The sequence below is a fragment of the Oryx dammah genome, unplaced genomic scaffold (genome assembly GCF_014754425.2).
Source record: "Oryx dammah isolate SB20612 unplaced genomic scaffold, SCBI_Odam_1.1 HiC_scaffold_14, whole genome shotgun sequence".
Lineage (NCBI taxonomy): Eukaryota > Metazoa > Chordata > Mammalia > Artiodactyla > Bovidae > Oryx > Oryx dammah.
This window is the reverse complement of record NW_024070198.1, coordinates 12930481-13074659: the sequence shown is the minus strand read 5'-3', so window position 1 is coordinate 13074659 and position 144179 is coordinate 12930481. Positions and strand designations below refer to the sequence as shown.

The 144179-nt window shown below is 38.8% G+C and overlaps 3 protein-coding genes and 1 long non-coding RNA gene across 8 annotated transcripts in view; 3 read left to right on the top strand and 1 right to left on the bottom strand.

Annotated features, from left to right (window-relative positions):
* Window positions 1-8967, top strand: part of CPEB3 (cytoplasmic polyadenylation element binding protein 3) — a 157959-nt gene extending 148992 nt beyond the window's left edge. For all 5 annotated transcript variants that reach the window (XM_040254520.1, XM_040254519.1, XM_040254522.1 and 2 more), the window contains one exon: window positions 5164-8967. In XM_040254520.1, coding sequence (XP_040110454.1) covers window positions 5164-5391 — 228 coding nt within the window. In that variant the 3' untranslated portion in view covers window positions 5392-8967. The remainder of the gene's footprint in view (window positions 1-5163) is intronic.
* Window positions 8968-43504: 34537 nt separating this feature from the next.
* Window positions 43505-133732, bottom strand: BTAF1 (B-TFIID TATA-box binding protein associated factor 1). Its single transcript, XM_040254516.1, has 38 exons — window positions 133410-133732; window positions 119693-119816; window positions 112538-112652; window positions 110704-110850; window positions 102288-102451; window positions 99490-99626; window positions 97831-97960; window positions 97503-97571; window positions 96418-96507; window positions 95416-95511; window positions 95120-95296; window positions 94274-94414; window positions 93331-93455; window positions 90495-90615; window positions 82165-82269; window positions 80305-80454; window positions 79876-80015; window positions 79082-79256; window positions 77559-77762; window positions 72212-72638; window positions 70752-70942; window positions 68731-68884; window positions 68203-68312; window positions 66633-66834; window positions 65368-65516; window positions 60501-60653; window positions 60146-60267; window positions 59888-60055; window positions 58101-58178; window positions 57837-57966; window positions 56562-56703; window positions 56295-56425; window positions 53778-53903; window positions 52254-52406; window positions 50004-50215; window positions 48625-48784; window positions 47969-48139; window positions 43505-46640 (listed from the first exon to the last, which is right to left on the bottom strand). The coding sequence occupies exons 1-38, from the start codon at window positions 133421-133423 to the stop codon at window positions 46497-46499; spliced, it is 5547 nt and encodes a 1848-aa protein (XP_040110450.1). The 5' UTR covers window positions 133424-133732; the 3' UTR covers window positions 43505-46496.
* Window positions 114610-115698, top strand: LOC120873689 (protein FAM136A-like). Its single transcript, XM_040254518.1, has one exon. The coding sequence runs from the start codon at window positions 114624-114626 to the stop codon at window positions 115038-115040; it is 417 nt and encodes a 138-aa protein (XP_040110452.1). The 5' UTR covers window positions 114610-114623; the 3' UTR covers window positions 115041-115698.
* On the top strand, window positions 130319-131195 carry LOC120873690. The gene is made up of 2 exons (XR_005723508.1): window positions 130319-130927; window positions 130959-131195. It is a non-coding gene; the product is annotated as an uncharacterized LOC120873690 (long non-coding RNA).
* Window positions 133733-144179: the final 10447 nt, after the last annotated feature.

Below are 144179 nucleotides of genomic sequence, written 5' to 3'. Positions count from 1 at the left end.
TCTTTTTAATGGCTGAGTAATACTTCACTGTGTATATGTATCACAGTTTTCTTATCCATTCATCTGCTGATGGATATCTAGGTTGTTTCCATGTCCTGGCTATTATAAACAGTGCTGCAGTGAACATTGGGGTACATGTGTCTCTTTCAATTCTGGTTTCCTCAGTGTGTATGCCCAGCAGTGGGATTGCTGGGTCATAAGGCAGCTCTATTTGCAATTTTTTAACCAGAACTTTGAAGTATTTATACCCCTTGATCTTCTAGCCCACTAAAGTGAATCTCAACAATGTTATCCTCTCTTCAGTTCATCTGATAATTAGTCAAAAAGTCACAGTTTTGATGTATTTATTTATAATGTCTTAGTAATTTTTATTTTTAATGTCTTAATAATAGACATTTAATATTTTATATAATATTTTTTACAATACAATTTTTACAATAATTTTTTGCAATAATATTTTATATAAATAAAATAACTTATTATAATGTCTTAATAAAGAGTATTGTTCTGTCACAGTCATGTCTGACTCTTTGAGACCCCATAAACTGCAGCACACCAGGCTTCCCTGTCCTTCAAGAATAGTGTAATGAACCCCATCATACAGTTAGAACAGTTATGAACACACGAGTTTCCTGTCATTCAGTTTGAATCATTATCGACTTGTGACCAGTCTTGTTTCATCTACACCTCTGCCCACTTTCCCACCTTCACTCTAGATTATTTTGAAGCAGATCCCAGAGATCATATAATTCAGTATGTATCTCTAAAAGGTTCTTTAAAAAACAAAACTGGAGTACAAGGTTTCCTTTTGGGTGATGAAAGTGTTTTGGAACCATACAGAGGTGGTGTTTACACAACATTGTGAATGTATTGAATGCCCCTAGACTGTTCACTTTCAAATGGTTAATTCTTTATGACTTTAACCTCAATTAAAAAAAATTAAGCTCTTAAAAATAACTAAGGACAAAAGCCCCCATATAACCACAATGTCACTTTTACACCCGAACAAAAGTAACATTAATGTATACATATGAAAAACTGGAAAGTACCCTTACTTAAGTATTCTCCTCAAGTACTCTTCATGTGTGTATATATTACAAAGGTCTGTGGTCCCATTCTCCACAGGCAGCTTTTTTTTTTTTTTTTGCTGAGTGTGAATTCTCTTTGTTCAGACCAGTCCTCTCTCTTACTGCTGGATCCTCCTTCTGGGCTTTTTGGGGCTCAGATCTGGTTGCTGGAGCACCCTGAGTGCAGAGCAGCCCTCAGCTCTTGGACCGCAGGTGGAGAAGCTGACTACTTCCAGTTCCTGGCACGCCTTCCTAACCCTAACCCTAACCCTATCCGAGGTGGTAGTCCTGGGCACTCAGTCCATCCCTTTGCTCCTTCTTGGCCTCCAAGTGCAGGGAGCTCAGTCCAGCTCATATACTCTCTAATGAGCCTGCAGCTCCCTTCCCCGCCAGGAGCCCACTGTCTCTGCAGACCACATGCTTCCCCAGATCTACCACCATCGTGCCTTGCTCCAGGACTCTGTCCTCAAGTTGCTTGAAGATAAGGAAAGATGCTGACCAAGGCAGGACTATAGACAGGAAATGCCAGAGGAGCAAAGCGGAGTATTAAGTTCAGAGGAAGGAGGAGTTCCCTGTGGGACAGAAATAGCTAAGGAAGGTCAGCCTGTAGTTAATTTTCAACAAGGTTGCTGAGACCATTCAATGGTTAAAGAATAGTCTCTTCAACAAATGGTCCTGGGGCACTTAAAGAATGAAGTTGGGCCCTGGTCTCACACTGTATACAAAATTAATTCAAAATCTATTAACCTAAATATGAAAGCTAAAACCATTAAATTCTTAGAAGAAAACATAGGGACAGATCTTCCTGACCTTGGATTTGGCAGTGAACTCTTAGCTATGACATCATGAAGAAGAACAGCAAAAGAAAAAAATAAATTGGATGTCTTCAAAATTAAACTTTTTAGTTTAATTAAAGAACGTTTTCAAAAAGGTGAAATACAACCTATAAAACAGAAGAAAATATTTGCAAACCGTATGTCTGATAGGGACTTCCCTAAAGGTCCAGTGGTTGAGAATCTGCCTTCCAATGAGGGGACGCAGGTTTGATCCCTGGTCAGGGAACTAACATCCCACGTGCTTTGGGGTAACTAGGCCCACGTGCCGCAGCTACTGAGCCATGCACTCGAGAGTCTGAGCACTCCAACTGGAGAAGCCTGTGTGCCACGATGAAGACCCAGCACAGCCCCCTTCCCCAAAATCATGTTTGATAAAAGTCTAGTATCTAGCACATACAAAGAAACTCTTTCAACTCAACAATCCAATTTTTAAAACAGCCAAAGGGCTTGAATAGACCTTTCTTCCAATGTGTAAAATGCCAACAAGAATATGAAAAGATGCTCAGTATCATTAGTCAGTAGGGAAATGCAAATCAAAACCACAGTGAGATACCTCTTCACACCTCTTTTGTGATAACTTGAATCACAAAGATGGAAACCAGCAAGTGCTGGTGAGTATACAGGAAAATTGAAACCCTCGTACATTGTTGGTGGGAATGTAAAATGGTACAGCTGCTGTGGAAAACAATTTAGCAGGTCCTCAAAAAGCTATTCATAGAGTTTCCATATGCCCCAGCAGATCAACTCCTAAGTATATACTGAAAAGCACTGAAAACAAGTATTCAGATAAACACATGTACACGTACCTTCATAGCAGCATCATTCAAGATAGCCAAAAGGTAGAAGCAACCTGAATGTCCACTGATGAATGAATGCGTAAACAGAATACTGTGTATATATCTACATACACATATATCCACACATAGTGGAATATTATTCAGTCACAAAAAGGAATGAAATATTGCTGCATGCTACAACATGAATGAACCCCAAAACATCATGATAAGTAAAAGAAACCAGACACAGAATGTCACCGTTTTGTGATTCCATTGTTATAAAATATCCAAAATAGGTAAATCGGCAGAGACAGGAAGCAGAGAGGTTGTCACCAGGGGCTGGGGAGGGGGAGAAGGTTGGGGTAACTGCTTAGTGGGCTACAGGCTTCCTTTCCGGGTGATGAAATGTTTTGGGACTAGGTAGAGGTGGTGGTTGTCCAACGTTGTGAATGTAATCAAAGCCAGCGAATCGTTTACTCTAAGATTGTTAATTTTATGTTAAGAAAGAAAGAGAAAGGAAAGACTGGACTTTATTGGGTATGTGAAATTGTTGGGTGGATTGAGCCCTTAAGCGGGAAAAGAGAGCAGAGACGGGCAGATCACAAAGGCTGTGGCTTACTCTGGAGTCACAGGGCACAAGTACCTGCTCTGCGGAGGCAGCTGGGCTACTCTTGAAGGCAGGGGAGAAGCTGAGGGCTTCTGGCTAGATGAGGGACACCGAGAGGCAGATGATTGAAATGCTCGCGTGGATGCAGGAGAATTGAACCAAGGCAGGCCTGGAGTGCCGAGGTCATCGGCATTGGGCACATCAGGTGCGTGTTGTGGGCGGGACTAGAGCGGAAGCGGGAGGAGGGACAGTGATGCTTAACTAGGGCTTATGGCACGCCAGGCACTGTTCTGTGTGCTTGGCGTGGCTCAGCTCACTTGCTCCTCATAGGAGCTCTTCTTTTCCTCCAGGGTACAGATGAGGAAACAGAGGCCCAGGGTACCTGAGTAGCCTGCACAACTAGTAATGTGGCCTAGATCCGAACCAGACAGATGATCTCAGAGCCACGGCAGTTTTAATTATGATGGGGAGATGAATGTGAGATTTTTTTTTTTTTTGAAGCCCACTCACTAAGCTGTCAGGCTGAGGAGGGGAAGAGAAGGGAACTGGAGCCTGAGTGAATCCCCCTGGGTAACCAAAGGGCTGGGACAGGTTATCTCCAGTGGGCCTTCGAGCAAAAATCTCTGGCTGGCTGAGGACCGGTGACTTGAGCTCATGGTTAGAGACGGAACTCCAGAGGAGGCTGGTGGAGGGCCCTTTAGAAGAGAAGGACCAGGAACTCAAGAATCCAGTCCCAGCAGCCCTCACGTCCCCGCTCATCCCACCCTGTCCCCTGCAGCCTTGGGGTAGCCTGCCCCAGACCCTGCTGGAACCTCCTGGCTGTGTCCAGAGGCAGCTCGACCCGTCAGGCAGTTGGCTTATATCAGAAAAAACATGGATCCCCGTCTCCACAGCCCCAGTGGCCGCAGGGGTTGCTTGCTCTTGCCCAGAATGGCTCTGAGGTTGGCGTGAGAAAGAGCCCGATCACACAGAGACTTGCCTCCTTCCTACTTATTTCTAACATTCACCATGAAAACATGAACAGCATTCCCTGTCTGAGTTTCTAGGAAGAGAACATGGGGGAAAACTGGGGTAACTTTTGTTCTTCCTCTCTCCTGGTTTTTATATAATATAGCGTTGCTTCATTTAGAATAAAAATGCCCCCTGCAGGACTGTGCTGAAAAGTCCTCTACTGAAGCTTCCAGTCTTGGAGGGAGATTAAGGCAATAAAATCTAAAACTAAAACAGCCTCAATCATTATAGTAGTTTCTTAAGACCCCCTTGTCCTCCTTTCCCTCCGGCCCATTGTAAACAGTACTGAGAGAGGTTAGTGTTTTGAAAGCTTGTGTTTAAAACCAAAGCCCAGAGCCTCCTTGGTCACCCTTTAGCCAGCCTTGCCGGCCTGGAGGGGGCTTCCCCTCCACCCAGCTCCTGCCGTTTTCCTGCTCTGGGGCTTTGTCCTCGCTGGTTTCTCTCCCTGAAACACTGTTGCCTGTCACACACTGCCTGGTGCTGCCGGCCTTCAGGATTCAGCTCATGTGCTTTTCCACACACTTCCTCTCTTAATCCTCACCAGCACTCTGATGCAGACCCTGTAATGCCCATACAGATACACAGATATGTGTGTGTCTGTGTTTCACTGTTAAACCTAATTTACAGACCCACAGATGGAGCCAACAGGAGCGCGGAGAGAGGTTAAGAATTTACCTGTCATCACACAACCAGCACATCAAGGAGCAGATCCCAAAGCCCATATACTCAGCCACTGCTAATAACCAGCTGAGTTCAACACTGAGCCTGACTGAAACACATTAAGCTACGTTATGAGCTCTCGAGGGGAAGAAATGTGAGGAAGCTTTGCTAAAATCTGTTTTCCTGTCTTTCCTCTTTGGGTCCAGGTGGAAGTGAAGCCATATGTGCTGGATGATCAGATGTGTGATGAGTGCCAGGGCACACGCTGTGGTGGGAAGTTTGCCCCGTTCTTCTGTGCCAACGTCACCTGTCTGCAGTATTACTGCGAATACTGCTGGGCGAGCATACATTCCCGCGCCGGGCGGGAATTCCACAAACCGCTGGTGAAGGAGGGAGGCGACCGCCCTCGCCACGTTCCGTTCCGCTGGAGCTGAGCCCAGGGCAGACCCAGCCACAAGTACTGGAGTAGATAACAAGGAGGGAAAAGAGAGGGCACTGCCTCAGGGCTTACAGTGTTCTGGAAATCTGTGCATTTGTTCTCGATTTTTAAAGAAGAAATGGGTCTTTTTATTATTATTATTATTTACAGTCATATTACTGAACTCAGTGTCCAGTATAACACAGAATTGCAGAGTGTATAACGGTACTGATTTGCACTTTGATTCTCACCTTTGTCTGCTTGGTACCTTGATTCCTTACACCTGATTTGTCACTCGTAGACTGCCATTCTCATCAGCGGCCATCAGGTTGATGTCTGTGATTTTTTTGTTTGTTTGTTTGTTGTTGTGTTGTTGTTGTTGTTGTTCTGATCGTTTTTGAACTGGAGCATGCACTTATTTTCAGAAACTTAGAGAATCGCCCCTAGGAGAAGACTTACCAAAGGTAATACTCGTGAGTAGGTGGCGGATGTAGCAAAAACTTCACAACAATTCAGCAATCATTAGTTGGGGTCATTTAGAGTAAGGATAACCCTTAATGAAAATAAGCCTTTAGTTGCTCTCTATTTTGACATGTAAGGATACCTCATAAGCTGAATCTTTATTTTTCCTTCATGTTTGATTTTTGTTTTGCTGAGGATTTTGGTTAGATCTTTTAGTGTTATGTAAATTTATGCTGCAATAGCTTTTGCTGCTATTAAAATGGTATTATTAATACCATAATACTCTATTCAGGCTAAGGTATCAATTACAAAAAAACCCAACAACACACTTTTGTGATTTAGGGATAGAATCAGCTGCCGAAAGGAGATCAGAATAGACTTGAGAAAGCTTCAAAGGAAGGTCACTATTTCTGACTGCATGTTTACTTAATCAGGTTGCTGCATGCAATAAATTTTATATCCAATGTCTAGTATAAAACCTTCCCACAATGCACAAATTAAGAATCTATATAAGCTATAAAATACTGATTTTTAAAGAAAAATTTTTTTTCATTCAAGGAAATGGTAATTGACTGGAGGAAGGCATGCCTCAATAAATGGAATGCTTCTGAAATTAGGAAGAGCCCATAACAGAATGACCTATATTACAACCAATATAAAACCTAGGTGTAGGATATTCTTAAAGCAAATTTGTGGATGGTAGATGAAGTACTTTGCGGTGCTCTGTTATATATTGTGCAATTTATTTTATATAGTAAAGTGATTATGTCTAACTGTGATCCAACTTTAACTGTTTAAAGCCTCTGTGTCAGACATTAACAAACTTGACAGTTCATAACTGGTATATTATTAACTAACACATGAGCTCTTAGTTACAATCTCCTAGTGCTTGCACCATTTTACATAGCTTCAGACCTTGTCCAGAAAACCAAAGAGCTCATCTTAGCTTACAAACACTAGGAATATATACAGTATATAGAGATAAGTTGTCAATTGACAAACTAGGCACATTTTAAGAAAGTTGTGTGATTGTGATGCTAAAGAAATGTCTGGACAAACTAAGATGGCCTGAGCAGGGTTGGTTGTCTGGGTGAGAAATTAACTACTTAATTCCCTGGATTTATCCTGTAAAGCTTGAATAGAATTCAGACCTGCTAGTACTACCATGGACATTTTTTTAGCATTCACTCTTGGGCTGCAGATAGTAATATATAAACACATAATGATTATGAGACTGTGTAAGTCTTTTTTTAAATCTTCTTCCTATGTTTTGGAATTCTGGGGACAATCTGACTGGATATGACACTGCAGAATAGACTTAAGTTGCTGTGTTTTATGTGCTGTGATGTCCTTGTACTGTCTTAAGTTAATAGCGCTTTGTTTTGTTTTGTTTCTTCAGTGTTTAGTTGCAATTACCAGGTCTCAAACTATAGTTTGTTTTCAAAAAGAAAAAAAAACGAAATAGTTTTTTACTGGATTAAAAATGCTTATTAGAATTCTCCCCCTTTGAGGTTACCTCTGGGCTTTTTGGTAATAATTGCTTTTTTCCAGCCCAGCTGTGGTTTTCTGTTTGTTTTTTTCTATGTTTGTGGTTTTTTTCATCTGTACAAGAAATTTTGTTATGCACTACTACTTTTTGTATTCTAGACCGTTTTCAAAAGTTGGCTGAAGATTTTTTTGTTTGTTTGTTTTTAAGGAAAAAGGCATGCTTTCTGACTGACATGATCTTTTGCAATACCTCAATTTTGAAATATAGGAAAGAAAATGATATTTTCTAAGTAAGTTTATTCAGAAAAATATATATTAATTTAATTCTGCAAGAAAAATGATTTAACAGATGGGTAACTTTATTTTTTTCATGCTTATTTGTGTTTTTGAAAATGAAGAAGTTAGAGCTTTATAACTATAATATTAAAGATCATATCTAACCTACAGAAATCTACCTAATTATGTGAAAGAAGCAAAACTTTTTGAAGAAGCACCCCTCTTTCATGTACTAAAGTAACACTGAGATTTAAAAAAAAAAATGCTGGAAGATTGTACAGCATAAAGCTGACGTGAAGGCGAAAAAACATTGTCATGAAGAATAGGTTACAAAAAATAAACTCCATTTGGTGCTGAAAGTTGTGAATAGGTGGTGGAAACTACTTTCCCTTAATTTGTATATTTATAATCAAGCGTTGATTGTGCACGACTGACCAGGATTGTGAAAGAGTTCTTCTGTTTGTATTTTTTTAAAGAGAACTTTTTTTAGTTTATTAAATTATAACATGTTCCCTTTTCTTTTGTAAATAAATGTGCCCCCAAGTTGTTAATGTTATATTAAAAGAGAGGGTCCTTCGAAAAAAATTATTTTTTAAAAACACAGAGGTGTTCTGACCTGCAACTTAATGGGAAGCCCCCGGGTATCACAGGTCCTGCTGTGGCCTTTCCTTGATGTGACACTTGAACTAGTCGATTTTTTGAAGGCTATAACCTAACCTCGACTATTTGTTGTTATGTGCAATACTGTTTGTACTGTTTGTATAAAAAATAGAAAAAAAAAAAGAAAAGAAAAAAGGCATAAATCTTTATTGCAGATTTATTTTCATTGCAAACTTTAGACATTGTGATTCACTGAAATCATTTTTCTACTGTCAAATATGTACCTTTTCTTCATGCTGGTATTTTTTCAATAGTAATGTAGCCTTTGTACTGAGACAAATTTTCATTGTTATTTTTAGAAAGATTTTTTGCTAAGAAAAAAATTAAACATATTTACATATTTTTCATTTTATTTCGTATTTTCTTTAAGGAGTGCTTTCTCAATCATTAATAGAGTTGTTTCTGGGAGGGACTTTCATATCTGGTCAATGTCATAATATTATTTTGTATTTTTACTTGGAATAAATTAATTTTATGATGCTAATTCTTTAAAAGTTTATTTTTTTCATTTTCAGTTATTTTTGAAGCTAAAACCTTTGTAATATTGTTACTAAAGTGTCTAGTTTTTTGAAATGCAAAGCTTTATGTATTAACTTGCTGATGTGGTTTACAATAGTGTGACGACGATGAAAATGGTTGGTTATGTAAAGTGATTGGAAAATGTAATGGATAATTGGTAATAAAATGACAGAATGAGCAGAACATGTGAGATTTCGACAAGCCTTTTCCTTTATTACAGTGGTTTAGTGTAAGACTAGGGATGTCACAGTACAGTTCTCTGGGGATGTCACAGTGGATTTATACAACACCAGGTGCAGCCAAATCTGTGGCTCTGATGATGAAGTCACCCGTTGCTGAGACACCACCAGGTTGAGAACCTGGCCAGGTCAACAGAGTGGTTCATTGCTTTCCCCCCTCTAACTCTTCATTCTGTCGTGTGTGTGTGTGTGTGTGTGTGTGTGTGTGAGAATCTGCCACTGACTGCTGTCCACGTATGAGACAGTACCTTTCACCAGGCCACATCTTTGCCTTGTATTTACAGTGGTGACGTCTGAGAGTGAAAGGAAGTCTCTGAGAGGACCAGCCCTCTGGGTGGCTAGACTTGGATCTCAGCGTCTTGCCCAGGTGGCCTCCCTGAGCACATGGGTGACCTGGCGAGGCGGCACACTCGGAGGTCACCACTGTACACAGACAGCCTCAGACTTCATCTTCCTCCACTCCGCAGCCCCCACCCCAGCCCTGCCTGCTCCCTGTGAATGGTGGCCCCTGTTTGTCCCTTACTGTGGCAACACATCCGGCCACTCAGCATGATCTGTCTGCCCTCCTGCTGCTTTTCCAGCACCCAAACTCACCTTGAAGCTGTGCTATTAAGGCAGCGTGTCATTGTCACGGCACCTAAAATTAAACCAAAATCATACAACTGCAAAACTGGTGTTGCGTAAACAGAACATCCTATGACTTGCTCTAGACGGAGGGTGTGCTTCCCCAGTCCTTGCTGGCTTCCTCCAGGGCCCTTGTCAAGGAAGCACGGTTATCAATGACTCAGAGAAGCACACGTCCAGAGTTGGCTCTTGGGTATGCTCTATGTATTCAGTTTTGTAAATAATATATAGATTAGATCAAGTTGTGATGTAAAATTTTAACAAATTGGATACTACTGGTTGGAATTTTACATTAACTACAAATAAGTGATTAGGAACAGAAGAAAAGAAATTGGAAAAATTTGCTTAGTGCTATAAAGATTATGCTTAGATTTCTGCCTATATCTTGTGTTTTATAGCTTGTTAGTGAGGCATGGGCTAATGCAGAATGTACTGCATTTATGCAATTAGCAAATAACTGCTAGTTTTCATTTTTATCTATTATATTAGCAACAAAATGGCATTTAACTGGGTAAAGCTCCTACCTAAATATTTGAGTATTGTGACATCTCTACTTGCAAGGTTTGAGTGAAAGATTAGTCACAGATTAGTGAAAAAAAGTTATCTTTTTGTTAAAACTGGCTTATTTGTATGAATTGTTGCTTTTTCACCAGTTTGTATGGTATGTCATCTAACATTTTCTGTTTTTGTTTTTTTTTATAATAACCAAACTTCTCTATCTCAGCTGCAATAGTGTTCCATTTTACCACAGAGTATTTTATAATTAATGCTGTTGACTTTATACCCCAAAAGGGTCAAGAAATGGATATGTAATTTGGGGGTGTTTTGATTTGTATGACAATGAAGTTAATCACAACAAGTAGAAAACCTGGGTGCTAATAGAGGACAACTTCTCTTTTTCTCTTCTGGATATAGTTCTGTTGGGGTATAAAGTATTAGGTATTTGTATTTTTGCTGTCAAAATAATGGATATAAGTTTTAGAGTGTTCACAGCTAAGATCTCTGTATTTGTTTTTCAACTAACAACTAATTTTAAATGTATTGTATCTTTTATTACCTGTTCTCTTAGATTGTTTTTGCTAGTAACCCTTACTCAGCTTCCGCCTTTGGGGCTTGGACTGATAATTGCTTGTGTGGAACTGCAGTACTGTGACTAACCATGGAGCTCAATGCAGCTATTGCTTACAAATGCTTAAACTTTGTAGTTTGGACTTCTTTTTTTTTTTTTTCTGTAATAACAACTTATTAAATCTAGTTGTATGAAGTACTGACACTTGTCATCCTTTGCACTTGCTAAGGAGTAGCTTGGAGTATATGGATTGCGTCTGGGAACATTTGCACCCTCCAGTTTGCTTGGGCGTTTTTAGGGGGAGGGGGGACAAACTCCTTTACAGCAGGTTCAGTACAGCAACATGCTCCTTTTTAATGCCGTGAACACTCGTTTTAAAAAAAGATAACACTAGTGTATTTGAAACAGGAAGGTGTTTGTTGACACAAGCCAATGTGTATGCGCGATTTTATGGTGCAAGTGGGCTTTCATGCCAGCGCTTGCCACGGGAAGCCAGTTTTCAAAATCAAAACCAAGAACGTCAATGAAAACGTAAGTACGCCCCCTTCTGTTTTAATTTTTACGCTAGGCTCTTAGGGAGCCTCTCGGAAAATGGGTCTTTTTACAATCCTGTAGTGACTTTGGACATGCCAGAAGCTCTCTTGTAGGCACTAACTTCGGTCCTTGTAGAAAACGGACCCCGAGTGCCCGCACGAAAGAATCCCCCGGGCGCGTTTATAGCATTCAGGTGCCAGCGTCCCAGCCCGGTGCCGTTCGGTGGTGAGGTGTGGGGTCTGGCGCAGGTGTTTTCCGTCCCGAGAGCCCCGGGCGCCCGGGGGGGCGGGGCCGGCGCCAAGCAGCGCCCCGCCTCCCGGGGTGTCCCGGCTCCGCCCCCACAGCCGCTCGGCTTCGCAGGGGAGCGGGCCGGGCGGCGGGGGAGTGCCAGGCTCCCTGTCGGGCCTCCCCGGGCCGCCTCGCGCCCCTTCCCGCTGCTGGTCCCCAGAACCGGCCCCAGGCCGCCCCTCCCCGGTGGCCCCCACGCGTGGCGGCGTCCCGCAGGTAAGCTAACCCGAGACTCAACGCTCGCTCCCACCCGCCGCCCCCCGGCTTCGGGCTTCGGGCGCTGTGGCTTCAGCAACCGCCTCCCGAGCGGCAGCTGCGTCCCGAGGCCTGAAGCTCGGGCGGGAGGCCCGGGGTTGAGCGCAGCCGCGTCTGCGGACTCCATCGACCATTTGGAGCTCTGTGACTGTACCTTGTGCAGCCCCTTCCAAAATGGGGAGAGGATTAGGTCCCTTTTACGCTTGGTTTTCCAAACATATATTATGCCTTACACAACAAATGGAATCCTGTTTTCAGAATGTTGGTCTGCTTTGCGCCCCATCTCCTGGCATAAGGATTCTGGGATCCTGGCTCGGAGGCGGCGTAGGTAAATGAACGGTGCTGAGATGACGATCAGCTGGCTATTTCCAGGAGGAGCCGGGAGGCCTGGCGTTTCTGGGGCGTGTGGTTGGAAGCGGCGGTTCGGAAGCAGCCCCCTGGCTGGACGCTAACTAAGCCCTTGACGAGGGGACAGACCCTGCCTGCTGAGAAGGCTGGGGTTATGTCTAAACAACCTGCTTTACAGAAAGAAAAAACCTTACACGCAAGCGCTGATGGACACAGCTTAAAAAAATTGTACCAGACCCATGGCACGTGGGGTCACTTGGACACTTAAATTGGAAGACTATATTTTTAAACAGAGCAGGTGTACTAAATAGGTTCATGATTACTCATGAGATGAGGGGAGTCCGAATTGAGGAGTCCTGTTCTTCAAAGGACTGTTGGGAAGGAAAACTGTTGGCTCTAATTTAGGCTCAGTGATTAGAAGCCTGTGAGTTAACTGGCAAGAGACAGATTAACAGGAGAAAAGGCAAAGCTTGTTCATATGCACATAAATCTAGCAAAGAAGTGGTCCCTCTAAATTAGAGGTAGGTGTTTATAATCTAATTTAACAGGGGCAAGAAAGGGGGAGAAAAGGAATTCTGTGGGACGATCACACGGTTTCTTTTTTAAATCAGCTTTCCAATGCAATTGTTTCTTAATTTGCAAATGAAAAAGACTATAGTTGATTTACATTGTTAGTTTCAGTGTCCAATATAGGGATTCAATATTTTTATAGATTTAGGGAAGACAGGTTTTTTGGGGAATAAATGGAAGCTAAAAAAGTTTGTTTTTAATGTTTGTTTCTGCAGGTTGAAGCATTTTCTCTGTTCTTTGGTGAGTGAGTGCAACTCCCCAGGAGAGGGCCTTGATTGATTACAGCCTCACTCTCAGAAGTTTCTGCCTTTAGTCAGAGAAGGGAAGCTTTGAAAATGCTTTTTTTGCATCTCTTGAATTTCAGATGTCTTAAGTCTAAAATAATAATCTTCGCATCAACTCTGGGAGTCCAAGGGGTGCTCACAAATAAGTGTCTGGAAGGACTCACTAGGACAGGTGTCCTGTCCCATTACGTAGTATTGTGAAGGGAACTAAATTCCAAGTCTGGGCATTGTTTGTGTTTAGATGAAGACAGACGTGTAACTGTTTGTACCTGTGAGCTGTGTGTACCTTCACCTTAGTATTTAATTCTGGCCCACGTTGTCATGGCGTTTTCTTTGCTGACTCTGGTGGAATCTTTGGTTTGAGCTGAACTGCTAATGCTAAGTAAAAGGGAAACATTACAGCTTGTCTTCTTCACTGGAGGCCTGACTCCCTGGCCAAGTTCTGGTCCCTAAGGCAGGAAGTTATCTTGTGCACCTGGTCTCTCCTTTCAAAAGGGCCCTTCTGCTCAATTCTACTACTATACAGTACGAGCAAAAAAACCACAGTTCCAACACATACCCACAAGGACTAACATTTAAAAGACTGACACTATTAACTATCAAGAAGAATCTAATTAAGTTCTGATAGAGGTATTAAGTGGTACAACCATATTAGAAAACTGTTTGCAAGGGTTGAATGTGACTGTCTTCTCACTCATGGGCACAAGCCCAACAGAGATGTATAGCATGTTCCCGAGACACTATGAGAAAGGCAGCTTTATTCCTACAGCCTCCATCTGGAGGCTCTCCACATGACCTGCACATTAGAATGGATACAAATGGAATACTGTGTAACAGCGTAAGAATGAAAATCTTCAGATGTATGCCCTAGACTCAGTGTTGATCAAAATCAACCAGACAAGGAGTACATAACCTATGACTCCCACGTATATAAGCGGGGAAGGAATAACTGAAACGGGGCCTGGAGTTGACTGCAGGGTTGTGGTAACTCTCTTGATCTGGGTGTTGCATACAGGGTGTGTGCAGTTCGTGAAAATTCACTGGGCCATCCACTGAGGTCTGTGCACTTTGCTGTGTTTTCATTGGAACATTAAAACAAAAAGGGGGGCTCTGTGAAAGGTAAAAGCTGATGCTTGGCACAAACGCAGTTCTTTCCAGGCAACCTTCCTACCCCTGGCCCGGGTTTCTCTTCTGGCTCTCGCTGCTACCAGGAGCCCATCCGTACTGGCCTGCTTTCCCAGTCACCCAAAGCTCAGTCTCCCTGCTCCCCATCTTCCTCACTCCCATCTCTAGGCTCCCTTCCACTCTTCCTTAAGCTTATCCACACCCAGGAGGACTTGTTTTGATTTAGTCAATTTGAAAAGAGAGGTGGAAGAGAGAAACGGAGTTTAAAAACTTCCATCCACTAGTCTCTGCAGTTGATGGTTGAGCCTCAGACATTGAAAGTCATTTAATCTCACGTACGTACGCTGACTGACTTACATGCAGTCTTGTTTAACATGCAAGATCTGTTGACCCCAATTCCACATTTATATAGCCAGATTGACATTTTTTAGCATGTATTTATTTTTAGGGGGTCTTAGTTGCAGGGCACAGGCTTAGTTGCCCTGCAGCATGTGGGAACCCAGTTCCCTCACCAGGATCGAACCCGTGTCCCCTGCATTGGAAGGCAGATTCTTAATCACTCGACCACCAGCAAGTCCCTTGATTGACTTTTTAACATTATACTTTCTTTTATTTTTAGATACCTGTAGATTCAGATACTGTTGTAAGAAATAAGAGATCCCATGTATTCTTTACCCAGTTTTCCCGTACCATCTTGCAAAACTGTATTAAATGTTATGCCCCAAATACTGACATTGATAAGGACAAAATGAAAAGCATTTCCATCACCGTAAGAACACCCACTACCTTCCCTCTCCCATCCTCCTAAATCCATGGCGATGACTTATCTGTTCTCTGTAACTTTCTCATTTCAAGAATGGAATATAGGGAATTCCCTGGCGGTCCAGTGGTTAAGACTCCATGCTTCCACTTCAGGGCAGCACAGGTTTGATCCCTGTTCAGGGAATTAAGATCCCACATGCAGCGTGCTGCTCAGCCAGAAAAAAAAAAAAAAAGGAATGGAAACATATAACCTTTGGGACTGGCTTTTTTCAATCGTAATTCTCTAGAGATTCATCGTAGTTGTTGTATTATCAGTAGTTTGTTCCTTTTGATTCAGTTCAGTCGCGTCCAACTCTTTGCAACCCCATGGACTGCAGCATGCCAGGCCTCCCTGTCACCAACTCCCGGAGCTTACTCAAGCTCATGCCCATTGAGTCATCCAACCACCTCATCCTCTATTGTCCCCTTCTCCTGCCTTCAGTCTTTCCCAGCATCAGGGTATTTTCCAATGAGTCAGCTCTTCGAATCAGGTGGCCAAAGTACTGGAGCTTCAGCCTCAATATCAGTCCTTCTAATGAATATTTAGGACTGATTTCCTTTAGGATGGACTGGTTGAATCTCCTTGCAGTCCAAGGGACTCTCAAGAGTCTTCTCCAACACCACAGTTCAAAAGCATCAATTCTTCAGTGCTCAGCTTTCTTCACAGTCCAACTCTCACATCCATACATGACCACAGGAAAAACCATAGCCTTGACTAGACAGACCTTTGTTGGCAAAGTGATGTCTCTGCTTTTGAATATACTATCTAGGTTGGTCATAACTTTTTTTCCAAGGAGTAAGCATCTTTTAATTTCATGGCTGCAGTCACCATCTGCAGTGATTTTGGAGCCCCCCAAAATAAAGTCTGACACTGTTTCCACTGTTTCCCCATCTATTTCCCATGAAGTGATGGGACCGGATGCCATGATCTTCATTTTCTGAATGTTGAGCTTTAAGCCAACTTTTTCACTCTCCTCTTTCACTTTCGTCAAGAGGCTCTTTAGTTCTTCTTCACTTTCTGCCGTAAGGGTGGTGTCATCTGCATATCTGAGGTTATTGATATTTCTCCCAGCAAGCTTGATTCCAGCTTATGCTTCTTCCAGTCCAGCGTTTCTCATGATGTACTCTGCATAGAAGTTAAATAAGCAGGGTGACAATATACAGCCTTGACGTACTCCTTTTCCTATTTGGAACCAGTCTGTTGTTCCATGTCCAGTTCTAACCTTGCTTCCTGACCTGCATACAGATTTCTCAAGAGGCAGGTTAGGTGGTCTGGTATTCCCATTTCTTTCAGAATTTTCCACACTTTATTGTGATCCACACAGTCAAAGGCTTTGGCATAGTCAATAAAGCAGAAATAGATGTTTTTCTGGAACTCTTGCTTTTTCCATGATCCAGCGGATGTGGGAAATTTGATCTCTGGTTCCTCTTTCTTTTCTAAAACCAGCTTGAACATCAGGGAGTTCACAGTTCATGTATTGCTGAAGCCTGGCTTGGAGAATTTTGAGCATTACTTTACTAGCATGTGAGATGAGTGCAATTGTGCAGTATTTTGAGCATTCTTTTGCATTGCCTTTCTTTGGAATTGGAATGAAAACGGACCTTTTCCAGTCCTGTGGCCACTGCTGAGTTTTCCAAATTTGCTGGCATATTGAGTGCAGCACTTTCACAGCATCATCTTTCAGGATTTGAAACAGCTCAACTGGAATCCCATCACCTCCACTAGCTTTGTTTGTAGTGATGCTTTCTAAGGCCCACTTGACTTCACATTCCAAGATGTCTGGCTCTAGATGAGTGATCACACCATCGTGATTATCTGGGTCGTGAAGATCTTTTTTGTACAGTTCTTCTGTGTATTCTTGCCACCTCTTCTTAACATCTTCTGCTTCTGTTAGGTCCATACCATTTCTGTCCTTTATCGAGCCCATCTTTGCATGAAATGTTCCCTTGGTATCTCTAATTTTCTTGAAGAGATCTCTAGTCTTTCCCATTCTGTTCTTTTCCTCTCTTTCTTTGCATTGATCACTGAAGAAGGCTTTCTTATCTCTTCTTGCTATTCTCTGGAACTCTGCATTCAGATGCTTATATCTTTCCTTTTCTCCTTTGCTTCTCACCTCTCTTCTTTTCACAGCTGTTTGTAAGGCCTCCCCAGACAGCCCTTTTGCTTTTTTGCATTTCTTTTCCATGGGGATGGTCTTGATCCCTGTCTCCTGTACAATGTCACGAACCTCCTTCCATAGTTCATCAGGCACTCTATCTATCAGATCTAGTCCCTTAAATCTATTTCTCACTTCCACTGTATAATCATAAGAGATTTGATTTAGGTCATACCTGAATGGTCTAGCAGTTTTCCCTACTTTCTTCAATTTGAGTCTGAATTTGGTAATAAGGAGTTCATGATCTGAGCCACAGTCAGCTCCTGGTCTTGTTTTTGTTGACTGTATAGAGCTTCTCCATCTTTGGCTGCAAAGAATATAACCAATCTGATTTCGGTGTTGACCATCTGGTGATGTCCATGTGTAGAGTCTTCTCTTGTGTTGTTGGAAGAGGGTGTTTGCTATGACCAGTGAATTTTCTTGGCAAAACTCTATTAGCATTTGCCCTGCTTCATTCCATCCTCCAAGGCCAAATTTGCCTGTAACTCCAAGTGTTTCTTGACTTCCTACTTTTGCATTCCAGTCCCCTATAATGAAAAGGACATCTTTTTTGGCTGTTAGTTCTAAAAGGTCTTGTAGGTCTTCATAAAACTGTTCAACTTCAGCTTCTTCAGCATTACTGGTTGGGGCATAGACTTGGATAACTGTGCTATTGAATGGTTTGCCTTGGAGACGAACAGAGATCATTCTGTCGTTTTTGAGATTGCATCCAAGTACTGCATTTCAGACTCTTTTGTTGACCATGATGGCTACTCCATTTCTTCTGAGGGATTCCTGCCCGCAGTAGTAGATATAATGGTCATCTGAGTTACATTCACCCATTCCAGTCCATTTTAGTTTGCTGATTCCTAGAATGTCGACGTTCACCCTTGCCATCTCTTGTTTGACCACTTCCAATTTGCCTTGATTCATGGACCTGACATTCCAGGTTCCTATGCAATATTTACAGCATCGGACCTTGCTTCTCTCACCAGTCACATCCACAGCTGGGTATTGTTTTTGCTTTGGCTCCATCCCTTCATTCTTTCTGGAGTTATTTCTCCACTGATCTCCAGTAGCATATTGGGCACCTACTGACCTGGGGAGTTCCTCTTTCAGTATCCTATCATTTTTCCTTTTCATACTGTTGATGGGATTCTCAAGGCAAGAATACTGAAGTGGCTTGCCATTCCCTTCTCCAGTGGACCACATGCTTTATCTTACAATGTTGAATATACTATGCAGTAGGACCTTGTTGTTTATCCATTCTATGTGCGTGTGTGTGTGTGTCTAGGGTTTACTTTTATGTTTTACATTTCAGTGGATTTTGACAAATGCATAGCATCATGCATCCACCATTATAGTATCATATAGAATAATTTCACTGCCCTAAGATTCCCATGAGCTTCCCCTTCCCCTTGCAGTCACTCTCCTTTTTTCTCTCTGTGTAGTTTCAGCCTTTTGTGAAATGTCCATGTAGTTGGAATCATACAGTATGTAGCCTCTTCAGACTGGCTTCTTTCACTTAGTAATATGCGTTTCAGTTTTCTCCAAGCCTTCTCATGGCTTCAGAGTTCATTTCTTTTCAGTGCTAAATAATATTCCATTGTCTGGATGTACCACAGTTTACTGATTCTTTCACCTGCTGAAGGACATCTTGGTTGCTTCCTGTTTTGGCAGTTATAAATAGAGCTGCTATAAATGTGTAGGGTTTTGTGTGGACATAAGTTTTCAACTAATTTGGGTAGACACCTGTGAGCACAGCTGCTGGCTGGCTCCTATGATAAACATATGCTCAGCTTTGTGAGAGACTGCCAGGCTGTCTTCCAAAGTGACAGTACCATTTTGCACGCCCACCAGAAGTGACTTCCTGTTGCCCTGCATCCTTCTCAGCATTTGGTTCCATCAGTGTTTTGGCTTTTAGCTATTTTAAAAGGTGTGTAGTGGCATCTCATTGCTTTAATTCATAGTTCTCTGATGATCTATGAGGTTGCTTTTTGTGTGCTTATTTGCCATCTGTATTATTGATTTTAAGTCTGTTGAGTTCTTTAGCCTATTTTTTACATTGTTTTCTTATTGTTGAGTTTTTAGAATTCTTTGTGTGTATTAGATACAGGTCCTTTATATGTTTTGGAGATAAAGTTCAACTTATCAATTTTGTCTTTCATGGACCATGCTTTTCATGTTGTATCCAAAAACTCCCAAACCCATAGGTCATCTGTGGTATTTTCTGGAAGTTCAATACATTTGCTTGTAACATTTATGTCTATGATCTACTTTGAGTTAATTTTTGTGAAAGGTGTAAGCTTTATGTTTAAATTCACTTCTTTGCATGTGGATGTCCAGATGTTCCAGCACCATTTGTTGAAAAAACCATCTTTTATCCATTAAATTGCCTTTGCTGCTTTGTGAAAGATTGGTTGACTGCATTTATGAGGGTCTATTTTGGGGCTCTGTATTTTGTTTCATCAGCTTCCCATGTGGCTCATTTGTAAAGAATCCACCTGCAAGGCAGGAGATTTGGGTTTGATCCCTGGATTGGGAAGATTCCTGGAGAAGGAAATGGCAACCCACTCCAGTCATCTTGCCTGGGAAATCCCGTGGCGGGCTACAGTCCATGGGGTGCGAAAGACTTGGACCTTCTGCTCCATTGTTCTGTGTCTGTTCTTTTTCCAGAGCTACACCATCCTGATTACTGTAGCATTGTATTAAAGTCAGGCAGTGTCAGTCTCACAGCTTGGTTCCTTTTCAGTGTTGTGTAGATTGTAGATTCTCTCCTTTTATGTACAAAGTGTAGAATCAGTTTATCAGGATCCACAAAATAACTGTCTGGCATTTGGGTTGGGACTGCATTGAATCTGTAGATCAGTTCAGGAAGAACTTCTTATGGATTAATATGCAATAGCTCTCCATTTTTTACTTTTTTTTTTGTTTACTTTTCCTTTCTTTTTTTAGAATATGTAGTTTTCCTTGTATAAATCTTGCACATATAGTTTAGATTTATGCCTAAGCATTTCATTTCAGGGTGGTAAGGTGGATATATAGAAAAGCAATGAACTTTTTATTTTTTAGCCTTATATCCTGAAACCTTGTTATATAATCTCTCACAAATTCCAGGGTTTTTTGTTTGGTCAATTCTTTGAGGTTTTCTGCATAGACAACCCTGTGTTTTATGCAAACAAAGACAGGGTGATGTCTTCCTTCCCATTATTTCCTTTTCTTTTCATACTGTTTTAGCTAGGACTTCCAGTATAATAGTGAACAGGAGTGGTGAGAAAAAGACATCTTTACCTTGTTTCCAGTTTTAGGGGGAAGCGTCTGGATTATTATCCTTAAGTATGATGTAAGCTGTAGGTTTTTCATAATTGTTCTTTACTGAGATGAGAAAGTTCCTCTCTATTGCTGGTTTTTATGATGAATAGGTGTTGGGTTTTGCCAGATGTGTTTCCTCCATCTATTGAGATGATACAGTTTTTCTTGATTAAGTAGTGAACCAGTCTTTTATACTTGGAATAAATCCCACTTGGCCATGGTGTGCATAATTGTTTGTACATAATTGGATTGGATTTGCTAATATTTTGTTGGAGATTTTACATCTGTGTTCATGAAAGATACTGGTCTACAGTTTTGCTTTCTCGAAATGCCTTTATTTGATTTTATGTTAGAGTAATGCCCTCCTCATAGAATGAGTTGCAATATGTTTCTTATGCTTCTGGTTTCTGAAAGACATTGTGGAGAATTGATGTCATTCCTTCCTTTAATGTTTTGTCAAATTCACTAGTGAAACCACCCGATCTGGTGCTTTCTATTTTAGAAAGTTACTAACAGTTGATTCAGTTTCTTTAATCAATGTAGGTCTATTCAGATTATCTGTTTTTCCTTGTGTGAGTTTTGGTAGATTGTACCTTTCAAGGAGTTGGTCTGTTTCATGTAAATTATCAAATTTATGGGCATAGAGATAGAGTTGCTCACCATCCTTTATTAACCTTTTAATGTTCATAGACTCAGTGCTGGTGGGCTCTCCTTCACTTGTGATATTAGTCATCAATGCCTTCTCTCTCTCTCTTTTTTTTTTTTCTTTTGGATAGCCTAGCTGGGTAGAGGTTTATCAATTTTATTGAACTTTTCAAAGAACCAACACTTTTCGTTTCATTTTCTCTATCTTCCTGTTTTCTACATCATTGATTTTTTGCTCTCATTTTTAATTTATTTAAAAATTGTTATTGATGTATGGTTGATTTACAATGTTGTGTTAATTCTTCTGTATAGCAAAAACGACTCAGTTATGTAAGTATATGCACACACACGTATATATATTCTTTTCTAATACGGTTTGTCACAAGCTATTGAATATGGTAGTAGGACCATGTTGTCTATCCATCCTATATACACTATTCAGGCTCTTCTAATCTCAAACTCTGATTCTTCCCCTCCCCTCCCTGTCCCGCTGCCCCCGGCCTTGGCAACCACAAAGCTGTTCTCTGTGAGTCTGTTTTGTAGACAGGTTGACTTGTATCATATTTTAGATTCTCCATATAAGTGATATCATTTGGTTTTGTCTTTCTCTTTTTGACTCCCTTCACTTGCTATGATGACCTCTAGGTCCATTCATGTTGCTGCGAGTAGAATTATTGCACCTTTTGATGCAGAGTCCTTTTCCACCGTTTACATACACCACATCGTTACCCATTCATCTGTCAATGGACGTTTAGGTTTCCGTATCTTGGCTATTGTCAATAGTGCTGCTATACACATAGGAGTAGATGTGTCTTTTCAAATGTAGGTTTTCCTGGGTATATGCCCAGGAATGGGATTCTTGGGTCATATGGCAACTCGAGTTTTTTGAGGAACCTCCACATTGGCTGCACCAATTAACATTCCTACCACAATGTAAGAGGGTTCCCTTTTCTTCACATCCTCTCCAGCACTTGTTATTTGTACACTTTTCAATGATGGCCCTTCTCACTGATGTGAAGCTGTGTCTCATTGCATTTCTCTAATTATTAGTGATGTCAAGCATCTTTTCATATGCTTTTTGGCCATCTGTGTTTCTTCTTTGGAAAAATGTCTGTTTGGGTCTTCTGCCCATTTTCCTATTGGGTTGTTTGCTGTTGTTGTTGAGTTGTGTGATCTATTTGTATATTTTGGATATTAAGCCCTTGTCAGTCACATCGTTTGCAAGTAATTTCTTCCATCCAGTAGGTTTTCTTTTCATAGAAAAGATGTTTTTTATGGTTTCCTTTGCTGTGCAAAAGCTTTTAAGTTTGATTAGGTTCCACTTGCTTATTTTTGTTTTTATTTCTATTGCTTTGGGAGACAGACCTAAGAAAACATTAGTACAATTTATGTCAGATAACTTTTTGCCTGTGTTTTCTTCTAGGAGTTTTATGGTGTCGTGTCTTATGTTTAAGACTTTAAGCCATTTTGAGTCTATTCCTGTGTATGATGAGACTTCATTGATTTTCATGCGGCTGTCCAACTTTCCCAACACCACTTGCTGAAGACACTTTCTTTTCTCCATTGTGTATTCTTGCCTCCTTTGTTGAAGATAAATTGACTGTGGGCATGTGGGCTCTCTACTTATTTCTGGGCACTCTGTTCTGTTCCAGAGATTTGTAGGTCTGTTTTTGTGCTGTTACCATGCTGTTTTGATTACCATAGCTTTGTATTAGATTTGTGCAAACATAATTGTGGTTGTGGACCATGACTTAAATCACTATAACTAGGCTCAAGCACATCTTTATTAATCAAAATAGGAACCATTACAATCAACTCATTTTTGCCAAAAGAAATGTTTGTTTATTCCTGTAGCATTAAAATGCATGCTTCAGGATTCAACGAACTCTTCAAAAGCATTTTCTGCCTCCTGCTGGTTGTGGAAGGGTTTTCCCTGCAAAAAGTTGTCAAGATGCTTGAAGAAGTGATGGTTGGTTGGCAAGAGGTCAAGTGAGAATGATGGATGAGGCAAAATTTTGCAGCCCAATTCATTCAACTTTTGAAGCACTGGTTGTGTGACATGCAGCTGGGCATTGTCGTGGGGAAGAATTGGGTGCTTCCTGTTGACCAGTGCTCGCTGCAGGCATTGGCATTTTTGCTGCATCTAATCAATTGCTGAGCACACGTCTCAGATGTGATGGTTTTGCCAGGATTCAGAAAGCTGTAGTGACTCAGACAGGCAGCAACCACTAAACAGCAACCACGAACTTTTTTTGGTGCAACTTTGACTTTGGGAAGTGCATTGGAGCTTCTTCTCATTTCCAAACACTGAGCTGGTCATCGCTGGTTGTCATTGTATAAAATCTGTTTTTCATCACACAGCACAATCCAATTGAGAAATGGTTCGTTGTTGTTGCATAGAATAAGAATGTGTGTGTGTGTGTTCATCTCTTAGTCATTTTCAGCTCTTTGCGACCCCATGGACTGTAGCCCGCCAGACTCCTCTGTCCGTGGAATTCTCCAGGCAAGGATACTGGAGTGGGTTGCCATTTCCCACTTCAAAATAAGAGAAGCACTTCAAAATGACACTTTTAAAATTTTCGGTCAGCTAAGGAGGCACCCACTTTTCAGGCTTTTTCACCTTTACAGCTTGCTTTGAATGCCAGCCACTGTAGAATGGTTGGTGTTGAGTTCTTCCGCAGCTTGTCATGTAGTTGTGAGAGGCTCAGTCTCAATGATAGCTCTCAATTGGTCATTATCAATGTCTAATGGCTGGCCTCTGCACTCCTTATCTTCAAAGGCCTCGTCTCTTTTGCAGAACTTCTTGAAACACCACTGCACTGTACGTTAGTTAGCAGTTTCTAACTAAGATGCATTGTTGATGTTACAAGTTGTTTCTGCTGCTTTATGACCCATTTTGAAATCAAATAAGAAAATCACTTGTATTATCTTTTGGTCTAACATAATTTCTGTAATCTAAAATACATATAAAATAAAGAGCAAGTAATAAGTCATTAGCAAAAAAACAAAATGGAAAACAGGCATTAAATTGATGTCTAACATAACCACATTTAAGAGTGTATTCCAGTATCACATGGCAAAGTTCAACAATGCAAAACCGCAGTTACTTTTGCACCAATCTAATAGTGCTGTCTGAAGTCTGGGAGGGTTATGCCTCCTGCTTTCTTCTTTTTCCTCAGGATTGCTTTGGCAATTCTGGGTCTTTCAGGTTGTGGTTGTTCAATCGCCAAGTCGTGTCTAACTCTTCGCGACCCCGTAGCCTGCAGCACACCAAGCCTTCTGGTCCCTCACCATCTCCCAGAGTTTGCCCTAGTTCATATCCATTGAATCGGTGATGCTATCCAACCGTCTCATCCTCTGTCGCCCTCTTCTCCTCCTGCCTTCAGTCTTTCCCAGCATCAGGGTCTTTTCCAATGAGTCAGCTGTTTGCATCAGAGTTGGAGCTTCAGCTCCAAGTATTGGAACTTCAGCTTCAGCATCAGTCCTTCCAATGAATATTCAGGGTTGATTTCCTTTAGGATTGACTGGTTTGATCTTGCTTTCCAAGGGACTCTCAAGAGTCTTCTCCAGCACCAAAGTTTGAAAGCATCAGTTCTTTGGTGCTCAGCCTTCTTTATTGTCCAACTCTCACATCTGTACATGACTGCTAGAAAGACAATAGCTTTGACTATATGGACCTTTATTGGCAAAGCGATGTCTTTGCTTTTTAACACACTGTCTAGGTTTGTCACAGCTTTCCTGCCAAGAAGCAGTCGTCACCTAGTTTCATGGCTGCAGTCAACATCCACAGTGATTTTAGAGCCCAAGAAGTGGAACTCTGCCACTGCTTCCACCTTTTCCCCTTCAGTTTGCCATGAAGTGATGTTACTGGATGTTATAAGATCTTAGTTTTTTGATACTGAGTTTAAGCCAGCTTTTTCACTCTCCTCCTTCACCCTCATCAAAAGGCCTTTTAGTTCCTCTTTGCTTTCTGCCGTTAAAGTGGTATCATAAGCATATCTGAGGTTGTAGATATTTTTCCTGGCAGTCTTAATTCCAGCTTGTAACTCATCCAGCCTGGCATTTCGCATCATGTGCTCTGCACATAAGTTAAATAAGCAGAGTGACAATAAACAGCCTTATCATACTCCTTTCTCAATCTTGAAACAGTCAATTGTCCCATACAGGGTTCTAACTGTTATATCTTGACTCACACTCAGGCTTCTCAGGAGACAGGTAAGATGGTCTGGTAGTTCCATCTCTTTATAAGTTTTCCATAGTTCTTTATGATCCACACAGGTAAAGGCTTTAGCGTAATCACTGAAACAGAGGTAGATGTTTTTCTAGAATTCCCTTGCTTTCTGATGGGAATGATTCTGCGAATGTTGGCAATTTGATCTCTGCTTCCTCTGCCTTTTCTAAACCCAACTTGGACATCTGGAAGTTCTCAGTTCACGTAATGCTGAAGCCCAGCTTGGAGGATTTTGAGCATGACCTTACTAACGTGGGATATGAGTGCGGTTGTCCAGTGGTTTGAACATTGTTTAATACTGCTCTTCTGGGGAATTGGGATGAGGATCGACCTTTTCCAGTCCTGTGGGTTTTCCAAATTTGCTGACATATTGAGTGCAGCACTTTAATAGCATCATCTTTTAGAATTTTAAATAGTTCTGCTGGAATTCCATTGCCTCCACTAATGTTATTGGCAGCAGTACTTCCTAAGACCCAGTTCACACTGCAGACTATCTGGCTCTAGGTGAGAGACCACACCATTGTCGGTATTCGCGTCATTCAGACCTTTATTGGACAGTTCTTCTGTGTGTTCTCTCCGTTTCTCCCTGATCTCCTCTGCTTCGATTAGGTCTTTTCTGTTTCTGTCCTTATTGTGGCTGTCTTTGGATGGGATGTTCCTTTGTTATTTCCAGTCTTCTTGAAGACATCTGTAGCCTTACCCTTTCTGTTGTTTTCCTCTATTTCTTTGCACTGTTCATTGAAGAAGGCCTTCTTGTCTCTCCTTGTTATCCTCTGGAACTCTGCATTTAGTTGGGCATACCTTTCCCTTTCTCCATTGCTTTTTGCTTCTCTTCTTTCCGCAGCTATTTGTAAAGCCCCTCAGACAACCACACTGCCTTCTTGCATCGTTTTTTCTTTGGGATGGTTTTGGTCACATCCATAGTTCTTCAGACACTCTGTTTGCTAGATCTAATCCCTTGAATCTATTCATCACCTCTGCTGTATATTCATGGGAGATTTGATTTAAGTCGTAACTGAAAGGCCTAGTGGTTTTCCCTGCTTTCTTGAGTTTAAGCCTGAATTGGGCTATGAAGAGCTAATGATCTGGGTCACAGTCAGCTCCAGGTCTTGTTTTTGGTGACTGTATACAGCTTCTCCATCCTCGGCTTCAAAGGAGGTAATCAATCTGATTTTGGTATTGACCATTTGGCGATGTCCGTGTGTAAAGTCATCTCTTGTGTTGTTGAAAAAGGGTGTTTGTTATGACCAGTGTGTTCTCTTGGCAGAATTCTGTTAGCCTTTGCCCTGCTTCATTTAGTCCTCCATGGCCAGACTTGCCTGTTACTCCAGGTATCTCTCGACTTCCTACTTTTGCATTCCAGTCCATCTTTATTTGGTGTTAGTTCTAGAAGGTCTTGTAGGTCTTCATAGAAGTGTGCAACTTGAGCTTCAGCATTACTGGTTGGGGCATAGACTTGGATTACTGTGATATTGAATTGTTTGCGTTGGAAACAAATTGAGCTCATCCTGTCGTTTTTGACACTGCACCCAGGTACTGCGTTTTGGACTCTCTTGTTGACTATGAGGGTTACTCCATTTCTTCTAAGGGATTCTTGCTCACAGTAGTAGATACAATGGTCATCCAAATTAAATTCACCCACTCCTGTCATTTCTAGCTCACGGATTCCTAAGATGTCGCTGTTTACTCTTGCCATCTCCTGCTTGACCACATCAGTTGGCCTGGATTCATGGACCTAACATTCCAGGTTCCTATGCAATTCTGTTGTTTCGGCACCGGATTTTACTTTCGTCACCAGACACATCCACAACTGAGCATCGTTTCCGCTTTGGCCCAGCCTCTTCATTCTTTCTGGAGCTCTTAGTATGTGTCCTCTGCTCTTCCCCAGCAGCATATTGGACACCTCCTGACCTGGGGGCTCATCTTTCGGTGTCATATCTGTTTGCCTTTTTCTGTTCTCACAGCTGTTATACTGGAGTGTTTTGCCATCCCCACCTGCAGGGGATCACACTTGCTCAGAACTCTCCACCTTGACCCTTCCACTGGGTGGCCCAACACAGCGTGGCTCACAGCCTCATTGAATGACGCAAGCCACTTTGCTACGACAAGGCAGTGATCCGTGAAGGGGTGGGTATTTTATGGTTCCATATAAATTTTAAAATTATTTGTTCTAATTCTGTGAAAAATGACATCGGTAATTTGATAGGGATTGGATCAACTCTGTTGATTGCTTTGGGTAGTATTAGCATTTTAACTATTCTTCCAATCCAAGAGCATGGTATGTCTTTCCATTTCTTTGAATCATGTTTAACATCCTTTATTAATATTTTATAGTTCTCAGCATAGAAGTCTTTCACCTCCTTGGTGAGGTTTATTCCTGAGTGGTTTTTCTGGATGCAGTTTTAAAAGAGGTTATTTACATTCTCTTTCTGATATTTTATTGTTAGTGTAAAAAAAATGTAACCAGTTTCTGTCTGTTAATCTTGTATCCTGCTAGCTTGTTGAATTTATCAGGGTTTTTCTGGATATAGTATCATGTTGTCTGCATATAATGACATTTTTACCTCTTCCCTACCAATTTATGTACCTTTTATTTATTTTTTTACTTGCTGTGGCTAAGACTTCCCATACTATGTTGAAGAGAGTGGGCATCCTTGTCTTGTTCCAGATTTTACCATTGAGTATTCAATTGGCTGTGGGTTTGTCATAAATAGTTTTTATTATATTGAGATGTGCCTCTACCCTACTTTGTTTGTTTTTATCAGGAATGGATGCTGAATTTTATCAAGTGCTTTTCCTATATTTATTGGGATGATCTTGTGGCTTTCTCCTTTCTTTCGTTTATGCGGTGTGTCACGCTGGACCATCCTTGTGACCTCGGGGTGAGTCCAGCTGGTCATAGTGTATATCTATTTTTATGTGTTGTTGGATTTGGCTTCCTTTTATTTCGTTGAGAATTTTTGCATCTATATTCATCAAAGATGCTGGCCTGCAATTTTATTCTGTGTGTCTTTGTCTGGCTTTGGTATCAGCATGATGGTGACTTCATTTCATTTTTTCTTCTGCCTGTATTAGGTTTATTTACTTTTCTTTCTCTAGTTGACTAAAGTGAAAGCTTAAGTTTTGATTTTAGATCTTTTGTCATTTGTAATATAAAATATTGTAAGATGATAATTTGTATTTTCATTTAGTTCAAAATATTAATTGGATTTCTTGAGATTTTCCTTTGCCCCATGTGTTATTTATAAATATGTTGTGTAATCTCCAAATATTTTTTGAATTTTCCAACTGTCTTTCTTCTGTTGATTACCAGGCTAACTCCATTGTGCTCTGAGACCATGCTTTGTATGATATTTGTTCTTTTAAGCCTGTTGAAGTGTGTGTTATGGCCCAGATATGGCCTGTCTTGGTCAATAATCCATGTCAGTTTGAGAAATGCATACATTCTGCTGCTGTGTTTGTTCAGTTGCTCAGTCGTGTCCAACTCTGCAACCCCATGGACTGCAGCACGCCAGGCTTCTCTGTCCGTCCCCAACTCCAGAGTTTGCTCAAACTCACGTCCATTGAGTCAGTGATGCCATCCAGCCATCTCATTCTCTGTCGTCCCCTTCTCCTCCTGCCTTCAATCTTTCCCAGCAGCAGGGTCTTTTCCAATGAATCAGTTCTTCGCATCAGGTGGCCAAAGTATTGGAGCTTCAGCTTCAGCATCAGTCCTTCCAGTGAATATTCAAGGTTGATTTCCTTTTGGATAGACTGGTTGGATCTCCTTGCATTCCAAGGGACTTGCAAGAGCTTTCTCCAACACCACAGTTGGAAGGCATCAGTTCTTCGGTGTTCAGCCTTTTTTTGTTGTCTAGCTCTCACATCTGTACATGACTACTGGAAAAACCATAGCTTTGACTATATGGACCTTTGTCAGCAAAGTAATGTCTCTGCTTTTTAACACACTTTCTAGGTTTGTCATAGCTTTTCTTCCAAGGAGTAAATGTCTTTTAATTTCATGGCTGCATGAAAAGTGCAGTCTATACTTTAAAGTCACTGTCTGCAGTGATTTGGGAGCCCAAGAAAATAAAATCTGTCACTTTTTCTACTTTTTCCCTATCTGTTTGCCAAGAGGTGCTGGGACTAGATGCCATGATCTTCGTTTTTTGAATGTTGAGTTTTAGGCCAACTTTTTCACTGTCCTCTTTTATCTTCATCAAGAGGCTCTTTAATTCCTCTTTGCTTTCTGCCATTAGGGTGGTGTCATCTGCATATCTGAGGATACTGATATTTCTCCAGGCAGTCTTGATTCCAACTTGTGCTTCCTCCAGCCCGGCATTTTGCATGATGTGCTCTGCATGTAAGTTAAATAAGCAGGGTGACAATATACAGCCTTGACGTCCTCCTTTCCCTATTTGGAACCAGTCTGTTGTTCCATGTCTGGTTCTCATTGTTGCTTTTCTCAGGAGGCAGGTAAAGTGGCCTGGTATTCCCATCTCTTAAAGAATTTTCCACAGTTTGTTGTGATCCACACAAAGACTTACACATAGTTGATGAAGCAGAAGTAGATGTTTTTCTGGAATGCTGTTGCTTTCTCTATGATCCAAAGGATGTTGGCAATTCGATTTCTGGTTCTGCCCCCTTTTCTGAATCCAGCTGGTACATCTGGAAGTTCTCGGTTCACATGCCATTGAAATCTAGCTTGCAAGATTTTGAGCATTACTTTGCTAATGTGTGAGATGAGTGCAGTTGTGTGGTAGTTTGAACATTTTTTGGCATTGCCTTTCTTTGTGATTGGAATGACAGCTAACCTTTTCAAAAGTCCTGTGGCTGCTGCTGAGTTTTGCAAATTTGCTGGCATACTGAGTGCAGCTCTTTCACAGCATCATCTTTCAGGATTTGAAATAGCTCACCTGGAATTCCATCACCTCCACTAACTTTGTTCGTAGTGATGCTTCCTAAGGCCCACTTGACTTCACACTCCAGGTTGTCTGGCTCTAGGTGAGTGAGCACACCGGCGTGGTTACCTGGGTCATTAAGGTCTTTTTTGCCCAGTTCTGTGTATTGTTGCCACGTCTTCCGAGTGTCTTCTGCCTCCGTTAGGTCCAGTTCTACCACAGCCTTACTGAGTTTTTGCTGCCGGGTCTTGCAGTTATTGATGGAGATGTGGTGCCACCTCCAACTGTAACAGTGGATTGATCGGTTTCTCCTTTCAGTTCTATCAGCTTTTGTCTCAAGATGGTCTGTTGTTAGAGCCGTGTCCTAAGCATAGTTGTGTCTTCTTGGAGACTTGATTCATTTATCGTTTGTGTAATGCCCCTTTCTATTGTGGATAATTTTCCTTATTCTGAAGGTCGTTGTGTCTAAAATTCATGTAACTACTACAGCTTTCTGTTTTACTGTTTGTTTGCTTTTGGTTGTGCTGAAACTTGGTTGCTGCATGCAGGCTTTCTCTGGCTGCGGTGAGCAAGGGCTGTTCTCAGTTGCGGTGGCCGGGCTCCCCATGGCTGGTGGCTTCCCTTGTTGCAGAGCTCTGTCTCTGGGACGTGCGGCCTCAGTAGCTGTGGTGCGTGGGGCTTAGCTGCTTCACAGCATGTGGGATCTTCCTCAACCAAGGACTGGACCCATGTCCGCTGCATCCGTAGGCAGATTCCTATCCACTGCACCACCAGGGAAGTCCCATAGTACAGCTTCCTTTTGATTTGTGTTAGCATGATGTATCTTTCTTCATCTCTACTTTAAAAATTTTCTTATTTAATTGTGGTTTAAAAAAAAAAAAACACACACACATAACACAGCGCTACCAGCTGAGCCATTTCTAGGTGTTGAAGTGGTATTAAGTGTATTCATTGTTGTGCAGTGGATATTGAAAACCCTTTCTTCCTGTAAAGCTGTAACTCTAGACACATTAAGCAACAACTCTCCACTTTCTTCCTCCCCAGCCCCTGACAACCACCATTCTGCTTTCTGTTTCTGTGATGTTAACTACGTAAATGATGCTTCATTTACGTGGACTCATACAGGTTTTTTTTTTTTAATGACTGGCTTGTTTCACTTAGCATAGTATCTTTCCTCCATATTGTAGCATATGTCAGAATATCTTTTTTTTCTTTTAAGCTGAGTAATAGTCCATTGTCTGTCAGTACCACAGTTTATCCATTCATCCATCTATTGACACATACTTGGATTGCTTCTACCTCTCGGCTATCGTGCATAATGTTGCTGTCTTTTTAAGATTCTGGTTTTAGTTTTATTGGATACTCAGAAGTGTTTTTGCTAGATCAAGTAGTAATTATATTTTTAATTTTTTGATGACTCACTATACTGTTTTCAATAGTGGCTACACCATCTTACATTCCCACCACCAGAGTTCACAAACTTTCCAGTTTCTTCACATTATTGTTAACACTTGTTGTTTCCTGTTGTGTTTTGTTTTTATAATAACTACCCTAATGAGTGTGAGGTGATTCCATCCCTTTACTTCTTTCTAATCTATATCTTTATATTTAAAGTGGGTCTCATGTAGATAACATATTTGGGACTCATTACTCTCTCTCTCTACCTTTTAATTGGTATATTTAGGTAATTTACACTTAGTGATTTTTGATGTAGTTGAATCAGTATCAATCATATTTGTAGCTGTTTATTTTACATTGTTCTTTTTGACTTCTTTTAAAATTTCCTCTTTTTCTGCCTTCTATGCATTTATTGAGTAAATCATAAGATTCCATTTTCTCTTATTTCTTAGAACTTCAATTGTACTTCTTTTACAATTTTTTATTACTAGTGGCCCTAGGATTTGCAGTTTGCATTTGTGCTAATCTAAATCCACTTTCAAATAACATTGTTCTGTGCTTCATGCAACCCCATGGACTGTAGCCTGCCAGACTCCTCTGTCCATGGAATTCTCCAGGCCAGAATACTAGAGTGGGTAGCCATTCCCTTCTCCAGGGGATCTTCCCAACCCAGGGATTGAGCCCAGATCTCCTGCATTCAGGCGGGTTATGCACCATCTGAGCCTCAAGGGAAGCCACATGGGTCGTGCTGTTACCTTATAATAGTGTATTTCCAGTTCCTCCTCCTCGTCCCTTATAGCGTGCCTTTCATTCATTCCACTTATATATAAGCTATAATCATCAAATGCATTGTTGCTATTATTTTGTATAGTTACTACTAGATTAAGAATTTTGAAACTAGAAGATTTTATTTTACTTTTCTTCCTTTCATGTTCTTCCTTTGTATATGTAGACCTGAGTTTCTGACCGTTATCATTTCCCCTCTCTCTGAAGAATTTCTTTTAATACTCCATGCAAGCAAGGCAGGTTGGCTGATGACAAATTCCCTCAGTTTTTGTTTGTCTGAGAAACTCCTTATTGCTCCATTTTTGAAGGATAATTTTGCTTGATACAGACTAGTAAGTTGGTGGGGTTTTTTCTTTTACCATTTTAAATATTTTACTGCACTCTACCTGCTTGCATGGTTTGTGAAGACAAGTCCAATGTAATTTTTATTATTGTTTCTCCAGGCTTCTGGCTTCTTTAAAAAAACTTTTGTCTTTGATTTTCCACACTTTAAATACGCTATGCCTAGGTGTAGATTCGGGGGTGAGGGAGTGTTTATTCTGCTTGGTGTTTGCTGAGCTTCCTGGATCTGTGGTTTGCTTTGTGATGCTAATATTGGAAAATTCTCAATTATTAGTTAAAATATTTCTTTTGCTCCTTACTCTCTCTCTCCTTCTGCTATTCCATTACACGTGTTACACCATAATTGTTTCTTAATTCTTGAATAGTGTGTCGTTTTCTTTTTTTGTTTTTCCTCTTTGCATTTCAGTTTGGGAAGTTTTTATTGACATATCTTCAAATTCACTGACTCAGTGTCAACTCCACTGTGAGCCCACCAAAGGTATTTTTCATTTCTGTTACAGTGTTCTTGACTTCTAGCATTTTCTTTTTAAAAACGTTTTTATTGTTTTAAAAAAACTGTATTGCCGTATAGTTGCTTCACAATGTTGTGCTGATCTGCTGGACAGCAAAGTGACTATTTACATGTGTACATACATGTATGGGTGTACACATCCATTCTTTTTCAGTATGGTTCATCACAGAATATAGATTTAGTTCTCTACGCTATACTGTAGGCCCTTGATGTTTATCCATCCTGTATACGAGATGTTTATCCACCCTGGCATCTACTCATCCCAGACTCCCGCTCCATCCGTCTCCTTCTCTTCCTCCCCCTAGCAACCACAGCTCTGTTCTCTATGTCTGTGGGTCTGTTTCTGTTTTATCGATAAGATCATTTGTGTCTTTTCTAAAATTCCACATATGAGTGATATCTTAACGGTATTTGACTTTTTGTGCGCGACTGACTTCACTTCGAACCACCACCTCTAGGGCTGTCTGTGCTGCGGCGAATGGCATCCTTGCATTCTCTTTCATGACTGAATGGTATTCCACTGTCTCTCTGTACCACATTTGCTTTATCCATTCACCCGTCCGTGGACGTTTGTCCAGATGATACAGACTGTTTCCATGTCTTGGTTGCTGTAAGTAGTATTGCTGTTAGCATATGTTGTTGTTGCTCAGTGGCTAAGTCATGTCTGACTCTTCACGACCCCACGGACTGGAGCACGCTGGGCTCCTCTGCTCTCCACTGTCTGCTGGAATTTGCTCAGGTCCATGTCCATTGAGCCAGTGATACTATCTCCACAACTGAGTATTGTCTCCATTTTGGCCCAGCCACTTCATTCTTTCTGGAGCTGTTAGTAATTGCCCTCCACTCTTCCCCAGAGCACCCTGGACACTTTCCGACCTGGGGGCTCGTCTTCTGACGTCATAGCTTTGTGTTTTTTCACACTCTCCTTGGGGTTCTCCAGGTAAGAATGCTGCCGTGGATTGCCATTTCCTTTCTCCAGTGGACCAGCTTTGTCAGAACTCTTCAGTGCGGCCCGTCTGTCTTGGGAGGCCCTGCAAGGCTCGGCTCATAGCTTCGCTGAGTTATGAAGCCCCTTCACCACAAGGCTGTGATCCATGAAGGGGGCTATTGACATAGAGGTGCCTTATCTTTTCAGATTATCGTTTTTTCTTAGTATATGCCCAGGAATGGGATTGCTGGGTCATATGGCAACTCCTATTTTTTATTTTTTGAGGAAAACTCCTTGCTGTTTTCCATAGTGGCTACACCAGTTTATATTTGGCTCAGCAGGTAAAAAATCCGCCAGCAATACAGGAAGCACAGGAGATGTGGGTCAATCCCTGGGTCAGGTAGATCCTCTGGAGTAGGAAATGGCCACAATCCACTCCAGCATTCTTGCCTGAAAAATCCTATGGACAGAGGAGCCTGAGGGGCTGTACAGTCCAGAGGTTTGAAAGTTGGGACATGGATGAATGACTAAAAACTAAACAGTATAAGAGGGTTCTCTTTTTCTCCACACCCTCTCCAGGATTTTTGTAGACTATTGTTTTAGTTCTTTTTTCCAAAAAGTGTTATTTTGTTCACTTATTTATTTTTGGTGGTGCTGGGTCTCGGTTGCTGTGCTCAGGCTTTCTCTGGGTCTGGCGAGCCGGGCCTACTCTAGTTTCAGTGCGCAGGCCTCTCCCTGTGATGGTTTCTCTTGGGCTGAGCATGGGCTCGAAGGTGCAGGGGCTTTAGCAGTCGCAGCACACCGACTCAGGGCCTGGAGGCACGTGTGATCTTCCCAAACCAGGGATTAAACCCATGTTTGCTGCCTTAGCAGGTGGGTCCTTAACCAGCGGACCACCAGAGAACTCTACCCATTTTTTAGTTGGGGGTGTGTGTGTGTTGTTACTGAGTTATATGCGCTGTTTGTGTACTTTAAAAATTGAACCCTTGTTGGTCGCATCATTTACAAATATTCTCTCCAGGAAGTAGGTGAACAGGCCTCTAGTGTGAGGTTTTCTGTCTGTTGGCTGTTAGGCTCTCTTTAATATTTGTTGCAGTGTTGGCGGCTTCAGTTTCCTCTAGTATCCGTGTCTTTGTCTCCCCTCTTTCCTTTGGGTTATCTTTTCATTTTCTTTATGGTTTTCTTTGCTGTACAAAGCATTGTAAGTTTGACTAGGTTCAATTTGTTTATTTTTGCTTTTATTTCTATTCCTTTGACCTAAGGAAACATTGGTACAATTTATGTTAGAGAGTGTTTTGCCTATGTTCTCTTATAAGGGTTTGATGGTGTCATGTCTTATGTGTAAGTCTTTAAGCCACTTTATTTTTGTGTATGGCATGGGGATGTGTTCTAATTTCATTGGTTTGCATGCAGCTGTCCAACTTTCCCAACTCAGATTGCTGAAAAGACTGTCTTTTCTCCATGGTATGTTCTTGCCTCCTTTGCTGAAGAGACCGTCTTTTCTCTGTTGTGTGTTCTTGCCCCCTTTGCTGAAGATTAATTGACTGCAGGTGTGTGGCTGTCTATTTCTGAGCTCTGTTCTGTTCCATGATCTGTGTGTCTGTTCTTGCACCAGTACCACGCTGGTTTGATTACTGTAGCTTTGTAGTAGTTTCTGAAGTCTGGGAGGGTTATGCCTCCTGCTTTGCTCTTTTTCCTCAGGATTGTATTGGCAATTCTGGATCTTTTATGTTCCACATAAATTTTAGGATTATTTGTTCTAGTTCTGTGGAAAATGTTGTGGGTGATTTGATAGGAATCTCATTAACTATGTAACTGCTTTGGGTACTGTGGCCATTGGGCTTCCCTGGTCGCTCAGATGGCAAAGAACCTGCGTGCAGTGCAGGAGACCCGAGTTTGATCCCTGGGTTGGCTAGATCCCTGGAAAAAGGAATGGCAACCCACTCCAGTATTCTTGCCTGGGAAATCTCATGGACAAAGGAGCCTGGTTGGCTACAGTCCATTAGGCTGCGAAGAGTCGGACATGACTGAGCAGCTAAGCAGCAGCTGAGCAGTGTGGCCATTACATTTCTAATACGACAATTCCCAAGTCTGGTAACGATGCTTGCTTGGCCTCTTCAAATTGAGTCGTTTCTTGCCTTAGCCTGTTAGTGATTTTTTGTTGGAAGCTGTACATGACATGTTGGGAAATAGGTAAATAAGCCTTTACTGTCAGATTTTGTCTATTTGAGTGGAAACAGTGACTGACTTTATTTTTGTGTGTGGGGGGGTCCAAATCACTGCAGATGGTGATTGCAGCCATGAAATTAAAACACACTCCTTGGAAGGAAAGTTATGACCAACCTAGACAGCATATTAAAAAGTAGAGACATTACTTTGTTAACAAAGGTCCGTCTAGTCAAGGCTATGGTTTTTCCAGTGGTCATGTATGGATGTGAGAGTTGGACTGTGAAGAAAGCTGAGTGCCAAATAATTGATGCTTTTGAACTGTGGTGTTGGAGAAGACACTTGAGTCCCTTGGACTGCAAGGAGATCCAACCAGTCCATTCTGAAGGAGATCAGCCCTGGGATTTCTTTGGAAGGAATGATGCTGAAGCTGAAACTCCAATACTTTGGCCACCTGATGCGGAGAGCTGACTCATTTGAAAAGACCCTGATGCTGGGAAAGATTGAGAGCAGGTGGAGAGGGGGACGACAGAGGATGAGATGGCCGGATGGCATCACTGACTCAATAGACATGGGTTTGGGTGGACTCCCGGAGTTGGTGATGGACAGGGAGGCCTGGTGCGCTGTGGTTCATGGGGTCCCAGAGTTGGACACGGCTGAGCGGCTGGGCTGAGCTCGGCTCTGTTTAATGTTGGCTGTAGGTGATGGTGGCTTCAGTTTCCTCTAGTGCTTTTGTTTTTGTCTCTCCTCTTTCCTTTGGGTTTCCCTAGAAACTATCTTTTAAAAAAGTTTTTGGACTTCCCTGGCAGTCCAGTGGTTAAAAATCCATGCTTCCACTTCAGGAGGCATGGGTGTGACCCCCTGGTCTGGGAACTAAGATCCCATATGCCATGTGGTATGGCCCAAGAAACCCGAAACCAATGTTTTGAGATAAAATTCATATATAGTTAACCCTTTTTAACTGTGCAATTCAGTTATTTTTTATATACTCACAGATACAGCAACCATCACCACAGTCAATATTACAAATTTTCATCACAGAGAAATCTGACCCCATTCGCTATCACGCACCTGATACCACTCTCCCAGCCTTAACAACCACTCGTTTTCTTTCTAGCTCTGTATAGTTCCCCTTTCTGGAAGTTTCCTGTGAATGGAATCGTGTACTGTGTGGTCTTCTGTGACTAAGCCCTTTCACTTAGGAAAACGTCTTCAAGGCTCATCCACACTGTCACACATATCAGCAATACCATTTGTCAAATGTGTCCATTTGTCAGTTAATGGGCATTTGTGTGGTTTGCGCCCTTTGTCTATTATAAATAAAGCTGCTATAAACATTTGTGTACAAGTTTTTGTGTGAACATCTTTCATTACACTCAGGTATATAATTCGGAATGGGATGGGTTTAACTTTTTAAAAAACAGCCAAACTGTTTTCCAAAGTGGCCATTCCCTTTGCTCTGCGTCTTCATCAACAGTTCGTGTTATCCGGGTCTAAAATTTTGACTTATTCTTGTAGGGCTGTCCTTGTAGTGGATACGCCACTCCACACGGTTGGAAAAGACCTTGAACACCTCTCATGTGCTTATTTATCTTCAGTGTGTCTTATTTGGTGAGGCACCTGTTCAGATCTTCTGCTTGTTTTTAAATTGGGTTGCTTACTGAGTTTTAGAAGTTCTTTACGTATTCTTGATATGCTCAAGATACAAGCCTGATGTCAGATATGTGATTTGGAAGTATTTTCTCTCATGCTGTGACTCTCCATTCTTTCTAGTGTCTTTCAAATAGTGGAAGTTCTTAAATTTTTCCAAAGTACAACTTTTAAAACATTTTATCTTTGGCTGCAGTGGGTCTTTGTTGCGGCAAGCCAGGGCTATCTTCATCTTAGAGTGGGCCCCTCCTTGCGGTGGCTTCCCCTCAAGGACACAGGCTCCAGGGCATGTTGCCTTCAGCAGCTGCAGCGCTCAGGCTCTGGAGCCTGGTCTCAGTGGTTGTGGTGGCACATGGCTTAGTCGCTCCACGGCACCTGCGATCTTCCCACACCAGGGATCAAACCTTGGTCCCCTGCGTCGGCAGGCAGACTCCCAACCACTGGACCACTAGGGAATTTCGACTTAGTTTTTCTTCTATGGATCATGCTTTTGGTATCATTTCTAAGAACTCTCCACCCAACCCAACATCAGAGTTTTTCCTCTGATGTTTTCTGTTTCTACAAAAGTTAATCAGCTTTAGGTTTATTATGTTAGTCCATGATTAACTTTGAATTAAATTTTGCAGAAGACGTAAGGTACGTTTGGAGTTGTGAGGATTTTTTTTAGCATATGGACACATTTTTGAAAAGATTATCTTCTCCATTGAATTGCTTTAGCACCTTTGTAGAAAATCAATTGGTAATTTGTGTTATATAGAATTTTAGTGTCATTTTTTGTAGGCAATCAGTTGTTCCAGTAATCTGTCTTTATGCCAGTACGACACTCTATTGATTACATTTACAGTAAGCTTTAAAATCTGGCAGTTTAAGTCTTCCAACTGTTTCCTTTTTCATAGTTGTTTTTTATGATTGAGTTCTTTTGCCTTTCTAAATTTTATTTTGGCTGTGCTGGGTCTGCTGCTGCGCACAAGCTTTTCTCTCACTGTGGGGGCCACTCTCGAGTTGCAGGCTTGGCTGCTCGCTGCGGTGGCTCCTCTTGCGGAGCCCGGGCTCTGGGCACAGAGGCTTCAGTACATGTGGTGCACGGCCTTAGTTGCTCCGCGTCCTGTGGGATCTTCCCAGGCCAGGGAGGGAACCCATGTGTCTCCTGCATTAGCAGGCGAATTCCTTACCACTGAGCCCCCAGGGACACCCTCCTTTGCCTTTCTATATAAACTTTAGAGTCCACTTTATTTCTACAAAATGTTCTCCTGGAATTTTGATTGGAATTGCTTTGTGCCTATAGACCTATATGGAGAAAACTGCAATCTTTAACAGTTTTGAATCCATGAATGTAATGTGTATCTCTATTTTTTAAGATCTTTTTTATTTCTTTCACGAGCATTTTGTAGTTTTCAGCACACAAACCTTTTAAATATTTTCTAAGACTTGTTTTATGGACTTCAGTGCAATCATATACATGTTTAAAATTTTCAATTTGCAATTTTTTATTGCCAGACGTATAGAAATACATGTTAATTTTTGTATGTTGACTGTGTATCCTGAGAACTTCCTAAACTCAATTCTAGTAGCTTTTCTTGTAGATTGTTCAGAATTTTCTACATAGACAATCATTGTAAGTCAAAAGTTGTGTATCTTATTTTCTGATGTGTGTGCTTTCTTTTTTTGTTGCCATATTACACAGGGAAGAGCCTCAAACATATTTCTGATCTATCTTTGTGCCACTCTCTTCAATAGGAGTGGAGAAAGTAAACCCTGTATATGTGATTTTAATTTTTTAAAACTTTGCTGGGACTTGCATTGTGACTCAGCATATGGTCAGCTTTGGTGAATGTTACACATAAGCTTCCAAAGACCGCATTCTGCAGTTACGCAGTTGTCGTGTCTGTTAGCTGTATTAAATTCCTTATACATTGTTGCCTTTTGTGGGAGTGGGAGGGTCTGCTTATTCTACTGAAGGAGGTGTGTTAAGATCTTTGATATTCCCTGTCCATTTGCTTTTAAGTAGTTGTCTATTTGTCCTTTATGGATTTTGAGGTGTATATCAATTTGGAGTTGTTCTGACTTCCTGGTTAACTGAAATCACTTTATCATTATGAGATACCCCTCTGTACTCCAAATAATGGTTTCTGCCTCGAGGTCTACTTCTGAGGTTAATGTGACTATGTGAGCCTATGTCCTCTCCCTCCTCACTGGTTTTTAAGCTTCTCCCATTGTGTTTAGAACAGAGTTCAGTTCAGTCGCTCATTTGTGTTTGACTCTTTGTGACGCCATGGACTGCAGCACGCCAGGCCTCCCTGTCCATCACTAACTCCAGGAGCTTACTCAAAAAACGTCCATTGAGTCAGTGATGCCATCCAACCATCTCATCCTCTCTTGTCCCCTTCTCCTCTCACCTTCACTCTTTCCCAGCATCAGGGTCTTTTCAAATGAGTCAGTTCTTCACATCAGGTGGCCAATATATTGGAGTTTCAGCTTCCACATTAGTCCTTCCAATGAATATTTGGGACTGATATCCTTTAGGATTGACTAGTTGGATCTCCTTGCAGTCCAAGGGACTCTCAAGAGTCTTCGCCAACACCATAGTTCAAAAGCATCAATTCTTCAGCGCTCAGCTTTCTTTATAGTCAAACTCTCACATCCATACACGACCACTGGAAAAACCATAGCCTTGACTAGATGGACCTTTGTTGGCAAAGTAATATCTCTGCTTTTTAATATGCTATCTGGGTTGGTCATAACTTTTCTTCCAAGGAGCAAGCATCTTTCAATTTCATGGCTGCAGACACCATCTGCAGTGATTTTGGAGCCCAAGAAAATGAAGTCTGACACTCTTTCCACTGTTTCCCCATCTATTTTCCATAAAGTGATGGGACTGAATGCCATGATCTTAGTTTTCTAAATGCTGAGTTTTATGCCAACTTTTTCACTCTCCTCTTTCACTTTCATCAAGAGGCTCTTTAGTTCTTCTTCACTTTCTGCTATAAGGGTGGTGTCATCTGCATATCTGAGGTTATAGATATTTTTCCCAGCAATCTTGATTCCAGTTTGTGCTTCTTCCAGCCCAGCATTTCTCATGATGTACTCTGCATATAAATTAAATAACCAGGGTGACAATATACAGCCTTGATGTACTCCTTTCCCGATTTGGAACCTGTTGTTCCATGTCCAGGTCTAATTGTTGCTTCTTGACCTGCATACAGATTTCTCAAGAGGCAGGTCAGGTGGTCTGGTATTCCCATCTCTTAATGAATTTTCCACAGTTTGTGGTGATCCACAGAGTCAGAGGCTTTGGAATAGTCAATAAAGCAGAAGTCGAATTTTTTTAATAAAACTCTCTTGCCTTTTCAATGATCCAACAGATGTTGGCAATTTGATCTCTGGTTCCTCTGCCTTTTCTGAATCCAGCTTAAACATCTGCAAGTTCATGGTTCACTTACTGTTGAAGCCTGGCTTGAAGAATTTTGAGCAGTACTTTGCGTGTGAGATGAGTGCAATTGTGCAGTAGTTTGAGCATTCTTTGGGATTGGAATGAAAACTGACCTTTTCCAGTCCTGTGGCCACTGATGAGTTTTCCAAATTGCTGGCATATTGGGTACAGCACTTTCACAGCATCATCTTTCAGCATTTGAAATAGCTCAACTAGAATTCCATCACCTCTACTAGCTTTGTTCATAGTGATGCTTCCCACTTGACTTCACATTCCAGGATGTCTGGCTCTAAGTGAGTGATTACAGTCGTGGTTATCTGGGTCATGAAGATCTTTATTGTATTGTTCTTCTGTGTATTCTTCCCACTTCTTAATATCTTCTGCTTCTGTTAGGTCCATACCATTTCTGTCCTTTATTGTGCCCATCTTTGCATGAAATGTTCCCTTGGTATCTCTATAATTTTGTTGCAGAGGTCTCTAGTCTTTCCCATTCTATTGTTTTCCTCTTTCTTTGTGTTGATCAATTAGGAAGGATTTCTTATCTCTTATTTTTTGGAACTCTGCGTTCAAATGGGTATATCTTTCCTTTTGCCTTTTGCAAAAGGAACTTTGGGGCCAAATGGGTATATCTTTTCCTTTGCCTTTCGCTTCTCTTCTTTTCTCAGCTGTTTGTAAGGCTTCCTCAGACAACCATTTTGCTTTTTTGTATTTCTTTTTCTTGGGCATGGTATTGATCCCTGCTTCCGGTAGAATGTCATGAACCTCCGTCCATAGTTCTTCAGGCCCTCTATTAGATCTAATCCCTTGAATCTGTTTGTCACTTCCACCTTACAATCGTAAGGGATTTGATTTAGGTCATACCTGAATGGTCTAGTGGTTTTCCCTACTTTCTTCAATTTAAGTCTGAATTTTGCAATAAGGAGTTCATGATCTGAGCCACAGCCACCTCCTGGTCTTGTTTTGGCTGAATGTATAGAGTTTCTCCATCTTTGACTGTAAAGACTATAATCAATCTGATTTCGGTATTGACCATCTGGTGATGTCCACGTGTAGAGTCTTCTCTTGTGCTATTGGAAGAGGGTGTTTGCTACGACCAGTGCGTTCTCCTGGCAGAACTCTATTAGCCTTTGCCCTGCTTCATTTTGTGCTCCAAGGCCAAATTTACCTGTTTCTCCAGGTATCTGTTGAGGCCCTACTTTTGCGTTCCAGTCCCCTGTAATGAAAAGGACATCTTTTGTGTGTTAGTTCTAGAAGGTCTTGTAGGTCTTCACAGAACTGTTCAGCTTCTTCAGCATGACTGGTTGGGGGGTAGACTTGGATTACTGTGATATTGTTGAATGGTTTGTCTTGGGAACGAACAAACATCATTCTGGCGTTTTTGTGATTGCATCCAGGTACTGCATTTTGGACTCTCTTGTTCTATGAGGGCTACTCCATTTCCTCTAAGGGATTCTTGCCCCCAGTAGTAGATATAATGGTCCTCTGAGTTAAATTCACCCATTCCAGGCCATTTTAGTTCACTGATTCCTAAAATGTCGATGTTCACTCTCCTGTTTGACCACTTCCAATTTACCCTGATTCATGGACCTAACATTCCAGGTTCCTACGCAGTATTGTTCTTTACATCATCGGACTTTACTTCCATCACCACAGTAGGACATTATCCATGTGTTGTTCATATGAATGTCACTCAGTTTTTTATTTTTCAAATGTGAAATAACAATGTATGTGATTTGTATATATCACGTTTCATTTCTGCCTGTTTTTAGTATATATAAATAGACTCGACTATACGTATTATTTTTGCATTCAGCCTCAAGTTTTTGAGACTTATCCACGTTATACTCATTGATTTTTCCCTGGTGTATAGTACTTCACTATATAATACTGTAGATCTCATTCGGTCCCACACGTCTTACAAATTATTGTCTTCCCCAAATTTATATTTCCAGGTTGACCTTTCCTTTAAGTCAGTGTCTCTACTTTGATACAAGGATCTCACTTTACCAACCAGAAGATAATTCTTGATTTCCTGCTCTCCCATTCCCGTTTCCCAATCTGTTCCTTTTTGTGTTCCATGTCTCCTCATGACACCATTTACCCAGCTCTGCAAGAACCAAAATGGAGATGGAGAAACATTTGGTTTTTTTCCCCCAGATCTGTTTTGTATTATTATTATTTGCAGTAACATCAAACCGTCCATTTACAAATTTTCTGGCCTGCAGTCAGCTGGGGACTCAGGTGTGATACCTGGTTTTGGGAGGAAACGGCAACACACTCCAGTATTCTTGCCTGGGAAAGCCCATGGGCAGTCTGTCACTCTACAGATTATGGAGTGACGAGAGTAAGACCTGACTTGTGACTGAATGACGGCAACAGCAATCAGTAGCATATATGTGTCAATCCCCATCTCCCAGTGAACCCCCCCCCCCTTCCTCCTTGGTATCTATATTTGTTCTCTACATATAAATGCACCACATCTTCTTTATCCTTTCCTGTTTACAGACATTCAGGTTGCTACCATGTCCTGGCTACTGTAAATACTTTTGCCGTGAACGCTGGCGCACCTGTGTCTTGCCGAATTCTAGTTTTCTCTGTGTGTATGCCCAGTAGTAGGATTCATACGGCAGTTGTATTTTTAAATTTTTAAGGAACCTCCATTCCGTTTTCCATCAATTTACACTCCCACTAAGAAGGTTCCCTTCTCTCCTTACCCTCTCCAGCATTTATTCTTTGTAGAGTTTTGATGATGACTATTCTAACCACTGTGAGGTGATACCTCATTGTAGTTTTGATTTGCATTTCTCTAAAAATTAGCAGTGCAGAGCATCTTTTCATGTTTGTTGGCCATCAGTATGTCATCTTTGGAAAAATGTCAACTTAGGTCTTCCACCCATTGTTTTTTTTTTGATTGGGCTTTTTTTTTTTCCTATATTGAGCTACATGAATTGCTTGTATATTTTAGAGATTAATCATTTGTCATGTTTGCAAATATTTTTTCCCATTCTGAGGGCTGTCTTTTTGTCTTATACTTTCCTTTGCTGTGCAAAAGCTTTTAAGTTTAATTAGGTCCTATTTAGTTTTTATTTTCATTATGCTTAAGTGGGTCAAAAAAGATCTTGCTGTGATTTATATTACAGAGTGTTCTGTCTATGGTTTCCTTTAAGAGTTTTAGTGTCTGGCCTTACATTCAGGTCTTTAATCCATTCAGAGTTGATTTCTGTCTGTGGTATTAGGGAATGTTCTAATATCATCCTTCTTCATGTAGCTGTCCAGTTTTTCCAGTCACTGGACCAGCAGGTAAGTCCCAAGAGGCAGTTTCTGATGTCTGACACTGACTTGTTGGATAGCAAATATTTTCTGTTAACTGGCACAACTCAAGTTTTTGCCTTAGAGCCTCACATCATCTGCTCTGGCACTTGATAACATATGCTCCTACAGTCAATTTGGATGATGCCAGCAAGTGTTGTGGGAAATCGGGGAGGTCTCTCTTTAATCAGGACATGGAAGACTGTACTGAGATTCTGTTCTTATAGTCTCCCCACTTTTGCCTCTAAGTGGTCACATTCCCAAACAGCTTTACTGTTTGGATGTTCTATATAAAGTCAAGAATTTCCTTTTGGTCTTCTATTGAATTTGACATAAATTCTCAATAATGAAAAAAAAAAACCATTAGAAAAAAGAGGTTTTTCTTTTTTTCTAGGATGTATCTAAATTAATCTTTTGCTTTTTCTAGTGATCATTTCCTAAAAATAACACACAGTTACACATATTTTACAGTTAAATCTTTTTTTATTCTCTTGTGGAATGCTATGTTTAATGTTACAGTATAGTTGTCAAAGCTACTGAAATGTGACACATGTCCATGTCTAAATGCTGCAGAACAGTATAACTTTAAACAAAAGTTATTTTACAGCTGAGGTCTGATGGTTTTTAAACCGATGCCTATGTGTATGGCCAGCCACAAACCTGGGGGATGTCTATTTCCTGTACATGTATATACAAATATATCCATACATATTTATATGCACACAGGCATGTATTAATTTATGTGTGAAATTTATAAAATTATATATATACACATACATGCATATCTATATACATATACCCACCCCTGCTATTGAGCTCACTTTTCTAACTAATCAGCTACATGCCCAATTATTGCTGCTCAGTATAACTACATGATTTTAGTGCCAATACCAAGCACCTTTTCAGATGCAGGACAGGTATGCCTGTGCATATAGATATGTGTATTTATGTATGTTTGTGTATATAAAGGAATCATTTCTCCCTTTTATGCTTCAGTCATGCATTACTACAATAAACAGTCTTTTCACCATAGGTTTTGAAATTCTAAACAGTGTAAAATCTACTTCTGGAAAACTGTATATGTTCATAGTTACAAAAAATATATTATATATATGATTGAAACCTATTGAGTACATATGTTCTCTGAATCTGGCTATATCCTAGCCCTTAGATAAATTAAAAAACACCCTCTTAACAGGATGTTATGATAGGCTTAAATAGAACACTACCTGTATTTAGAATAGTTGATAATATTTTAAAAGTTGACAAAATGATGTTAAAGATTTGAAAAACACTATGCCTCTGCATTAAATATATAAACGTTTCCAGCAAGGGCCTGGTTCAATTCATTCTAAGATTCTCATGTTCCAAGCGTAACCAATAATTGTAGTCATTATTCTTAAAATTATGGCTCATTAAGGCTTTTATACAAAAAAAAAGCCCTAGTTTTAATCATTTATAAAAAACAAGTTATATTTAAAAGAAAAAATGTACATGAACACTAAAGTACTCACGGATATTATCCTGTACAAAGTGTGACTCCGTAAAGATAGGAGGCTCGCTCCCTGTAAGAGCACCCCATGGTAGCACATGTAGACCTGGTTTGGTTCCTCTGCTCTGCGGCTATTCAGCGTGTAAAATTTAAACCATTTTCACATTGACATTTAGATTTAATACAGTGCAAATGTTTGAGAATAACTTGTTCCCCCCAGTGAAACAAGGACCAGCGTTATGCTGAATATTCTTCAGATCTATTTACAAATTGAGCTAAAAGTTCACCATAAACTTTGAAATTTGCTGAATATCAGCAGAAATGTTACTGAACTAGCAGCAATTGCATTTAAAATATTTGATAGTTATTTGAGAGAATGCATAAAATTTTCCAGGCTGTACTCTGAATCATATTGCTCTTGATCCCAAAGATCACTCAGATTTTCAAGAATTGATCTCATACTTGTTTTTCCAGAAGTAGAGGTGTCAGCTTTTTCTGCTTTGCCATCCTTTAATTGGAAGAAAGATAAAATGGAAAATTTCAAAAATTTTTCTTTAAAATACCACGCTTGTTTCTGTTGAAAAACACTTCAAACTACGGGGAAGCTCATGATCTTGTAAGATAGCCTATTCTATTTTCCACTGCCCTAATAATTTACCATTTTATGCTTTTTATTTGAGAAGAATTTTAAGAACATTGCAAAGAACTCTGTCACTTTGGGCTCTATCGTTCTTCCTCCCTGTATATATATTACAAAGTTAGATATATAGATTATCAGCCTTTCCCGAAACCAATTCAGAGTTAAGTTGTAGGTATTATTTATGCCCCTTTACCCCAAGAACAAGGACACTCTTTTATAACCAAAGTACAAAAATCAAGATCTCATATATTCAGATTTTGCTACTAAGATGGTTTATGCCAACAGCTCTTGCTTCCTTGGAAGACCCCTTGAGCCCAGTTCTGCTTGCTGAAAGAAGTCACCCATAAGAATATTCTAATGAAATAAAAATACATTTGAAGCAATCCATGTTTCTTTGAGCCTTTTTTCTAGGTTACACAGATCTTGTTCTCTCTACCTTATCTTACATGACATACTTAAGGCATCTCTCCATTCTGGCCACCTTTTGGGGACTAATTTGTTACTGTTGCAAATGCCACAGCAAGAATCAGACATAATATTCTAAATGTGGCTTAACATACAGAGGGAAACTTTCTCTAAAATTTGGACATAACCCTGTTATTATGGCTGGTTTAACTGCATTATATAAAGCTATCTTTTACCATAATTTATACTGAGTGTACAATTGATTTTCTGAACCAACACAGGACTTTAAATCAACCCTGTTCGTTTTACATTATTAAACTGACAGTATTTCCAGCTGGTGCATTATTTGCTAATGGACCGTTATCTATTAGTTCTGTAAACAACAAAAATATCTATTATCTTCATACCTTTGTGATAATATAGGCATTGTTATCCTGCCAAGGCTGAAGATGCTCAGAGAAGTTAATTTGCCTCGAGTCACCAGTTAATAGGAGGCAGGGCAAGGAATGAAGAGTCAGGTCTAGCTGACTCGAGATAGTTCCTACCTGCTAAAGGACAGCTAAAGAAAGAAAACTCAGGGAGCACGCTAGAGCCATCAATCAGAAAGTCAAAACTTCAAATATCCCCTAGTATCTGAGAGTTTTATCTGGACATCAGAAATGCCCTCAAAGGGTTATCCAGTTGATACTAAAGTGAACACCTTTGCTGCCCCTTTTAATACTTTTACCAAGTAGTGCCAGAAGTCTGTGAACACATATATTATAAATACAAAAATTGTTTAAGTTTTTTACCTTATCAAGAGTAAACAGATCAAGGAGTTGATCTGTCCCCATACTCTGCAAACTAGAATTCTCTTGGCTAATAACAGTATTTGCTATGTTCATCTTGAATTTCTGCAAACCCATTATTTTCTCTTCCAATGTTCCTCTGGTTATCAATCGGTACACATTAACCACACGTTTCTGAATGAGAAAAAGAAGTTAAGCAACTGTAGTGTTCTTGCCTGCAGAATCCCAGGGACAGGGGAGCCTGGTGGGCTGCCATCTATGGGGTTGCATAGAGTCGGATACGACTGAAGTGACTTAGCAGCAGCAGCAGCACAAATAAATGGTTAAGCTTTGAGATTCACCAAATCAGAGGGATTTGTATGCTTGTTTTAGGTACCTGACTACTACTGAATTAGGATTGCGGGTTTTTTTTTTTTAAATCTGTGCCCAAGACCTTAAAATGTCTGCATCACAGAATATTAGGAATGGATAGTATCCCAGGTTTTCTTGGCCCAAGCACCTCATTTAATGTGAGAAAGTTGTGCAACAAAATTAAGTGACTTACCTAATGTCACAACACTTATTAACATAAAAATAGGAACTCAAACCAAGACTTTGTCTTTTGGGGGAAGTATTATTCCCAGTGTGCAAGCTAACACCTGTGAGTGCTGACTTTTTACCTGCCCAATGCGATGGGCCCGGTCCATGGCTTGTAGATCACGCATGGGATTCCAGTCATGCTCCACAAATACCACCGTATCAGCGCCTGTTAAGTTAAGCCCCAGGCCACCAACATGAGTTGTAAGTAAAAGAACATCTATGGATGGATCATTGTTAAACCTAAAAACATAGATATTAAAAAATAAAATTAGTACATTGCTTCCTAAAGTTCCAATAACAGACACTTAAAAGTTTAATAAATACTAAAGAGCACAAATAAGAACGTTGCTTTATAAATCCATGATACAGCCATTTCTGTGACCACTACAGTTGAGACTACCTTCTTTTAAATAGACATAAAATCTGTAGTAGTAGAAAAAAGGTATTCTATAACATGTTAGAAATTTCATACCTGGCAATTAAGTCCAATTGCAAAATGTACTTGAGTAATTTTCAAAAATGGAACACTAAGACAAAACCCAAGTATGAACCTTTAACATATGGAGACAGAATAGTGTGGGAAAAGGTTAGATCAGTCAGGGAAGGCAGATTAGGGTGGTAAGGGTTGCTAAAATCATACTAGTCCTAGAAGATATTGACAAAGGACATCTAGTAGCTTCTAGGAAAAAGAAAAACTAACATTACCAAGCTTTTTTCTTCATTTATTACTGACTGAGACAATCACTGGGCTTTACTTTATATGCTTTATATTATTTGTTACAGTAGCTCTATAAGGATATTACTATTTGAAAGAGACCCAGGCTGTGTGGATAAGAAACGTTAGTGCCCAAGAGAACACTGCTTTGATGGTGGAGTCTGGAGTCAAGCCTGGGTTTTGAGTCCCTTCCTAGGGCTCTGATTTGTGCCTTAAGATCTCTTAGGAACGTCTGTTAAAAATGCTTTGAAGTCAGCAGCCTGCATGACAGATCCTAGGAATCTGCATTTTAAAAAATGAACCACTGAGATTTCTAAAGCAGACCACATATAAGAAACACTGCACTCAGACTGCTTCCAAGCCAGGCCAGCTTCCATCTTGTTCTCAGTGCAGAGGGAGAAATGAGGATAAAGATCATAGTTAAGCTACCTGTTTTCCACCTCTTACCCCCAACCACCAAATGCAGATGAAGGGGAAATAGTTACCTCTGTTTTGATGCCTTAAACTTCTTTCATGCCCTTAAGGATGCTTTCCTAGTAACAGTTCTTTCCCCCTAGCTAAACAAACTACTCAATTATATTTCTGCAGTTCTGTATTTTGAAAAGGTAAAGATTTAGTTGGGTTGAATCATATAATAAAACACATTTTCAGATATTTAGTCAAAGTAGCTCGTGGGCAAACTTCTATGTAAGTAATAGTAATACACTGACTATAACTTATTTATGAGTTTTAGAAGACACTTACCGCGCAACAATGGAATGCCTCTGACCAGGAGGTATGCTACCATCCAGTCTCAAGTAAGTGACAGAGGGTAAATGAGGTTTGAGAAGATCATGCTCTACTATATCAAGCATGCTTTTAAGCTGACAGAAGATCAGGATCCTGTGCTGGGCTACTACAGACTCTGTGCCACTCTCGGAAGTACTGCCATTTCCCAGACCACAGTCCAACAGCAACTTGAAGAAAGAATCACTTGTTATATACAGGTGTCTCATGAAAGTAGGCAGTCAATCTCACTGAAATAAATGCTTCTCTTGTTAACTTACCTGTGACCTGAAAAACAGGTTAGCATTTTGGGCTATCGTTATGTAATATTTTCTACTCTAGCCCATGTGAAATCAAAACTCTTCATCCATTAATTATTCTCAATAAAACTTAAGCCAGAAAAGCTATAAAACCTAAAATAACTGAAGTCCAGATCTTAAACAGGCTTTCTTTTAAGAGTAAACTAAAAGCTGAGTTTTGCAATAAGGAGCTCACAATCTGAGATATGATGTACTACAAGTGATATGAGCAAAATGGCAGAGTAAGCAGTTTCTAGAAAAATAAATTCAAATGGTCCACAAGACCATACATTATAGTCAGAGCGATAGTCACAGTGACAAAAAGAGAAACCTTGAAAACACCAAGGGAAAAGTGACTCCCACCACCCCTGCCCTGCATGATTTGTGGGATCGTAAGTTTCCTGATCAGGGAGCAAACCCAGGCCCTGGCAGTGAAACTGCCAAGTCCTAACCACTGGACCACCAAGGAAAGCCCAGAAGTGACTTCATGTGAAAGGGATTCTCAATGAGATTAACACCTGTTTTCTCATCAGAAGCCATGGAGGTCATTATCAAGAAAGTGAAAAAAATCTATAGAATTGGAGGGAGTACTGCAAATTATATATCTGATAAAGGCTTAACATCTAGAATATAAACTCCTAAAACTCAACCAGAAGAAACAGTCCAATGAAAAAAATAGTTGAAGAACTTCAACAGATATTTCTCCAAAGAAGATATGTCTTAATAAGCACATGAAAAAAACACCATTATTAGTCATTAGGGAAAACTAATCAAATCAACAATGTGACACCATCTCATACCTACAGTGACGGTTAAATTAGAAAAAGGAAACTCTTGGGGAGGATGTAGAGGAGTCAGAACCCTGGCACATGGCTTGCAATGTGAACGTTACAGCCACTGTGGAAAGGTTTGGTAGTTCCTTCAAAAGTTAACCACAGAATAACTATGTAATCCAGCAGTTTCACTCTCATATCTACACCTAAAAGAACTCAGATACCTGTAAGGTAATGTTCACTGCAGCATTATTCACAATAGCCAGAGGGGGAGGCAACCCGAGTGTCCGTCAGCACATGACTGGAGAAAGGAAATGTGGCTTGCTGCGCTGTGCTCAGTGTGTCTGACTGTGAGCCCATGGGCCCTAGCCCGCCAGGCTCCTCTGTCCAGGGGGTTCTCTAGGCAAGAGAACTGGACTGGGTTGCTATGCCCTCCTCCAGGGGACCGTCCTGAACCAGAGATGGAACCCTGGTCTCCTGCTGCAGGTGGATTCTTTACCATCTGAGCCACAGGGAAGCCCGCAACATGGTGGTGGTGGTGGCAGCAACAGTGGAAGAACATTATTTGGCCATAAAAGTGAAGTGCTGGTGCATGCTGGGACGCGAAGGGAACTCGGGAATAGGGAGAACTAGCCAACCACCGAAGAACAAACATGGGATCCCACTTACGTGAAATATTTACAACAGGCACATTCATACAGACAAAGTAGATTAGAGGTTCCCAGGGTTACAGAAAGCAAAGTGGGGAGTTACTGCTAAACAGGGAGAGTTTCAGGCCTTCCCTGGCAGCCAGGTGGTTAAGACTTCTCACTCCCTCTGCAGGGGACACGGGTTCAATCCTGTGTGCTGCATGGTGCAGCCACAAATAAATAAATATAGGTACAGAGTTTCTATCTGGATGATGGAAAAATTCTGGTATAGTGGTGATGGGTACATAACACTGAATGTAATTAATGCCACAGAATTCTACATTTCAAAAACAGCTGAAGTGGCAGTTGTTATACTTTACCACAATTTTTTAAAAAGCTGTATGAAAAATCTAACCAAATTTTTTGAAAATGGTAAATCAATCAGTAATCTTTTGGAAAAGCAAATTTATCTACTGTTACAGATCAGGAATGTACAACACACATCTAACACTTAAAAGATGCACTTACTTGTTTCAAAGCTGAGAGTTTAGGGGCATGCTGAATATCATGGAGAGAAGAATTCTGAGCTGCAAGTTTTTCAGTAGTACTCTTGAACTCTGGATGCTGAGGTGTTAAGACTAATGCTGGATGGTTGCACAGTTTACGTAAGTACTGTAATGCCTTTAAGAGGGAAAAAAGCATATATAAGTCTCCTTCCCATGACACAAATATTTGTATCTCAGGATCTCTTCCTGTGCTACCGCATCTGTCTAGAATGCCCTTCTTCACCTGCTTACACTCCTATTCATTCTTCAGGAACGAGTTCAAATATCTTATCTGTTATGTCTTCATCTGTACTTCTTGTGTAATTTGTGTTTATTTCTGTGAGAGAATTTATAACATAGAAATTGTACTGTGATGTCTATCTTCCCCACTAGACCAATGACCTTCTCATGACAAAAAGTTTTATTAGCTCCTACAGCTAACCCTTTTGAACTGAAAGTGCCTTATAATGTTGCTAGATGATTCTAGAATTAGACACCATTTCCTAAAGGAAGGTTCCTCAAACATTAGTGGGTATGAAAGCTTCGTAAGACCCTTTTAAATCTATATATCTCTCCCCTCTACACAGTATTCTGATTCAACATGTCTGGTGGTGGGAAAGGGAAGGTGGAACTATGTAGCTGTGTTTGAGAATCAGGTTTGTTTCCTCCGACTCAGCCATACCCTTGTCTTTGTCATTTACTTGGCCTATGATTTGGGTCTCACTTTTGGCACAGATTTGTATCAGTAAGCTCCACTGCTGGGCACTATGATAAAACTGGGAGAGGTATGAGCTTTCAAAATCACCTTTTCCCGTTTCTATCTTTAAAAATGCTGTAGTATTTTAATATCTTCATATCTTGGTGACAAGGGGGGGTTGGGAGATATTCTACAGTGGAATATTTCAAAAGGGAAAGAAAAAATGAGTTGACGCTTTCTCTTTTTTCTCAAGCACATTCATCATCTGTCTCAGGACTTCTGTACTGTATGTAATATCTCTGCCTGGAATCATTTCCTCCCACGAATCTACATGCCTCAACCTTCATTCAGATCTTTGCTCAAATGTCACCTTCTCAGTATATCCCTGATCACCCTGTTGAAAAACTACTACCTACCCTGACTCCTATACTGTATAAGCCCATAGTTAATTTTCTTTTACATGATACATGTTTTTTATTATATTTTCCACCCCTAGGGTCTTATTCACTGCTTTAATTAACACCTGAGATTAGAAAAAAATTACTGCCTTGTGGTAGGTATTCAAAGATTTTATGAATAGGAAACATAACTCTTTATGTAATAACATATTGCAGTTTTCACTTTCATTTTAATATTAAATTACCTATTACTAATTATACTAACATGAAAATTAAATTGGCTTTTACCTATTTTCAAGAATGTATACACAAAACTGAAAAAATTAGATAAATCCATATTTCAGTGTTTCATATAAACATTGCTGTATGAAGAGCATTCTTCAACATTTAAAAAGTGGGCTATAGTATGTACCTGGAATACATGACCTGTAGCTTTAAGCTTTGGTTTTTCAGTTTCTTCAGAAAATGCAGCTGAAGAAACTGTTTCATCAACATCGCACTTGGCACGAGACTTAGCAAAGTCCTCATAGAGCTGAACCTGTAAATTCCCCACAAAAGCAGTAAGTATATTTTTTTCAATTGTTCAAAACATAACTAAAAAAGGCCAGTAAGAACAGCAATGTAAATCAGCCCTCATCGAAGAAAATAAATTACACAACCTACTTGAGTATAGACGATCCACTGCATCATGGTAGGTTTCTTTTAAATTACATTTAGAAAACAAGCTTAACACATTGTTCAGCTGCTAAAATATTTTTTAAAAAATAGTCAAATAATCCTAAATTCAATTTTTCCACTCTATTCAAGAAGGTAAATAAGTTACCGATAAAAGAGAACCTGAACCCTTATAAGTAAATGAGGAAATCTTCCTTAAGTGAAATTATATGGTCAAGACCCTAACAGGTATGTTTCAAAAGACCAAGTTTTAAAACAGATACTAACCACAGAATCCACACCAAGTTTAAAGTATTTCCTTATGAGTCTGGGTTCCTGCCTTGTATATGTTAAAACAATGTGAAAGGGAAGAAATCTACAGTGCTAAAGAACAGAAGTCAGAGAATAAAAACCTATAGGTGCAAAAAAACCCAGATGTCACTTCCCTCTCCAGCTCCCTTCCTCCAGACTACTTAAATGTGTTTTATGCTGATGTTATAATACCACTATAATATCTCATATGCCATATGGTTTTTTCATATGGCACCTTTTCTTTATCATACTTAAAGTCTTCATCTCATTACTCTAAAATTTTTCTTTCAAGAAATATGAATCCGATTTTTACAAACAAGGGATGAGGGCCGAGAAATGATGTAGATAATATCACAGAGCTCTTAGCATTTAAATTAGTGTTTTGTCCACAAAACTGAAGTTGGGTAGATAAATAGTAAAAGGTTAACTGTCTGTATACTGGAGGGGAAAGGAGCTACTTTGCAGATACGTCTATGTAATTTTATTCATCTGAACCATACTAAATCATAGAAAGTGAAGAGGAACTAAAGAGCCTCTTGATGAAAGTGAAAGAGGAGAGTGAAAAGGTTGGCTTAAAGCTCAACATTCAGAAAACTAAGATCATGGCAGCTGGTCCCATCACTTCATGGAAAATAGATGGGGAAACAGTGGAAACAGTGTCAGACTTTATTTGGGGGGGGCTCCAAAATCACTGCAGATGGTGACTGCAGCCATGAAATTAAAAGACGCTTACTCCTTGCAAGAAAAGTTATGACCAACCTAGACACCATATTAAAAAGCACAGATATTACTTAAGTCAACAAAGGTCCATCTAGTCAAGGCTATGGTTTTTCCAGTAGTCATGTATGGATGTGAGAGTTGGACTGTGAAGAAGGCTGAGCACCAAAGAATTGATGCTTTTGAACTGTGGTGTTGGAGAAGACTTTTGAGAGTCCCTTGGACTGTAAGGAGATCCAACCAGTCCATTCTAAAGGAGATCAGTCCTGGGTGATCATTGGAAGGACTGATGTTGAAGCTGAAACTCCAATACTTTGGCCACCTCATGTGAAGAGTTGACTCATTGGGAAAGACTCTGATGCTGGGAGGGATTGGGGGCAGGAGGAGAAGGGGATGACAGAGGATGAGATGGCTGGATGGCATCACCGACTCGATGGACGTGAGTCTGAGTGAACTCCGGGAGTTGGTGATGGACAGGGAGGCCTGGTGTGCTGCGATTCATGGTGTCACAAAGAGTTGGACACGACTGAGCAACTGAACTGAACTGAATCATCTGATACTGAAACAGACTGATGCTTATTAACCTAGAACACAACATAAACATTCAAAGAGAAAATTCTGTATAGGCCATATTTTACTAAGACAAGAGATAGCTTCCCCTTACAAAAATACCACACACACAAATACTACACAAGGAAAGGCATACAATAAGCGCCTTTGACAATGGTCTCTATGTACAAAATCAGAACTGGGCAGATGCCAATACTTCTCTTGAAAATTTACTGGCAATACTTCAGAAGAGATGAGGTCCCACTTCCCAACTCAGCCCTGATGTATACACCTATAATGCTGCTGTAAGGAAAAGACATCACAGGCAGACCTCTGGCCCTAAAAAACACTGGCTTACTTCTTTATCACTGGCTGGCTTACTTCTTTATCATTTTAACGTTCCAACTTTTCCAATTAACTTGAGATGTATAACAAAGCGATTATGACAGTAGATTCTGTATTAATGCTGTGCTGAAAATGCACAAACCCATATGTGTACTTATATACCCAAACAGATTCATTCAGGTTTTCTCTACACCTGTTTGAAACAGAATATTCTTGAAGTCTAAGGAAGTAGAAGCTAGATTAGAGCAATAAAACCAAAGGCTAAATCCATTTACTCACTACCTTTATGACTTATTCAAAGCATTCTAGTAACAGACACAGCATCAACAACCACCATCACCAGATTCCTAACCTGGAGAGGACTGAGAGTACAGTAATAGTCTTGAATAATTTTGGGTGGTAGATCCTGTAAAACATCTTCTTTCATTCTTCTCAAAAGAAATGGCAGGACTTGGCGGTGCAGTGCATCCATTGCAAGAACACCTGTTAATAATTATTAACAGAATTAATTTTATATTTATCCTCATTAATTTCTCTAATAAAATTAAATGACTTCCCTCAAATTAGATATAAATTAGATTCATGTGCATAGAATATATAATGGTATCTCTTTTCATACCTGCTTCTTGTTCCCGACTGGAGCTTCGAGCATCCCTACTTGCTAATATCGGTTTACCATACCGAGCAGCAAACTGGCGTTCAGTCCCCAAAAATCCTGGCATGAGGAAATCAAATAATGACCACAGCTCCAAAACGTTGTTCTGAATATAAGAAAGGAACACCAGTTATCTTGTGTGCTAGGATTATTTCTTTACACTTAAAAATGGAACATTAATGAAAGCCCACTGTAATGACATAGATGAGAGATTATCACTATATTTCTGGATATGAGTCTACATTTTATTGTGTAAAATTTGGAGAAAATACTCTATCCTATTTAGAGGAACTTTGAAGTCTTTTCCACCACAATGAGCCTTGGTCCACAGTATTTAAATCTTTTTGGTCGGTTCTATCAAGCAGTAAATAGAGCAGAAAGATGAATACATTTCTGGTTTTTCTGAGACTAAGATTAACAGCAAGATTTAAGAAATTTGGCCATCACTACCATTTATTCAACACACGAAAACCTAGAAGAGTTTGGTTATAGGTCATGTCTACCCAGTATTTCTGGGTCATGAGAAAAGGTAAAGGTTCTTTCCAATTCTACTTGGAGTTTCACAAAACCAAAACCAACAAAAAAAACCCCCACACTTTTCCATTTTGGATGCCTTCCCAGTATGTGTGGACCCTAAGGTACCATCGTATCTGTTTACCCCTTCCAGAAGCCCTTCTCACTCTGCTTAAGCTCTGGCTCACCGTGGTGGGTTGCCTTCCTGCAGTGAAACCCTTCTAACTGCACTTGGGCTTTGCCTCCTGACTCATGGGGTGCTGCTACTGCTGCTGCTAAGTCATTTCAGTTGTGTTTGACTCTGTGCGACCCCACAGACGACAGCCCATCAGGCTCCCCTGTCCCTGGGATTCTCCATGCAAGAACACTGGAGTGTTGCCCTTTCCTTCTCCAATGCATGAAAGTGAAAAGTGAAAGCGAAGTCGCTCAGTCGTGTCCAACTCTTTGCGACCCCATGGACCGCAGCCTTCAAGGCTCCTCCGTCCATGGGATTTTCCAGGCAAGAGTACTGGAGTGGGGTGCCATCGCCTTCTCTAGACTCATGGGCTACTATAGCCTAAAATCACATTTTAAATATGAGATTTAAAACCGGGTTTGCTCAGATACTGCTACATACCAAATGAACCATTATAAAAGCAAGATAATTATTGGAAATTATTCCAAAAACTAAAAAAAACCTCTTTAATTCACTGTCAAATGCCAAGTAAAGAAAAGGTAAATAATTACCTGGATTGGTGTTCCAGAAAGAATAATCCTATAATTAGCAGTCAGTTGTTTTACTGCTTTTGACAATTTTGTTTTTCCATTTTTGATGACATGGCCTTCATCAAGAATACAGTAGTTAAATTTAATATTTCTAAGGAAGAATAAACAAAAAATGTTAGCATCTTTTACTACATGTCAGGAACAAGATGAAGAGTCTTTGAGGCAGAAAGATACAATTCTCTCTGAATTTGACACTGTTTTCCTTAAAAAAATTTTAATTCTTACCTAAAGAAATCTATGTCATTTCTCACAACATCATATGAAGCCACTATGAGATTGTGCCTTTTCACCTGATGCTGTAACCTGCATTTAAAAATAAGGAAGATTAGAAAATGGGGAATCTGCCAAGTTTGTGATATACTTTCAAAGTGGAAAGCACAGATGCCATTGTATAAAGTGATTTCAATCTGCCTACCAAACCCAATATTCCTTTCTGCTTACTCTACATCCACGACCCTGCTACCTGAAGGCCATTCTCCTTACAACTTGGTCATGTGGCCCTAACTCAGTCTGATTAGAAAAGAGGTGAGTACCTGACTCACAGTGAGAAGGTCATTTTATTTGCCAAAACCTCTTCCTTGGAGGCACACTATTCCTGCATCATTCCATGCTGTGCTGGGGGCCGAGTGCGAGCCATCAATCCCATGTCTCCATAATCACCAAAGAGGTGAAGCATTTTAATCAGATCAAGCCATTCACAATACTTTATTCCCCAGTCATGGAGGCTGGTTTGGGGACATGACGCAATCAAGGCCGGCCAGTCTGAGAGAATATGTCTGTTCTTTACAGTTGCCAAGCTAGGAGAATGTAGGCCTAACACTGCCCATGACCTTTTATCTACACCAACAGTAGACAGAAGTCCAGTAGAGACCAACAGAACAAGCTATGCATGCGGAAGAACAGTAATTCAGATGTACCTGAAGCAAGAAGGCACCCGGATGCTCAGGTTAATGAATGAATTTCCTGTTTGCTTAAGCTAGTCTGAGTTGAGTTTCTACCACTTATAAATGGATGAATTCCTTTACAGTAAATTCTTTAAGAGTACAAGCTCTTGAGCTGCCTGTGTTCAAATCTTCATTTAACTATACCTAGTGACCTTCTATTTAATTAGCTGAGTGATCTTCTTCCCAGGCCCCATGTCTGGACTCCTCATCTGCAAATTGGGAACAATAATAGTATGCATACCTCACAAGGTAATTAAGAGAATACATGGTATTACATAAATGTAAATAAAACTGCTTAGAATATCTAATGCCTGACCAGTAAGTGCTCAGTATATGTTAGCTATTAATTCACAGAAGGGCAGGAAATCTATAGACTAATCAGTAATCTGTGACTATCCAAGCTTTAAAAAACAAAATGATGCACCACTCTTCAACACCTGTATTTAGGAACAGAGATGTATTAACAGAACTATAGTGTTCTATGGGATCAGGGCAGCTAGAGCAAGCCACTGTGCACCAAAAGCACTTTTGGGGAGAGGAAAGAAGGAAGAGGTAGCTCTTAGGGAAAGTGCATAGAAAATGAAGAAATAACAGAAGCACCTAGGAGATGCTATGATCACAAGACTTTAGGAAAGGCACCAAGAACGGTTTTGGTTCTTGATAGTTTCCTAGCTCCAAAAACTTAAGAGCCTAACTGACTGTTGACAGTGGTTAATGTCCTTACACTTTGTATTTATGATTTATTTGGCTAGGCCATGTTTTAGCTGTGGTTTTTAATTACAGCACATGGAATCTAGTCCACCAACCAGGGACTGAACCCAGGCCCTCTGCATTGGGAGCACAGTGTTTTAGCTACTGGACTATCAGGGAAGTTCCAAAACTTCTTAAATTTTGATGAGTCTCACTGATTATATTTTTAATATGTTCATTTACTTTTCTTAAATAATTTAAAGTAAGCTTCTATGTCTGACAACCAAAAAAGCTAACTAGAATTCATTTTTAATAAATTTTATTCTTCCAAACTACTTAAAGCAAAGATTAAACATTTTTTGGTTATACAGTTCTTACCTTATTCTTTCAGTGGGAGGTCCAGTATAATGCAGTGGATTGAGATATTCTCTGGAGCAAAATTTACCTACTTCATCCACCCAATGACCTGTTAATGTTGGTGGACAAACCACCAAGGAAGGAAGTGGCATACATTCTGCCAATTTTGATCTTGCATATTCCTGGGCCCTTTACAACAGCAAAACACAATGAATTAACCAGCTTGTTTATATTGCTCAGCATCTGAAAGCCTTGTGTTAAAGTAACATTTAAAATTACCTGTGACAGTGATCTCCTGCTAGAATACAGATGGACTGTAAAGTCTTCCCTAAACCCATGTCATCACACAGAATTCCATGAAGCTTATACTTATTAAGAAATGCTAACCAGTTCACACCATCCTGAAACAGTGGGAGAAAGAGAAGAATGGTAAATGTGAACAGATCATAAAAATATTTTTCTGTAAAGAACATGTTTACAAAGACCAAACACACTGTATTTTTACAGGCAGGGAGAAATAAACGGATACAAGACACCAAAGACAAGAATTTTAATTATTAAATCAATCTTTAAATTCTTCAAGGTACATTTAAAAGGAATAATCAGTATTTATAAGATAAGTATAAAACTTTACCTGTTGATATTTTCTGAGTTCAGCATTGATTGGTACTGGAATCTTGTAATTTTCTAACTTTTTCCCATCTAACAATTGCTCCAAAAAGTGTCTTTCCTTGGCTTTCAATTGGATTAATTCTTCTGACATATTTGGAGGGTCCGGAATGCCTGCCTAAAATTATTTTTTAAGTGTATTAAAACAATTTGCTACTATTAATTTGTCTATCCCCAGATTATGAAATTATTTCAAGTCTTATCAAAATGTAAATGCAGAGATAACACAATACTGTAAACCAGCTATTCTCAATTAAAAAAATACCAAAGGTAACACACACACACACACACATATATGCAAAGAAAAACCAATTCAAAAATAGTATCATTTTAATGACTGGAAGACAAATATTTAAGAATTAGGTTTTAAAAGCACTATATAATGAGATTATTAAATAAGCACATCTAAGTGAAGAGGAACTAAAAAGCCTCTTGATGAAAGTGAAAGAGGAGAGTGAAAAAGTTGGCCTAAAGCTCAACATCCAGAAAACGAAGATCATGGCATCTGGTCCCATCACTTCATGGGAAATAGATGGGGAAACAGTGGAAACCGTGTCAGACTTTATTTTTTGGGGCTCCAAAATCACTGCAGATGGTGACTGCAGCCATGAAATTAAAAGACGCTTACTCCTTGGAAGAAAAGTTATGACCAACCTAGATACCATGTTGAAAAGCAGAGACATTACTTTGCCAACAAAGGTCTGTCTAGTCAAGGCTATGGTTTTTCCTGTGGTCATGTATGGATGTGAGACTGTGAAGAAAGCTGAGTGCCAAAGAATTGATGCTTTTGAACTGTGGTGTTGGAGAAGACTCTTGAGAGTCCCTTGGACTGCAAGGAGATCCAACCAGTCCATTCTGAAGGAGATCAGCCCTGGGGTTTCTTTGGAAGGAATGATGCTAAAGCTGAAACTTCAGTACTTTGGCCACCTGATGCAAAGAGTTGACTCACTGGAAAAGACTCTGATGCTGGGAGGGATTGGGGGCAGGAGGAGAAGGGGACGACAGAGGGTGAGATGGCTGGATGGCATCACCGACTCAATGGATGTGAGTCTGAGTGAACTCTGGGAGTTGGTGATGGACAGGGAGGCCTGGCGTGCTGGGATTCATGGGGTCGCAAAGAGTCGGACATGACTGAGCAACTGAACTGAACTGATGCTATTTTAAGAACATAGCTACAACTTATTTTTCCCATACCATTTGTTACTTGATAATGACAAAATTGTATTGTTTAAGTGGAATGCTGTTACTATAGAGCCTCTTAATTTTAGTGTTAACGGTTACCCAGGGTACTGGTTCTCAAAATGTGGTCTGCAGACCCCTCAGGATTTCTAAGACCTTTTCAAAGGGTTACTGACTGCAGATATTTCATGACAAAGGATAAGACATTGTTTGCTTTTTCCACTGTGTTGACTTTTGCTCTGATGCACAAAAGTAATGGTGGGCAAGACTGCTTTTGCCTCAAAAAGAATCAAGGCGGTGACACCACCAAGTATACGAGCAGTCACTATTACTTGCAGCCATGCACCAGCCTTGTTTTGAAACAAGCTGGTTTCACTTAAGAATGTCATTGAAGCAGTAAAAATAATTTTATTAAACCTCAACCTTTGAATGGCACATCTTTTTTAACACTCTGTGCAACAAAATATGAAGTATTCCATAAAGCATTTCTGCTGTATACCATGCATACTGAAATACAAAATATTTAGGAAAAGCACTTGTAAGATTTCTTAAAATTGTGAGTTGACCTAGCTGTCTTTTACAGAACGAGTTTACTTGAATGGACTGACAAACTATGGTTATTCTGACTTGAGTATTTAGCAGATTATTTTCTTTAAAAAATTTGGTCACTTCAAGGAAAATGAGTGGCACAACTTGTTGCCAATGATAAAATGCAAGCTGTCAAAAGAAACTTAGCACTGAAGGTGCTTCCCAATATTTAAAAATTTTCTGTTGGTGATACTAAGGAGTCTGTTTTTTGTTACTGTATGCTCATATGAATCAACCTTTAAAAGATTTACATAACTCAGTGAGCCAGTGTTCTCCAAATGAGCAATGCTTTGTAAAAGGTCTATTCAAAAGTCTAATTGATTTATTCTTTAAATGAATTAATAAATCTTTTTCCACTTTTCACTTTTAATTTCTACTACAGAAAGTATAACAAACAAAAGTTCTTTGGGGTCTTTAATTTTTAAGAGTGTAAAGAGGTACAGAGACCAAAAAGTTTGAGAACTACTGCCCTATGATTAAGAAATGTAAACTTAAAAGTTAAGAAAAGTAACATTCTGAGAACAGAACTTCAATTAAATTCAAGTGTATGCTTCTTGTAATACCAGAAATAGTATCAGGAGTGAGGTGTATATACTGTCTTAAAATGATTATATGTTATATTTTCAAAAGGGGTTTTCTGTTTTTGCCATTCTGTACAGCTCAAGGGATCTTAGTTCCCCAACGAAGGATCAAACCTGTCCCCTCTGCAGTAGAAGCTCAGAGTCCTAAGCACTGGACCACCAGGGAATTCTCTCAAAAGGTTTTAGAATTAACAACTTAATCAAGATAGAAACTAACATTTTAACACATTCAATATCCTAATGATAACCATCAAAACGAGGCCTTTCTGCACAGTGCTTTACATGGAAGTAACAAATCTTCAGGCATTTATCCTCATGGACCTTTTAATAAATAACAACCAGATACGAGGCTGTACTTCCCGGGTGGCACTACGGGTAAAGAACCTGCCTGCCAATGCAGGAGAAATAAGAGATGCAGGTTTGATCCCTGGGTTGGGAAGATCCCCTGGAAGAAGAAATGGCAACCCACTCCAGTATTCTTGCCTGGAGAATCCCATGGACAGAGAAGCCTGGAGGGCTACAGTACATAGGACCACAAAGAGTTGGACACCACTAAAGTGACTTAGCATAAGGCCATACAATGAGGTACATTTCCTAACAATGATTAGGGTTCATAAATATTGTACAGTGCCAGGAACCCTACCATTGATATCTTCCTCACTCCAATTCCTATAAAAGCAGCAAGAGTACAGTGCAGGGAATAAAAGCTTCTATCCAACCCCACTGCTTGATAGGCCCTGAATCCGTGAAAGAAAAGTACATGATTCTTCTTACAAAAATGTAACAGTGAATCAAGATAAAGCGGAATAGGAATTAACCTGCATGACATTCTTGTTTCTACTGCTGTGTCTTCAAATTCACAGCATCTGATCTGTCATTAACCCTATCCAGTGTGTTTTTATTTGTACTTGTATCTTTCAACTCAAGAAGTTCAATGTGGGTTGTTCTTATTTCTTCCATTTCACTTTTTATTACACTCATGCTTTCCCTCTACCTTCTTGAACACATGGAGCATATTTTAATGACCTTGTATACTAATTCTATTATCTGGGTCATTTCAGGGTCTGCTTCTATTGATTGACTTTTCTCCTGGGTACCTTTTTTTTTTTCCCTCTGGCCATAGCACACGGCTTGTGGGATCTCAGTTTCCCAACTAGGGATTGAACCCTGGTCATGGCAGTGAAAGCCTAGAATCCTAACCACTAGACCACTAGGGAATTCCCTCTGGTTAATTTTTTGATGTGTGCTAAATATCCTAAGTTTTATGCTGTTAGGTGCTGAACTTTTGGGGGTTAAATATTTTAGTTTTTTAAGTTTTTTTTTTCTGGGATGTAGTTAAATATCTGAAACCAATTCAATCCTTTAAGGGTTGCTTTTTTTAGGCTTTGCTAATGTGGGCTCAAATCAATCTTCTTGCAAGGGTTAATTTGGCCCCACTACTCAGGCAGTGTACTTCTGAAGACTGTACTCAGTACCCTATAGTAAGTCCTTTGACTCAGCTTTTTTTTTTTAACCAGATATAGTACCCCCAGAGACTGTTCCAAAGTATTATGCTCATACTTTTCTAGTAGAAATATAAAATGGTACAGTTTTCTGGGAAAATAGTTTGACAGTTTCTTAAGAAGTTAAACATCATATGACCCAGTAATTCCATTCCTAAATGTCTGCTCAAAAGAAAGAAAAGCAGGGACTTCCGGTGGTCCAGTGGTGAAGAGTCTGCACTTCCACTGAAGGGGCATGGGTCTGATCCCTGGTCAGGGAACTAAGATCCTATGTGCCTCACAGAGAAAGCAAAGAGAGGGGAAAAAGCTTACACCGAAATACTTTATATGTGCATGCTCACAGCAGCATTACTCATAATAGCCAAACGTCCATCGACTGATGAATGGATAAACAAAATGTGGTATTTTAGCGTATTATCTGGCCTAAAAAGGAACTACTGGACACATACTACAGAATGGATGAAATGCACATATACTTATTTCTTGAATTAAAAAATCCCATAAAAATATATTAAGTGGCTAAGTCTCACTTCAAGCCACTTCTATTTCCTGTACTGGCCACATATATTATTTCTGTCCCATAAATATACTCCAAAATTGTTCAACTTCAGCCTTGCATTCTGCTTTCTCCATAATCCAACAGACATATCATTTGCTTTTTACACTTTCAGTTACCATGTCTCAAATTTACTTTTCATGTAAACTCCAGAACAGAATCTTAGATATTACTGGGATACTCAGGAACACACTTCTAGAATAGCATCTAGAAATTAGCATCACCTAAAGAATTACCATTCTTTTACGAACCACAGTTTTATTTAAAACAGTGTTAAAAAAAAATTACCTATTAAAACAAGTCTTAACACTTATAATGTAAACATATTCAACATCTTTTTTAAAAACTTGTTCTTTAAAAGGTGTTACAATTATTACGAAGTTAATGAAAACATTAAGTTCATAAACCAAGTTATCATCAACTTACCTCAAGTGGCATGAGTCTAATTAGTGTTGCAAAGCACTGTGTAGCCATGAATCTTACGCTGTCCGTCTGATCACTCATCCTTCCCAACACAGGCACAACTAAGAGTACAATATATGGAACGATACCAACATCCAGTTGTTCCATTACACCTGAGTAAGTTACTAAGGAAATTTCTAACTGGTTCCAGGGTAGATATTTTCATAAACAAAATGATACACCAAGACTGTGACTTCTAAAACAGTTCCTCATTGCTTACCTGTATTATGAGGGACTGACTATCCCTCAAGGTCTATGATTCAATTATAACAGCATTTATACAGGGTTACTCTTTTGTAAAAACTATGTAACTTTCTCAAGATTAAGATGATTTTTTTTCATCTGAGGAATGCTGGAGGAAATCTTTACTAAGATTTTTTTCCACAGAGAAATTCCTACAAGTTTCTAGAATTCACATATCAAAATAAATTGATTTACATTGCAAGCAAGGGAGCACAACTAAGTGTCTAAGATTAATTCCAATATTCCTACCAGGATCCTAACAACCCTGAGCTGGAGATAGCAGGTCCAGTGAGTTCAGTCCCATAATCTTTAGCATTTCTTTAGCTAGAGTTTCTACTGGTTTGATCTCTATCCATCTTTCTTGCTCTTAGACCAAAATATCTTTTAGGTATTTTGAGTTAAACAGTGTTCATGGATCTCATACACTTGGTAAAAAGCTTGTCTGTATATTTCTAGTTAATTAATCGTTTTGCCAGACAATCAATGAACAAAGCAAACATAGTAAATTTATAAGAACTACCTACATAGTATCTGATTAATACTGGGTTGGCCAAAAAAAGTAGCATAGCATCATACAGAAAAAGCACTTTTTTGGCCAACCTCATATTTAAAAATACACTGACTATAAATTTTTTGCTTATAAAAAGATCTCAAAATTAACAGTAGTTCTTTAATTTTTTGTGTGAATATTATAATAAAATATAAATACAGGTATAATATAATGCAATAAAAATAACACTGAAATAAAATGTGAAAAAGTAGTTTTTTGGAACAAGGCAGGTTGTGTGCACATTTGTTTTTGGTGCTAGGTTTTTTTGGCTTGTTCTCCTCCCACCCCCTAATCCTGACATGGCTTGCTCAGCAGTCAAAGTGTGGAGTCCTAACCACTGGACTGCCCTGTATATATCTGAATAAATTGTATTTTAGTCACTCTTAAATAAAGCAAATATAAATTCTGAGTAGTTTGTCAAAGTGAAAAAGGATACAGGCAAGTGCTTCAATTGCACCCTCTTGTTTGATATTGTCGTCAATTGCTCCCAGCCATGGAAGAACCTTCTCCAAAAATATATTCATTGTTTCCATGGTAGCTATTTTGCTCATGACGCCCACACAACGAGCAGCCATGTGCCTCACTGCAGTGCTGGGATACTGAAGGCACATGTAAAGATGAGGCAAGTGCAGTACCAACTAAAAACAAAAAGTTTAAGACAAGTCAGAAGACTCATTAGAGAATCTAATGTTTAAAATACAACTATAATGGCTCTTACTCAGAGGTTCTCAATATTCCAAGTGATGCTAAATCCAAGAATTATCTCCAGTTACCTTAAAACATTGTCAGAACATACTCAATAAAAATTTAATCTAAATCTACATTATTAGAATGCTTTTAAAAAGAATAGATGGGTGCAGAACTTCTCCCCTGTTGAATATTCTCTTAAGCATCAGGGAACACTCAATAGTTTCCAAAATTCGTAGGGAACACACTTGCACGATTCTCCTACTCAGGCTTGGAAAATGACACTACACATCATCAGCCACCTCCAAATCTGGCTTAGGTTTAAGTACATACTTTGTATTCACTGGGTTGGGTGATCCTGATTTTGTTCTAGGCACCATACTCTGGTAGTTATTTTCTACTTTAACTTCCTGGCTTTCCATACGCAATATAATCACAAGAGCATGACATATCCTATTATTAAATGTCTGATGCACAGAAGCCAGGATTAATGCTGATGAGAGTCAGGTACTTGCTCAACAAACTAGCCTTACTGTTCAACTGAATGCATCCTGTTTGATCATGGAGGGTGAGCACATGCAGATGAATTCTGCCCTTCTTTACTAATGATAAATTTGCAAAATTTAACAAGTAAAAGAATATGCTTTATTACTATATAAACGGAAAAGTTTCCCTCTACTCTCTCCTATATGAATATAGAGAATCGACGCTATGATGTAACCCTTTATGATGTTAAAAATTGCAGAGAGCTTCCTAATACAGTTACATGGAAAGAATAATATCAATACTTTATTCAGTGGAAAAACCAGATAATTAATTCTCTGGTTTATGTTCCTCCTCCCTCTATTCTAATTTTTTGGTGAGAGATATTTTAATAGTTAAAAAATAAACCCATGTTCTATCTTTGCCACTGACTAGTTTCATCTCAGAGAGGTAACTTCCTCCTTCCACTACATTTATCTAGGGAAGAGATTTTATCATCTGTATTCTGTTCTTGGACTGTATTATTCAGATGGTGCAGATGAACAGGGATGCAGCTTTCTTTTGTGTCTGCAGCTGGCTTCAGGGCATCAGAGCCCTGTTCCTACTGCCCTGTATTCTAAGCTCTCAGAGTGTTTTCTCTCATTCACGCACCCAGCTCTGCCTCAAAGCCTGGAAGAGTTAAGTTGTCAGGAAGAAGGAATCTAGTTATAGCATCTAAAAGAAAATGAAATCATAAGGGATGACATCATAGTTGTACTTTTCATTCAAGCCCAAGTCTTTCTAATAAGACTACTCATTTTATTAGGAAAAAAACTACACTTGCATTAGTTAGTTACCAGGGGATGAAGCGCAGAATCCATTGACACTGCTGCTGTTTCAAAAACTTGCAGAGAATTCACCAGTTCTTGGGCAGGGCCATCTCCCTTTTCCAAGAGGGACTTTCCATCTATTAAGATACATTGATTTAAGTGCATATTACCTTACAAATAGTTTTTCAAAATCCAGAGCTTACAAAAAGTCTTAGCACCCCCCAGCTACTGTGGGAGAGTCTCTTTTGCTTTATAATGTAAAATGAAATACAACATCCTTAATTTAACTGCTGAAGTGCTACTCCTAAAGAAGTGAAGAAGCTTAATATAATGATCCATTTCAAATCTCTTTCTAAATACATAACAGGAAAAGTTAAAAGCAAGAAAAGTATACAAAATGATATGAAAATCAATGTGTTTAACCAACCTTCTATTTAAAAACTTACCAGCTGGCCTGGGATAAACAGGCACAGGCACTGTTATTTTATAAAGACATATGTAATGGATATACACTGAAATCTGTTTAAATCCCAACTCGGAAAAATATGTACACACCAAAATTATGTATGTCGATTGTATTCCTCAGTGGGCCAACCATTGCATCCCAGAGATGTGGCAACTTCACTGCCATTTCACCACCAAAATGCTTCACTATAGTTGTCAAGGCAAACTCAGCTCCTCTCCGTTGTACCAAGTAAGGCTTCTGGGCCTAAAAATTAAATGTTAGGTGAAAACAAGATTTCAGAAAAAAGTATAATGCTTTCAAAATGTTATTAAGAGAATTTAAAAATCAGTGTTAAGAATTCAGTGTTACCCTTAACCAATGAAACAATTACTGGACATGTTATAACTATAAAACACCTCTCAATAAACTTACATAGGCATAAAATCCTGAGCTAGATTTTTACATCCAAAATAAAATACTTTTGGGGGGCTGGAGAAAAGAAATGGAAGAATACGTGCTGTTTCTAGAGATAGTCCTAAGTAACATGTTTTCTTCTTCTCCTCTCTATCCCAAAGAAACTTCCCATGACCTGCCCTTATTTATATTTGGTTAAGGGATAGCATGGCTTCCCTGATAGCTCAGTTGATGAAGAATCTGCCTGCAATGCAGGAGACCCCGATTTGATTCCTGGGGCAGGAAGATTCCGTAGAGAAGGGATACGCTGCTCACTCCAGTATTCTTGGGCTTCCCCTGTGACTCAGCTGGTAAAGAATCTGCCTGCAATGCGGGAGACCTGGGTTCGATCCCTGGGTTGGGAAGATCCCCTGAAGAAGGGAAAGGCTTCCCACTTCAGTATTCTGGCCTGGAGAATTCCATGTACTGTATAGTCCACGAGGAGTTTGCAAAGAGTCGAACATGACTAAGTGACTTTTAAGGGACAGACTATAAGCATCTGTTTAACAAGATTAATGTAACCTCATACTTAGCAATAATTTCATAATAATTAAATACAAAAAAAGTCCCCCCAGAAAGATACAATTATATTTTTAAGTGAAGGAACTATGCAAATCATCAAAGTATACATTTTTTATTAAAATTAACATGAGAATAATATAGTTAGTGAAAAAGTCTTCATTCACAGAGTATTTTTAAAGGAATACAGACAATAAGATTTTGGTTTAAAAAAAACAAAACTTAAAATAGGCCTATACTTTACAGAAATATATTAAACACATGTCTTTTAGCACTGATAGTTTATTGCTCAACTCAGGTAAGTTCCTATGTCTTGCAACCAGTAGAGCTACCTAGAGAATTCCACTGTTAAAAATGTGACTGTAAGATTTTTTCAAAATCAAACAGTTAAAATACATTTTTCTTTTTCTTTTTCAGCCACACAGCACAGTGTGAGATCTTAGTTCCCTGATCAGGGATCAAACCTGCAATGGAAGCATGCAGTCTTAACCACTGGACCACTAGGGAAGTCCCACCAAACATTTTTTTAAATTGTCTTTAAAAACTGTACTGTAGAAGTAGATCAATGGAATAGAACAGAAAGCCCAAGGAGATCCTTACATATAGGAAAGCAGGATATATAACAGAGGAGCCATCATCATCAACTACGGATGAAAAGATTCAATGTTGGGATAACTGGTTGTTCCTATGGGCAAATAAATTTAGATCCCTACCTCACATCACACACAATTAATAAATTTCAAGTTGACTAAAAGGTAACAAGTTATTTGACATTATAAACTTATCCTCTGAATGTCAACAGTAATTCCTCACACTGATAAGACTGAGAAAAGTGAGCTTTCACTATTACTTAACATCTCCGTAGTCACTGTTACAGGACTGAATTAGTTCATATTCATGAATGACTTATATACCCACTATGGAGAGGGTTTCTTGCTAGGAAGATAATCAGAAAACTAAATTGGTAAAAATAAGAAGCTTGAGAAATTTGAAGTTTGTAGTTTTTCTGAACTCTGTCACTGGAGTACTCCAAAATGTTATTAGCCCCAGTTCATTCATTTAAAAATATAATTCTAGAAGCTGATATGACAATTTAGCTCTCAATCTGTAAGAAATTTTGTTTTAAAATCAGAGTATTCAAAGAAGAAAAACTATTTACCTCATCAAGTTCAACAAGGAGGTTTCCACTACCTCCTGCAGGAAGATCTGCTATTTGAGCTTTGACAGCTTTGGGGGTAGGACCTCGCCTACTTGTGATAGCAAAAGCAGCTTTCTGGTGCCGATAGAGTGTAATTATACCCCGGTGCTTGGTGACAGTATGATGCATTCCATCTTTTTCAGAGTTGGATCCTATTAAGGAAAAAAGTCAAATAGTTCTTAAAGCATATAACCTCCAACCAAAGGTTTCCTGCTCCAAAAGATACAACACATTTTAAAATTGTCTTTTAAGCCTCAATTTTTATAGGCCAATGATATTTTCTCTAGACAATGAAATGATCACAAAACTCAGTAATTTGCAACATTAAGTTAAACATTTTGATCTGCATAGGACCATACTTAATACATCTAAGGTTGCAGAATCCTCTTAACAACCAGAAATATCTAATGCAAAGCTGACTGTACCTCCTTCTGTTAAAAGTACATTAATTCTTTAAAAATGAGTTATTGTTTCCAGGCATTAAAAAAAAAACACATTAAAAAATACTGCAAGTAAGTTCTCTTTAAAAAAAAAAAAAAAAGTCTATGCTGCTGCTAAGTTGCTTCAGTCGTGTCTGACTCTGCGACCCCATAAACAGCAGCCCACCAGGCTCCCTCGTCCCTGGGATTCTCCAGGCAAGAATAGTGGAGTGGGTTGCCATTTCCTTCTCCAATGCATGAAAGTGAAAAGTCAAAGTGAAGTTGCTCAAGTCATTTCCGACTCTTAGCGACCCCATGGACTGCAGCCTACCAGGCTCCTCTGTCCATAGGATTTTCCAGGCAAGAGTACTGGAGTGGGGTGCCACTGCCTTCTCTGAGTAACCACGAATTCAGAAACACCAACCAATGCAAAATATTGTTGCCTCAACTAGCCCTCAGGGAGGGGAATGGGAGGAAATCAGGACTAAGGCATGTGACAAAACATTGGTCCTTGAGACTAGACTACAAAGAGCAGTTACTACTTTACATATAAATTTTCTGGAGGAAAACAGAAAAGCTGTTTAAACACTATTTGATAACAGAGTCCACTCATCTCGTAAGACATGTACTAAATTAGAGAAAACAGAATTTTATAGGAAGAACTTTCAGTCACCATTGGATACAGTTTAGTTTTCTAGCCCTGTTAACAGTAAACCCTATAATGATGATCTTGAAAGAGAAGTTAAGGGTTAATACCTGTCTTATAGGATTTAGTCATCTTAAATGTGAGAACTTAAAGACCTCAAAGATATCAGGTCTTTTATAAAAAAACTTATGAGTTAAGAGGGCTGTGATTTTATTAGCAATAAGTGCAAATTCTCTCAATATGGTAAAAAGCTCCAACATAAACTGGATTTTGCTTAAATTACACCTGTAGATCACTGTAAACAAACTTAAATGGTTAATTCTTTCTCTACCCCAAATAAAGGTTTATATATATACCTTTAGAATTTTCCTGGCCACTTTGTGTTGGTACTGGACATGTGACAGAAGGAGTTAGATATGGGTCCACACAAAGTGAGCTACAGAGATTTTTAATAATTTTTGAATTGGGACAGGGAGTCCTTGTTGTGCACTGCTGAAGTAGTTTGGCCATCCATTGAGCTGCGTAGTTCTGCACTAGCGTATTCTCTTCTTTTTTAATTGTCTCCATTAATGGTTTTATAATAGGATTTAATTTCTCCGGAAGTTGCTGCAAGCTCACAACTGCACATGCAGCAAAAGTATGCACTCTCAACTGCAACACTTGCCACTCCTGGTTGGTCTCTGTAACTGTCATTTGGACCTGCTGTCGTTTACTATCTAACTGCTGTAATACTTGAGGATTTAAATTGAAGGATGATGTGACTTCATTAAAAACAGTAGTGACCTATTAAAGAGAGAAATCAAGAATCATTAATGACATCAACCCCAAGTAGCCTGTAAATTCTTAAAGGGAAGACAGCAAGCTTTCTGTTTCAATTGTAAATTCTACAATAACTAGTACATTTTAGTATTCAGTAAACTAAATGTCTAAAACCTTCCAAGTAAACTTTATTTTAATCTGACTTAATTTAACATTGTATTATACTTTTTTAAGAAAGACACAATCTCTTCAGAGACTTCTTATATTTGAGTGAAAAATCAACACATAATGCCCACATAGTACTTTGGTGAAATAACACTGAGCAAATATAAATCAATTATTTGAGAATGGTATAACAGTTGTTAATTCTTTAATTACCAAGAACTGCTTAAAGCTACAACTGTGGCATCAGACTACTTTACAAGCTCCATTAAAAGACTGTTCATTGTACCTTTTTAAAACAACTTAATGAGATGTAACTCACATACAGTACACTCAAAGTGTAAAGTTCAATGGTTTTTACTATATTCAGAATTGTACAATCATCACCACAATTTTAGAACATTTTCATCATCTCCAAAATAAAACTCAATACCTATTAGTAGTAACACCTCATTTCCTCCATCCTATGTAACCACTTATCTACATTCTATCTTCACAGATTTGCTAATTCTGGACATTTTCATATAAACTAATGTATAATCTTTTATGACCAGATTCTTTCATTTAGCATCTTTAAAGGTTCATTGATGTTTTAGCATGTATAATTACTTCATTCCTTTTTTTGGCTAAATATTATTATACTACATGGGTATACCATATTGGATTCTTCCATTCATTAGCTGATGAATGGTTGGGTTGGTTCCACCTTAGTTAATATTACAAATAACGTTGCTGTGAACATTTACATATAAGATTTTGTGTGCACGTTTTTAAAATTACCATTTAAAGATAGTATGATGGCTTACATAACAAAAATAGTCTTGTTTGATAATAACTGGAATCATAAAAGTCTCTATAAATGGATCCAGTCTGATCAATGTTGGTCAGAAAAGTCTGTAACATTAAAGAACCTAACTTTTTAAAAATGGATAACCCAATTTTTCAGACTTAGAAATGATCAATTTTCTTATGGGCAAGATTGATAATGCCAGACTTTTATTATGAGAAGCACAATAGACACACAGTTAAGATCTTCTTTTATCACTAAAACTATGAAAGACTTTAAGATCTTTTATCACTATAAAATATGAAAGATTTTAAATTGAGCTTTATCTGCTTGATTGTGATCTGTTCTCTACAAAGAAACATGATCATATACCACTTCTACTTCTAGCTTATAGTCTCCACTTTGCTTTGTCTGTTTTATGTGTTCAAGCTCTGCATAAGATTATTTGAAACAGGGTTTCACTACTAAGTTTAAAAACACTGTCCTAAATACACTATGCTTCTGTCAGTTTTCAATGATTATAGGCAGCTTAAATATGAGTAAAACCAATGTCTTTATGCACTCAAAAAAACGTTGAGACTAATGTGGGAGATACACAGGTAGACAAAGACAATATAACATTAAGCTAAGGTAAGTACAAGTTGCTGTGGTAGCACAAGGGCAGCTTAACTCTTCTCAGATGACAAAAGCAACGAAAGCTTGCTAGAGGCAGTTAACACTTACGCTAGGTTTTTAACCAACAGTTAAGTCTAGAGTTATGAGGACATCTTGGAAAAAAGAGTTGAGGTAGTGAGTGGGAAGTCGAGGCACTGTTCAAGGAACTGACAGCAGTCATCACGGCTTAAGCACAGGGCTTAGATGAAAGAGTGTCAAAAAATGAACTTGGGATGAGCACAGAGGGTTGAGGGTAGGGAACTTTTGGCAAAGGGAAGAGGTGTTCAGACACGGAATAGAGAATAAGTGAAGCAAAGAAAGTGAACAAGGCTGGTGTACTTTTGCAAGAGAAAAACTAACTAGGCTTAAGTGGAGGAAGTTTGAGGAGTAATGAGAAAAGAGATGGGGAGTTTAGAGGTGGTGTTGAAGGTAAGAAAGGAAAAAAACAAAATCAAGGAAAAAGAAAATAATGCTTTTTAAGTAGGGGAGGGATGTGTTCAGAATGGCACTAAGAACTTCACTAGTCTGGCACAGCAGGCAGGGTGAAATGAACCAGAGACTGCCTGGAGCCTTAGAGATGAGTCAGGACCTAGTCATAAAATACTAAGGCCTTTGACTGGGTTGTAGTGATGGAAACAGAGAAAGAATAAACACATGAAACTTTCTGAAAGGAAATGTTAACAAGATTTGAGACTGTGGATAAAAAGGGCTATTTTCTGTTAAAAAATAAATTCCAGTTTTGGGGGTGTTAAGTTTGAAATGACAGTGAGATATCCAAACAAAAATGCCTAACTGAAGAACATAAAAGAGCAAGAGAAGACAGTACAGCCCATGGATGAGAACTAAATTATGCGAATGGTGAGAGACACAGGAAGACCGTCAGAGGTGCTTGTTTCCGGCCGGTAAGAGAAAAATAGGAATGCAAAGAAAGATACAAATAACAACTCTTAGCCAGGGCCAAGATTAAACTTTAAAAACTGTTCTTCCCTCAAATATGCTCTTCTGGAGACTCTGATATCCTAGGTTAAAACCACTGGACTAAGGAAGTTGATGAAACAGAACAGTAGTTCCACTAGGGACTAAGAGGTCTGAATAAGAAAAGCTTTAAAAGGCCATGTAATAGCTTTAAAAAAATCTTGTCAGAAACACTAAAAAGGGACCCCAAGACCTTAAGGAAAATTTGAGATTTTATTCTAAGAAAGCAAAACATGGGGAAGGGGACGCAAAAAGGAGAATTTATATAAAAACAGTAAAGAAGACTGGAGCAATTTTAGCTTTTTCTCACAGGTGAGACCAAAAACAATTTCAACTATATTGTGGGGTTTTTTTTAATAAGAAAGGGGGATAAGAAATGAAATATGCTCCTTCACAGGATTAATTCAAGTAAAGTAGCTGAACTTCTGATTCTATAACTCAGGATGAACTCTTTCACACTACCTAACCTCAAAGACTTACTAAATACAAAGACACAGCAATGAAAACACTGCTGCTGGCATACAGAGACAAACAGAATGAACATCTTTTCAATAAATGACAATGAAAAAATTAGGTATCTATATGAAACAATGCAGTCTCTATTTAGCACTATGTATAAACATAAATATGGATGACTAAACATTAAAACTACAATGCTTTAGAAGAAAATGTGTGTGAATACCTTCGCCACTTGGAGATAAGAAAAGGTACCTTAGATCACAGAACACAATAACCATAAAAGAAAACAACTGATGAACTAGACTTCATCAAACTTAAAAATACCTGCTCATTCAAAGACAAAGCAAGCCTCATATTGGGAGAAAATGTTCTGAAAGCATCTATATGATAAAGGATTGGTATCTAAAATATATTAAAAAAAACTCCTACAACTCAATAATAAAAAGACAACCTACTTAAAAATAGACAAGAGCTGAACACACATTTTGGAAAGGAAAATCAACAAATGGTGAATAAGACATAAAAAAGTGTTACACTTATAATAGTCATCAAGGAAATGCCAAGTTAGAACCACAACGCCACTGTCACACAACCACCAGGAAGGCAGAAATTACAAGAAGTGACCATCACCAACTGTTGGTGACGATGTGGAGCAACCAAAACTCTCATATACTGCTGATTAGAAGGTAAAATGATAGAGCCACTTTTGGGAAACTACAATTTTTTTATAAAACTAAATAAACATCTCAGCCTATGACCCAGCAATTCTACTATGTATTTACCCAAGAGAAATGAAAACATGTCTTAAAAAAAGCTTATACAAAAATGTTTATAGCAGCTCTGTTCATAACAGCTGAAAACTTGGAGCAGCCCAAGTGTGCATTAAGAGAAGAAGGGCTTACACTTAATGTGGCATGTTTATACAATGAAAGAAAACTCAGCAATACAAAAGAATGAACTACTGATATATATAACATCACAGATGAGTTTAAAAAACATCATGCTGAAAAAGATCCTTACATTGAACAGCACAGAGTGTATGGTTCCATTTATATGAAATTCAAGAACAGGCAAAAGTAATCTATGGTGCATGAGAAACCAGAACGGGTTCTCTGAGGGTAGGAGATTGACTGGGAAGTGGGTATGGCACTGGCTGTATCTTGACAGAGGTTTGGGTTTCAAAGGTATACACTTCTGTTAGAATTCATCATATATTCCACTGAAGATCTGTATAATTCATAGAACATATTTTACCTCAAAGAAAGAGCAAATCCCCATAAAAACTAAATTTTAGTTAATGACACAAAGAAGAGCAAAAAAGGGGAAAACCCTGAATTTTAGTTGAGGTGTACTGATAGCTGTCTGCGACTTATTTAGAAATACATTAAAATATGGATTAATGGTTGCATACTGCAATTAATACATATATGATAAAGCAAATTTGGTAAAGTGTTAACTGGAATCTAGTTGGTTGGTATCTGAGTATTAATTGTATAATTCTCTTATGTTTGAATGTTTTCACTGTAAGTTAGGAAGGGGGAGAAGAAAATACTCAGAAACTTTTTTTTACCCCTATACTCTGCCAGTCTTAGGCAAAACTGAGAAATGATAAAAGGCAACCGATTTTTCTAATAAAGGTGTATTGGTTTGTCAAAGCTGAGATTTTTTTTAAAAATCCCTTCCCCATTCTCTTGTTTGAAGAAAAGTCAATACAATGAAATAACCTTTCCAAAGGGAATTTAATTCCATTAAAATTCCCACCTAATTACTCTTACTTTATTCTGAATATACAATAGGCTACCAAGCCACAAACAGATTCAACAAATCAAGTGTTTCTGTGGTAAACGAGACGCTGACAAATTTCTTATCTTATGCTCTAAAATCAAGAAAGTCACTTCTTTACTCACCAGGTCATTAGCTTGATCAATTGTAAAAACGTTGTTGTTTACTCTATTACCAACTTCAATATGTGCATCAGCTAATGATGAAATAAGCTGTTTACACTCATTTTGCATTCGTGTAAATGGAATGGCAATTTCATCATAATACAAATGTTCTGAAAGGGTATCAAGTAAACGTGGCTGCACAGCTAGGGTAACAGCTCTACACTCCTAAAATGTAACAGACAACAAATATTCAGGGCAAATATGTAAATGTAATTCTAGAAATGCATAATCTTCACTTGCAAACTACCAAGTCTAAATTTCTATTGTTTTTGAATCTATATTCTGTTATCTCCCAGAACATAGTTAGTTTCACAGAGAAAAGGTAACACACCCGAACTACTCTAAAATTTTAATATGAATGACTACAGAACATGCACATGGAACTATTACAATTCCATTAAATTTTCCACCTAATTACTCTTACTTTATTCTGAATTTATTCCAAGACAGATTTAAAAATATACAACTGTAAAAAGAAATCAGTCAGAAAAGAACACTTAGCATGCACTAAAAAATGTTATTTAAAAACTCATTAGATTTCTTAACAATTGAACCCACAGTTTCACATGCCATACTGTAGAAATGGATATATAATTTAAAAGCTACTCACCTGCCCCCAAATTTAACTAACCCTTCCCACTCTCTCTGGTTGTTGCCTGCCCCAACCAGAGGGGGAATGACCTCAGTGGTGAGCCATGAGGGATTCTGTGGGATCTGGGTGATCAGCCTGGGCTTCACAGAGTAAGTCCAGAGAAGCTCTGTGAGGGTCCAGAAACCGAACTGTCAACACTTGCTGCTGAGTCTGAGAGGCACAAAAACACAGCATCACTGCCTCTCCAGCACACCACGTCCTGCCTAAAAACAGATGAGCCTTGCTTCTTTCCAGAGGCAAAGCTGGGGTTTCAGTTGCAATAGAGCATGGCTCAATTACTTTTAGACACAGCTTTGACAAACTGTTAAGAGGCAGTAACAAGCAACTCTCACAGCAAGTGCAGACAGTTAAATTTCCAGAATTCCAGTCAATGGAATAAACAAAGCCAGCAGGAAGTTTCTTTGATTTACAGAAGCAAGTCTTACACAAAATCAATACATCTTACTAGAAGTTAAAAATTAAAGGGGCTGCAAGGGAATGGTTTATTTGGAAATACAAAGATTTGGGTTTAAATGTGCTGATTTTATTCTTCCTGTGACCAAAAATCTGCCCTTGCTACTACTCATACAAATGGACTTCTAGCTCTCAAAGCCTCTTATGTTTTGTAGTTCTCAGGTACAAAACTGGGGAGTTTAGAAAAAAGGCTAGGGTTAAAGGCAAATGAGAGAGAAACAATGTTTCAGTATAACTTGGAATACTTTTCTGTAAATGTTCAATTTTTTTTTACAGAGAAAATTTTCACTTTTCTGTTTGTAAAATACAATGAAAATAATTCTAATAGCTAATGGAACCTAGTTTAGATTGTCTTTTTTATTTGGGGGCAAAATCTTACCTTCTGTAAAGCAGCCCATTCACAGATTACCAAAGCTACACTAATTCTCTGTAAGGCAGATTTGGAGTTCAAATGGAAGAGTAGTAACTGGCCAAGGGATTCAGCTGGTTTAATTTCTTGGGTTACCACATTTACACTTGGATCACAAATACAGCAACAAAGGGCTCCTAACAACCTAAGAGGGAGAAAAAAAGAAGTTACTATAAAAATTACTTTATAAAATTATAAAATTACTTTATATAATTATAAAATTATTTTATAAAAAAGTTTCCCCTACTGAAGCTATAACTTTTCCCAGGGAAGACTTAACTCCTATCTTATCTTCATAAAAAAAAAATACAAATCCTTGGAGAAGGAAGTGGCAAACCACTCCAATATTTTTGCCTGCGAAATCCCATGGACAGAGGAACCTGGAGGGCATAAGCTCAGGGGGTCACAAAGAGTCGAACATGACTTAGCAACTAAAACAACAAAACAAACAAAGGAGATTTTCAGACCTGAAAACACAGTTATGTGGCCTAGATGTTCAAATTTTGTTGTGGACTGTGCAATTGTTGGGTTGCCTTCTGAAACAAATTTTAGTATCTGCCATTTAAGATGACTTCACCTAAGCTTAAATATTAAAGTATATGTGCACCAAAAAAATACAAATCTTATTTTTAAAACTTCAAAAGAATGAAAAATGTTTTCTTACTTTTTAATTTTTTTCTTACTCTAGTATGATGGAGGAAGGATTGACAGACACATGGGAGGAATCTTTCGGTTAAATGACTTTTGAATTTATGTATACTCACTTGGCTGCCATCATTCTGGCCCGCATAACAACAAAGTCCCTGGTGGTGGGGTCTTCCATGATGGTGTCTGCACCTGCAATGTACTCCTGAAGTACTTTACTCTGGCTTTGGCCCTGGCGTACCTTACCACCTGTTTTTTCCTAAGTGAATAAGCGGGGAAAACAATAATTAAAGATTTACCATTAAAATTTAATAGACAACATAAAAAATAATCTCATTTGTTACAATTCCACTAGAATACAGTTCTTTCACAAAACTTTAATGGATAAAAATTACTATGCATTTTGTCAAGGTTCCAATAAAATAGTTTTTCCTTCTGTTACAATAATAATATCACACTTATAATAAAGCAATACAGGTTTCTTAACAGTTACTGTATTAATAATTATGAATTGAACATACAAATACATTATGTACCTCTACACTTACTTTGGCTCTAGCTTTTACTTCCAGCAACATATTTAAATCAATAGGTAAATGAGAAGGCTGCATCATTAAGCAAAGCCACGCAGCCATCCAGGGACAAGCAGCCGCTACCACATACTGAACTGAAGCCTTGCTCAACAATTCCATCCAAACCTGAAGAATGAGAAGGGAACAAGAAAATGAAATTTTTCTAGCAAGGCCTAATAAAACCTAATACTTTTAGTGATACTGAATTGAAAAAAAAAGTAGGAAATAGCACAAAAATTAATTTTAAAATTCAACAAATAGGCTTACTTTGAAATACTGTTTTAGGGTAGATAAGTTTGTATACTAAAAAAAGTAATACAAAAGAAAGTTTTTTAAAAAAGAATACAAAGTATTTTCCTCAGTATTTTACGAAAATCATTTTTTTTAATACCCATAAAAAAAGTTATCAAAATTTTAGTAAATATCTGGAATTCTTTCTTTGTATCATAAAGCTCTATATGCATTCCTATATTCAATACATGCTTCAATACATAACAGCTCCTGCTAAATTTAGATAAGTAATACCCTTAGTATATGCTAGAGTAATATCCTAGTAATATCCAACATATCAGAGTAGTGAAAGTTACTCAGTTGTGTCCAACTGTTTGTGACCCTATGGACTTTACAGTCCATGGAATTCTCCAGGCCAAAATACTGGAGTGGGTAGCCTACCCCTTCTCCAGGGGATCATCCCAACCCAGGGATCGAACTCAGGTCTCCCACATTGCAGGCAAATTCTTTACCAGCTGAGCCACAAAGGGAGCCCAAGAATACTGGAGTGGGTAGCCTATCCGTTCTTCAGCAGATTTTCCCGACCCAGGAATCAAACCGGGGTCTCCTGCATTGCAGGTGGATTCTTTACCAACTGAGCTATGAGGGAAGCCTTATCAGAGTAATATACTAGAGTAATATCCTAGTATAAATTAAAAACAATGTAAATCTTGATTCATGATCTTACTCAATAAAGGACTTAAAAAAAATGTATTTTATTTGTTTATTTATTTATGGCCGTGCTGGGTCCTTGGTGCTGCAGGGGCTTCTCACTGAAGTGGCTTCAGGGCTCCAGAGCACTCGGCTCAGTAGCTGTGGCTTCCAGGCTCTAGGGTACAGGCTCAGTTGTGGCGCACAGGCTTAGCAGCTCAGAGGCATGTGGGATGCTTCCTGATCAGGGATCGAACCCAAGTCTCCTGCATCCGAGGTGGATTCTTTGCCAGTGTGCTACCAGGGAAGCTCTGAAGCACTTTTCTTGATGTCTAACATTAAATGGGCTAGGGCCACCATGTAGAAACACCACCAATGTTAACCCACAGCTGTTAACAATGAGCCACTTCAGAGGCCAATGATTCAAGACTACGTTAACAGGTATTAAAGGTACAACAGTGCCATTTCCTCCCATAAATATTATTAAACATATCAAGTGGCTATTCTTTATAGGTTCCAACACATATGACCAATATTCCTAAATAAAAGGAAAAAGTCCAAGTCTAAATTATGATTACCAATAAATCCCAAAAGATACTCTATAGGACAGATAAGCATCCTGATAGAAAGCAAAATAAGTGATGGAAAAAAGTTGTCTTTTCTTCCTTTTTAATTTTCTGTATTGAGGCTATGAAGAAAGTGCTTAAAACACCTGCCTACTGGGTCACACAACTAACCAGGACTTAAGCATTATAATCCATAAAAAGTCTATTTCCTTGCTCTCCAGACTATTCAAATGTCTTGGATGATTTCTAACTTAAATCCCTGATCAACAACTGTACAGAATTATGAAAAAAATTTTTTTACATCTACCAAGGTACTGGGAAAAGGAGTACAGATATATTCACCACATACCTTGTGAATGAGGTCCAGAATTTCCTGGCTGCTTTCTAAAACACAAAACTGAAATATGTGTCGAAGCATATCAGGAAGGATAGGTGTAAGCCAAGATGAAGAGTTCTAAAAACAAAAGCAAAATCAAAATTATAACATAATTCTGCAGTGTTAGCTTATTTTAAAAGTTTCAAGTCAAATAACAGAAGTACTACCATGAAAAGACTGTTATGACTTCATCGAAAACGTTCAACTGGTGATAAATTTTGACAAGATTTTGAGCAAAAACACCGTATTATTCCAATGATTTGGAGAAATTAAATGGCATACAGTCTCTACGAACCTGGAGAAAGTCTGTATGATTAACAACAATGAATTTTGCTTCTAATAAACTGAAATCATCCTGTATATGGGAGCAAGCTCTAACCAGTGACAACTCTTTGGTTTCACTGTGTATCACTGCTCTGTCAGGGAAATTTAATAAATGATCACACTACAGTTGTGCTGGATAATCAGCTTAAGTTGTATGTGTTCATCATTAATGCAAGAAAAGAACTGTGAGATGATATGCAATCTAGAAAATTCAACTTTGAGTTCACTACAAAATTAAAGCCAAAGTTCCCAATTTATTTTGGGTTAAGGACCCTCTGAAAATCAGGGAAAGACTATGCACAATCTTCTCTTAGAAAAATACACTTATCTACATACTTATGTATAATGTTTTGCTTTCAGCTTCAGGGATTTCCTTAAGCTCAGGTTTAAAACCTCAATCTAAGGAATTTCTCAAATCAAAAGCCCACCCAAATCAAGCAATCAAATGGTGCTTAACTAAATCGACTGTGTGCTCAGAATTGTAGAAAAGTAATCTCATGTTGTCTACTGCACAAATTACAAGCTCGCTGAATAAGAACTAAAAATTTTATTAACTAGTTCACAGTACTTAATATCACATCCTTCCACAATTTTTTAAAAATAAAAACTATGTTGTCTGGAAGAAAGCTAAGCGTAGAAGAATTGATGCTTTTGAACTGTGGTGTTGGAGAAGATTCTTGAGAGTCCCTTGGACTGCAAGGGGAGCCAACTAGTCCATGGAGATCAGTCCTGGGTCTGGAAGGACTGATATTGAAGCTGAAACTCCAATACTTTGGCTACCTGATGCAGAGAGCTGACTCATCTGAAAAGACCCTGATGCTGGGAAAGATTGAAGGCAGGAGGAGAAGGGGATGACAGAGGATGAGATGGTTGGGTGGCATCACCAACTCAATGGACATGAGTTTGTGTAAACTCAGGGAGTTAGTGATGGACAGGGAGGCCTGGCGTGCTGCAGTTCACGGGGTCACAAAGAGTTGGACACGACTGAGCGACTGAACTGAACTGTCTGGAAGAGACTGAAGAGAAATTTGGAAAATGTTTAACTGAATTTCCAGAAAGTGAGAAGGTCTAGGGATAATGCATAACTCGGAAAGCTACCTATAGTTCTCTTGCCAGTAGGAAACTAATAACCCTGGTCGTCTTTTTCTCACGTTCAAAATGGCTTGAAAGAAATTTAAAATAGACTACAAAATCATCAACTCGGGGGAGCCTACTCACTGACAGGGGATGCCTTAAAGAACTACTTTTCATTGAAAGGGAAAGGGACATTGGAAAGAAGAAAAGTTCTCCTTTCCTCAGCAGAGAAAACAGGCACAATTAGGAAAGCTGTAACAGCACTAAGGCAATAACTTAATATTACTCTCCTATGATTTCTTCTGATTTCCCCTGCCATATTTACCAATTCTCTTAATCCACCCCTAACCTCATCACTGGAAATCAAAACAGTTGCTTGTAGATCCCAAAGCCATACCTACAGATGAAGATGTTTTTCCCCCATATTAATAAATAGTGAATGTAATATAAACTGTAGTAGTCTTCTCAGGCTATAAACTTTGTTACTCTAGTAAATTCTACTTTATAATTATTTAAAAAACAACCAAAGGAATAAATGAATGAAAGAACACAGGGTGTTTTTACGGTAGAGAAACTATTCTGTAAGATATAATAATGGAAAGATCATCACACATCCGTGAAAATCAGTAAAATGAACATGCAACATCAAGAGTGAAGCCAAGGGAACTCCCTGGAGGTCCAGTGGTTAGGACAGTGCTTTCACTGCCAAGGGCCAACATTCAATTCCTGGTCAGGAAACTAAGATCCTGTAAGCAATGTGGCACAGCCTGGGAAAAAAAAGTGAAGCCTAATATAACTATGGATCGGTTGATACTGACATGTCAACGTTCATTCACTAACTGTAACATTCTGGTGTGTGACGTTGATGGTGGGAGCAGTTATTTGGGGGAGGGCAGGAGGTATAAGGATGGGCACTCTGTATTTTCTGTTTAATTTTGCTTTATAAAGTCAAGTCAATAAATAAAGAGGAAAATAAAATTTTAAAAATAAAGAGAAACCAAAAGCCCAACCAAACAAAAAATCCAACCCAGAATATGCAGGTCACTATCATCACAGGAACGAGTATTTTTAAAAATGCAGATTTCTCCAGCAACACAACATAAAGTCTGCCTAGCAGAAAACACAAGTTACAAAATAAAGCTGAGAAAACAGCTGAAGCTGTTCTATCTGAACAATTGTGCAAGCATCTCCTTTTAGGCATTGTTACAAAAAGTTACATTCTTCAGCTGTTAGTATTTTCTCCAAAAATCACTAAGTACAATTTGGCCCATCCAGAAACCACCTGCCTCTTGCAAATCTGAAAGTTGGTTCACCTGTTTTCATAAATTTTGTGCCTGTCTTCCAGGAGACACTGACTTAGGCAGGTAACCTAATGTTGCTTTATATTTATAGGTTTATTAAACTGAATTGGTTAGGAGTGGGGTACAGTGATGTTGGGATTTTCCATCCCAGAATTTTAAAAAATAGTTAGTGGACTTCTAGTATGCTACTAACTAGGAGTCTATTAGTCACAAATTTCCCTTCAAAGTCTGGAAAGTTTTGATGACTTCAGTAGTAGTTTGCTGCTGCTGCTGCTAAGTCGCTTCAGTTGTGTTAGACTCTGTGCGACCCCATAGACGGCAGCCCACTAGGCTCCTCTGTCCCTGGGATTCTCCAGGCAAGAACACTGGAGTGGGCTGCCATTTCCTTCTCCAATACATGAAAGTGAAAACTGAAAGTGAAGTTGCTCAGTCATGCCCGACTCTTAGCGACCCCATGGCCTGCAGCCTACCAGGCTCCTCTGTCCATGGGATTTTCCAGGCAAGTGTACTGGAGTGGGGTGCCACTGCCTTCTCCTCAGTAGTAGTCTAGCAGAGTATAATCCAAATTACAGAAAAATTCCTACCACAGACTGTTTACTTTACCAGGTTTAAATTAACTATAAGCTATACTACAACAACTCAAGTTATAATTCATGTTTTAAGAGGGCTTTAAAAAATATATTTTCGTTTATGTTAAATAATTGACACAGTATTAGCACTTTATGTCATTTTTATAATGAGGGTCAGATGGAGGAGTGGGCATCTGTGGGAATACTCAGGGGAATGACTGATACTTATTTAGTGTAAAGAGAACGGGGCAGTCTCTGTACAGCTCCTTTATTCAGACTGGTGTTCCGGCCTTCACTCTGTCTTTGTGGAACTCAGAACAAGGAACGCTAATGACAAAACTAAGACCGTCAGACATGTCACTACATTTACAAACTCAAGGTGCAACTCTTGCCCGTCTCCATCCCCTTGCGCTCAGTCCCTCAGCCAGACCAGTTTCCTTCCCCTCCCTCTTTAGTGCCACCATGCTCACTCCTGCTCCCAGAGTCTGACACATGCTCTTCCTCTGACTGTTACCCTGCTCTTCACCTGGTTAAATTCCATTCATCCTTCAGGTCTCAGTTTCAACTGTACTTTCAGCAAGACACTTCCTTGACCTTTACTCACCTCACTAGTAAGGACCCAGCAGCACCATCTGCTTCCCCTACCAGATCCTTACCTCACTATGTAATGATGGCTTTATAAAATGGCCACTATGTAATTATAAGCACTTGTCTAGTTGTCGTCTTCTGTCTTGCTTAGCTTCCTGTTTTAAGCTCTACAGAAGGAAACAGAACTTTTCCCTTACCAATCAGTATCTAGAAAATTGTAGGCGCTAAAATAACTTGAGCAAATCTACCTTGATTATGAGAATAATCAAAGTCACAAATAATATTTGGTAATATGGAAAATTTTCCACAATTGTAGGATTGCAATAAATCCCTAACTGGCAAAATTGACATATTAGGTGGGATAAGATCTTGCCAGCACCATTTTGCTATGCCCCCTCTTTTATCTTCCCACAAGCACACCCATAAAGTGTGTAGATGTCGAGGCAGGGCGGGGGGGGGGGGGAGCAGCAATCTGATTATCATTTACCATGAACACCTGATTCCTGTCAGTAGGTATCATTTCTATCACCATATCAAATGATATGGGGTTGCAGGGAAAAAAATCTGGAAAGAAGCTACAAAGTTATGAATCATACTGAGTTCTCAGCTCCTCTACTAATTTGGTCTGAAATCCTATTTTGGCCCACTGCCAAAAAACAAAACCCAATTCTATAATTAAACAACTCGTAATGCCTTGTTTTATTGTCCAAACAATATTTATTGAAAGTCAGATAAATATTTAAACTTTGCTCTCTTTTCATACCTTTATAAAATCTGACCAATACCTAATTATGCTAATGTTCTCAAATGCCAAAGTCTCAGTTAACTCTGTTTTTTTGGTCTTTATTCCCTTCTCTACATATGCATACATTAAATTATCTTACATCCTGGACTAAATATGCCCCCAAATTCCAAGTCAATCTCATGTATATCTTCATGCTAAATTTATAAGCATCATGCTAATGCTTGCCTTTCAAATAAAAATCAATACTTTTATGTACTAAAATTTTCAATGACTCAGAAGGTGACTCTGATGCAAACAGAATGGAAAAGCTTACCCAGTCAACAAAATATGGCTAAACTAGAGGTTAATGTCCAGAATATATTTTCCTAGTTGAGTTCTGACTAAAACCACTCTTAAAGACAGTGGTTATCAACACTAAGTAATCTAGACATTCCAGTAAAGTAATTCACAGGTAAACATATATATTCATGTATAAACCTGCATGAATAAATACAGTCTATAGAAAGTAAAATCAAGTAATGGTCTACATGGGAAGAGAACCTAAAAAAGTGAATATACATGTATGATTCATTTTGCTACACAGCAGAAGCTCACACATGATAAATCAACTAAACTCCAATAAAAACTTTTTTAAAAAAGGAAAAACAAATGATAAATTACTTCACTTTGTCAAGCTCTTAGTTCAGCAAAAAAAAAAAAAAAGTTACATCCTGATTTTAAGTCATTACCAAATAAAATTAATTTGGTTTGCCTAAGAGTTCTTATTTCATACTCTCTGAGAAGCCAGACTTGCTAATACTTTCACATGTTAACATGAGAGATAAAGACACAAGGATTAAACAATTTATCTTCAAAGATGCCAAGGTATGTCATAAAAGAGTCTGATACAAGAGATTTCAGGAATTTCCTGGTAGTCCAGTGGTTAGGACTTCATGCTTCAACTGCCCAGGGCCCAGATTCCATCCCTGGTCAAGGAATTAAGATCCTCCAAGCCATGTGGTGCAGGCTTTGAAAAATGTATACTATCATGTAAGAAACGAAGTGCCAGTCTATGTTCGATACAGGATACAGGATGCTTGGGGCTGGTGCATGGGGATGATCCAGAGAGATGATATGGGGTGGGAGGGGGATTCAGGATTGGGAGCTTGTATACACCCGTGGTGGATTCATGTCAATGTATGGCAAAACCAATACAGTATTGTAAAGTAAAATAAAGTAAAAATAAAATTAAAAAAAAAAAAAGAGAGAATTTATAAATAACTTATTAACTGTGGTTCTATACAAAAACATTTTAGAGACAAGCATATATGCATACATACTTATGATGGGATAAGTTGTAAGATTCAGGCTATCTTCCTTATAAAGTCTTATGGTTTTGCAAAACAAAACAAAATTACTAAAGAAAAGCATATGAAAAGATGTTCAACATCATATATCATTAGAGAACTTCAAATTTAAACTATAGTGAGATACCACTACACACTTATTAGAAAGGCTAAAAACAACAACACTGACAACATCAAATGCTGGGAGAGGATATACGGCAACAGAAACTCCTTGATGGTGGAAATGTAAATTGGTACTGACATTTTTGGAAGACGTTTTCTTATAAAATTAAATATATTCTTAGCATATGATCCAGCAATTGTGCACTTCAGTATTTACCCAAGTGCACTGAAAACTATGCCCATACCAAAACCTGCACACAAATGTTTAAAACTTCATTCAAACTGATAAAAACAGAAAGAAATGAAAATATCCTTTAATAGGTGAATCTATGAACTGTGGCACATCCATACAATGCAGTATTACAAAGTGATAAAAAGAAATGAACTATCAAGTTATAAAAAAAAAGACATGGAGAAACCTTAATTTTGTAATGCTAAATGAAACAGAAGCCACTATTAAAAGGCAATATACTCCATGTGTGTGTGGCTCAGTCATGTCTAACTCTTTGCCACCCCATGGACTGCAGCCTGCCAGGTGCCCCTGTCCACAGAATTCTCCAGGCAAGAGTACTGGAATGGGTAGCCATTTCCTTCTCCAGGGGATCTTTCCAGCCCAGGGATCAAACCGAGGTCTCCTGCACTGCAGGTAGGTCCTCTACCATCTGAGCCACCAGGGAAGCCCACATACTACCTAACTCCAACTATGTGGTATTCTGGAAAAGGCAGAAGCATGAGAACAATACAAGAGTAGTGGTTGCTAAGGTTTTGAAGGGAGGAAAAGTGGAAACGCACAGGGGCAGCACAGGCATTTTTTAGTGCAGTGAAACTATTCCTTATGACACTCTAATGGTGAGCGCATACCACTGTACATATGTCAACCCACAGAATCTACACTATAAAGAGTGAACCCTAGTGTAAACTGTGGGCTTTAGCTAATAATGTGTCAATACTGGTTCGTCAACTGCACCAAATGCACTGCACTAATGCAAGGTGTCAACTAAAGGGAAACTGTGCACACGGGTGGGGCATACAGGAACTGTGTACTTCTTGCTCAGCTTTTCCGTGAAACCAAAAATTGCTCCTAAAAGTGAAGTATACTAAAAAAACAGAAAACAACAACAACATGAAGGGAAGAAATTTGATAAATTTAATAGGTCTATCTAAAGTGAATTTAAGAATATTTACATCAAAAACATTTAGGCAAAACTCACAAAACCGAAAAAAAATAATAATAATAATGTGAAAACTCAGAACCCACGCCAGCAGCTTTTTATATGAACCCATGCCTGATCAACTAAGGATTATATTAATAAAATGGACATGATAGTTTTTTCTTAGAAGAGTCTGATCAGACAAAAAGGATAATGCAAAAGGAAATTTACAAATGTTGATTCATGGTAGTGTAATACAATATCGTGCTAAAATTAAAGTAGGTCTACATGGAATATTCCTAATTCACATAGGAATGCATGGTTGGTGAACACAAAAGAGACATTTATCCACAGTATTAATATATTGTCTAAAAAAAATTAACCATTGTTTTTTAAAGACCACTGCCTCAAACTGCAGCACCTATAAGTAACAGCATAAGAAATGGATTCCTTATGATGTTTCCCTAAATTCTAGTATTTTGTTTGACCTTTAGGTCTATTTTTAAAACAGGAATGTGAAGCCTTTTACAGACAGGGCAAGGATTACTCAGCTCATAACAGATTTCTATTTACACAGTGATATTAACTGAAGGTTCTCTGTAGGCATTTCAATGTGTTACTCCTTGGAAATAAAATGCTCTTAAGACTCAGTATTCCTTAAAAGGAAGTAAGTGCCTATCAACTGTATTATCAGTCTTTTCAAGTCACACTGCAGAGCTTCACAGGTAGCTTTCTAACCTGGGATGGTTTTTGCCAACCATCCAACTGTCAACCATACAGAGTAGGCAAAGAATGAATAACATGATCTTTGACAGGAAGGGATGATTCAATCTTTCGTTCAACAAAAACTTACTGAGAGCCACCTTTGTGTTAAGCAATATTCCATGGGCTGGGAATACAATCTAGAATAGTATTAAAATATTTCTGCCCTTATGATGATATTCTTATGTATCTACATACTCACCATACCAATTTTACTAGCCCTAGCATTCTCCTGATCTTTATGTGAAGCAAGGGTAACCTGGTGGTCAGATTGATCTTACAAAATTAATCTCTAAAAATTTCAAGATTACTGTAGTTATTTAGACCAAGTTAGTTCTTACCTGGTCTTGTGTTGATAATAAAGTGAACAGAGTTTCCAAGGCTGCTCTTCGAACTGATGATATAGTGTGATGCAAAAAAGGCCAGACACGTGGAACTAAAACTGTGAGTGACTGCTGAATACTAATAAAGAAGACACAGATTAATCTTATTCATTCTTAGTTGAAATTCTGTTGATATATCATCTAAATATCATTTCCTTATGGACCTAGCAACTTTTTTGATGAATAAATTCTAAAAAGACAATACAATTTTCCTATGAACACTTGCTTAACACCCTCATACAAAACTATTATAACACCAGAATAGACAGAACAAATGCAGTCATAAAGAGTAGCAGAAACATTAACATGAGGTTATTCTGTGGCACTAATACCATGAATCACCTCTATCAAATCAGAACTTTTCAGTATAACTGCACTTAGTCTGTTCTCACTCAGGAAAATGGGACATGTATCTTAGTTGATAGTCAGCCTACACAGAAATCAGGATTGTTAATCCTTACTCCTTTCCTACTGTTAACTCCAAGAGGTAACCAATAGGTGCACAGAATTTATATCCCCCTTTGGGGCCATCTCTATCACATATCAAAAGAAGCAAGAGATGGTAATGGTAGTAGCTTTGGAATTTGTTATCCTAATCTAGCATTACTAAATTAGACAAACTCAAATTATCTTCCTTCTCACAGATTAGATTTTAAATGTGAAAGCAAGCAAAGGCACGAGTTGGCTAACAACTTGGACCATAGGATTCCTGTCACATCCACGAGTCGTTTATAAAAGTTACCTCAAATTAGCAAATTATTTATAAGTAGCATTTGAAATATATACCTCGAAAGAAAAAGACACGAGGAAAAAAGAATATGTCAGTGTAATTATCTGTTCTTTTGGTTCCTCTCAGGAGGTCCATCTTTTAATGATATTTTCATTACTTGCAGATTTAAATGAACGTCGCCTTTTACATTTATTTACACGTCTAGTAAATTTACTTATAAAATTACAACTTAAACACATGCACACACAGACATAAAACAGACTCAAATATGAAAAAGCATTATAGCAGGTCTTGTTAATAGTGTAACTCTTCACGCTCCAAATACATGCTGCATTTCTTCTTATATAGGCTGGAGAGTATCTGCCAAATATCACAACATATGAAGCAAATTTTCTAAGGCAATTTTGAAAAAAAAAAAAAGATCAAAAACTACATTATTTCACACTGGATTAACAGAATTTTCACTACATTCTTTGATTTTTTTTTTACATTATCTAGCTTTTCCAACACTGTCCACTTGATTTTTAAGTCCAAAGCCTTTTTTATTTTTTAGGGCAAGTGCAAACAAACCAAGGCTCACAGTTCAAGTTCACTCTACATGAGTTTTTAAATAAAGTTTTATTGGATTACAGGTACATTCATTCCTTTATGTATTATCTACAACTGCTTTTGTGCTACACAGACAGAGCTGAGTAGCTTTGACAGAGATCATATAGCCACAAAGCCAAAGTCTCACTATCTGGACAGAAAGTTTGCCAACCCCTAATATACAATAATAATTAAGAATTCTTGCATTTTGCGGCTTTCACACAGATTAACTCATTTAACCCTTATACCAATGAAAGTGTCTGAAAATTAGGAAACACCATATATGCACTAGCATTTCAATTTTCCTCTTCACTTTATAAGCACTTATTTTGCTATTCCAATTTTGGGTTGTCCCACTAGCCTAAATTTAACATTGAAGAATGACCACAGGTCAGTATTATTTTAAACATTCTCTCCATGTTTTTGACACATCAATGATTTTCATTGGAAACAGATTTACTCACAGAACCAGGAATCATTTATAATCATAATTACATAAACATTCATTGAATACACTTACTGGACTGCTGCTGCTAAGTCGCTTCAGTTGTGTCCGACCCTGTGCGACCCCATAGACGGCAGCCCACCAGGCTCCCCCATCCCTGGGATTCTCTAGGCAAGAATACTGGAGTGGGTGGCCATTTCCTTCTCCAATGCACGAAAGTGAAAAGTCAAAGTGAAGTCGCTCAGTCGTGTCCGACTCTTAGCGACCCCATGGACTGCAGCCTACCAGGCTCCTCCATCCATGGGATTTTCCAGGCAAGAGTACTGGAGTGGGGTGCCATTGCCTTCTCCAACTTACTAGCCTAAGAAGAGAAATTAACTTTCTCATCTGTAATTTCTTTTTCTGTATCTCCAAGGATATTAATATTTAGGAGCCAGTCTAAAAGGCAGGGAATACATAAATTAGCTAAGCTTCATTTCAGATATCAAGACAGTAAAATAAATGACACTAAATTTTTGGTTTACGTCTTTGCTTTACCCATTCTCTGATTTTGAACATTATATTACATTATTATGTATTCCCTTCCAGATAAGTGGTTATTGAAATCAAGAAAATATTTCTTTGTGAACATCCTGAAGAAAATGCTTACAGAGTAGCAAAATTTGGAAATGTAAAACTGATGTCCACTGATAATTCTATTAACCACAGTCACAAAGGCTACAAAATTCTATAGTCTAGAACTAGAGGTGGAAATAAAATGGATAACTGTTTATCTAAAGTTAACTCTCATAGGATGAACAAGTCGAATGATTATATAATGGAATTAACCCAAGAATATAGCCTCTCTAAGTTTCTGCCCCCAAAGAGCTGTTGGCTAGAGAATGAAGAAGAAAAGTCCTCCTGAAAATAACTGTCTTTGGCATCCCCTACTTATAGTGCTATTCTAAAAGACGCTAGACTATCATATTTTTAATTATCTGGAACTGTATGTAAACACTTTCTACTTTATTCCACTGAACAGAAATAATTACCTGCACTGTTGAACCTGAGGATAAGTTAACAAGGATGACAGAAGAGTCATAATACTATTTGTTGAAGCTGTTAGATCATCTAGTTCCAGAAGAGCATCCCATAATGTATTTATAATGAAAGGTACCTGTAAGATCAGTTATCAAAAAAACAGTTATTAATTTTGCAAGAAATATTCACCAGCCATGCCAAACTGTATTTCAGGAGTCACTACTGATTCAACAACATATACTACCCCAATGACCTTGGATAATCCCAGTTCTGAGTAAAGTTGAGGAGGAAACATCATTCGTCTTCAACAGTTTTCTACCCCTTTTAATGCCACTCAGCTCTACTTTGGCATTTACCTTTCTAGCGAGGTTCATAATGGATGGCGAATTCAAGAAATAAGATATCCCAGCTGTATTTTCCATTAAAAAAAAAATCATAAACTCTGAAAACAATACAGCTTACACATACATGTCAGCAACCCTCTGAGCAATTTTAATATAGTTAAAACGTTCTTAATTATCATGAAAAGACAAATTTAGTTTCTGAGCTTTTGAAGTACTCTCAAATACACATGTTCTGGTTTTAACAATAGAGGGAAATCAGATGGACCTTAAAAGAGGCATTTCAAAAATGAAAACATAATAAAAAATCAAAACTCAAAATCAAAACAAGCGAAAATCTCATTTGCCTAAAAACCAGGAATGAAATGAACAAGGAATGGTTGCTTTCTTTTTAAGGAATTTCTCTACATATTCTGTACATGAAAGGGAAAGATAAAAAGACACAATTCATAATTCACTCTTCCCAAGAATATATATATCAAGATCTTATGCACCAGAGGGCTGTCATAAGAAAAATGGAGAAAGTAAAAAAAAAACCAACCTCAATGTTTTTTCTAACATGCTACATAACAAATGTAAAAGGCTCTATAAGAAAAACATGCAGAATATTTACTTTTTGTGTCTGAAGATACACAAGGCTCTCTACCACAGGTACTAACGACGCTGCAGCAACAGCTCTGACGTCATCGTCAAGATCCTGGAGCCCTTCAATTATTCTAGTTAAAACTTTAGGCAATAAAGTATTAATTACATCCTGCAAAAGAGTACACCAAAACCGATTAATTTCTACAGTACAAGTGATGTGCTTAAAAAATCTTTCATTAAATTAACATACAAAAGTATAAATTCCAATATTTATTTTAAAAGAATCATGTAAACAGAAATGAAAAAGTGTCATTAGATGCCTATATAATTAATCTCATTTGAAAAAGAACATAACAGTATCAATACTTCGTTATTCAATGTGACTTGAAACATCAGAACATGTTTTCAAGGCAGGAACGTGAATTCCCAGTGTGAATAAACATACATATATACTCCTGTGCTAGAACCTGAACTTCTATCTCACTCAATACCACTGACAACCAAAGGGAATATGAGAGAAAAGAAAAAAGAAAACCATCTCTTCCTGCCTCTCATTACTCCAACCTACCCTCTTTTCAATTGCCCCAACAGTCAGCCCCCAGAGGTCACTCCTGTGATCATACACCACAAATCTCACTGAGAATTGGTCTTGCTATGAAACAGAAACAAGTTTCCAAGCATAATTCTCTTTTAATTCGTACTTAAATTCTTACTAGCATCACCTGTCTCTATGATACTACCTCAAGAAGGCAAATCTTGAAGGACTGGCTTATCTGTAACACTAAGAATCTAGAGCCATTTCATTTAATTAATGAGAATAAACTAAGAGGGGAAAAAACTCTCCCATACATGCTTCAAAAACTGAAGTGTTTACCTGACGAACTGCCAAAGCATACTTTATTCCTAGCAGACCACCATGTCTAACTTCCCACTGTTCTTGTGTAAGTAATTTAAGCAGCACATCCACAGTCTTATGAACTCCTGTTTCATTCATGTGTTTTAACACCACACCTAATGTTTGAGCACAAGTTTCACGAACTGGTGCCACAACCTAAAAATGAGAAAGCAAGAAAATTCACATTTGCAAAAAAAAAAATATATATATATATATATATATATATTTTAAGAATCTGAAATCTGATTGGGTAAAGGCTCCCTTAGGATACTTACTTCATCAGAAACAAAGTCTCCAAATCTGTCTAAAGCAAACACACAAAGGAGTCTAATAACCAAGTCTTCCAACCACTCTTGATGCTGCTGAATCATCTGTTAAAATAATCATTTTAATAACACATTAAAACATATTAGATCCAAAAACTAAAACTAAACTATTACAGCAAACTAAAACAAAACACTAGGACAGATTATTAGCTGTAGGAACAATAACCAAACTATGGAATAGTCCCAATTACTACCTTCAATATTAACCACATCTTCTTTGATGATGATTTAGATATACTGTACCAAAATCTATAAAATTCATGAATTCTGTATTTTACTTGCACTCCCAGAGAAATTGAGAAACCACTTAAAGTTGCTGTAATATCAACTACATCTATTCAGTTCGGTTTAGTTGCTCAGTTGTGTCCGACTGTTTGCGACCACATAGACTGCAGCATGCCAGGCTTCCCAGTCCATCACCAACTCCCAGAGCTCGCTCAAACTCATGTCCCTCAAGTCAAAGATGCCATCCAACCATCTCATCATCTGTTGTCCCCTTCTCCTCCAGCCTTCAATCTTTCCCAGCATCAGGGTCTTTTCCGATGAGTCAATTCTTCGCATCAGGTGGCCGAAGTATCTATTATCTAGCCTATTACTACTGCCTCCATGTTACACCGGTCACAATGCTTGTTGACCGTTAAACTATACTCTCATTCATCTTACTCTACATTCTAATCCATTACACCTTGCTCAAATATGAGTGTTTTTACATACTTTTCCACCCAATATTTCTGAACATATCTTTCCCCTGAACTCATTCTTTCTCTATCTATAATATAAATAAACCTCTTCCTAATTTTTTAACCTTTTCCTTATGTTCACCCCTCCATATTTCTTACTATTTACCTCTCATTTCTACTTCATGGCACATGCTCTGCTACTTTCCTGTCTGAGAAAGAGGACATCTACTGAAACCTGATGATAATGTTGATTTACTACACCTACACTTACCTCTTCTAAAGTGCTATCCCCCATTTTACCACCACTTTTCCCATGAGCTTTAAGGATTTCCCTAAGTCCAGTGCCTGCACCATGTCGAACCTAAAAAGAACCAAGAAGCAAATACCAGAGGTTAAATGCTTAAGAAACAGTGTTAACTTTTCTTCAATATGAAAAAGGGATACTAGATTTTTAAGAAATTGGAACAAACTGAGTGGGACTTCACAAGAATGTGTTTTTCTTCTACTATCCAAGAAGAATTACATAGATTTAATCTCACCAGTTTGATTATATGGATTTTATTTTTTTTAAAGGCAAAAAATAGCTATTCTGAGTTCTTTCTGAGATACTAATCTGCTTGGCTGTCACTCCTCTACTCTCTACTTGCATTCAGCATTATCCACAGCAAAGGAGAGAAAAGAAGCATCATATAATGTTCTTTATAGTCCAAACACCAATATTTTAGAAATAAATACATCGGAACTAAGTTCCAAAGCCACAAGTGTGAAACATCAAAGGAAGACAATTTAAATAAAATGTCTCATGACTAACACGTTATCGTAGCCCTGAAGCTTCTGCAATGTCATCTGGGAGGGAGGAAACATGCCACTGAGGCTGCCCCCACTTTCTAAAGCCCTATTCGAGCTAAAACGTGAACAGCTTTGAACAGAAGTGCCTCTGGGAGCAGAAAGCTAAAGGCAAAGCTAAAGCTAAAAGGTATTCCAAAACAGTGTTTTAAAATTACTCAGAGACCAACCAAAGAATCTTTTGAGATTACCAACCCTCAATTTCAACCAGAAGAACTTCACTTTCATATCTTCTACACACTGAGAGCTGTTCAAGATCTTTTTTGAAGAAATATTTCTGAGGCTAAGCTACCACTAGCAAACTACTGGTCTTAATCAAAATTGTCCATTCCCAAAGGAAATTTTTTACTGAGAGAGATATGCAACTCTTTATGAAGTGCTCTGACAAGTGGTTCTGAGAGGGACACAGGGGAAAAATAAGGACTCTGATAAGACAGATTATGATTGATATGGTTCCTATCATTAGCAAAGAAAACGGAGTTGAGAGAAACTGTAATGAAGAAATCCTACCTCCCAGGAGGGATTAAAAAGGTCATTGCAAAGTTCTTCACAAAAGCTTTCCAAAGGCCATTCATTTGTCTGAATAAGAAAAACCAAATTAATATTACTTTAAAAGATCTATTTTATGCCAATAATTTAAGTGTATTTACTTGTAGGACTAACAATAATAGTCAGGCTTTTAAATAATCAAAAAATTTTACTAACAAAAAGTACTTTGATTTTTAATAACAAAATTTCTCAATTAACAGATTATTATGTTATATACCATCTACTAACACATTAGTATGAAAAAATTATAAATGATTTCAAAGGATGCTTCAGGGTATTTCAGTAGTACCTCTTCAATTAAGGGAGAACTGTCTGGAGTATTATCAATCAGAACTTTGGAATCAACTGCAGACTGATTAATAACAACATTTGATATCTTTCGTCTCTTTTCTTCTGGTTCCCCATCTGTGCTATCATTGCTAAAAAAAAAAAAAGGTCACCATTTATTTAGAAGAAGTGAATACAGAACACTGTGAACCACAATGAATGTAAGAAAGTAAAGACTGAGTTTACCCACAGAGCTCTTTCCTACAACAGGACTTGGTAAATAACCCTGGATTATTACCTACTATTTGGCTTAGCCCTCAGCCAAAGAAACATATGATGTAATATGGTGACAGTTCTCACCTTACAAAAGTAGCAGTCTTAACTAGTAGCCCTCAGGCCATCTCTCTGAATTCACTCTCTAATACTCTTACTTCTGTCTACTCATCCCAGCCATACAACCTTTCTGTTTCTTGAATATTACATGATTCAGGTATTTATACTTGTGCCCTTTACCTGGAATGCACTCCCCTTGGAAGATCTTCAATCCTCATTCAGAACTCGTAATTATTATGAAAAAAAAAAAAAATCTGCATATATGGATCTTCCTGGGGAAGCTGTCCTAGTCTCTAGTAATAGTAAATACGCTCTCTGACAATTGAGCAAAACAATCCAAACAGTACTCCAAAGCTAAAGGCAATGTCATCAAAATGTTTTTGGAAATCAAGCAGACCAAGATTTAAGTTAACCAACATCACTGTTTTAAATAAGCAAAAAAATGGATCATTATTAGAGAAATGTAAATCAAAACTACAATGAGGTGTCACCTCACACCAGTCAGAATGGCCATCATCAAAAAAGTATACAAACAATCAATGTTGGAGATGATGTGGAGGAAAGGGAACCTCTTTGCACTGTTGGTGGGAATGTAAGTTGATACACCCACTAAGGAGAACAGTATGGAGATTCCTTAAAAAATTAGGAATAAACTACCATATAGGCCAGCAATCTCACTACTGGGCAAATACTCTGAGAAAATCACAGTTCAAAAATACACATGTACTCCAATGTTCACTGCAGTACTATTTACAAAAGCCAGGACATGGAAGCAACCTAGATGTCTATTGACAGATGAATATAAAGTTGTTGCATATATATATGCACACATACAATGGAATATTACTCAGCCATAAAAAGAGACAGACCTGAGTCCGCTGTAGTAAGGTGGATGAACCTAGAGCCTATTATACAGAGTGAAATAAGTCAGAGAAAAACAAGTATCATATATTAATGCATATATATGGAATCTACAAAAATCATACTGATAAACTTACCTGCAGAGAAGGAATGGAGATACAGATGTCGAGAACAGATTTATGGACACAGCAGGGGAAGGGGAGGGTGAAACAGACTGAGAAAGTTACACTGACGTATTTACACTACCATATGTGAAACAGACAGTGGGGAGCCTAGTCTGGCACTCTGTGACGACCTAGAGGCATGGGATGGGGGTGAGGTGGAGGTAGGCTCAAGAGAGAGGGGACACACACACAGTTATGGCTGATTCACACTGTCGTATGGCAGGAAACAACACAATATTGTAAGGCAATTATCTTCCAATTAAAAAAAATTTAAATAAAATGGTATAACTAAATACATAAATGAGCAAAAAAAGGATTACTACCTCTTCTCATTCGTTTCTACTGCATCCCTGGATCTCTGTTTTGCAAATAATTTGGCCATTCTTTTAGCTTTGTTCTTTTGTCTATTGCTCATTCCTGTTCGAAACTCCGAGTCAATCAGTTCAGCAGCCTGGAGAGTCTAAAAGAATAAAAGAATGTGCAGTTTGAACTTCTGAAGTGAAAATATATACCCACAGTCTCAGCCTCAGAAGAGGACTAAAGTCTCTTAAGTTTCACTATAAACAAACTGATTACATTCTTCTTTGACAGATTTATGCTATTCTGCTGTACCATAATTTCTTCTTCCTTCTTCCCTATTCTTCCAGTTGCCAGGAAAAGCTCATGTGTTTCTTAACTTTATGTCATAGATGTGGCAAAAGTGTATGATCCTGACTCCAGTGAGGACTCTGAAGAGGTGAAACTTTAAAAGAAACATAATATAATCTAAAAGTTGTAAGCATGTTAGTCACTCAAGTCACTCAGTTGTGCCCAACTGTGACCCCATGACTGCAGCCCACCAGGCTCCTCTATCCGTGAGATTTTCCAAGCAAGGATACTGGAGTGGTTTGCCATTTCCTTCTCCAGGAGATCTTCCCGACCCAGGATCGAACCCGGGTCTCTTAGACTGCAGGCAGATTCTTTACCAACTGAGCTACCAGGGAAGCCATAATGTAAGCCTAAAGAATGTCAATTAAAAAAAAAATTATAATCATCTTCTACTGAAAAAATAAAAATAACTATTGCCATAAGTAACTGGCTTCCCAGATGGCTCAGCAGGCAGGATTCTGCAGCAATGCAGGAGACACAGGAGACCCGGGTTCAATCCCTGGGTTCGGAAGATCCCCTGGAGCAGGAAATGGCAACCCACTCCACTATTCCTGCCTGGAAAATTATATGGACAGAGGAGTCTGGCAGGCTACAGTCCAAGGAGTCACAAAGAGTCAGACACAACTAAAAATACCTGGTAAGTAACTGGTCTTTCCCCCTTAACCACTCACTGCATACCACTTTTGCTCCTTCTTCCATTCATAGGAGACATTATTAAGGCTGTGAATAAAAATGCTTTAATACAAGCCTAAAAATCCTTCTGCCCTTAACTGATTTAAGATTCAACTGAAATATACATTACCACAAGCAGTCAGGGTCACTGGTGCGGGTGCCCTGCTATAAACTTGGTCCAGGGGCCACCAGCATATACACAAGGCAGTGGGGCAGCGATGAACTCTACAACAATAAGCCTCGGCAACTCTTCCCGAAGGGCCCTGACATCCAAAGCCAACCGAATTTGGATCCTGCCAAATTTGCTGTTGCCATCTCCTTTCCAATTATTCTGTCTATAGCCTATTTTCTCTAATACACCTACCTATTAATTTCCCTACACAATATCCAATTACCACACTGATCACGTTTGTTTTCATTTATTTTATTCTATTGTTTTTCATATCTTATGCTTCAGTTCATACTCCATCTTTCTGTTCTTTCATGTTTGTTATGATATTTTCTGCCTCTTTATACTCTTCCCTCCAGAATCTGCTCTTTTTCCCTTGTCTACAAAAGTCCCATCATCATCACACATTCCTCAATGCTAAAAAACTTACTTACAAATTCTAATGATTTAGAGGACAACTAGAATAACAGCAAATAGAACCATTCTCCACTTAAGCAAAAGGAAAGGCCAAGGGAATGAGAAGACATGGGTCTTATGTAAAGCAGGCCAAGAAGTAAGAGCACTAAATCCCTGAAAGGTATTATTTCACATGTATGTACATTCTTCTCAGGAGAGAGCGCCACAGCTTTTACTGGAGCTTATGGAGTATAAGCTTTAATGTATAAGAAAAGAAGCACAGAGGCATCCATTGGGAACTGGAAAAATAGAAACAGGAAAAATACAGAGCAAAATTATGGTACAGCCATACAAACAGAAAGAAGTTATCAAAAAACAAGGTGAAGAAAGAAAAAAACAAACAAACAAGGTGATCAGTCTGTATATAAAGACGGGTATGGATGCATGCTCCGTCACGTCTGACTCTTTATGACCCCGTGGACTGCAGTCTGCCAGGCTCCTCTGTCTGTGGAATTTTCTAGATAAGACTTCTAGAGTGGGTTACCATTTCCTGCTCCAGGGGATCTTCCTGATGCAGGGATCAAACCCATGTCTCCTGCATTGGCAGATGCATTCTTTACCACTGTGTTTCACCTTGGAAGCCCACACATACAGGCAGACATGGCTTACAAAGGACTTGTGCATACACAGAAAATTTCAGGAAAAAAAGGACAAATAATTTTTAAAGGGCTGCTGTGAGACACAGGGAAATGTGTGCCCATCATTTATCAGAAAGAAGCTTACTTCATATCATAGGTCCTTTTGCACTGTTGGAAAGTTTTCATCATGTTTGCTCTTTCTCAAAAGAATCAGCTCTAAAAGATTTCTAGTATCAGCATATTTAACTATGATAGCCCTTACCATCTCCTACCCTCTGAAATAATTTTTTTCTTCATTGAAGAATAAAGGAAAGAGCAACTGGTGCAACTATGATTTCTCAACACCAATGTCTCCTGAAAGGTCCAGCACAGCTTTTATCTAATAGTCTAGCACCTCGGAGGCAGGCAGACGCTACCTTCTACCTCTTCAGAATCTATCACTAGAAATTCAGCTTATGGAGATAGTAAATTATGGTGACACTAAGCAACAATGAGCAGAAATAAAGAGCGCTTTTTTAAAAATTGCAATTGCATAGCAAAATAAAAGCAAATCACCCGTATTATTACTTATAGTCAGACAACCAAAGGTTTTACCTACAGGTTGTTTGTTTACAAGGGCTGCTGAAGTTGGGGTATAATCCAAATCTTCATCATTAAAGAGATCTTCAGTGCTCATTCCAATCGCTTCTCCCATATTAAGGCCAAGTTTCTTCTGTAATAGCTTTCGTTGGCGTGCTATCCTCTCCTTAGGATCCACTTCACCTTTAAACAAAAAAGAAATACATTTTCTTCAAATCAGTTAAGAAGCTTTCTAATACATGAAGATCAAACTTGATTAAATTAAAAAAATCTTTTTAACTATTAGAACACCTCTCTTGATAATAAAACAAACCACACCACTCATAATCTCTGAACATGTCATAAACTTTATTACCTAATAGAGTAAGTATTTTACTGAATCTCGGAAAATAGCATTCTAGCTAACAAAAACACTCTAGGAGTAATATCACTCACTGATATTACCCCACTGCCCTACTGTCAATTACCAAGTATATATAAAATAAGATCTATTCCTATGAAGATAAATCAATCTTATTATTTTATAGCTACCCTTTAAACATTCTCTGAAATATCTAGCCAGACTTTAAAAAAAAAAAAAATTAGACTCTTATTTGACAGAAAAGATCTCAACAAATACACGCTTATTCCAAGTGTGGCCTTTAGAGTATTCTGAAATGACACATTCCTCTTTTATTTAGTTATCTATTTGATAGCCCAAATAAAAGACAAAGGCACAAAAAAGGAGATTTTGAATGTTCCAAGTAAAATCCCTCAATATTTCAGTAGAAAATAGATCAAATGGTATCATTTTAAAAATAAAAATTTGGGCTTAAAATATTTAAGCTGCAAGATATGGTTGTATCATGATTAGTTTCCAATAGCAGCTGACTAAGTTCTTTTGGACTACCGCTCCAAAGATAACAAACAAATTCTAGCTAAAAAAAAAAAAGTAAACAACTACCTGAAGGCACTGGAAAGAGAACAAAAGTAGGCATATACTTGGAGGAGTTATCAGTGCCTGGAAGAAAGCATGGCATTAAGTGACTTTCCCATTTTTGAACCTTTTTAGCCTGAAGGTAGCACAGAGTCGGACACGACTGAAGCGACTTAGCAGCAGCAGCAGCAGACCCAGTCTACCGTATGTTGGGCAGTCATATCCTATATTTAAAAGATGTGCAAAAACCCAGTATGTCTGGCTTGAAGAACTAGAGGAAAGAGAGTCAGGAACAGCATAACCACTGGAAAATAAAGAGAGAAAACCCAGAAAGAAGAGAACCAGGCAGAAAGACAAATCTCTGGATGATCTCTGAAATATGCACGGACAGCACAGACTCCAAATAGTTCAAATAAAGCTAAAAATTGAACTGAGATTTGAATTGTTGCCCACCACAAATGAGACTGAGTTTGCAATTTGAGTTTCATCAAATTAAATACCTATTAAAACAAGCAAGCAAAAACAACCAAACTAAACCAAACAAATCAAAACACTCTCTGGAAGAATGTAATAGAATCTAGCCTGCAGTATAAACATTCACAATGTGAGAAATACAATCCAAAATAACTGACATACAAAGAATCAAGAAAATGTAACCCATCCCAAAAGAAAGCCAGTTAATGGAGATCAACTCTTAGATCACCTAGATGCTGGAACTGGAAGACAAAATTTTTAAGCAACTAATATAACAATATTCAATGTAAAGGAAGATACTGTCACAATAATGAGAAGATAGGATACCTCCTTACAGAAACTATTTTTAAAAACAAAATCATATACTTGAAAAGGGTGACTTATATGTGCAAAATATGCCAGTTTTTTTTTTTTTTAAGTAAGTCTGGAACTAAAAAATACTTGTAAATTTTAAATCAACAAATGTGCTTAACAACTTAATTGAGATAACAGGACAAAGTATAAGTGAATTCAAAGGTAAAGCTATACAAAATCCCTCATCTAAAGAACAGGGAAGGGGAGGAAGATTTGAATAAACAAATGACTTAAATATAAAAATAACAAAATAATTCTACTAACAACATCAAAAGCAAAACTTAAGAGTTTATATTTTGAAAACTACAAAATATTAGTTTAAGAAATTAAAGATCTCAATAAATGGAAGAACATTCTATATTAATGGATCAGAATACCTAATAGTAAGACAGTAGTACTTCTCAAACTGATATACAGATTCAAAACAATTTCTATCAAAATATCAGCTGGTTTTTTACAGACACTGACAAACTGATCTTAAAATTCATACAGAAATGCAAGAGACCAAGAATATCCAAAATAATCCTGAAAAAGAACAACAAAGTTAGAGGCTCATACTTCTTGATTTTAAAAATTACTTCTAGAAAGCAACAGTGATCAAGACAATGAAATACTGACACAGACATTATAGAATTGAGAGTTCAGAAATGAGACTACATGTCTGCAGACAAGGATGCAAAAACAATTCAATGGAGAAAAAAAAGAATCTTTTCAACAAATGGTGTTGAGACAACAGGATAGCCACATATAAAAAAATGCTATTGGGGACTTTCTTGGTGGTACAGTGTTTAAGAATCCACCTGCCAGTGAAGGGGATACCAATTCGACCCCTGGCCCAGGAAGATTTCACACGCCACAGGGCAACTAAAGCTCACAAGCCACAACTACTAAGCCCACGTGATGCAACTACTGAAGTCCACGCACTTAGAGCCTGGGCTCTGAAACAAGGGAAGCCACCACAGTGAGAAGCCTGTGCACCACTGCAACGAGGAGCCCCCACTCACATCTGGAGAAAACCTCTGCCCAACAATGAAGACCCAGTGCAACCAAAGAAATGATAATTAACAATCCAAAAAAAAAGCCTCAAAAAGAAAAAAAAAATTGTTAAGACTCTTAACCTCAGAACGTACAAAAATAAGCTCAAAATAGATCAAACACCTAACAGTAAGAGTTAAACTATAAAACTCTTAGAGAAAACAAAGGGGTAAATATGACCTCAGATTTGGCAAAAACTTCTAACATATGATATCAAAAAGCTTGAGAAACAAAAGGAAAAAGATAAACAGGATTTCATCAAAATTAAAAACTTCATGCCTCGAAGGTCAGGAAAGTGAAAAGATAATGTATAGAATGGGAAGAAATATCTGTCAATCATTTATTAGATAAGAGCTTTATATACAGAATATATAAAGAACTCTTATACCTCATTAATAAAAGAACACATATTCCACTTAAAAATGGGCGAACAACATGAATAGAGAACCCTCCAAAGAAGATATAGAAATGGTCAATAAACACATGAAAATATGTTCAAGATCATTAGTCATCAGAAAAATGCAAATCAAAAGTACAATGAGGTATCATTTTATAGTCACTGGTATAGATATAGTCAAAATCAGTGAATAATAAGCAAACATTGGCAAGGATGTGGAGAAATTGGAACATTTGTATACTGCTAGAGGAATGTGAAATGGTGAAGCTAGTTTGGAGAACAGTCTGGCAGTTTCTCAAATAGTAAAACAGTTACTACAAGACCCAGCAAGTCCATTCTTAGGTATCTACATCAGTTCAGTTCAGTCGCTCAGTCATGTCTGACTCTTTGCAACCCCACAGACTGTAGCACGCCAGGCTTCCCTGTCCATCATCACCTCCAGAGCTTGCTCAAACTCATGTCCATTTAGTCGGTGATGCCATCCAACCATCTCATCCTCTCTCGTCCACTTCTCCTCCTGCCTTCAATCTTTCCCAGCAACGGTCTTTTCTAATGAATCAATTCTTCACATCAGGTGGCCAAAGTATCGGAGCTTCAGCATCAGTCCTTCCAGTGAACATTCAGGACTGATTTCCTTTAGGATGGACTGGTTAGATCTCCTTGCAGTATAAGGGGCTCTCAAGAGTCACCTCCAACACCACAGTTCAAAAGCATCAATTCTTTGGCGCTCAACTTTCTTCACAGTCCAACTCTCACATCCACACATGACTACTGGAAAACCATAGCCTTGACTAGACGGACCTTTGTTGACAAAGTAATGTCTCTGTTTTTTACTATGCTGTCTAGGTTGGTCACAACTTTCCTTCCAAGGAGTAAGCATCTTTTAATTTCATGGCTGCAATCACCATCTGCAGTGATTTTGGAGCCCAAGAAAATAAAGTCTTCCACTGTTTGCGTTGATTCCCCATCTATCTGTCATGAAGTGATAGGACTGGACGCTATGATCTTATTTTTTTTGCACACTGAGTTTTAAGCCAGCTTTTTCACTCTCCTCTTTCACTTTCATCAAGAGGCTCTTTAGTTCCTCTTCACTTTCTGCCATAAAGGTGATGTCATCTGCATATCTGAGGTTATTGATATTTCTCCCAGAAATCTTGATTTCCAGCTTGTGCTTCATCCAGCCCAGCATTTCACATGATGTACTCTGCATACAAGTTAAATAAGCAGGGTGACAATATATAGCACTGACATACTCCTTTCCCAATTTTACAATCCACTGTTCCATGTCCGGTTCTAACTGTTGTTTCTTGATCTATATACATATTTCTCAGGAGGCAGGTAAGGTGGTCTGGTATTCCCATCTCTTTAAAAATTTTCCAACGTTTGTTGTGATCTGCACAGTCAAAGGACCATGACATCTACTAGTGTGGTAAGTATCCCTTAGAAGAAACGGAGTAGCCCCTCATAGTCAACAAAAGTTATCTACATAGAAGAAATGAAAACATACATGCACAAAAATCTGTACGTGAACATTTACTGCAGCATTACATAAAAGCCAAAAAGATAGGAACAATCCAAATGTCTTCAAACAATGAATGAATACACAAAATGTTATATTCATACAATGGAATGTTATTCAGCCAGAAAACGAAATAATTTCATACCTATTAGTATGGCTGCTACCAAAAAAATCAAAATAACAACAGCTGATAAAGTTATGTGGAGAAATTGAAAACCTCATAGATTGTTGGTGAGAATGCAAAATGAAACAGGCACTATGGAGAACAGTATGGCAGTTCTAAAAAAAAAAAAAAAGGATCAAAAATAGAATTACCATATGATCCTATAATTTCACTTCTGGGCATAGACCCAAAAGAACTGGAAGCAGGAATTTCAATAGATATTTGCATGTCTGTGTTCACAGCAGCATTATTCACAATAACCGAAAGGTAGAAGCAACCCAAGTGTCTAATGACAGACGAATCGATAAACAAAACATGGTATAAACATACACCAGAATTATTATTCAGCCTTATCAAAAAGGAAGGAAATTCTGACACATACAATACAGATAAACATGAAAGGAGATTCAGTTCAGTTTAGTCGCTCAGTCGTGTCCGACTCTGTGACCCCATGAACCGCAGTACACCAGGCCTCCCTATCCATCACCAACTCCCAGAGTCCACCCAAACTCATGTCCATGTGTCAGCGATGCCATCCAACCATCTCATCCTCTGTCGTCCCTTTCTCCTCCTGCCCTCAAATCTTTCCCAGCATCAGGGTCTTTTCAAATGAGTCAGCTCTCTGCATCAGGTGGCCAACGTACTGAAGCTTCAGCTTCAACATCAGTCCCTCCAATGAACACCCAGGACTGATCTCCCTTAGGATGGACTGGTTGGATCTCCTCGCAGTCCAAGGGACTCCCAAGAGTCTTCTCCAACACCACAGTTCAAAAGCATCAATTCTTCGGCGCTCAGCTTTCTTTACAGTCCAACTCTCACATCCATACATGACTACTGGAAAAACCATCGCCTTGACTAGACGGACTTTTGTTGGCAAAGTAATGTCTCTTCTTTTTAATAGGCTGTCTAGGTTGGTCATAACTTTCCTTCCAAGGAGTAAGTATCTTTTAATTTCATGGCTGCAATCACCATCTGCAGTGATTTTGGAGCCCAGAAAAATAAAGTCAGCCATTGTTTCCCCATCTATTTGCCATGAAGTGATGGGACTGGATGCCATGATCTTAGTTTTCTGAATGTTGAGCTTCAAGCCAACTTTTTCACTCTATTCTTTCACTTTCATCAATAGGCTCTTTAGTTCCTCTTCACTTTCTGCCATAAGGGTGGTGTCATCTGCACATCTGAGGTTATTCTCCCAGCAATCTTGATTCCAGCTTGTGCTTCCTCCAGCCCAGGGTTCTCATGATGTACTCTGCATGTAAGTTAACTAAGTAGGGTGACAATATACAGCCTTGACGTACTCCTTTTCCTGTTTGGAGCCAGTCTGTTGTTCCATTATGTTAAGTGAAAGGAGATTATGTTAAGAGAAGAAAAGTCAGTCACAAAAGGGTAAATACCATGGATTTCATTCAGATGAAGTACCTCGAGTAGTCAAATTCAAAGACGGAAAGTAAAGCAGTGATTGCCGGCGTGGGGTGGGGGGTCTGAGGGGAGAAAGGGATGGGAATTATTGTTTAATGGGTATAAGGTTTCATTCTGCAAGATAAAAAGAGTTCTGGAGACTGGCTGCACAACATGAATGTACTTAACACTACTGAGCTTAAAAATGATTAAGATGGTAAATTTTATGTTATCTATATTTGATCGAAATTAAAAAATGGATATACCCTATAACAGTAATAAATACTATTTAGGAAAAAAAAATCTAAACAGTACTAACATGTACACTACAATATAGATAAATGGTGGAAAAATTCTGCTAAGTAAAAAGAAGTCAGATACAAAAGACTACAGACCATTCCATTTGTATGAAGTGCCCATGAAAGACAAATCTAATAGATAAAGGAAGTAAATTAATGGTTCCTTAGGGCTGGGAAGAAAAAGGAGGGGTATAGGGGAACAGGAGTGTGATAAAGGATATGGAGTTTCTTCCTGAGGTAGTGACAACGTTCCAAAATTACAAAGAACTGTAAATATACTAAAACTAAGTGAATTGTACACTTTTAAAATGCGTGATTTATGTGGTATGCGAATTATACCTCTCTATAGCTATAGTAAAAGAAAAAAAAAATTAAGGCTGCTCTCCTCAGAGGGAAAACACTAGGCATCCAACATGAAAACTTTTGGATCATAAATTCAGTACACTCACAGAGAGCTCCAAATCAGCCCTCTCATTTCAGGGAAAGTTTACTGGGGAAAACAATCAACACAACTGCAAAGGAAACAGACTGGCACCTATGCTAATCATGTACGTGTAATTTATAAATACGTAGAGGTCAACACAGATGAACAGACATTTAAAGAAAACCTAATTAGAGGGTTTTAATGAGCACTCTTCGGCACACTATGGCTTATCAGCATTAAAAACTGAGTTATAGGGGGAAAAAAGCTGAATTCTAAAAAAGTTAGGGTTCCCAAACCTGCTTACATATCAGTCATCTGTGGAGTTTTTTCATTTAATATACAATTTCCCGGAACTCTCCACAGATGTATTAAATCAGCATCTTTAAGACACGTCCCAAGCACACTTTCTTTTTTAGTGACAAAAGTCACACTTTTTTCCCTAGATAAGGCCCAATAATCTCTCATGATGTTTATGGTAACACTACTAAGACTGGTAAACTAATTAGTAAACTTAAAGATAACTTTTTTCAAATTGTAAAGTTTTTGAAGACTTCTACTTCCCTTATTTTAAAAAACTATGCTTTTCTGGAACTTAAGCAAATTCTCCTCTTTATTCCCTCCATAAATAACTACACTAGATTTTTCAATAGAAAGCATATTAGGCAAGAGGAAATGAATATCTGACTTTTTTTTTTAAGATGAACAAACTGAAGATCATTTCATTAACCTAGCTAGACAGATATCCTTTGACTAATGATTAATTAGCAACAAAACAAAACACTGTTCTGTTTTGGTTTAAGTCAAAAAAGCAATTTATTTACTTACAGAAATCCATTAAAAACATCAAGGTTTTTTCCACTCAAGGCATCAATCTTGAATGGCCAAAACATTTATTTTATATCCAGATGGATTCTGTAAGTTTAAAGATAATGGGACAATTACCTATCTAAGACTTATTTTTCATTTTTGTTTTGGTCGTTAGCATCAGTAGATCCAATTACTTAAATATTTAAAACATATGATAAAAAGAACTGTCATAGTCTCTTAAATTTCAAGAATTCTGAAAACATTACCACAACTTGTGCTAATCCTAGATTTTAAAATCTATTCAACTAAAGCTCTTAGGTACCACTTTACAATTTCTATACTGAAATACTAAAATATTAATATGTATGCTGACATACTAATATCTATTGATGATGCATATATATGTGTGTGTGTATATATATATATATATAGCACATATTCAATTAAGGGATGAAAAATGATCCTATTTGTTTTAGACAAAGTGCTCCTGGTCACCGTCCCTATGCCCCACATCTCAAACTGCAAGCTTCCGTGAATTTACATTTCATGGCATCTGTTAGGCTTTGTATGACTGATAACATAGCACACCAAGTAACAAACTGATCTGAACACACATCTCAGACTTGTTTTCTACACGACTATTACATACCTGATTTTTCATCTTGTACTTCAAATTCTGCACCAGCAGATCCCAAAAGTGATGCCCCATGTTGTAACAATCTACATATATCAAATCTGTCAAAATTCAATCGATCTGTAGTAGATGAGTCTTCCATAGCACTTTCTGAAGTAGTTTCTAGATGAGGTTTAAAAACATTCAATTTGATTATACAGCCAAAGTGCAGAACGAAAGAAAATAGCATTACTTCAGGTGAGTGGGTAGTATTTTAAGAAAAGTAAAATGTGGAGGAAGTAGAAAAGCTATTGTGGATTTATTTATGATCAATTCTTATTTATGAAAAAACTATTTAGCAGATGGCTTCCTTTCTACAAACTATCAGAATGTTAGTGGGTGTGTAACTTTTTGACTATACAAGCACAATATTACATGAAGAAATGTATCCCCATGTTGAAATATGTATATTAAAAATCATGTTAAACAGTTGAAAGATAAAGGTAATTTATCACAGTGATAAACTGAAAGATAAACATATTCATATAAATTTTCATAAATAACACTAATGAGCATCATCACTCCCTATACCTAGGAATATCTAGGACATAAAGGAACTACTCAATCAATAGGACTCATTTCTCATAATATAAGCAAATTACAATCTCCTGGCAAGCTTCTAAAATTAAATATCTATCTGGGGCCTAAAACTATTCACAAAATATTCTGTATTCCTCCCAAAAAGGTTATGGCATTGTAAAATTTTATATATACTATAAATTGTCCACTGACAATCATTTGTTTCGTTGGCCATTTGCATATAATTCTCTACAAACTAAAGTATAATTGCTAAATTGAAAGGGAACTGCTATGAATTTCTTAATGTTTTCTAATGATGACAATATATTTGATACTATATATTTGATACTAATGATACCATATATTTTAATGCTAGTGTAACTAATTTAAAGCTTTTTTGCAGGGTGGAATTCTCTGGCAGTCCAGTGGTTAAGACTCCATGTAGTCAAGGCAATGGGCTTGGGTTCAATTCCTGGTGGGGGAACTAAGATTTCATTAACAAGGCTGTGCTGAAGGAAAAAAAAGTTTTTTTGAAAAGAATTTAAGTCCTAGTATCTCTGTATTCCAAAATAAGCAGGGGTAATAAGTTGGAAAGAAAATGGCTCTTTTCTAAAACAATTTATAACTTCTTCTGGCTATGTATTTCTTTCGATGAGAGAAGACAAACTAACACAATCCCTCAAAATATAGGTGCAGCAAATTAAAGTAAAAATTTTAGACGAGTTACGACAGGATAAAACTCGTATTATTAAAAGTGACTTGAAAATGAAATGCAGTTACACCATATTAAATTCTCACTTAATTAAAATGTGTAACTTTATAAATTTGTAAAAGCATACATTCATTTCAAGTGTCATATATAACAGGCAGTCAGAAAACAAGTAATTTCCACTAAAAGACATCTAAAAGACATAAAAGGACTAAAGACCGACCTTTCCATAATTGTGCTTATTAAATATAGTAAACAACTACCCTATTCTCACAGCAACAAGAAAAATTTGACTGTTTTAAATAGAAAATATTTATACTTAATTAATTTCATTTTTTAGGGCATAAATCCTTAAAGGAAGTAATAATCTCTGCAAATCAACCATATTGTAGAATAATTTAAAATATATATGAGAAGAGATTGTCTAGTACAATTTTTAAAACATGGTGAAAAAGCACCTTGTTCAATTTTATTTCCTGACCAGACTGCCCCTAAAAGTATGAAAATTCAGCCTTTAAAAGTGAATTACTAGAACAAAATGTATAGTTTTTACTACAAACTACTTTTTCCTCTTAAAAGCACCTTGTTTGGTTCTTGGCACGGGATTCCATTCAGGTACATTTTTCACTATAGCTTCAACAGCTTGTCCTGCTGCAATCCGAGTATCCCAATTTGTACTCCTTAAATATATCAACACCTTAAAAAATTGTAAAATAAAAGTTACACACCAAAAAATATTGTTTGTTCAAATAGTCAAAAGAGAGGAACATAAATATACTTATTGCTAATTTAGCAGCTCTCAAATTTATACAAAACACTTTGCAATTATTAAAATCATTTATAAGATTTTCTATCAGTCACAAGAAATATCACTACACTTTAAAGAAAGGAGTCAGGGAGGGGATGTCCCTTGTGATCCAGTGGTTAAGAATCCGCCTTCCAATGTAGTGGGATGCAGGTTCAATCCCTGGTTGGGGAACTAAGATCCCACAGGCCCTGGGGCGACGAAACCCTTGAGCTGCAACTACTGAGTCCCTGTGCCACAACTAGAGAGACACCTGAGCATCGCAATGAAAGATCCCAGATGCCACAACCAAGACTGGACACAGCCAGAAATAAATACAGGTAATTAACTTTTTAAAAAAGGGTACAGGAAACTAATAAATAAAAGAATGCTTAAGTGAATTTAAAAAATAAGTTTTTAACATACTAAAAAGCAAAGTGCATATTAGTCATTAAGTCCCTTTACTTAATGCAAGAGTTATAAAACCATTAGAAAAGATAAGTACAGCAAGAGAGCAAGATATAAGACCAATATGTTGTACAAAAATCCACTGTATTTTTTTACACTTTCCACAATCTGAAAATGAAATTAAGAAAATGATATCATTTATAATAATATCAAAAAGTGTAAAATACTTAAGGATAAATTTAACCAAAAAAGTGCAAGGCTTGTATACTGAAGACTTAAAAAAAAAAATTTAAAATACTATTGAAAGAAATTAAAGACCCAAATAAACGACAGACACCTCATGTTCAAGGATTAGAAGACTTAATATTATTAGCATAGGAATACCCTCTAAACTGAATATGGATTCAACACAATTTTTATCAAAATCCCAGCTTTTTTTTTTTTGCAGAAATAGACAAGTTCTATTTGATCTTAAAATTTATATGTAAATTTAAGGTGCCCAGAATCACCAAAACAATTTGAAAAAGAATAATAAAGTTGGCAGATTTATACTTTTTTATTTCAAAGCTTACTACTAAGCAACAATAATCAAGACAGTGTGGTAAGGGCAGGACAGATACACAGATCAATGTAAAAGAATTTAGTTCAAAAATAATACTACGTGTCTATGGTCAACCAGTTTTCAACAACAGTGTCAAGACAATTCAATGGGGAAAAAGGAGCTTTTCAACAAATGGTGCTACAGCAACAAAAGAATGACTTAAAATCCCTGCTTCACGGTTTCTCTGGTGGCTCAATGGTAAAGAATCTGCCTGCCAATGCATGAGACACAGGTTTGATCCCTGATCCAGGAAGATCCCACATGCCTCAGAGCAACCCAACCTGTGTGCCACCACTGTTGAGTCTGTGCTCTAGAGCCAGGGAGCATAATACTGAGCCCACATGCCACAAGCTACTGAAGCCTGAGCGCCTAGGGTCTGCACTCCACAAGAGAAGCCACCGCTGTGGGAAGCCTGTGCACCGCAATAAAGAGTAAACCCCAACCACTGCAACCAGAAAAAAGCCCGTGCAGCAATGAAGACCCCAGCATAGCCAAAAATAAGTAAAATCATTAAAAATAAAATAAAATAAAATCCCTACTTCACACGGGACACAAAAATAACTCAAAATACACCAAGAGCCTAAAAATAAGAACTAAAACTATAAAGCTGTTATAAGAAAACATGGGGATAAACCTCTGTAACCTTGGATAAGGCAAAGGTTTCTTAGATATGATCTCAAGAGCACACAAGTCATGTGTTTAAAAAAGATAATATCAACTTCATAGTAACTAATAACTTTTGTGCTTCAAAGGATACCATTAAGAGAGTGAAGACAACCTCAAGACTAGCAGAATGAATTTGCAAACCCTGTATCTGATAAGGAGCTTCTACCTAAAATGTATGGCCGGCGCAGCTGGGAACCGCGCGGGTAGCCATGGCGGAGCTGCAGCAGCTCCGGGTGCAGGAGGCGGTGGACTCTATGGTGAAGAGTCTGGAGAGGGAGACTATCCGGAAGATGCAGGGCCTGATGCTCCGGTGCAGCGCCGCCTGTTGCGAGGAGAGCCAGGCGTCCGTGCAGCAGGTGCACCAGTGCATTGAGCGCTGCCACGCCCCTCTGGCTCAAGCCCAGGCCCTGGTGACCAGCGAGCTGGAGAAGTTCCAGGACCGCCTGGCCCGGTGCACTACGTATTGCAATGACAAGGCCAAAGATTCGATAGATGCAGGGAGTAAGGAGCTTCAGGTGAAGCGGCAGCTGGAGACCTGCGTGACCAAGTGTGTGGATGACCACATGAACCTCATCCCAACCGTGACCAGGAAGATGAAGGAGTCCCTCTCTTCCATTGGGAAGTAGCTGTCTGCTAGTGGCCATCAGGGCTGAGGGAAGGAATCAATTTAAAAAGAGGAATGGGGATTTGGGTCTTTTAAGGAGAGTTGATGAATGAGGAAATAAAGAATGGCAGCAAGTCTAAGGCCTGTGTTTCTTTCCTCTGGACGCTGGTTCCTTTGTGTTTCAATCCTAGAAAGTGAAATGGATAAAAAGCAGTGCTAAAATTTGGGTCACAGATAGCACAGGAGGTTTGTTGTGAGCCTGAATTTCATGTGGCAAGTACTTCTCCTGCCAATAGGCAGTCTCCCCTGTACCAAACCAGGGCCCTCCAAGGTACCAGATCCTCTTACTCCACAGATACCAAGAGGCTGGCAGGTTCACATAACCAGCTTATGGTTTAGTGGAGTATGAAAGGAGGTGTTTCTATTTGGTGTCCACCTGCTGTTTACCAGAAGGATCACTACAACATTTTCCACAAACAAATAAAATCCATGCAGTCACTAATGTAGAAAGGGGCAGGGGTCTTCCAGGGGGGTTGTTTTGCTTGTTTTTCTTTTATAGGCAAGGGCATGATGTTAAGATGTAAAGTTGGGAGAGGCAGTTTGGATAAAAACGTTGAAAGGGTCCCTGCAGGTACTCCTTTCTGACCATCAAGATGTGGATGTGTGTTTCTTAAAATTCTCACGTATCACATCATTCAGCCGGGAGACCCTGCAAAACTGTAAGAAGCAATCTCACACTGGTAAGGAAAGCAAGTGCTCTCCCTCTCACTGGCAGCCATGGTGGGCCCTGAGGCCGCCTGCAGCAGAGTCAGCAAGCTACCAGGCAATCTTACAGTGACACTCAGCCTTGAAGGGAAACGGGGTTTTGACAGTATAATATGCTCATATTCAGGAATGAATAGTGAAAGAGGAACTATTAGCTACTTCATTAAGAGGGTTGTGAAGGACAGGCTTTGGAAAACTCTGTTTCTCATGAAACAGAATGAAAGCCTAAACCCAGTGTTGCTTACTTTGCCCCCTGAAATAACCGCTTTGTTGAGACAATCCCCTGGCAACACAAAAAAAAATCAAGGGAGCAAAAGTAAGCACCTCAGGGATGAACTGTGGCTCCTTTAGAGAGATGAAGGGACTGCCCTCCATTACCAAATACCACTTTTGCCAGGGCCTTTGCTACATACGCTGTTCTTGCCCCAGTTCTGGCCCCTTGTCTTTCTACCAACTTACTACTTGAAATGATAATATTGTCTGTTTGCTGTATCAAGACTGTGATATATTTTCCTAGTGGTTTGGTTTTTGCAATAAATAAGACTTAATTTTCAAAAATAAAATAAAATGTATAAAGAATCTTACATCTCATCAGTAAAAGAACAGATATCCCACTTAAAAATGGTCAAAGGATCTAAATAGACAGATCCTCAAAGAAGATATAGAAATGGTCAATAAACAAATGAAAAGACGTTCAACATCATTAGTCATATGAAAATGCAAATCAAAACTTATAGTATCACTTCATACACACTGGTATATAAACAGTCACTTAATAGTTATGTGCTGGAGACTTCCCTGGTAGTACAGTGGTTAATAATTTGCCTGCAAATGCAGGGCACACAAGTTCAACCCCTGGTCCAGGATGACTCCCCACGCCGTGGAGTAACTAAGCTTGCGTGCCATGACTACTGAGCCTGAGCTCTAGGACCTGCGAGGGGCAACTACTGGAGCCTTCGCACTCGGGAGCCTGTGCTCTGCGACGAGAGAAGCCGCTACAATGAGAAGCCCACACACGGCAACTAGAGAGTGGTCCCTGCTTGCTGCAATCAGAGAAAGCCCACATGCAGCAACTAAGACCCAGCACAGCCAAAAATACATAAACAAAATTTTTTAAAAAAGTGCTGACAAAGATATGAAGAGATCAGACCTCTCATACATGCTGTTGGGAATGTAATATGGTGTAATATGCCTTCCAGTTTGGAAGGCAGTCTGGCAGTTCCTCATAAAGTTAAACACAGTTACCATATGACCCAGCAATTCTACTCTCTAGTATACATCCATGTATGAAAACATACATCCATACAAAAAATTGCACACAAATTTTCATAGCAGCATTATTTAAAACAGGCCCAAAAGTGCAAACAACTAAAATGTCCATCAACTGATAAAGAAAGAAAATGTGGTATATCCAACATTATCCATACCCATACAAAGAACGATACTTGGCAATAAAAAAGAATGAAAAACGAAACATGCAAAACCATGAAAGAAGGCTTCCCGGGTGGCGCCAGTGGTAAAGAACCTGCCTGCTAATGCAGGAGACATGGAGGGACATGGGCTTTGATCCCTGGACTGGGTAGATTTCCTGGAGGAAGGCATGGCGACTCACTCCAGCATTCTTGCCTGGAGGTTACAGTCCATTGGGTCGCAAAGAGCTGCACACCACTGAAGTGACTTAGCATACACAATATGAAAGAACCTTGAAAATAACATTTAAGTGAAAAAAAAACACAAAATACCACATATTTAATATAAAATGTTCAAAACAGGCAAGTCTATAAACAAGAGAGGAGATCAGTGGTTGCCTAGGACTGAGTATGGAAGGGAGAGTGATAGAAAGTGACTGGTAATAGACACGAGGTTTCTTTTGAGGGAGACAACAATGTTTTAGGGCTTCCCCAATGGCTGCCTATAAAGCAGGAGCCATGGGTTTGGTCCCTGGGTAGGGACGATCCCCTGGAGGAGGGTATGGTAACCCACTCCAGTATTCTTGCCTGGAAAATCCCAGGGAAAGAGCACCCTGGTGGGCTACAGTCCATAGGGTTGCCAAGAGTAGGACATGACTGAAATGATTTAGCACACAAAAATGTTTTAAAATTAGATCGTGGTGACAGTTGCATGTATCTGTGGATATACTAAAAATCCCTGAATTGTACACTGTATCTGGATGAATTACACAGTACATAAAATCAATTCAATAAAGCTATTTTTCACAAAAATAAAACCAAAGGCAAAAGGAAAACACTGAGGGCAGAGAGGGGATAGGAGATGAGTAAAGTGCTAGAAACAAACTTTGCCTCTTTTAGAATTATTCGATGGCAGTCATATGGTGGCGTCTGAGTTAAGGAGGACAGAACTCACTTGGAAGGCTGGAAACTTTCTCTGGGTTCAGCAGAGGTTAGTCTTACTCATTGTTTCCAGTCTCAGTTCATTCAGTCCTCCACCTCTTCCCTTGGGATGAGAAGAAACAGGTGCCTCTCTGTTCCCCACATCTAACCCATGAGTATAGTACTGCCAAATGTGCATCTTTCTTCATTCTGAGAACATGGAACCTGTACATGTCAAATCACTATCTCTCCATCTACGTCTTGGTTAGAAAGTTCTGATAGTATCTAAGTGATGAGTGTGCTGGAGAGAGTTGCTGTTCGCCCCCATGATGGAACAATAGAGGGTAGATTTGTGTAGGATGACAAGGGCTTAGAACTCCTATTCATAGGAATCAGGGAGGGACAAATCAGAACTAGAGGAGGAGATAAGACTGGTGAGAATAGAGGTATCTTGGGTCTTCCAATATTTGGGTTATCATATTGCTTCCCATCCCATCTGCTATCCACTGCCCCACCTCCCACTAAACACATATACCAAGCACTCCTGATTTTATTTTGCATGCCAGAGAATTAAATACATGGAATTTGCTGCTTACTATCCCTCGGTTGGGAAGATCCCCTGGAGTAGGAAATGGTAACCTGCTCCAGTATTCTTGCCTGGAAAATTCCACAGACAGAGGAGCCTAGTGGGCTGCAGTCCATGGGGTCACAAATATGACTGAGCAGAGCACATCATACAATTACACTTCTACAAGCCCACTGCTGCTGCTGCTAAGTCACTTCAGTCGTGTCCGACTCTGTGCGACCCCATAGACGGCACCCCACCAGGCTCCCCCATCCCTGGGATTCTCCAGGCAAGAACACTGGAGTGGGTTGCCATTTCCTCCTCCAATGCATGAAAGTGAAAAGTGAAAGGAAGTCGCTCAGTCGTGTCCGACTCTTAGTGACCCCACGGACTGCAGCCCACCGGGCTCCTCATCCATGTGATTTTCCAGGCTAGAGTACTGGAGTGGGGTGCCATTGCCTTCTCCACTACAAGCCCACAGAAATCAGTAAAAATAAAGCAAGTGCTTAGCGAAAGAACATGGGCTAGGATTGTGAAAACACTTATCCACCAAAGGAGAAAGCCTCCACTTTCAAAGAGCTAATAACTAAAAGAATGTAATGACAAGTAGCTTCTCATATATTTCCACCATTACCCATGAGCACTCATCCATTTGAAGACTGTCAACTGATATAATTATTAGCTGCTAAGAACAAGTTAGACCACTAACAAACTAGATTAACAACTTAGTTCATTACCACATTGGATCAGATTCAAATTTGTACCACAGGCCAAAGGTTCTTTATTGTCAAATCCCTTCGACAATAAAACTTGACGTAAAAAACAAAGTACTTTAAACCTTACGACAAAAAAATAGTAAAAAATTTTAAATATTTGGGAAAATACTGGACTTATTTACTGAATTTGAAAACCACAAACTGTCACTAATAAGACAACTTCCTTCTCTTTTATGTTTTTACCCATGGATAAATTTCTACAACTGTATTATACTAAAAGAGAAAAAAGAGTTCTTACTTTAGATAATAGATTATTCAGTTCATGGGGATGAAGCTTCACCACTTCTCCAAGTTGCTGTGCAGCAGCTTTTCTTGTAACTGGAGTAGTGCCAGTATCCAGCAAGATAAAAAGACGGTCAAGCCTAAAATAATAAAAATGTAATGATTATTCTGAAATGTTTCCTCATATATGTTTGAGTCAATAAATGTACATATTCAGCATCTATGAAGAAAGAGCTATGGCAGAGCTGTAGGAGAGAAACTAATCTACTCCTAAGGAACTCGCTATGGAGGTAGAGTGAGTGAGTAAGGCAAGTACACAAATAATTAGAATATAGGGTATAATATAGGAACTGTACATGCATATACACGTTCAACAAGCACATGTCAGAAAAGGAGAAAGTGCTTTGAGAAGATGGAATGGAAGCAATAAATACTGTATCCCCAACTGTATAATACTAAAAGAGCTTTCTAAAAGAAATGGTGTATGAGTTGGACCTTAATGGTAGCAAAAAAAATTCAATACTGGTGAGAATGAGGTGGTAAAAGGGAAAAAGGAGAGAAACATCTCGAAGAGGGAATAAGAAGCAAACAGCAGTAAGGCAAAGGAAGCTATATTTAGAGAAGTGAGTAACACAGTCTGGTTGTAATTCAGGGTACACTTAAGAGAAGAGTAGGAGATGCAGCTACAAAAGCAGCTGGAGAGAGACCTACTGTGGAGAGCCCTGAATTACAGCTCAGCCATCAAAGACTCTGATCAGGAAAGACACGGGGGCTTCCCTGGTGACTCAGTGGTCAAGAACCTGCCTGCCAATGCAGGAGACGGGCTCCATCCCTGCTCTGGCAAGATCCCACCTGCTGAGGAGAAACGAAGCCCATGAGCCACACTACTGAGCCTGCGCTCTAGCGCCAGGGGGTTGCAACTACTGAGTCCACACGCTCCAACCACAGAAGCCCTTGCGCCCTACAGCCCTGGTTCCACAACAAAAGAAACCACCACCACGAGAAGCCCACGCACCGCAGCAAGAAGCCCACTCAGAAAGGAAGGCCCATCACAGCCAAAAAACAAATAAAATTATTTTTTAAAAAAGAAAGTCATGGGACTGGAGCTATGCTTCAGGAAGGTTAGTCTTGCAGCAGGGTGAAGCATGAAGTAAAAAGGAAACTTTTATGAGAACTTTTAGACCTGAGCTACAATCATGGTTACAAGACTAGAAAGAAGTTGGGGAAAATGCTGCAGAATTACCATGGTAATGTCCAGGAAATGCAAAGATTCTGAGACTCTGAATCTTAGGAATGAAGATGTCATTAAAGAAATGGGAAGAACTAGTGGAGGAAATGTCTCTGAGGAAAGATGACAAGTTTATTAGTGGCTGGGTCAGGAAAGCTAGGGGAAAGCAAAAAGAACAGTTGGAATAGAGATCTGATGTTCAGAAGAAAGTTGAGATGAAAAGTATATAGATTAATGAGCCATTTGTATAGAAATGATAGAATGGCAATAAGATCTCTGAGGAAACAGTTTGTAAAAGACAAACACCATTATGGGCCAGAGCCACAGCACCACGATTCAAATCCCAGTTCTGACATTTATCCAACAGATAGTTTGGAATAAAATCACAATGTCTTACACCTGGAATAAGTGGGGGGAAATGGAAAACTGTGTCACTTTGTTTCTGGGATACAGGAAAATCCTAAGATCTGAAAAAGAGAAAGGAACCAGTAATTACTACCAGCTGTCCATGTGTCATACAGGTCTAGCCCTTCCACCAAAATATTAATCAGGTTCAATGAAGTAAATGGATACCACAGGTAAAGAAAGGAAGGCAGTCTCACATACAGAATAAATGGGTATTTATACAAGATGAAGGATGAAAAGGGGCAAGGTGATATTAATTGTGCCCCAATCCTATATGAGGGGAGATTTCGAGAACAAACCTTTAAATCTCATCTAATGAGGAAGAGAAAGCAAGGAAGGTCCCAAAGTTAAGCATGAATATTAAGTACTAACAAACTGCAAAGAGGCTCATCTTTTACCTCTGGGATTACTTTTCTTTTGCAAAGAGCTAAAAAATTAGAAAGCAAAGCTCTAAAATCCCTTTATAACAAAATAGGGGTCACATGAAATAAGCAGGGTCTTTTCTTCTTTTGGAGGGGGTTGTTGCTGTTTAGTCATTGAGTCTGACTCTTTTATAACCCTATGAACCATAGAACTACTGGGTTCCTCTGTCCATGGGATTTCCCAGAAAGAATTCTGGAGTGGTCTTTTCCTTCTCTAGGGGATCTTCCCAACCCAGGTATTGAACTCACATCTTTTCCTGCATTGGCAGGCAGATTCTCTACCAATGAGCCACCTGGGAAGCCCTTTGGAGGGGGCAGTATTTATCAAACTAGCCAGTCACTAATAAACACAAAATCATTGTAACTAGTAATATATATATATAAAGATATACACACACACAAACAAACACACACACATATACAACTAGTAAAATATATATATAAAGATACACACACACACATATATATTTTATACACACACACACACACACACAACTGGGCTTCTCTTGTGGCTCAGCTGGTAAAGAATCCGCCTGCAGTGAAGAAGATCTGAGTTCGATCCCTGGGTTGGGAAGATCCCCTGGAGAAGGGAAAGGCTACCCACTCCAGTATTTTGGCCTGGAGAATTCCATGGAGTATACAGTCCATGGGGTCACAAACAGTCAGACATGACTGAGCAACTTTCACATACATGAAACCAAAATAGGTCTTTTTCAGTCAAGAAGGCTAAGGGTACCATGAAAACTTTTCAACTGACTCAAAACACTAAGAGGCAAGGTTCAAATTTTACAGTTAAGGGTATGTAAGAAGGACATATTTTAAACAAAATATGAGGTAATTAAAGCCAGTGACAAAGAAAAAAGAGTAATACAACACAATTTTTGCTTCCTATATACTGAATGGCACACAGAGTGATTATAAAGAAATTAGTTTTGAAAAAACGCTGTGCATAGACACACCCCACCTTTTGACATAATATTTCTCTTTATCCACCCAAGGCTGCCTAAATACTTGCCTGCACTCATTTACTCTTCAGGCTTTGCTACAGGATTTGGTGAAGAATGACTCAGAGATAATGGGACAGAAGGGAGAAAAAAAAAATCTGACAGTGGTTTTCATAAAATTCTAACACTAAGTCAGATCCCAAATCCTTTTCTTATAAAACTACCTCCCTCATACCCCATACATAACTCTAAGAATGCTCTTTGATGTATTTTCATCTTTATAACTGATTGTGATGTTAAAGTACTGAAACTGTCTCTAAAACTTCACAACAAATATATGCCTATGGCCAGGACTGATTTTGAATGCCTCTGCTCAATGAAAAGAAATTTGCAAAAAGAAAATTTAATATCTATGAACAATTTTCTATCAAGGCAAATAAATATTCATCTTAAATCTATATTCTATGGCAAGCAAAATTATCAAAAATTAAATGTTTTATTATAAAAATTATGTCAAGTCTATTTATGCAACAATGGACTTATATCTGTATATGATGCATGTATTCTTTATAATAATATAAACTGTATGTGTACAGTTTACATAAATCCAGGACCTTCCTACAGGAAAAGTTGCAAAATGGTAGAACTAGACTGGAAGTTAGGAGATCTTTAAAAGTATTACTTTTGTCACTTGTTAGAAGGCTTAGAAAAGAAACCCACTTAACCCTCATTTTATAGGGTAAAACTAGATTTAGTCATGTTTCACAGCTTCACATCACTGCCATTGTTTATAGTTTTTTTCCCCCTTATATACATGTTTGCCATATCTTTGATCTGTTTGACGCAAAGTTCTTTAGACTATTGGATTGGCCAAAAGTTCATTTGTAACATCTTACAGAAAAACCCAAACTTTTTAACCAGCCCAATACTTTATAACTCCTTTTCAGTGATCGAGTTCCTGCTTTTGTGACGAAAAGCAAAAGCTGGCTGCAAAATGAACACTCTAAGGAAGTGGCAATACTAACCTGTTCATAAGTCTATGTATAAATAGTTAAAATTGAGTTTTCCAAGTTCCCCCCCAATCATTTCCACTTTCCTCAAGTCCCAATTGCCATTACCTATTCCTTAGAAATGAATGGACTGAGTAGATAGATCCCTAGGTTATTAGAATACAAACTATCTCGTCTCACTTATTACCTTTAAAGGTCTTTACACTCATCCTTTCAATTTCAGATGAAAAGACAGTCCTTGTTTTTCTTCAAGACTTGCATAATGTCTCACCATTTTCTTGATACCATCTCCTTCTACCCTCATTCAATTATCCTTTCTCTAATATCTTACATCACTGCCTCATTAATCTACTCTCTCCTGTCTTCAAATATACAGAAAGTGAAGTTGCTCAGTCGTGTCCGACTCTTTGTGACCCCATGGACTGTAGTCTACTAGGCTTCTTTGTCCATGGAATTTTCCAGGCAAGAGTACTGGAGTGGCTTGCCATTTGCTTCTCCAGAGGATCTTCCTGACCCAAGGATCAAACCCAGGTCTCCTGCATTGCAGGCAGACGCTTTACCCTCTGAGCCACCAGGGAAGCCCCGTCTTTAATAAGATAAACCACTTGACCTCCATCTTCTAGAACACTCTTTTTGCTGCCAAGCATCTTGAACAAGTGTTTTAAAATCACTGCTTTTATCTTCTCACCACATACATTTTAATCCCTATAAATCAAGTTTCTAGCCTTCTCTACTACTAAAATAGCACACCTGAAGGTCACCAATGAACTTCTAAGCTCTAAAACCTATGGCTTTGTTTTTTGTAAATCCAATTTTCACGATTCTTCTGTGACATCTGATTTCAGTATGTACTCCATTCTTAAAATACTTTCCTTCCTAAGTTTTCAAAACATTCTATTACCCTGCTCTTCTCTGATCTAATTCTTTCCATGGTTTCCCTATTCCTAACACTCTTAATAAGAACATTCTCCCAAATTCAATCCTTGGCTGTCCATCTCTCATCAGTTTCTCCTGTAAGAAACTATAATTTGTTTAAACTATAACACATAACAAATAATCCTCAAATCTAGCCCATCTGGAGCTCAAGTGCAAACTTTCAACTGCCTGATGAGCAAAACTCCATACTAATAATATCTCAATGCTAAGTTTACTTTCTAGAACACCCTGTGATCAAATTATTACCTTATTCTAAAACTTTCAATGGCTCACCCTTACCTACCAGGTAGTAATCAAAAACAAGAAAGTATCTCCCAAATTTTGGTTTCCACAATTCTGTCTACACTGTTTCTTCTACTTGGAATGTCTTCTCTTGGTCCAATTCTTCAGCTCACTCCCATCCCCTCAGACTCAGTTCAAGCTCTTTACCTTCTTGACACCATCTCAGGGACTACTACACAATTACATCCTCTTCTAAAATCCACTGGGATTCTCATTTTGCATAACCATTTGGCATTTATTATGCATTTTTGTGTCTTTACATTGTCACATGTTGTCTTACGCTTATTAGGCTTCACCTTCTTCAATGATTCTTTTTGTCCCCCACAATATTGTGCAAAGTGTCTTTGCACAGAATTCAAATATTTGTTGAGTACCTGGTATTTACTGTAATTAAAATTATAGACAAAGAAAAATTCAAGTTTCTTGGGGACAAGTTGGAACACCATTTTTAAACAAAGAGAGTACTATATTTTTTTTGCTTCCTTTGAGAAATATCCTTAATCTATCATAGCTATACTACACAAAAACAAGTTATAAAAATAACAGAAGTGATGCTAAAGCAATGTTTCAGTAAGTAAAAAGATGAGTACAGCAGTACTTTAGCAATCTGAACATCAGGCAGTTATGGCTGCTGCAAAGAGCAAGCTGAAAACGACTGGGCAGTAGGCACTGTATTCCTTCAATAATTTCTACCCTTCCTAAACCTTCCTTTAGTCCTCTGCAGACTCCTGCCTAAATACCTTCTACTCCTCTAACTTAATGCTGAATTTGCCTCACAACCGCACAGTTCCTTCTGCCTCTCCTTTCTTCAAAGCCTTACACCCCAACGCCATGTCATGTCACCTCCGCTCCCTCACCAGTCAACTGCCCTGAGGGTAAATCAGCTCATTCTCTCATCCAGTTCCAGACCTGTCTATTCTCACCTCTCCCACCTTGTGATAGTCAGATTTGACTCCCTGAATAGAAGAATGGGGACACAAGAATGCTTTGGTGCTCTTGACTCAAAGCCCCTTTTGGAGTTTTTCATTCTTCTCTCCAGGATAACAGATTAGATGCTACATAAAAGGAACAACAAAGGGATGAGCAGACCAGGATCTCAGAAGAGGGCAATGTGACCTATTACACCAGGATAGCCAGCTATGAGGCAAGCAGGGTAAGCACGGGTCCGGACACAATGGAAAAGACTGGTATAATGAACAGGTAGGGAGGGAAAAGGTATGAGACAGAGCCAGTATTATTCTGGAGGGCAGACAGGGCCCTTGAAGGAGAGGTCTGAAGGAAGCCAGGTGAACAAAACAAAAAGAAAGTTAAAAGAAGGGCTGACTGAGGGAACACAGTACTTACCACAATACTTCTTTTGGCTAAAGCTTATGTAGCATAACAGCTAATGCTACTCTTCATTCTCCAAAGGATAGACAAATGGAGGAAAAAGAGGTAATACACTGTCAAGCTGAACAGAAGATACCAGAGACTGTAGAAGAATAAATTAAATAAAACATGGTGCAATTATATTTGACAGTATCCACTGATTACATTAAAAAACAACAATCCTGGCATCTGGTCCCATCATTTCATGGCAAATAGATGGGGAAACAATGGAAAACAGTAACACATTTATTTTCTTGGGCTCTAAAATCACTGCAGATGGCAACTGCAACCATGAATTTAAAAGACGCTTGCTCCTTGGAAGAAAATCTATGACAAACCCAGACAGACAGTGTATTAAAAAGCAGAGACATCATTTTGAAACAAAAGTCTGTATAGTCAAAGCTATGGTTTTTCCAGTAGTTATGTATGGATGTGAGAGTTAGACCCTAAAGAAGCTTGAGCACCAAAGAAGTGATAATTCTGAATTGCAGTGTTGGAGAAGACTCTTGAGAGTACCTTGGACTGCAAGATCAAACCAGTCAATCCTAAAGGAAATCAGTCCTGAATACTCATTGGAAGGACTGATGTTGAAGCTGAAACTCCAAAACTGTGGCCACCTGATGCAAAGAGCCGACTCATTAGAAAACATCCTGATGCTGAGAAAGACTGAAGGCAGGAGGAGAAGGGGATGAAGAGGACAAGATGGTTGGATAGCATCACCAACGCAATGGACGTAAGTCTGAGCAAGCTCAGGGAGATTGTGAAGGACAGGGAAGCCTGGCATGGTGCAGTCTATGGGGTCACAAAGAATTGGACATGACTGAGCAACTGAATGACAACAAATGGTTATGAATCTATTGATGATGATAATCTGGCCCATTTTCGATTGGATTTTAATTCAGAGAAATAACTATAAAAGACATGATCCATGTTTATTTTATAAACCTGTGATTTCAGAAAACTGCTCTAAAGACTGCCTAGAGGGAAGACGGGAATGAGAAGATAGGTGTGTGGGATTAAGAGACACAAACTACTATATATCGGAGAAGGCAATGGCACCCCACTCCAGTCCTCTTGCCTGGAAAATCCCATGGACGGAGGAGCCTGGTAGGCTGCAGTCCATGGGGTCGCTAAGAGTCGGACACAACTGAACGACTTCCCTTTCACTTTTCACTTTCATGCATTGCAGAAGGAAATGGCAACCCACTCCAGTGTTCCTGCCTGGAAAATCCCGGGGATGGGGGAGCCTGACAGGCTGCCGTCTATGGGGTCACACAGAGTCGGACACAACTGAAGTGACTTAGCAGCAGCAGCAACTACTATATATAAAACAAATAAGCCACAAGGATGCACTGTACTGCACAGGGAAAGACAGCCATTATTTTATTATAACTTTAAATGATATATAATATATAAAATATTGAATTGCTATGTTATATCCTTGAAACTTATACAATATTGAAAATTAATTATACTTCAAATTAAAACAGAAAATGTGGTTTAAAAAAAGTTAGAAAAAGGAAAGTACATGGAGTTTGTAGAGATTATGCTGGCAACTATAATTTAACTTCTCTTCAGCTGTCTGTGTTATCATAATTCAAAAAGAATATAAAAAGAAATAATATGCATGCTAAACTATAAAGATGTCCTAGACTACTACTTCAACACCAATAAACAAATATATATTGCATTTCCCCTATTTGAGGATGGAAAAGCTGTTTGAGGATGGAAAAAGAAAGTGTTTAAGATATAACTTTCACAATCTATTTCCAATCTCAGTATTCTCTGAATAAATTTAATCACTCTAAAAAAATTATGGAAAGTCAACTGACAGAATACGTCAGAGATGGCTTTGTAATTGTAACAAAAGGGAATGATCAGTCAAGTTTGTCCATTTTGTCATGCATTTTTTACATTTACTATGTGAGGCTTTTCTATGTGTGTTACTTAGGGAATAAGAACATAAATATCTGGTATCAACACTGTGCTTAGTCCTACATAACATCATTAAGCAAGGAAGTTATGATCAAAAGAAATGTCTTTTAAGAAATTGCCTAGACTGATGTTTTAAAATTTATGCCTTCAAGTTCCTACTGTGGGTTATTTAAACTATGTTAATGCTAGAAGAAAGTAGATTAATTTGAAATACCACAAAGAACACTGAGAACAGATATGAAGATGTGAAACAACACCGAAGCCAGATGCAAGGGCAGGTGTGTGTTATTTACATTCTCCCCACACCCCTGGGAAAACAGGAACTCCATGAGAATGGGAAATCCATTTTTATTCCCTGCTGTATCTCCAGCACCTGGAACACAGAAAGCACCCTGTAAATACTTGTTAAATGAGTGCTGAAAAGGAAAGCCAAGGTGCATTATTTCCTTCAGGACACTTTTTTTTCCCCTAACCTCTGCCTCTTGAATGACTTTATCTTAAACATAAAAATCTAGACTTTTCAGGGGAAAAAAATGTGTAGCGGATTAAAACTTCATTTGAAAGTGCACATTTTAAAATGGTTAAAATGGTGAATTGTTAGGTGTATAGTACTTTCAGAAACAGACTAAAGAAACAGGGAGGAATTTAACCAAAGGGACTAAAATGGATACACTTAAATAATGCCTCCTCTACCTTTCCTAGCTTTTGGTCCCCATTTTTAAAGTACAAAATATTCAATATATTACAATTTACAAGTGTCTTCTGTCAATCTTATAATGGATAGACATCAGTAATAATGGAGGAATAGGCCTAACAAACAAAAACCACCTGTGCTCTCCCACAGGTAAGATCAGATTAGCGTTTTCCCTGTCAAGAGCAAGGACCCCCACATCAAGAAACTTCCCTTTAGGGTGCAGAATAGGTCACTGAAACAATGTTTCTCTGAAGCATCAGCAGTGTTGAGAGAGAATTAACACAACAGAGCAAAGTTCTGCTCACATGTAGCAATTTATTTCTTCCATAAGAGGGTATGTTCAGAATCTTTTCTGAACACAGCATCATTTTTAAACTGCAAAGATGCCTGTCACAGACTTAAGGTATGGCTTCTAAAACAGTCAAGTCATAACTATTGTCTACATATTTTAGACATGACCTTTATAGCAGAGATCACTGATGGAAAATTCTCTAAAGTATATTTTTACATTCTCTGTATATGATCAAGGAAAAACTAAATTCATAATAGCTAATCGATGCATAACAACAACCAACTGTGGTATAAACAGGCAAAGGTATCAAAAATAATCTTTTAAAAAATTAAGCTGTGGAACCCAACATTGTTACAGATTCACCCACCACCTTCTGTAATGAACATAACTTTTAACAATCCCTCCAACATTACGTTTACTGTTGGTGGCTCAACTCCAATTAGTGACAGATGATACAGGGAAAGAGGCTTACAAAACAACACAGTATTCAAAGATTTAATAATTACGATTTAAATTGCTTGCAAACAACACTGAAAGCCTGTAATATGTACTAGTTTGTTGGTTTTTTTTTTTTTTCTGATGTTGATATTATGAGAGCAAGTCAAGTAGCTAGTGAGTGAGTTTGGCTGACTTTCCAGCATTCACTTATTAAGGGCAACATTGTTCTCTCACATGTGTATACTCTTTTACTAGGGGTCTAAAAGAGTCATACATTTTTAGTAGTATTTCACTGTATTTCATGGGAGAACTTCAAATGCTATCATTGTATTTGCAATTTTAGAGTCACAAAGATTTGTGGGGTTTTCTGAGGGGTGGGGTAGCTGTTTGTGAAGATTTAACTCACCCATAGGGGATGAAGAGTTGACCATACATTTTACCATTTGCAACATTCTTATAATTCAAAGTACTACATTAAAACTAATCTTTTATAAAGGCTAAGTGTGGGACTTCCCTGGTGGTCCAGCAGTTATGACTCTGACTGCCAATACTGAGGACACGAGTTCCATCTTGGGTCTGGGAAGATTCCAGATGCCTTGGAACCATCTAAGCACGTGGGCTGCAACAAGAGAAGCCACTGCAATAAGAAGCCTGCACACCACAACTAGAGAAAGGCTGCTTGCAGCAATGAAGATCCAATGCAGCCAAAAATAAATAATAATTTTAAAAAAACTAAGTGGGGGTCTAAAAATTTTGATTACAGAAAATGCAGGGTTACATTATATCCAATTTGCATTATAAAAGACCATGCTATCACAGAATTGTACTAGACTATAAGTTTATAAAACTAGTTCTGATGATATTTATTGTTTTTTAAATTATAATTTTGGTCAATATTCAAACCTATAATGAAAGCTTTTCTCTCTTAGGGAAATCTGTAAAACTCAGAAGCACTTCCTGAAAAACACCAGAAATACTCTACAAAAGTTACAGAAAAATCATGACAGGAATCAAACAAGAAAACAATCACCCATTTTTTAAAGTGTATTGAGCACCTATGAGAAAAGGCACTCTCCTGGGGAAAGAAAGAGTAAAGACAATCACTTCTCTCACAGAGCTGATGTTAAGCAAGAAAAGCGAACAATTAAACAATCACAAACTGTGATAAATATGACTGGCAAGACAATATCTCACCAGCTGAGATGAAGTAATACCAGAGAAGCCTTCCCAAACACAGTGACACATGTATAGGCTTAGGGTTTAGATCTAAAAGCTAAGGTTGGGGTAGGAGGAGAAGGTAGGAATTTTTTTTTTTTTTTTTTGAGAAGGTAGGAATTAATGTTCCAGAGATTAAGGTAAGAATTAATGTTTTAGAGACTAGGAGGTGAAAAAGAACAAAGATTCAGAATGAAGAGGGAGAGAGAGAGAGACTCAAACAACTTGACAAGATGAAGCTTAAAAAGATAAAGCAGGAACCAAATCACAAATGATCTGGTAAGATGTGTTTGTTACAAAATTTGTCCTTTATCTTAAAGCAACAGAAAACTAAAAGGTTTTAAACAGGGGGGGAAAAAAAGGCTACATTAAAATTAACATTAGCAAAGAAACAAAGAATAAATTAGAAAGAGACAGGAATGGAGGCAGGAAGAGCAGAATGGCTGCTGTGACAGGTGTCTTGGATTAGAGATGATGGTGGTATGGAGCAGGACTGTGATACATGGCCTGGAGAGAAAAGACTGGCCAGAGACAGATTAGAAAGGTAGAACTGACAAGATTGGATCTGGGGACTGGCTGGACTCGGGTGAAGGGAGGGAGGGCAAAGTCAAATATTATTCCTGGATCTCTGGATCTGGATTTCTGAACTTAACATTTCCCTCCTATTGGAAATATTTAAAGGTTATAAAAACATTACCATTTCTTTTCAGTCACACACTGATACAAACAGTGCAAAAAATATTTTTGATTTGATTCTCGCAAATGATTTTTATCTCTTCAACCATTTTCAACCTGTTCTACAATAAAATATTAAAATGAGTCTGTATGTATGTGTATGTGGTTATTCATGTCGGACTCTTTGCGACCCATGGACTATAGTCCGCCAGGCACCTCATATGCATGGGGATTCTACAGGCAAGAATACTGGAATGCATTGCCATGCCCTCTTCCAGGGGATCTTCTCAACCAGGGATCAAACCCCGGTCTCCCGCATTGAAAGCAGATTCTTTACTGTCTGAGCCATGGGGGAAGTCCAAATGAGTCTGTATTTCATACCAAGAAGAGAAAGGAAATTTAGTTCATAAACATGTGTGCTCAGTGCATGGAGAAGGTCAGTTTAGAATTAAAGTCTGTTATTCAAAGTGAATCCTCATATGAAAAAGTCAAGGACTGGCAGTATCCCCAAATCAGAAAAGTGTCTCAAAAGTGTTTTCCATGAACCTATTGTATTATCAGAATAAGCCCAGGACTAGCTCTTTTATAAAACCATGACAAGTTTTCTTTTTAAAGTAGAATTTAACAGAATTTTGGCAAGCTAAATAAAAAAGATCTACAGAAAAAAAAAGAGCTCCAATCTTTGAAATCCAATGTCAAGAACAAAAAGCAGCTGCTTTGAAAACTCATTCATTCAGAAATGTAGGTGCCCTAAACTTCTGTAAATAGATTTGCATTAGTCAAGCAGATTAGGGGCTCTTTAAACTTTCATTTTTTTCCCTCTATTTTATACACCACAAAATAAGAATTTCCTCACAGTGAATGGAATCAAATAATCTATGAAATAAAAATTAGTTGCCCCCTATTACAGGTACCTTGCCACACTTACACTCAACTCTATTGGGTTTCTCCCACACACTTTCTCATCAGTTATCTACGGAATCTGTGAGGTATGGGTTATCCTTTTGCTTGCAAAATAGGAACGTTCAATTAACTCTGAAAAATGAACAAAAACTATGTTTTCTGAACCGTCATCATTTTTCCCTTTCAGTCTATATGGTAGAAGGACCCATTTCCCATGAAAACTAACAAACTTGGTAAACCCTTCTGTCTATCCCCTACTTACATATATCAATGTCCACTAACGTCAAGGCTCTGACAAAATGTACTCCCCACCCCAGTCTCTCATATTGGAGAAAAAGACTTTCCTGCTACCTATACAAAGAAATGTCTTGGGGTCTCCCTATAGTCTCCTATACGTTCCTATCGAGGGGCCATCACTTTAAAATAATTTAAGATTCGTGATACATCTTTCACGCCTTGGTTAAAGAAGATGATCCTAATACAATAATTTGCTGAAGATTACAAAGCTGACGACTGAATGTGTACTGCCAAACAAAACGAAGAATTATACTATAATGTAAGAAAAAAGTACTCAGGAAAGAACATATCCCTAAAGCCGTAAACACAAATTTTAACATAATCAGAAGGTCACTTAGATAATTGTAACTCAAAGTCTCCCCGACTTCGTCAGTTACTACCAAGTTTTCCCGTGAAATGGAGGTGAGGGATCGGCCTTAGAATACTAAGAAAGAGAAGAGATTCTCCTAGCACTGAAAGAGGGAAGAGAAACCAGAGAAGAGAAACATGGTGAGGAAAGAGAAAAACTAGCTCTAACGTGCCAAACGGTCTATTCAGCAAGAAAAAGGCATTCCTGAACTGACTTACTTGGAGTAACCCGAGTCCAAAGCCCCGCTGACTGAGGGGCGAACTGCGGGGTCTAGGCAGGAAGGCGCCCGAGCCCAGTGACAATGGGAACCTCCTGTTAGCTCTGGAGGAATTAGACCCACCTGGAGACCGCCATGGCCAGACGCCGGCGGTTCGGAGCTCCCCGCGAGCGACAAGCCGCGCAGCCGAGGCGCTAGTTTCCAGAGAGCTGAGCGGCGCAGGCCCAGGCCGCGGAGCAGAGGGGAGCGGCCGGTGCGGCGCGGAACGTCCCGGCGCGGGCCCTCGGGCATCTGCCCTGCCGCCTACCCGAGCTCTTCCCCGCCGCGGCCCGGAAGCAGGGGGTCTCAGACAGCGGCGGAGGCGGCAGCGCTCCGACCCGCACGACTTCAAACCGGGTGCCCCCAGCCCCGCTCTTTGCTGACGCAGGCGTCGGCACGCCGGACTGAGCGTCAGCGCGCCGGAAGTGACGTCAGCTCACCGCGAGGTGCGCCGCTCTGCCGTTGAGCCGGAGGAGTACGAGCCGCTGCGGCCTGGCGGCACGAGCTGCCAAAAGGGCTGTTTGTGCTCTTCCGGAGGGGGTCGTTAGTCTTCAAGGACTTCATTTTCATAGATGGAAAAAAGTCGATCTAGCCGAGACTCTCAGAGTTCAAAACCTTTACTTCTAATTCTTCATCGCCCCGATTCTCATCTCACCAGACTTCTCCTAGAGAAAACAGAATCCACAGGTCCATAAGATGCTGTAGTCCAGATGGCGATCCCAGTGGGAGGGTGAAATCCACAAAGATATGTAACGGCAGTGAAGACACGGCTCAAATGTTTGCCGTGTAACCGCCCTATGTTCTGCGTAGGTATTAGAGGGAAGAACTTCTGCCAACCATTTTGCAAAGTTTGGTATCTAAATTGTTTAGGTTGTTGGTACCATCATTTTCTCAACCATATTTGAAAACTGTCAGCCGTTTGTCTTTTTTTTTTTTGCCGTGTAGCTGTTCAGTCTCTTAATTTGTTAGGTTTTCAAACGTTCTCTGTCACCTAGTGCATGCCCTTATCACCTTAAACTAGATTTTTATGATAGTAGTCAAAGTAATACTTCTCCAGCTTCTTCAATTGAGCCCATCTTAAAGGTCTCCAACAGATGAATCTTCAAGAAACACTGCTTTCATTTAGTCACCCCTCTACTTATAAAACTTGTCCATTGGCTTGTCATTACCTGAAGAAGCTTTGCCTCAGCCCCCGAGTCTTTTTCATCCATTAAATAAGACTAATGAGAAGTACTATAGAAATAAAATGAGGTCATGCAGCTAGAAGAGCTTCCCAGAGTTTACAAAGTGTAAAGGGAAAGATATTTAAAAACCTATGTGCTAGACATTTGGCATGCATTATCTCATATAATTTGTAGGCTAATCCTGTAAAGTAAGTTTTAATCATCACTTTATAGGTTAGAAAACTAAGCTCAGGAAGGTTAAGAAATTTGCCCAAGAGCCAAGCTACTGATAATATATACTGTTCATTCTTAAACAAATACTAATTTGGCCCCTGTTCTATTGCCAAACACTCTGTTAGGTACTATTTATACTATTAGACAAAAACTGATGTTTAAATGCCTTCATATTTCACCAGCTCCTTCCACCTGCCTTCTCAGTTCATCTACCACCACTGAAACTAACAAGCAGCTACATTTACTGATCATACACTACATTAATTTATTCAGCCAAAATTAAGTACCTACCAAATGCTAAACTCGATACTAGAGATTAGGACTTCAAAAGAAACCAAAACAGATAAGGTGCCCACTGTAGTTGAACTTACATTCTAATGGAAGGAAGAAAGAGAGTGAACAAGTAAATGAGAAAATATCATGTTTATATGCTATGTAAAACAGAATGAAAGGATAGAGAGCATGATTAGAGACTCCAAACTGGGTAATTAGGGAAAAACCAAGGAGGAGCTTAATCTGAGGCCTAACAGGAGGGAGTCAGCTATGTGAAAACCTGGGGAGTCTTGCAGGTAGGGGATACACCTTAGGTAAAAACCTAAAAGAAGCTGGCTATCTTGGAGAACAAGATGGGAGAAGTAGAAAGGCGCCATTGTAAGGAATTTGGATTTTCGTCTAGCAGTAGTGAAGTAGGAGATAGATAGGCTCCAGGTTAGACATTTACAACTGGCCTCCTGTTTCCATTTCATGGGGTACGAAGAAGTGGGTTTCAGACTGGATACTTAAGACTAGCCTCTTGTTTACATTTTCTGAGACAAGATAGAAGGGCTCTAGTTGAGGAATTTACAATCAGCCTCTCCTTTGCCCTCCAAAATGGAAGTAACAACAGAAACAGGGTAAATAACCAGTCTTTCTCTCTTGTAAATTCCTTAAGGTAATAGTCATGGCAATAGTCAAGGTAATAATCATGGCAAGGACAGTTCAGTCGCTCAGTTGTGTCCAACTCTGCGACTCCATGAACTGCAGCATGCCAGGCTTCCGTGTCCATCATCACCTCCCAGAGCTTGCTCAAACTCATGTCCATCGAGTTGGTGATGCCATCCAACCATCTCATCCTCTGTCGTCCCCTTCTTCTCCTGCCTTCAATCTTTCCCAGCATCAGGGTCTTTTCCAAGGAGTCAGTTCTTCACATCAAGTGGCTACTTTGGCTACTGGAACTTTAGCTTCAGCAACAGTCCTTCCAAAGAATATTCAGAACTGATTTCCTTTAGGAGTTACTGGTTTGATCTTGCAGTCCAAGGGACTCTCAAGAGTCTTCTCCAACACCACAGTTAAAAAGCCTCAATTCTTTGGTGCTCGGCTTTCTTTATAGTCCAACTCTCACATCCATACATGACTACTGGAAAAACTGTAGCTTTGACTATATGGACCTTTGTCAGCAAAGTAATGTCTCTGCTTTTTAGTATGCTGTCTAGGTTAGTCATAGCTTTCTTCGAAGGAGCAAGCGTCTTTTAATTTCATGGATCAGTCACCATCTGCAGTGATTTTGAAGTCCAAGAAAATAAAGTCTGTCACTGTTTCCATTGTTTCCCCATCTATTTGCCATGAAGTGATGGGACCGGATGCCATGATCTTAGTTTTTTGAATGTTGTTTTAAGCTAGCTTTTTCACTCTCCTCTTTCACTTTCATCAAGAAGCTCTTTAGTTCTTCTTTGCTTTCTGCCATAAGGGTTGTGTCATCTGCATATCTGAGGTTATTGATATTTCTCCTGGCAATCTTGATTCCAGCTGGTGCTTCATTCAGCCCATAGCAAGGACAAACAGGGACAAATCCCTGTTTGAGTAAAGGATTAAGGGATCTCCATTCCCCCCTTTTTGGGACAAGGGAAACACTACATATGTGCAGAAAGGCTCACTGGGATCAAAAATCAGGGGATAATTCCAGGCCATAATGAGTCTTGCTCCTCCCAGAAGCCTGCACTTTGAGGACCACCTTGGCTGAGGGTGCATGCACACCTCAGGGGAAGGTTCTGAGACAGATTAACCCATGGGGGTTGGGGGAACAAAGCAAGATGATTGGCCTGAAGGAAGACAAAAGACCTGGAAAACTGTCCCCTAAAGGATTTAAACTTCCCAAAGGCACGAATCTCCTCTGAGTTTAATCATACTTTTATTTTCAAATAAACTTTTTACTTACTCTTTATCTTCTGCCTTCTTTCCTGAATTCATTCTTTATTAGGCAGGCAAGGACTAGGGCCTCTAGCCCTAACTGCTGGCCCCTGTGGTCCAGTGGTTAGGATTCCCAGTCTGGGAAACTAAGATCTTGCTTCCAGCTACTGCTCGCTGCAAGCTGCCAATTACTGCTGCATGCATTTGAAATCAATAGGAAGTCATAGGAGGGTTTTAAGCATGGGAGTAAAATGATCTGATATGCATTAAAAAAAAACTTACTCTTTAATATCCAAGAGGTAATTAGATACGATTAGTTCTAAATGACATGTAGAAGAGAGGTGTTACAGACTGGTAAGGCATAGTGTAATAAATATATTGAAGTCAGAATAGCTTGTTTTTAAATCCTTCCTTACTACATTTAATAGTTGTGTGTCCAGGGAAGTTGTATAACCTTTCTAAGTTTCAACTGCTTCTTCTGGAAAATGGGGACAATAATAGCACCTTATAGGGTTGTTCAGTTCAGTTGCTCAGTCGTGTCTGACTCTTTGCGACCCCATGGACTGTAGCACGCCAGGCCTCCCTGTCCATCACCAACTCCGGAGTTTACTCAAACTCATGTTCACTGAGTCAGTGATGCCATCCAAGCATCTCATCCTCTGTCGTCCACTTTTCCTGCCTTCAGTCTTTCCCAACATCAGGGTCTTTTCAAATTAGTCAGTTCTTCACATCAGGTGGCCAAAGTATTGGAGTTTCAGCTTCAACATCAGTCCTTTAGGACGTACTGGTTGGATCTCCTTGCAGTCCAAGGGACTCTCAAGAGTCTTCTCCAACACCACACTTCAAAAGCATCAATTCTTCAGAGCTCAGATTTCTTTATGGTCCAACTCTCACATCCATGCATGACTACTGGAAAATCCATAGCCTTGACTAGACGGACCTTTGTTGGCAAAGCAATGTCTCTGCTTCTTAATATTCTGTCTAGGTTGGTCATAACTTTCCTTCCAAGGAGTAAGCATCTTTTAATTTCATGGATGCAGTCTGCAGTGACACTGTTTCCATTGTTTCCCCATCTATTTGCCATGAAGTGATGGGACTGGATGCCATGATCTTAGTTTTCTGAATGTTGAGCTTTAAGCCACCTTTTTCACTCTATTCTTTCACTTTCATCAAGAGCCTCTTTAGTTCTTCACTTTCTGCCATAAGGGTGGTGTCATCTGCATATCTGAGATTATTGGCCAAGGTTTAAAGGAAATAATGGATATGAAGCATTTAACCTAGTGGCTATAACTTTAAGCACTCAAAAATGTTATTAACTCCATTGAGTAAACTTTTTGTTAACCATGCAACCTTAAGCAAATGACTTAAATTCTATGTCTCAATTTCCTCAGTTGTGAAATGGGGATAAAAATAGTACTAGTACACAACCTTTGGGGTTTGCCTGGTGGCTCAGTGGTAAAGAATCCGTGTTCTAAGGCAGGAGTTGCAGGTTCGATCCCTGGGTCAGGAAGATCCCCTGGAAAAGGAAATGGCAACCCACTCCAGTATTCTTGCCTGGGAAACCCATGGACAGAGGAGCCTGGTGGGCTACAAGTCCACAGGGTTGCAAAAAAACATGACTTAGCAGCGACTAAACAACAACAACACGACCTTTATCTGAGACCTTGGTTAAATGGTTTTCTGAATTTAGAATGTTTTAGATTTTGAAAAGTAATCCAATGCATATACCTTGTTACACCCCAAAAGCTTCTAGGGCTGCACCCAATAATCAAGAATATTTATGAATAGCCATACTAAGAGGACTAAATAAGAGACTCTATATAGCTGCATGGCAGGGACCTTCCTGGTGGGCCAGTGGGTAGACCCTGTGCTTCCAATGCAGAGGGCATGGGTTCCATGGGGAACTAAAATCTCACATCTCACTTGCCATAAAGAGCAGCCAAATGTAAATAAACAGAAAATACCTTTAAAAAACAACAACAGAAATAAATAAATAGCTGCATGGAAGTTTAGGTCAGGTTTTGCTCCCAAATGAATTTTTTTAAAGTATCATGTTCATGCGTTTTTCAATTCCAGAATTGTAAATAATGGATCATGAACCTGTACTTTATAAAGTAGTTGTAAGGATCAAATGAGTTGATACATGATATGCTTAAAAAATACTAAGTGGTAAATAAATTTTAGCTATTATTTTTTTGAATCACCAGAAAGGTGGCTTCAAAGATCAATGGCAAAAGAACTATTAAATAAAGAATGTTGGACCACTGGCTCTCCATGTGGAGGGGAAAATCAAATCCCTACTTCATATCATATCCCCAAATAAATCTTAGATGGATTAATGTTCTGAAATTGAAAGTACAACTTGGAAACTGTTAGGAGGCTATGTTGAATATTTTTACCTCAGGGTAGAAAAGGATTTCTTAATGCACAAAAAATACTTAACATTCAGGAAAAAAAAAACATAAACTTGAACTGACTAAACTGTAAAATTTGTATATTGCAAAAGAAAAGTATCCAAGGGAAGGGGGAGGAAGATTGGCTTTCCTTGAATCTCTTTTAAGATCAGGGAAAAATTTCCCAGAAGCTGACTGCAAACATGGACAAAGTATACAGAATTGTGTCACACCTAAAACTAAACCAACCTCTGGCAATGGGGACGGAGTTATCCTTAGACCATCCAGGAGATGAGAGTGGAGTTAGCTTCCCCTGAGATAACAGGTCTACTGGAAAGATGAGCTGGAAAGATGGTTCCTTTGCTACCAGGTGTCATACATCCAAAAAGAAGAAGGAAATGGAGTGGTGCTTGTTTCAAGAAAGCAGAAAGCTTCCACCAATTCTTAATAGAATTATATCTCATGACCAGAACTGTCTTATATGGCCACCATAACTTCAGGGAATTCTAGGAAGATAGTGGAATGATACTTCCGTAAACTTTATACTTCTCATATGATCAAAGAGACTTTGATATGAATATTAGAGTATAAAGTGTCCAGTTGTATTATTTAGACTATTATGTCAAAGTCATTAGATTTACAATTACATTGTTGTCTCATGCTAAAAACAAAAATATATTTTAGATACATAGGTTAAATTTTCAAAATAAAAATTTAATATAAAACGCATAAATATTTAATAGTATGCATAAAATAGCAAATGAAAGGTGAGATGGATGAGAACTACGCCTTTCTGTAGTCATGTGAGAGAAGAGCAATTGTGAATAGAGGTGGAAAATGACAACCTGCACAGCACCCAACCACAGGCCTAGACCCAGGACTGCTTGAAACAAACATACGGAGGAAAGCACACATATGGAGGTTGAAGATCTTGAAATTGAGTTTTAAAAATATCAACTTAGGCCTAAAAACTTCTTGAAAAGCTTTTGGTATTGGGAACACTCCTATACACAAGATCTTGTTCACTGCAGCGTTATTTATTCAGAAAACCTGTGTTCTAAGTCGCTTCAGCCATGTCCGACTCTCTGCGATCCTATGGACTATAGCCCGCCAGGCTCCTCTGTCCATGGGATTCTCCAGGCAAGAATACTGGTTGCCATCCCCTCCTCCAGGGGATCTTCCCAACTTAGGGATCGAACCCTCATCTCTTATGTCTCCTGCATTGGCACGCGCACCATCTGGGAAGCCCATTCTTTGTAGAGTGGTACCCAAATCATTTGGAAAGCTAATCTGCTTTGAATGTCTCATTAATTATCACCAGGCAATTGTTTTGACTTTTGAGGAACACATATGCTGCTTCCAAGAGTCTCCTCTGCTTCTTTTCTTTCTTCATCCTCCTAATACAGTCTGTGTATCTTGTCAAGAAAGATTTATAGTAAGCAGAGTCTGTTGCATAAAACTGTATTGATAATAATATTCATGGAAATGACCTAAATGTCCATCAGCAGAGTGATGGCTAAATTGCATGTGATATAGTTGTATGACTGGATACTAAGAACAGCAATTAGATAACCAGATCTGCATATACCAATGTGGACAAAGCTCAAAACCAGAAGCTGAATTTTAAAAAGCATGCTGCAGAACATTTACACTATCATATGATTTCTATAAATTCTAAAAACTATATTTACAAAGCTACACTGTTGTATTTTCAAATTATGAATTATTTCTAACATACAGAAAAATACAACAAATAAATCCTCATATGTACTCACTGCTCAAGTTGAACAAATGTTAATGTTTTACCATATTTGCATCAAATAAATTTTCAAAAACTAAAGGTGTGACTGAGGTCTTTTACTCCTTTCTAATCACATTCCCCTCCCTGCTGCTGCTGCTAAGTCGCTTCAGTTGTGTCTGACTCTGTGCGACCCCATAGACGGCAGCCCACCAGGCTCCCCCGTCCCTGGGATTCTCCAGGCAAGAACCCTGGAGTGGGTTGCCATTTCCTTCTCCAATTCCCCTCCCTACCTTCCCAGAAATGACTGTTACTGCAAAGTTTGTGTGTGTACTTCCTGCCCATGTTTTTATGTGTATCCATTAACAATAAAAGTATAATTTATAAGCTTGCTTTCATTAATTAACATTGTTTCCAAGATCGACTGCATCATATGAAAACCCATAGCTTATTCATTTCTCCACTGATTGACATTTAGGTTTTTCCAATTTTTCATTATTACAAATGAAGACACAATGACTGTACTTGACATTAGCTTTACATATATGCACAGACAAGTATAAAATTTTTACAAGTGGATTGTAAGAATACACTCCAAACTTATGATAAAATGCTGATTACCCCTGGGTGGAAGTAGGGTGGGGAGCAAAATGAAATTTGTGAAGGGTAATGGAAATGTAAGAATTACATGACCTTTGTTTCCTTTAAAAAATTATGTAACGAAAATCTGAAAAGATACTAATATACATTAATTTTAACTATAGGAATGATAGTTAATTTTAATGGTAATTTCAAAATAGTTTTATTTTCTATTTCTATTTTTTCCAACATTTATCATGGAATTTTTTTAAAAATACAGAAAAGTTGAAGAAACTTATGCAGTCAACACTCATATAACTACCACCTAGATTCTACAATTAATATTTTACTATATTTGCTTTATTATATAACTCTAATACTCATTTCTGTCTATTCATATCATCCATATTAATTTTTTATATGTTTGAAAATAAGTTGCAAATATAAGTATCAGTTCAGTTCAGTCGCTCAGTCGTGTCCGACTCTTTGCGACCCCATGAATCACACCACGCCAGGCCTCCCTGTCCATCACCATCTCCCGGAGTTCACTCAGACTCACACCCATCGAGTCCGTGATGCCATCCAGCCATCTCATCCTTGGTCGTCCCCTTCTCCTCCTGCTCCAAATCCCTCCCAGCATCAGAGTCTTTTCCAATGAGTCAACTCTTCGCATGAGGTGGCCAAAGTACTGGAGCTTCAGCTTCAGCATCATTCCTTCCAAAGAAATCCCAGGGTTGATCTCCTTCAGAATGGACTGGTTGGATCTCCTTGCAGTCCAAGGGACTCTCAAGAGTCTTCTCCAACACCACACTTCAAAAGCATCAATTTTTCGGTGCTCAGCTTTCTTCACAGTCCAACTCTCACATCTGTACATGACCACTGGAAAAACCATGGCCTTGACTAGATGGACCTGAGTCGGCAAAGTAATGTCTCTGCTTTTGAATATGCTATCTAGGTTGGTCATAACTTTTCTTCCAAGGAGTAAGCGTCTTTTAATTTCATGGCTGCAGTCACCATTTGCAGTGATTTTGGAGCCCAAAAAAATAAAGTCTGACACTGTTTCCACTGTTCCCCGTCTATTTCCCATGAAGCGATGGGACCGAATGCCATGATCTCCGTTTTCTGAATGTTGAGCTTTAAGCCAACTTTTTCGCTCTCCTCTTTCCCTTTCATCAATAGGCTTTTTAGCTCCTCCTCACTTTCTGCCATAAGGGTGGTGTCATCTGCATATCTGAGGTTATTGATATTTCTCCCAGCAATCTTGATTCCAGCTTGTGTTTCTTCCAGTCCAGTGTTTCTCATGATGTACTCTGCATATAAGTTAAATAAGCAGGGTGACAATATACAGCCTTGACGTACTCCTTTTCCTATTTGGAACCAGTCTGTTGTTCCATGTCCAGTTCTAACTGTTGCTTCCTGGCCTGCATACAGGTTTCTCAAAAGGCAGGTCAGGTGGTCTGGTATTCCCATCTCTTTCAGAATTTTCCACAGTTGATTGTGATCCACACAGTCAAAGGCTTTGGCATAGTCAATAAAGCAGAAATAGATGTTTTTCTGGAACTCTCTTGCTTTTTCCATGATCCAGCGGATGTGGGCAATTTGATCTCTGGTTCCTCTGCCTTTTCTAAAACCAGCTTGAACATCAGGGAGTTCATGGTTCACGTATTGCTGAAGCCTGGCTTGGAGAATTTTGAGCATTACTTTACTAGCATGTGAGATGAGTGCAATTGTGTGGTAGTTTGAGCATTCTTTGGCATTGCCTTTCTTTGGGATTGGAATGAAAACTGACCTTTTCCAGTCCTGTGGCCACTGCTGAGTTGTCCAAATTTGCTGGCATATTGAGTGCAGCACTTTCACAGCATCATCTTTCAGGATTTGAAACAGCTCAATTGGAATTCCATCACTTCCACTAGCTTTGTTAGTAGTGATGCTTTCTAAGGCCCACTTGACTTCACATTCCAAGATGTCTGGCTCTAGATTAGTGATCACATCATCATGATTATCTGGGTCATGAAGATCTTTTTTGTATAGTTCTTCTGTGTATTCTTGCCACCTCTTCTCAATATCTTCTGCTTCTGAATGGAATATTATTCAGCCTTAAAAAGGAAGGAAATCTTGACACATGCTACTACATCGATGAAACCTGAAGAAGTTAGACTAAGTGAAATATGCTAGTCACAAAAGGACAAATGCCTCTGAGCCACAACTAGAGAAGTTCACATACCACAACGAAGACCCAGCGGAGCCAAAACAAGAAGAAAACCCAACAAACTAAAGGACAAATGCTGTACGATTCCACTTGCATGAAATACCTAGAGTAGTCAGTTCATGGAGACAGAAAGTAGAATGAAGGTTGCAGGGGGAAGAGGAAGGGAGGAATGAAGAGTTAGCATTTAATGGGTACAGAATTTCAGTTTTGGAAGAAGCAAGTCCTGGGGCTGGATGGTGGTGATGGTTGCACAACAGTGTGAATGTACCTAATGTCACTGAATTGTACACTTAAAATGGTTTAAATCGTTAAATTTTTTGTTTTGTGTATTTAATGACAATTTACAAGAAATTACCCCTTTCTGACATGGCA

Coding starts and splice junctions, on each gene's coding strand:
- LOC120873689 (XM_040254518.1), top strand. CDS start 114,624: ATGGCGGAGCTGCAGCAGCTCCGGGTGCAGGAGGCGGTGGACTCTATG.
- BTAF1 (XM_040254516.1), bottom strand. Junction 79,257..79,875: donor GCCAGAATGATGGCAGCCAA/GTGAGTATACAT, acceptor TCTCCCTCTTAG/GTTGTTAGGAGCCCTTTGTT. Junction 70,943..72,211: donor TGGCCAGGAAAATTCTAAAG/GTATATATATAA, acceptor TTTCCTTAATAG/GATCCAACTCTGAAAAAGAT.